This window comes from Lemur catta, chromosome 1 (assembly GCF_020740605.2).
Source record: "Lemur catta isolate mLemCat1 chromosome 1, mLemCat1.pri, whole genome shotgun sequence".
NCBI lineage: Eukaryota > Metazoa > Chordata > Mammalia > Primates > Lemuridae > Lemur > Lemur catta.
This window is the reverse complement of record NC_059128.1, coordinates 118,044,816-118,168,130: the sequence shown is the minus strand read 5'-3', so window position 1 is coordinate 118,168,130 and position 123,315 is coordinate 118,044,816. Positions and strand designations below refer to the sequence as shown.

The following is a 123,315-nucleotide window of genomic DNA, read 5'->3' as shown; positions in this document are numbered from 1 at the left end:
ACCCGGAAGACACCCCCCCACCCCGCAGCAATCCTAGTAACTTTTGTCTTAGCTACTTCATGGGTGTCTTCGTGCCAATTCTCCCAGCAACTAAGATAATGAAAGGGACTGTTTGGCTCTTGGGTACTGGCTTAGCTGGGCACTCAGCCAGACCTGGTGGTTAACTGTTGTGTGCCAGGCTAATACAGCTGCTCGTAACAGATGCCATTCGTTGAGGGTCTGGGAGGTGCCAGCTGGTTGGCATTCCGTGTCGGCAGTCTGCACAACGACCCCAAGGGGCAGACATTAGGATCCTGTCTCATGGAAGGAAAAAACAAGGTGTAGAGACATAAAATCTCTTGCCCGTGACGCTTCCCCTCTGTGGGCTTGAGTTTTCTCAGCAACATCCTGGGCTGCAGAGAGAATGAAACGCGTTTACATAGAGAGTGAGCTTTGCAAAATGCCTGCATCGTGAGACGGGCGCGAGAGATGCTGGTCCTGATTAATTAATCTTATTCCTCCTGCCAGTTTCACCCAACAAGTGGTAGGGTCAGGAATCAAACCAAGTTCAGCCTCGAATGTCAAGGTTCCAGCAAGTGTTATCGAAATCTAAGTCTCTAGACCGGGGTTTTCTGTCTTCAATACTGCAAGACATTTAAGGCCAGACCGTTCGTCCTTGCGGGGGCTGTCCTGTGCCACAGAAGGTGTTGAGCGAGCAGCAACCTTGGTCTCCCCCCAGATGCAAGTAGCACACACACCCCCCAATCACAACAGCCACAAATGTAGCCCAATATTGCCAAACTGTCCACTGGGGAGCAGAATGTCCCCCCCACCCAGAACCACTGCTCTACCGGTAGTAATAATAATGTTACAACTTTTTTTTTTTTAGACAGTCTCTCTCTGTTGTCCGGAGTAGAGTGCAGTGGTGTCATCATAGCTCACTGCAACCTCAGAGTCCTGGGCTCAAGCGATCCTCCTACCTCAGCCTCCTGAGTAGCTGGGACTACAAGTGCGTGCCACCCTGCCTGGCTAATTTTTTCTAATTTTAGTAAGACACTGTGTCTCGCTCTTGCTCAGGCTGGTCTCAAACTCCTGACCTCAAGTGATCCTCCTGTCTTGGCCTCCCAGAGTGTTAGGATTACAGTCATGAGCCACTGCACCTGGCCAATGTTACAATATTTTGAGGGATATAAGTTTCAGGTGGTAATATACGTAGTGTCTCAATTCTCCCAGCAACTTGGGGACTTTAATTTGTCACTTTGGTTTATCAGTGATGAAAGTAAGCGTCAAGCTGGGTGTGGTGGTGCATGCCTGTAGTCCCAGCTACTCAGGAGGCTGAGGCAGGAGGATCTCTTGAGCCCAGGAGGTGGAGGCTGCAGTGAGCTATGATGATGCCACTGCATTCCAGTTTGGACTACAGATGGACACCTTGTCTCTTAAAAAAAAGAAAAGGAAAAAGAAAGAAAATAAGTGTCACAAACAATTTGCCAAAGGGCTGTCAGCAGGGAAGTGAGCTGAGAGTCAAACCCAAATACGATTCTAAAACCCAACAGTCATTGGCTAAACAGGAATCTGTGGATAGTAAAAAAATCTTGGCAATTTTTTTGAAGTGTGACAATGGTATTGTGGTTAGGTTTTTTTTTTTTAAGAGAGTATCTTTTAGAGACACATAATAAAATATTTATGGAATGATAAATTAATTGGTATTTGCTTCAAAATAATACTAGATGGGGAGGTGTGTGGGGTGGGGATGGGGGTTGGGGGAGGGGGTAATGGTGGCAGGGGCTGGGCCTGCCGGGGACTCATGACACCATTCTGCCTACTTTCCTGAGTGTTTGAAATTCTCCATAGGAAAAGTGTAAAATAGTCTTCAGCTTGTACTCTTAGAAAATAATCACCATTTTATCGTCACACGTTGAGGAGGCTCTGAGGCCCAGGCCAGAAGATTCTAGACTTTCTTTGCCGTCTTGCATGGCTAACATGATCACTCCCGCTTTGTGGAAGAATCCAGGCTGAGCAATGTTAAGAAACCAAATTAATTAACTCTGAGCCAGGAAGCGCCTGGATTCGGCGTGAGTGGGGAAGCGGCGCCCCCTGGAGGCCATCCTGTGAATGGGCAGAAGGAGCTTGAACCCAGGGCAGAGGGAGAGGTAGTGGAGGTGCTGGCCAGGGAGCACTACTTGGGGAGGGAGGGCAAAAACAAACAAACAAAATAACAGCAACCAAAAAAACAGCAATCGAGAAAATTAATATTTTGTTCAATTTTTTTATTATGTCTGAATATTAAATAATATTTTAATGCAACATTTAAAAAGATCAAAATTAGGCCAAGCACGGTGGCTTATGCCTGTAAGCTGTGATGCTGCCCATCTGCAACAAGGGCAGCCGAGAACCAGGCCCGCGGGGACCCCTGCGTGGCATCGGCCCCAGAGGGTCCTCTCCCATCAGCCCTAACTGTAGACGCCTCAGCCCGCGTCTCCTGTCCGGGCTCAGAGACACTGTGTGCCACATCCTCGCATGGCGTTGGGAATGTGCTGCAGGAAAAAAAGGCTCGGGAGAGGTGTCTCTTCCCAATATCTTCTAATCCTCCCTGTATATTTCAAGGCCCCACACAAGTCTCTCTCCTCCAGGAAGCCCTCCTGGATCTTCTATAACGCTTCTCTGGGTCCCCATGGCACTTCCTTCCCTTTAGAGCAAGGAATGGACCTTTGCATCTCCGTGCCCCTAGGGCAAACACAGGCACAGACACGCTAAGCTTCAGCCAGTGTTTGTTGAATGAATTAATGTCCACCCTGATGTGACAGGCTGAATTTTTGCATCACCCCCAGAAATTGATGTGTTGAAATCCTAACCCCCAGTATGATGGCATTTGGAGACGGGGCCTTTGGGAGGTCATTAGAGTTAGGTGAGGTGACAGGGTGGGATGTTCATGATGAGATTGGTGCTCTGATAAGAAGCACACATTGAGAAAAGGCCATGCAAGGACACATGGAGAAGGTGGCCAGGACGGGGCCCTCACCAGACACTGATTCTGCCAGCACCTTGATCTTGGCCTTCCCAGCCTCCAGAACTGTGACACGTAAATCTCTGTTGTTTAAGGCACCCAGTCTGTGGCATGTTACAATAGCAGCTTGAGCTGACTAAGACACCAAACTTGCTGCAAACGAAGTCACATCATGGTGCAGCTGGGATAGAGCTTGGCATGTTGGATTCCTAGGGCTGTCATCACAAAGGCTAATTTTTCAGGCCGGGCGCGGTGGCTCACACCTGTAATCCTAGCACTCTGGGAGGCCGAGGCGGGTGGATCGCTCGAGGTCAGGAGTTCGAAACCAGCCTGAGCAAGAGCGAGACCCCCGTCTCTACTAAAAATAGAAAGAAATTATCTGGCCAACTAAAAATATATATAGAAAAAATTAGCCGGGCATGGTGGCGCATGCCTGTAGTCCCAGCTACTTGGGCTCCTGTTTGAGCCCAGGAGTCTGAGGTTGCTGTGAGCTAGGCTGATGCCACGGCACTCACTCTAGCCCTGGCAATAAAGCAAGACTCTGTCTCAAAAAAAAAAAAAAAAACAAAGGCTAATTTTTCTATTTTTTGTACAGGCAGGGTCTCGCTCTTGCTCAGACTGGTCTTGAACTTCTGGGCTCAAGCGATCCTCCTGCCTCAGCTTCCCAAAGTGCTGGGATTACAGATGTGAGCCACTGTGCCTGGCCAGAAAGAATATTTCTCAAAGGATATGCAAGTAATCGGGGAGAGGGACGTCTGGGGAGGAGGAGGAGTCCACACATCACCCCTTGATAACTAAATCTTTTCCCGCATGCTCCTGTTATAGTGACCTCATTTTTATTTTTAGGTGCTAATTAGGAGTCCTCTATGGGAGCGCTGTCCTCCAGAACTTTCTGTGATGATGGAAGTGTTCTCTGTCCACCACACGCAGTGACTGAGTGCTTGAAATGGGGCTAGTTCCACTGAGAAAGGGAATTTTCAATTGTATGTAATTGTCATCTGTTTAAATGCAAACAGCCACAGGTGGCCGGTCACTAGTTACCAAATTGGACAGAGCTGCTGCATAGCACTGCAGAAAACATTTTAGGATGTTGGACAAAAAGAGCCAGGTTCCGAAGTCAGTGTAGAGTTTGCAGAAATTACGTTGTACATATATTAATTTACTATATCCATGTTATAAGACATAGATTAAATTAGTATATTAATTTATTATATGCTTTGTTGTGTATATGGTACATAGAAAATGAAATTGCATACAGTATATTAACTTACTATATGCTTTGTTACATGTAGTACATACAATTAGATTACATATAGTATATTAATTTACTATATGTTATGTTATAGCACATTGTTACTGAAATTGTGTATGGTATATTAATGTGCTATATACCATGTTATAAAGTTAATTAAATTATACTTAGTATATTTATTTATACTTTATCATAGTATGTAATAGTTTACATTATATCTGGCATCGTAGACATCATTTAGACGTCCTCAGTTATTCAAGCCCTCCCTGCACTTTGCCTTTGAGTTTTGTAAGTGCAGTACGGTCGCTTCCTGGACGCATGCACTTGTTCTTTGTTCAAAAGTTGGGGGTTTAATTCCCTCTCTGGCCCTCTTGGACGAGTGGTTTTCTCTCTCTGAATGTTAGTTTACTCATCTGCAAAATGGGGATGTCATCATGCCACCCAGGTGCTGATAAACAGTCTTCAAAATGTGCTTGTTCCAGGGTCATCAAGGTCAGCCCCGTGAGCGTGGTAATAGTACAAGGTCATTTGACCTTTTCCCTGGCTTGACATTTGAACTGACAGTACAAACTGCCGGCGACTTACCAGGAATCAAAGACGGTGGCACCAAACATACGGTTCATCACTGTGCACGCACCAAAAACGGGGAGAAAAGCCAGTTTCAGTTAAGGATTTTCTTAATGAAGCTTGATGAAATAGTAAAATTACTAATTTTTAAAAAATCTCAACCCTTGAATATGTCTTTTTCTCCCTTATTCATTTTGTTTTATTTCCCTGGCTTTATTATGAAAATAATAATTGTATATACAATGTGATGTTTTGATATCTGTGTCCATTGTGGAATGATTAAATCAAGCTAATTAACATATTCACCACTTCATCTACTTATCCTTTTTTGTGGTGAGAACAATTTAAGATCTACTATCTTAGTAAATTTCAAGTATACAATACTCTCACTCATTTTTGTCATATTATTTTCAAGTTTATATACAGTAACATTGATTTTTTTTGGTGTGGGGTTTTTTGTTTGTTTTGTTTTTTGGAGACAGGGTCTCACTTTGTCACTCAGGCTGAAGTACAGTGGTGTGATCGTAGCTCATGGCAGCCTCGAACTCCTGGGCTCAAGCGATCCTCCCACCTTGGCCTCCCAAGTAGCTGGGACTACAGGTGTGCCCCACCATGCCTGGCTAATTTTTATTTTTAGAGACAGGGTGTTCCTGCGCTGTCCAGGCTGGCCTCAAACTCCTCAGCTCAAGCGATCCTCCCCGCTAAGCCTCCCAAGTTGCTGGGCAGAACCGAATGGCTCTATGATCCCCCGGAAAACTCCCTCATGCTGCCCCTTTGAATTCCCACCCCCTCTGCAACCCCTGGCAACCACTGATGTGTTGTTCTCTGTCACAATAGGCTTGTGTTTTGGAGCATGTCGAATGAATGGAGTCACACGGCATGCACGTGACCTCCCGAGATGGGCTGCTTTCACTTAGTGCAATGCCTTCTGGATTAACCCATATCACATGTGCATCAAAAGCACCCTCCTTTCTTATTGCTGTCAGCATTTCATTATAGGAATGTATTATGCATCAGTCTCTCTCTTTTCATTCCCTCGTAGAAGGATATTTGGATGCTGTACTCATTTCCTGTGGTTGCCATAGCAAAATAACACTAGGTGGCTTAAAACAATAGAAATGTATTCTCTCACAGTTCTGGAGGCCAGAAGTCCAAAATTAAGGGGTCAGCAGGGTCACATTCCCTCCAAAGACCCCAGGGGAGGATCGTTCCTTGCCTCTGCCAGCTTCTAGGGGGTGACCATCAATCCTTGGCATTCCTTAGCTTGTAGACGCGTCACTCCAATCTCTGCCTCTGTCACCGCACAGTGTTCTCCTCTCTCTGTGTCCAAATTTTCCTTTTCTGAAATGGACACCAGTCATTGGATTAGGACCCGCCCTAATGAACTCATCTCAATTTGATGACATTTGTGTTATCTTCTGAATGTCTGTGTCATCCCCCCCCCAACCTGCCAAATCGCCATATTGAAACCTGATCACCATTTCAACGGTATTAGGAAGTGGCCGTTTGGGAGGTGATTAGGTCAGGAGGCTGGAGCCCTCATAAATGGAATTAGTGCTCTTATAGGTGGCCCCATAGAGCCCCCTTTTCTGCTTCTACCACGTAAGGACACAGTTAGTATGCATCATTCATAAACCAAAAAGCAGAACTTCAGCAGACAGTAAATGTGCTAACATCTTGGTCTTGGCATTTCCAGCTTCCGAATTGTGAGATGTAAATTTCTGTTGTTCCTAGTGAGACCCCATCTCTACAAAAAATAGAAAAATCAGTTGGGCGCGGTGCTATAGTCCCAGCTACTTGGGAGGCTGAGGCAGGAGGATCGCTTGAACCCAGGGGTTTAAGGTTACAGTGAGCTGTGATCACACCACACACTGCACTCCAGCCTGGGCAACACAACAAAATGCTGTCTCAAAAAATAAATAAATAGATAAATAAATTTCTGTTGTTTATAAACCACCCAGTCTATGGCAGTTTGTTACAGCAGCCTAAATAGACTTTAACAATCTGCAATGGGCGGGGCGAGATGGCTCATGCCTGTGACCCTAGCACTCTGGGTGGCTGAGGTGGGAGGACCTCTTCAAGCCAGGAGGTCAAGACCAGCCTGAGCAAGAGCAAGACACAGTCTCTACAGAAAATAGAAAAATTAGCTGGGCATGGTGGTGCACACCTGTAGTCCCAGCTACTCGGGAGGCTGAGGCAGGAGGATCACTTGAGCCCAGGAATCTGAGGTTGCTGTGAGCTGTGATGATGCCACTGTACTGTACCAGGGGCCACAGAATAAGACTGTCTCGAATTAAGAAAGAAAGAAAGAAAGGAAGGAAGGAAGGAAGGAAGGAAGGAAGGAAGGAAGGAAGGAAGGAAGGAAGGAAGGAAGGAAGAAAGAAAGAAAGAAAGAAAGAAGGAAGGAAGAAAAAAAAACCTTTGATGATCCTATATCCAAATGAAGTCACATAAGTACTGGGGCTATGGCTTCAGTATATCTTTTGGGGGGTACACAATTCACCCCACACAGGAGAATGCATATGTTTTTATTATTCTGAGTGATGAAATGGGAAGTCCACATAAAGCCCTCCTGCTAAACATCAAGTCCACGGTCATCTCTAGAAAAAGCATTTGAGCGAATGTTTGCTGTGTCGGCAGCTGAACTGGTGGCCTTTTCCAGGTGACACCATTTTTGCTGGAAGTGTCTGACAAACTATGATTCAGACTCGGTTGTTTGGCAGGCATTTTCTAAAAAATGAACAAAATGAGCCTGTCACCTCAAGGAAAACAACTGGCAGTATTTGTTGCCAAGGATAAAATTCAAGCTTTTAAGGGAAAGACAGAATTTGCAAAAACTTGTATCCACCACTGTGAGTTTGGCAGCTTCTTGACATTTAAAGATTTTTCTACACCTGAAGTACCAGCTACTTGGGAGGCTGAGGAGGGAGGATCGCTTGAGGTCAGGAGTTTGAGACCATCCTGGGCCACATAGTCAGAACCTGCCTCAAAAAAAAAAAAAAAAAAATCGTCTAGTCCAGAGGGTGGCAAACTTTGTCTGCAAATGGCCAGATAGTCAATATATTCAGCTGTGCCGGCCAGACGGTCTGTCAAAATGACTTAACCCTGCTGTTGTAGCGCAGGACGGGCTATAGATGACACGTAAACAAAGGTATGTGGCTGTGTGCCAATAAAACTTTATTTGCAAACACAGATGGGGGACCAGATTTGGCCCATGGGCCATAGTTTACCTACCCCTGACCTAGTCCAACATTTTTATTTGACCAGGAGGGGTTCACTCAAGGTCACACGGCAAATTAGTAACAAAACCAGAACTCACGCTCGGGCCTGCCAACATCTGTCGTTGTGCCCTCACTTCGACCTCTCAGCTGGCTTCTACGGACTCAATTAGGCGCTCATTTTCCCCATTAATTGAGCAGGGACTTTTTCCAGATGCTTCCAGGCAGGTGCCAGCAAGAAACCACAGTGTGAATGCAGTTATAACCACCCACATCTGCGGCAACTGCTGGATGGTGACCGGGGAACAAGTGTGGGATGGGAAGGTGGCTGAGGTCTGCTCCGTGTCAGGGATAACATTAAACGCTTCCCTAAGGAGAATCGGAGAAGTGAAGTGTACAGGGAAAAGCATAGTCTTTGGAATTAGGTGGGCCTGGACTTCAGTTCTGACCCACTGTTAGTAATATGTGACTGAGGTTAACTCACTTCACCATGGAACCTCAATTTTTTTTCCATAAAATGAGAATAACACACCACCTCACGGTTATGTAAAATACCTGCTTATGTGCTTGGCATGTTGTGCATGCTTAATAGAAACTTCTAGGCTCAGCCGTAGCCTGGATTTGCTTATAAGACGTGGTAGGCAGCTTCTGGAATGGCCTGTTTTTTTCTTTTCTTTCTTTTTTTTTTTTTTTTTTTGTTGGAGACAGAGTCTCACCCTGTTGCCCGGGCTAGAGTGCCATGACATCAGCCTAGCTCACTGCAACCTCCAACTCCTGGGCTCAAGCAACCCTACTGCCTCAGCCTCCTCAGTAGCTGGGACTACAGGCACGTGCCACCATGCCCAGCTAACTTTTTCTATATATTTTTAGCTGTCCAGCTAATTTCTTTCTATTTTTAGTAGAGACTGGGGGTGGGGAAGGGGCGCGGGGGGAGGGCTCTTGCTCAGGCCAGTCTCGAACTCCTGACCTCGAGCAATCCTCCCGCCTCAGCCTCCCTGAGTACTAGAATTACAGGCATGAGCCACAGTGCCCGGCCTAGAATGGCCTCTGTTGGTTCTCATCTCCTGGTACTCACTTCCTTGTGTAATCCCCTACCCTCGAGTGTAGGGCATTTAAGGTTTGCTTCTAATGAATATAACACATCAAAAGTGATAAGGTGCAGTTTCTTAAAAAATGAAATATTTTATTATCATGTGATCCAGTAATTCCACCTCTGGGTATTTACCCAAAAGAATTGAAAGCAAAGTCTCAAAGAGATTTTGTGCACCCATGTTGAAAGCAGCATTATTCACAGTAGCCAAAAGGCAGAATCAACCCCCCAAAAATGAATGGATAAACAAAATGTGGTATATTCACACAATGGAATATTATTCTTCAGATTTTATTTATTTGTTTCTTTTTGAGACATGGTTTTGCTCTGTTACCCAAGCTAGAGTGCAGTGGTGTGATCATAGCTCACTGCAGCCTCAAACTCCTGGGGTCAAGCAATCCTCATGCCTGAGCCTCCCAAGTAGGTGCGACTGCAGGCACATGTCTGACTGACTTTTTTTTTCCCTAGAGATGTCTGGCCAAGCCTACCTAAATGTGCTCGGAATACTTGGATTAGCCTACAGTTAGGTAAAATCATCTAACACAAAGCCTATTTTATAATAAGGTGTTGAGGCTGGGCAGGGTGGCTCAAGTCTGTAATCCCAGCTACTCGGGAGGCCGAGGTAGGAGGATCACTTGAGGTCAGGACTTTGAGGCCAGCCTGGGCAACATAGTGAGATCCTGTGTCAAAAACTAAATAAATAGGCCGAGTGTGGTGGTTCACACCTGTAATCCTAGCACTCTGGGAGGCTGAGGCAGGAGGATCGCTTGAGCCCAGGAGTTGGAGGTTGCAGTGAGCTATGACAACACCACTGCACTCTACCTGAGGTGACAGAGTGAGACTCTATCTCAGTAAATAAATAGTTAAATCTCTCATGTAATTTATTGTACTGAAATTGAAAAGCAGAATGGTTGTTTGAGCACTTAAAGTATGGTTTCTGCTGAATGTGGATCACTTTCACACCATCATAAATTGGAAAAATCGTAAGTCGGGGACCATCCACACTTACATGAGATCCCTGGAGTAGTCAAATTCACAGGGACAGAAAGCAGCATGGTGTTGCCAGGGGCTGGGGGATGGGAAATGGGGAATCCGTGTTTCATGGGGACAGAGTTTCAGTTTTGCGAGATGAAAGAGTTCTGGAGACCGATGGTGGTGACAGTTGCACAGCAATGTGAATGCAGTTAATGCCACTGAGCTGTGCACTTAAAATTGGTTAAGATGGTAACTTTTATGTTGTGCATTTCATCAGTTTTTTTTTAAGTGGCAAAAAGAACCTTTCTCCCAATCCGAGATCAAGGAAGTTACTGAGTGTGAATGCTGCAGCTAAAATTAGCCTGGAGTTGGGAGCTAGCCATCCACCTCCTGACACCTGCACAGGCACGGCAGAGGCACCCTGTCCTGCCAATCATCCCCCGGCCGGCCAGTAGGGGGCCCAGAATAGGCGAGGAGGCTATTTTGGTACAATCTGTTTTCTCAGAAAGTGAGGTCTGAGAACGTTCATGCTGGCAGGCAGGGAGCCAACTTATTGCCAACACCCACCAGGTGCTAGATAAACCCAAGCAGAGTCTATCCAGCCATTTTTACAGAGCTGGCTTTTGTCATCCGCACTCCAGACCTCATCTTGTGCAAGGGCTTTCTAGCTAACTCCTCCTCGCCATCCTAAGAGGAAACTGAGGCACAAAGAAGAGGAGTTACCTGCCCAACACCACACATCTCAGAGGTAAAAAGCCAGGATTTGAAGGAATTTGGGAAATCTCAGAGGCTGGCCTCTATTTTCTTCTCTTTCCTGTTCTTTTTAGATTAAAGTAGAGTGTAAGCATACTGCAAGTTCTGACAAACACAAACAGTTGTGTAACTACAGCCACAATCAAAATACAGAACAGGGCCAGGCGCGGTGGCTCATGCCTGTAATCCTACCACTCAGGGAGGCTGAGGTGGGAGGATCACTTGAGGTCAGGAGTTCAAGACCAGCCTGAGCAAGAGCGAGACCCCAGCTCTACCAAAAATAGAAAAAATTAGCCAGGCGTGGTGGCGCATGCCTGTAGTCCCAGCTATGCGGGAGGCTGAGGCAGGAGGATCACTTGAGCCCAGGAGTTGGAGGCTGCAGTGAGCTGTGATGATGCCACTGCACTCTACCCAGGCAACAGAGTGAGACCTTGTCTCAAGGGAAAAAAATAAGGTACACATAAGTTTGCTAGGGCTGCTGTAACAAAATACCTCCCCACCTCAGGTTAGGGGGCTTAAATAACAGAATTTTTTTTCACAGTTCTGGAAGCTGCAAGTCTGAGATCAAGGTGATTGCAGGTTTCGTTCCTTCTGAGGTCTCTACTCAGTGGCAGATGGCCTCCTTCTCCCTGTGTTGTCACATGGTCTTCCCTCCGTGCACGTCTGTACCCTCATCTCTTCTTATACGGATACTGCTGACATCCTCCTAAGTGCCCACCCTAAAGACCTCACTTTAACTTAGTTACCTCTTTAAAGACTTTATCTCCTGTCTTCATCCCTTTGTACTTCTTATAAACAACAGGAATTTATTTCTCACAGTTCTGGAGGCTGGGACGTCCAAGATCAAGGTGCTGGCACATTTAGCATCTAGTGAACACTCTGGTTCAAAGATAGCATCTTCTCGCTGTAACCTCACATGGTAGATGGAGCTGGAGCTTTCTCTGCGGCATCTTGAAAGGGCACTAAATGTATCACGGGGGTTCCACCCTCATAACCTGATCACCGCCCAAGGGTCCCGCCTCCTAATACCATCACCCTGGACAGTGGGACTTCAACATATGGATTTGAAGGAAACACAATTCAGTCCTTCACAGACACGCAGTGGCATTTTGTTGTGGTTTCAATGTGCAATTCATGTGATACTTGCCATTTCTATCTTTCCTTTGGTGAAGTGTCTGTTCAAATATTCTGCCCATTTTTGTTTTATTTGAGACAGTGTCTTGTTATGCTGCACTGCAGGCTGGACATGAACTCCTGGACTCAAGTGATCCTCCCACCTCAGCCTCCGGAGTAGCTGGGATTACAGGCGCACACCATCATACTTCGCTTCTTTTGCCCAATTTTTTATGAAGTTATTATTATTATTGAAGGTTTTCTTTTTACAGCTTCACTGAGGTATAACATACAGGCACTGAACATGTTTAAAATGTACAATTTGGTAAGTCCTGACATGTGTCTAGACCCATGAAACCAGCACCACAGTCAAACCGTCAACAGATCCGTCACCTGGTTTTCTCATACCTTCCACCTGCCCCATCCCGGCCCCCTTTCTCAAAGCACCCACTGATCAGATTTCTATTGCTACAAATTAGTTTGCCTTTTCTAGAATTTTAAATTTTTATTTTATTTTATTTTTTTAAAACAGAGTCTCACTCTGTTGCCCTGGGTGGAGTGCAGTGGTGTCATCTTAGCTCACAGCAACCTCAAACCCCTGGGCTCAAGCAATCCTCCTGCCTCAGCCTCCCGAGTAGCTGGGACTACAGGGCACAACACCTGGCTAATTTTTCTATTTTCGGTAGAGACGGGGTCTCGCTCTTGCTCAGGCTGGATTTGAACTCCTGACCTCAAGTGATCCTCCCACCTCAGCCTCCCAGAGTGCTAGGATTACAGGCATGAGCCACCGTGCCTGGCATTCTAGAATGTTATATAAATGGACTCATACAGTATATTCTCTTTTGTATGGCTTTCTTCACCCATCTTGATGCATTTGAGGCTCATTCATGTTGTTGCACGTTCACCCCTTTCTTCTGCTGAGCAATGTGCCATTGCATGGGTGGAGCACAGGTGTTCACTCACTCATCTGTTTTTTTTTTTTGGGAGCGGGGGACAGGTTCTCACTCTGTTGCCCCGGCTGGAGTGTAGTGGCATCATCCTAGCTTACTGGAACCTCAAACTCCCAGGCTCAAGCAATCCTTCTGCCTCAGCCTCCTGAGTACCTGGGACTACAGGCATGTGCCATGACGCCCAGCTAATTTTTCTATTTCTTGCAGAGACGGGGTCTTGCTTTTGCTCAGGGTGGTCTCAAACTCCTGACTTCAAGTGATCCTCCCTCTCTGGCCTCCCAAAGTGCTGAGATTACAGGTGTGGGCCACTGCTCCCAGCCTTACTATTGGGTTTTGAGAACTCTTTCAGTATTCTAGACACACCCCCTTCATCAGATGCGTGATTTGCAAAGCTTTTCTGCCAGCCTGTGGTTCGTCTTTCATTCTCTTAACACGGTCTTGCACAGGACTCTCAGTTGCAAATTCCAACCGCCCGGACTCATCCTCCCACTCGCCCTTGACGGACAGCGAGAAGCATCACCCCCCACTTTTTCCCAAGGAGCCAACAGTCTCAGATAAGGAGGAGACACTCAGCCTGTTGGTGGCAGAGCAGGGATTCGAACCCAGGTCTGCTTGACCTCAAATCCCGCAGACCTCACCCACTGCCCCCATCTCTGCCAGTGATCGGGGGCTGCCAGAACCATCATTCCTTTGTAAACCTTGAGCATCTCTGAGGACACAAACCCTGCAATGTCCGTATATCGTAAAGCCAAAAGCCTAAGAATGAGCAAGACAAGCTGTGAGGGTTCAGTCACAAGAGATTTATTGGCTGACACCTCAGGCCAAGCTTTGATGGACATGCAAGAGGATGAAATTGGGGGCCTTACCGCCTCAAGACCCACCCAACTCCCAGGCATCACTGGAACAAGGCACTTTCTCAACAGCTGGGCAACTCCTGGGACCCCAACAGCATCTGGGCCCAAACCTCACCTGAGACTGGCCATGCCCACCACATCCACCCTTCTCGGATGTCCTGGTGACCAAGGCTGAGATGAGGGTGGCCAGGAGGGACCCTTCAGCCATCATCCCCCTCACTTACCCCAAAGCAAGTTCCCGGCCTGCCCAGCAGCAGCACAAGGCTCAGCACAGAGTAGGTAGGTATCAGTATGTTTGTTGAATGACTGAGTGAGCAACAGTGGACTTCCAACCTGAGGGAGGACTGATACTTTCAGGTCCCAATGTGAGCACGTGAGGTCCCAATGTGAGCCCCTTGATGAAGCTGGATCTTGGAAACCCTGCCCAGATGGCTGCATTTCTTTGGTTTAAGGGCAGCCTGAAGGCAACGGATCAGAAGAAGCCTTACGCACACTGTGATCTCTCCAGCCTGCCCCAGATGTGTCTACCGAGGGCTTCCTTTGTGCTGGGTAACTTGAGAGGTTCTCTGATCCACAAACACAAATGATCTAATGTGCAAAGCCATGTTCGATTGTAATTTACAACTGTCCTGGCCTCCCCTCCTGACTGCATGGTGTTTATGAACTTGTAAAGCTTTTCCACATCCAGCCTCACATCAGCCCTTCTGTATGGAGCAGGGCCAAGGGTCTCTGCTATACGGATGGGGTACAGGAAGCTCAGAGCAGAGAGGTCACCTGCCCACGGATGTCCTATAGGAGTCGGAACTTTCTGGGCATGGGAGAAAGTCTAGTCACTGTGGGTAAGAAGAGACTTGAAAATCACAGCCCCAGCCTAATAGCAGGTACTTCGGAAATGGCCATCAGATGAATGAGTCTCAACGTGGCTTGAGAGTCTTTCGGAGTGAAGGTGCAATTTTTGAGAAGGAAAAATAGAACCAAGAATCTAATGGCTGGGGTTTCTGGCTGCAGCTGCTGCTGGGATTCCGTTGGCCGCCCCCACCCTCCAAAGGCTGTGACTCTATGGGGCCTGGGAGAGAGAGCAGGACCCTCCCTTAACCCCCACATCAGCCCTGGTGGGTGGGCTGAGGGCCCCAACTCACAGATGGGGACATCAAGGCCAGGAAAGGGTAGATCCGAGCCCAGGACACCTCCGAGTTCAGAGGTCCTGGGTCAGGGTCCTCTCCCCAGTGCCCCTCAGGCCAGCCCCTAATCTGCCTTCTTGGTCTTCTTCTTCCTGGAGCCCTCACTCAGCTCCTCCTTGGACTTGGCAGGCACGGCCGAATGCTGGGTGCCCAGCCCACCAACACCGTGGGAACTACCGTGGGACCCTCCGTGGTTGTCATGGTGATGGTCACCTCCCCAGGCCACCCCAAACAGCACGGGGCAGATGTAGCCCTCCAGGGCATCAAAAGGGGAGCTGTGAGAATGAGTGGCCGTCAGGAACACCTAAGGTGGGGTGACAGCAGGGGGGACAGCAAGAGAGCAGAAGGGAAACCGAGGCAGGAAGCAAAGCAGAAGGGGGAAGGGAGAGAAGAAGGAGAGAATGTCAAAGAAGTCCAGACTTCTGGTTGCATGCACCCCCAGGAGGATGACCAGCCACCCCAGGTTCCCCAGGACATGGGACTCCTGGTGTTGAAGCCCGGATAGTCTCTGGCATAGTGGGACTGTCAGACACCCATCTGCTATGAATCCCCCCAACACACCTGGGCTCAGAGAGGAGCTGTGCCAGGTGCTATGGTCTGAATGCCTGTGTCCTCCCAGAATTCACGTATTGAAACCTAACCACCCAGGCGATGGTATTAGGTGAGGCCTTTGTGGGGGTGGTTAGGTCCTGAGGGTGGAGCCCTTGTGGATGGAATTTGTGCCCTTACAAAAGGGGCCTGGGAGAGCTAGCCAGTCCCTTCCACCACATGGGGACACGGCGAGACATCAGCCATCTGCCACCAGGAAGAGGGCCCTGCCCAGCACCCTACCACCCTGGCACCCTGATTTGACTTCCCAGCCCCCAGAACCATGAGAAATAAATTTCTGTTGTTTACAAGCTGCCCAGTCTATAGTCTATAGTGTTCTGTTAGAGCAGCCTGAATAGATTCAGACACTTGGCCTGGGGTTGAACTGCAAACAGGTGGAGCAGGACCCAGCTGTCTCCTCCCCTCTTGCCTCTCCCCTAATGCTGGGGGACTCGTGATCACTGGATTTTTTTTTTTTTTTTTGAGACACAGTCTCGCTCTGTCACCCTGAGTAGGGTGCAGTGGTGTCATCCTAGCTCACAGCAACCTCAAACTCCTGGGTTCAAGCCATCCTCCTGCCTCAGCCTCCCGAGTAGCTGGGACTACAGGTGTGTACCACCATGCCCAGCTAATTTTTCTATTTTTGTAATAGTAGAGATAGTTCTCACTCTTGCTCAGGTTGGTCTTGAACTCCTGGCCCCAAGTGATCTTCCCACCTTGGCCTCCCAAATTGCTAGGAATAGAGGTGTGAGCCACTGCACCTGGCCAAGATCACTGGCTTTTAAACAGCTCTATAATCCCCACTCAGGGAAGACACAGCTCTGAGCTGGGGCCTGCATGCTGAGGGGAGCCAGCAACAGAGCTCCCCAGCTCTGCCGGAAGGAGGACAGGGTGGCCTCTAAAGACCCCTCCTGGATGGGGTGACCCCAACTCAAGGTATGACCATCAGACGAGGACCATTTCTGGTGCACTTGAGCCCCTAGCTACCTGAGAGTGCCTTCCCAGCCTCTTGTCCCTGTGGTCTCCACACTCAAGGCCCCAGGCCTGCCTCAACCTTTGCTCACACTGGGCCATTTGTGTAGAAGGCCTGGTCCCCACCTGCTGGACACTGTCTTTTAAAGACTCTCCTCCCATGGCCCTACTGGCAAGCTTCTCCTCTCTCTGGGCTATACTGTCCTGGCCACATAAGGCTAGGAATGTCCAATGTCCCCGCTCCCAGCCTGGAGGTGTGGGGTGGCACTGGTCAAGGCAGGAAGGCCACAGGCAGAGAAAGGCTTACCTTACAGGACACCATGAACATGGTGAAGATGAAGATGAGAGTGGCTTTGGACACTGGGAGCCAGCGGGTCTGCTGGAGGGTGAAGAGTATGGCTCCGTACAGGCTGGCCTTGGTGGGGCTGGAGGGAGGAGCCGCCATTACTGGGAGTCACATGCATTATTCAGGTCTTTGTACCTCTGGCCCAGACACACCCCTGCCCCAGCCCCAGTTCTCAAGTGTGAGGTACAAAAATGCACAGTTGGCATGGATGATGTGGTATCTCCTTGTGTGGTGACAGGTTAACCTGACCCCAAAAACGGTCTGGTCTTTGCCCAGCTCCTAGGATATACCCTCTAAGCACTTGGATTGTCCTGCCCGATAAGAGTGTCTTTGTTTGTCTGGGGATCTTGGGTCACACCAGATAGTAACAATGTGATTTATGGTGGGGTTCTTGGGTCATGCAGCATGAACTTGACCTCTAGCAGGGCTGGAGACTAAGGTTGGCCACATAGGTGGTCACCCGTGTCTATGCGATGGAGCCTCAATTAAAATCCCTGGACCTTGAGGCTCAGGGGAACTTCCCTGATTGGCAATACACCATGCATGTTGTCACACACTGCTGCTAGGAGAATTAAGTGCTGTCCTTGTGACTCCACTGGGAGAAGGTAATTGGAAGCTCTCACCTGGTCTCTCCTGGACCCTGCCACACACACCTTTTATTTCTGCTGAATCTGTATTCTTTTGCTATAATAAACCACAACCCTGAGTATAACGGCTTTGCTAAGTTCTGTGTGTCCTTCTAGCAAATCATGGGACCTCAAGGTGACCTTGGGAATGCCCCCTCAAACATCTCACTCCCCCAGAAAATGTGATTCCAACACGCAGAGCTTCCCTTCACTTTCATTTTTTTTTCCTTGTGGAACAGGTTTACCATTTTCACTTGTTGCAGAAGACAGACCTGTGACTTCTCTTCCTGATGCCTGTTGCTCATTGTACGTATTTGATGATGGTAATTTTACCTAATATTTCCAAAGCGCTCACTAGGGCCAGGTGTGTGATTCCCCTGAACCCTCATGCTCAGCTGATGAGGAGGAAATAGAGTCCAAGAAGGGAAGCTACTTGCCCGCTAAGTAGCCAGCAACATAAGGGCTCTGGGCTCCCATTTCCCCAACTGGTGAACTGAGCATGGGAACAGACTTCTCTCGGGGATATGATGAGATAACGCCACATTTTCCAAAGTGTGAAACGGGAGGAGATTTTCATTAGCGCACAAGTGAGTCCTTTAATTTTGTCATATTTTCATGGCCTGTAGCTTTACTTATTGTAGACTGGAGAAAAAATTTAACTAGCCCAAACTTATAAAATCTGTTAAATATGTCATAGGCCTTGATCTTGGACTTCTAAGCACAAAACCCCAAAATGTATCAGCCTAAATGCAGCTCAGGATCCTGTGCTGGGTCTTGGATGCTGTCAAGTGGCCCTGCCCACCTAGTCCCAAATACAGTCCCCATGCTCTGAACCCCTCACTCCCCACCCACACCCTGTACCCTGATCCTTTAGAACAAGCAGTTTTGCTGCTCTTTTTTTCTTTTTTAAAAAATTATTATTATTATTTTTTAGATGAGCGATCGTTACAAAATTGCTGCTATTTTCTGATCCGACAGTTGGCAGAGGTGCTGGCCTCTGTCTCAAGGTTCCTTCTTAGCCGGAAAACTGCTATTTACTCTTCAAAACCCCAATCAAGTGGTCACCTCCTCCCTGCAGCTCTGCCTTGCCCGCCCTGCCCACCCCCACCCCCAGGCTCCTACTCTGGGCTTCCCCAGCCATAGCCTCTGGAAGCTTCTGAAAGCCTCAGAATCAGGGCTGGAGGTTTCTTCAAGTTATCAGCAGTATCCAACCCAGAGTCAGGCACCTGTACATACAGGAGGGACAGAGGAGAAGGGCGGGTGGGATACTCACAAGGACATGTGCAGGAGCTCGTTGGTCTCTGGCTTCCAGACCCCTCGGAGCAGCTGCTCAAAGTTGGACATGAGGGCAACGCCAGAGCCTACAGGACAGGGTGCTTCTGAACAAGCTGCCACCCCCAGGTCCCCCACCCCAGTGGTTTTTAGCACTTGCTCGGGCCTTCATTCCCTGCCTTTGTGTTAGTCCTGGGCCCATTTCTCAATTATTAATCATTGTCTCTTTCTCCCTTAACTTCGGCTTTACGTATTTTAGTGCTATGTTTCTAGGCACATATATGTTTATAATTATTATATCTTTCTGGTGGGTTGATCCTTTTATCATTATAAAATGTCCCTCTTTATTTCTAGTAACATTTTTGTTTCATTTTGTTTTAAAGTCTACCTTGGTCTTCACATTAACATAGATGAAGGAGGGGGGGAAGGACAATTTTTGAATCAGGGATCTTAACCTGGGGTCCATGAAGCAAGATAGGAAGCAGAATTACAACTTCATTTTCACATCCCTCTCCCTGAAACCCAACCTTCCCTTCCCCCATGAAGGGAAGCAATGATCTCAGCAGGATTCTCAAGGCTGTCACTGTCACCAACAGCACCCACAGCCTTTTTTTTTTTTCCACATTCCAGTTTCTGCAGATGGTTTCAAGATACTGTTTGTGCTCAATGTCACTTCAGAAGATTGACAGTCACTAGGCACTACTGAAAGATCTGCTATTTCATACATTAAGAAAGAAGCATGAAATTACTATATTGCATTTAAAAAATATTTTGATAACTCTATTTTAAACTAATGGGCTTCCCTTTGGTATCTTCTGTATTTTTGCATCTAAAAACAAAAGGGTCCGTAGGTTTTACTAGGCTGAAAGAAGTGCCTTGTGAGTAGAGGTTAAGAACCCTTGTAGTTAGAACTCTAGAGAAGAGATGCTCACCTGGAACAATGTTGCTCTCCAGGAGGCATTTGGAAACATCTGGAGACATTTCTGGTTGTCACAGCTGGGGACAAGGGTGCTACTAGCATCAGGTGGATGGAGGCCAGGGACGCTGCTAAACACCCTACGATATACAGGACGGCCCCCACCACAGAGAATGATCCAGCCCCAAATGTCAGTAGTGCCCCAGCTGAGAACTCTAGTGACATTGGCTTTTGTTACTGTCATTCCCTGTTTACCTTTGACAGTCACATTCCCAGAAGAATCTTCCTATTTATATTAAAGTGGATTTTTTTAGTTAGTTTGTTTGTTTTGAGATAGGGTCTTGCTCTGCCACCCAGGGCTAGAGTGCAGTGGCACCACCATAGATCTATGTAGCCTCCAATTTCTGGGCTCAAGTGATCCTCCTGCCTCAGCCTCCCAAGTAGCTGGGACTACAGGCACACACCACCATGCTTGGCTAATTTTTCTATTTTTAGTAGAGATGGGGTTTGGCTATGTTGCCCAGGCTGGTCTTGAACTCCTGGACTTACACAATTCTCCTGCCTCGACCTCCCAAAGTGCTGGGATTACAGGCGTGAACCACTGCACCTGGCCTACTAAAGGTATCTTCTAATGGGGGAGGTTTGGACACCTACTCTGGTCTTCACACCCCTTAGCCTGGAGCAACGCCTGCCCCAACTTGGGTGCCCCGTAGCCCCGTAGTACCACCAGTAGAACCAAAAGTTCTCAACTGTGGTGATCTTTCATTGTCATTGTCACTGTCCTATTTACCTTTGACCCACCCTGTGGCGATCATGACGAACCACCCATGGTGGTAGTGGTGATGTGCGTGGTGGATGCCCACTGCGATCTTGCGGACTCTCACCACCTCCTTCATGGCCACGAAGATGAGTTTGACAGGCAGGAAGCAGACACACTTATAGAAGAGATCCAGGGGACAGAAGAAAATCAAGTACCTTTGGGGAGAAAATGCTCAATGTCAAGGGACAGCAGGCCGACAAGAGGTGGGGTGTGTGGTTGTATCAGACCCTCCTCCCCAGTCTCCGCTACCTCTCAATGTGCTGGGCCCAGATCAGAGCTGGGTGTGGAGGGCAGTGTGTTCAGGGCCACCACAGAGGTTGTGCTGGTGCATCCTGATCCTCCATCCTCCCACCTCCCACCTCCCACCTCCCTGGTGCCCCAGTTGTCCTTGCCCCTCTCCCTCCTCTGCTCTCCCACGCTATGCATTGCTCACCAGACCACGGAGGCCAGCAAGATGCTGGAGTTGTTGCTGAAGTAGTCGATCAGGGGCTCCCCGAGGAGTAGGTCGGCCAGAATGTAACTCCCGAAACAGTGCAGCATGGCGCACAGCCAGGACGCCATGGGGTGGCGCCGGGACAGTTCGACTGCTCCTGGGAGGTACGGGAGTGTGCCCTACTGTCACTGGCATACCAAGGGCGTGCTTCAACCCCATGCTTTCCAGTCAACCTACTCTTAATTCAGAGCATCCCCCCCAAACCGTGCAGTCTGCAAATTTCGGAGGAAGAAGCAAGGCTCAGAGAGACTATGTACATGCCTTAGGTTGCACAGAGAAAATTCAGAGCTGAGTTAGGGCTCTTTCGTCCACACCCAGAGAAGTGGCGATAATGATGACACCAGCTCACATTAAAGGGTCCTTAAATGCTCATCAATAGTGCCAGCCAAATTATGACTTTTATTATCGTAGGAGTCTTATTGCCTGGAAGGAGGCTGAAGCTTGGAAAGATAGGTCAACTTGCAGCTAGGAATACTCTGAAGCTGCTACTCCCACCCTGGCTAATACACAAGATTCCTTTCCTGCAAGCTTATGCTGGTATTTGTTGCATTGTTTTTGTTTCGTTTTGTTTTTGAGACGGAGTCCTGCTATGTATCCCAGACTGTACTTGAACTCCTGGGCTCAAGCAATCCTCCCGGATCAGCCTCCTGAGTAGCTGGGACTACAGGTGTATGCCACTGCAGCAGGCTGTCTTTTTTTTTTGAGACAGAGTCCTACTCTGTTGTCTGGGCTAGAGTGCTGTGGCGTCAGCCTAGCTCACAGCAACCTCAAACTCCTGGGCTCAAGCGATCCTCCTGCCTCAGCCTCCCGAGTAGCTAGGACTACTGGCATGCACCACCATGCCCAGCTAATTTTTTCTATATATATTTTTAGTTGGCCAGCTAATTTCTTTCTATTTTTTTAGTAGAGACGGGGTCTCACTCTTGCTCAGGATGGTTTAGAACTCCTGAGCTCAAACGATCCACCTGCCTCGGCCTTCCAGAGTGCTAGGATTACAGGCGTGAGCCACCACTGGCCACCAGGCTGTCTTTTAAAAACATTTTTTTGGGGGGATGGGCGGGACATGGGCAATATATATAACCTGAACTTTTGTACCCCCATAATAAGCTGAAATTAAAAAAAAAAAGAAAAAGCAAACAAACAAAAAACATTTTTTTAACTGTGGTAAAATACACATAAAATTTACCATGTTCACCATTTCACCAACATTCAAGCTGTTGAGCAACCATCACCAGCAGCCATCTCCGGAACGGTTTCATCTTCTCACACTGAAACTCTGTCCCTGTTAAACTAACTCCCCAGCCCCTCTCCCTCAGGACCTGCCAACCACTGCTGTACTTTCTATCCTTATGAATTCGATGATTCCTGGGACTTCATGTAAGTGGAATAATACGGTATTTGTTGTTTTGTGATTGACTTATTTCATTTAGCATTAATCTCCTCAAGGTTCATGTATTAAGATTTCATTTCATGGCCAGGCGAAGTGGCTCACGCCTATAATCCTAGCACTTTGGGAGGCTAGGAGTTCAAGACCAGCCTGAGCAAGAGCGAGACTCCCATCTCTACAAAAAATAGAAAAATTAGCCAGGCGTGGTAGCACACGCCTGTAGTCCCAGCTACTTGGGAGGCTGAGGCAGGAGGATCACTTGAGCCCAGGAGCTGGAGGCTGCAGTGAGCTATGATTGTGTCACTGCACTCCAGCCGCCTGGGGTAACAGAGTGAGACCTTATTTCTACTAACTAACTAACTAAATAAATATCAAAATAAAAAAAGAGAAAATGTAGCTTAGTTCACAGTTTCTGTAACTAAGGATACACACTAATAAATGATACTAAATTAACTCTTCTTATAAGCCCAAGGCAACACAGTACCAAAGAATGGCCTTGCTTAGTGAACAGAAATAAGGAGCTCATGTCTTAAGAAGATGGCCCAGTGCATCAGTTTCCAACTAGGCTGCTGCCTGGGGAGTTTCCAAATGCCTGACACCCGGGCCCCATAACCCAGAGCACCTTTGGTGGTCAGTCTGGGGTGTGTCTCAGCTTACAGTTTTTTAAAAATGCTCCTCTGTGATTCTTACATGCAGAACGGTTGAACACCGAACAAGGCAAGAAGAATGAGCTGGCCAATGTCCAGACATCCTGTAGCCCTGCTATCCTATGTGCAAGAACCCACTAATAGGTTTTGGAAGATTCTTCAAAGTACACGGTCAAAACAGCGTTATTCACAACCCGCAGAAGATAGAAACGACCCAAATGCCCTCGCACAGATAAGTGGATAAACAAAACGTGGTCCATCCATACAATGGGATATTATTGAGGCATGAAAAGGAACGAAGCACTGATACATGCTACTGTGTAGACGAACCTTGAAGACATGCTGAGTGAAAGACACCTGACTTAAAAGGTCACATATTAAATGATTCCAGGCAGGGCGCAGTGGCTCAGGCCTGTAATCCTAGCACTCTGAGAGGCCAAGGCGGGAGGATCACTTGAGGTCAGCAGTTCAAGACCAGCCTGAGCAAGAGCAAGAGACCCCGTCTCCACTAAAAAATAAAAAGAAATTAGCTGGACAACTAAAAATATATATAGAAAAAATTAGCCGGGCATGGTGGCATATGCCTGTAGTCCCAGCTATTCGGGAGGCTGAGGCAGGAGGATCGCTTAAGCCCAGGAGTTAGTTTGAGGTTGCTATGAGCTAGGCTGATGCCACGGCACCCTAGCCCAGGCAACAGAGTGAGACTCTGTCTCAAAAAAAAAAAATGATTCCATTTATATAAAATACTCAGAATAGGGAAATCCATAGAGATAGAAAGAAGATTAGTGGTTGCCAAGGGCTGGGGAATGAGGGGTGTGACTGCTTAATGGGTATGGGGTCACCTTTTGGGTTGATGAAAATGTTCGGAAACTTACATATTTCATATAGGTGGAATCATACAATGTGTGCCTTTTGTGCCTAGCTTCTTTTACTTAGCACAATGTTTTCAAGGGTGACATTCACTTTCACTGCTGTATAGTATCCTACCATAGGAACAGATCACAATTACACTACATATCATAATCAGGAAACATGCCTAATACAAGCTGTTTTAGAGTAAGTAACACACTCTCCCTTCTCTTTGCTATCCCAATCAGCTAACCATGTGATTTTTTTTTTGAGACAGAGTCTCACTCTGTTGTCCTGGGTAAAGTGCAGTGGTGTCATCATAGCTCACAGCAACCTCAAACTCCTGGGCTCAAGTGATTCTCCTGCCTCAGCCTCCTGAGTAGCTAGGACTACAGATGCATGCCATGACGTCCATCTAATTTTTCTATTTTTAGTAGACACGGGGTCTTGCTCTTGCTCAGGCTGGATTTGAACTCCTGACCTCAAGCGATCCTCCCACCTCAGCCTCTCAGAGTGCTGGGATTACAGACATGAGCCACCTCGCCTGGCCTAACCACGTGATCGTTAACAAACTATTTTTTCTGTGTCTTTTTCTTTTTGTCAAGTGGGAACTCTGATTCCTTCTTTGCCTAACTCCTGACAGTGTCAGAATGAAAATTTCCCTCCTCCAATATCACCCTGGGAGTTATAAGGCCAAAGTGTGTCTTCTCCCTGCCCTCGAGGTTGTCCTAAGTCTCAACATGGACCGAAGTCTTAGGGGTATGAAGTGAAATGCTCTCCTGTCTTCTCCTAGGGTCTATTTAAAACTCTATTTAACCAGCTGAGAGTTAATCCTTTGGAGCAGCTGGTGGGTCCTGCAGGGGCCAGGTCAGGTGAGACATCCATGTTTTGCAGAAATGGATACCTCTGCATCTAAAAATAACTCCCAGGGGTTGAATTCTTTCCACGGTCTTTCTTGTGCCCTCTGGGACCAACCCAAGGGACCAAGGCTAGGGTTCGTGTAATGCCGTGACAAGCAGGCTGCCCTGTTTGCAGCATGGGTGTGTCCTGATTCTGGCTCTGCCACCCACTCTGGCATGACCTTGGACAAATGACTGTCCACCCTCCAGCCTCAGTTTCCTCCACTGTCAAAAGACTAGGATGAGAGTATCCACTGTCACTGAGTTGTAATGGTGATTCAATGAAATCATGCATTTCCATCGTTATACTTTTTTTTTTTTTTTTTAGTCAAGATCTTTCTCTGTCACCCAGGCTGGAGTGCAGTGGCGTCACCATAACTCACTGCTGCCTCAAGCTCCTTGGCTCAAGTGATCTGCCTGCCCCAAGGCAGCAAGATGATGGTTGAGAAACTGTCGCCCTGGCTCTTCCCCTTGGTCAAAGGGGAAGAGCCTTGGTTTCTCTTGCTGGGTTTGGGGACACCACCAGTAAGCTGGAGAATCTGGGTTTCAAACTCAAGCTCATTGCCACGGATGCATTTCCCTCTTCCCCACCCACTGGGAGAGCTTGGGCTAGTTACTTTCCTCTCTGGGCCTCAGTTTGTTCGCATGTACACAGGGGATACTGTCTAGGACGACTAACTATCCTGCTTTGCCTGGGCCCTAGGAGTTTCCTGGGATATGAGACTTTTGGTGCTTGTCTTTGGCGAACCTGGCCAAGGTAGTCACACCAGTGCTATGTCATTTCAAAAGATGCCTGTGAGGGTGAAGAGATTGCTTAGTGCTTAGCAATTATGCGAGAGGTATTCCTGGAACTGAATGGAAATGGAAAGTGCCTGTCAGTGGAAATTTCGGTAAATGGATTTTTTTTCTGGAGACAGGGTCTTGCTCTGTCACCTGGGCTGGAGTGCAGTGGCATCATTGTAGCTCACTGCAGCCACAAACTCCTGGGCTCAAGCAATCCTCCTACCTCAGCCTCCCAAGTAGCTGGGACTACAGGTATACACCATGAGACCTGGCTAATTTTTCTATTTTTGGTAGAGATGGGGTCTTGCTATGTTGCCCAGGCTAGTCTCAAACTCCTAGGCTCAAGCGATCCTCCCACCTCGGCCTCCCAAGTAGCTGGGACTCCAGGTGTGAGCCACTTTGCCCAGCAATAGATGGATTTTTAAAAATCAGCTGTGCCTCCCTAGGGAAGCAACCTTGGGTCCCTAAGTCCTGGCCTGTGACAGACTCTGTGACTGTCCTTCTGTGGGGATCAATGTCTCATTTGGAGCTGGCAGGGCAGTGCCGGAAGGGCCCCCAGGGTACTCTAACACTGCTGCTATTGTGTGCTATTTAGTCTAAGGTGGGTGAAGTGTGGTGTATCTCAGGGACTCTAAATAAGACAAGTCTTCTTTTCCTAAGCCTTTGAGCTCAGCTTTCTGCCTCAGTTTCCTCCTCTGTAAAATGGAGATGACAGCCCCTGCCTCACAAGGTTGCAGGATGCACAGCCTCCTGCCCTCAGAAAGCTTACAGTTCAAACCAGAGATCTTAAGCCAGTTCTTAAAGTTCTAAAAGATCTTAAACCAGTTCTTATCAAAGAACTGGTTTCCTTGGCCCCCACAGCATTGGAAAAAATGTCCAAACTGCAATCAAGATGTCCTTCAGGAGGTGAATGGATAAACAAACTATGATACATCCTTACCATGGAATATTATTCAGTGAACTATCAAGATGCGAAAAGACATGGGGGATTTGAAATACATATTGCTAAGTGAAAAAAGGCAATCTCAAAAGGCTACATGCTACATGATTCCAGCTTTAGGACATTCTAGAAAAGGCAAAACTACAGAGGCAGTAAAAAAACAGTAGTTGCCAGAGGTTGGGGGGTGGGAGAGAGGGAAGCAGAGGCAGAGCTCAGGGAATTTTTAGGGCACTGCAAGTACTATTGCTTATGATATATGTTTTCAGCAACAGAAGGATTAATCTGGACATAACCTCACTGCAAGTTAAGGAGTATACTGAATGCCTATTGCTTTTGCACCATTGTAAAGTCAAAAAAGTGTAAGCTGAACCATCATGAGTTGAGCCATTATAAGTCGGGACTGTCTGTACTCTTTGTGATACTATAATAATGCAAACATGTTGTTACACACTTGTCAAAATCCATAGAATGTACAACATAAAGAAACCCTAATGTAAATGCCAGACTTTGGTTGATAATATTGTTGATAATATCTGATAATAATGGTAGTATGATAATGATGTTGATAATGTTGGTTCATTGATTGTAACAAATGTATCACTCTAGTGTGGGATGCTGATGGTAGGGTAGGCTGGGGACAAGAGGGAGGAGGTTTGAATAGCCAGTGTTTGAATAGCCAACATATAAAATATAGAAAGCTGCAAATCCACATTTCCAGATTCTCTTGAAAAATCAGCTCTGGTGGTTCCAGCCCCAAGCGGGTAGAGATGTGCCTGTCTGGTTGGTTCTCACCTGAGGACAGATGTTCCTCACTACTTGCTTCAGCGTAGTGTCATCTGCCTGGCTCTGGGAGGCACTGGAGTTTGAGCTTATGGTCTAGATCAATGGTTCTCAATAGGGAGAGACTGGTCCAGGGACACTGGCAATGTCTGGGGACAGTTTTAGTTGCCATTACTGGGGGTGGAGGCTACTGGCATCTAGCAGGTAGAGGCCAGGGATGCTGTGAAACATCCTGAAATGCACAGTACAGCCCACACTCTGTCACTGGTGCCAAGGTTGGGAAACCCTGATGCAGGGAACTGGTTCTCATCTGGGGAAATTTTAAAAACATTAATGCTCTGACACCCACAGTGATTCTGATTAAAATGACAGAGGGGTGATGCCGGGACAAAAGGATTTTGAAAACCTCCCCAGGTTAAATCTGATGTGCAGTCCAGTTTGAGAATTACTGAAAGGTTTTTTTTGGATGGGTCAGGGCTTAAGATACCCAGGATTGTCATTCATTCATTTCTTCAAGTATGCAGCCAGCCACTCACTGCTTCCTTCTCTCCTTGTGTGAAGCTTTGGAGCCCGGCGAGTGAGCCAGACTCAGACCTTCCTGCCCTTAAAGAGTTCTGGGTTTAATAAGCAGTTCCTGACTCTTTCGGTTTATAACTTTGCAAACTTCGGTGTGCTTACAAATCACCCTGAAATCTTATTCAGATACAGACTCTGATTCAGCAGGGCTGAGTGAGGCCTAAGACTCTGCATTTCTAACTGGCTCCCAGGTGGTATAGATGCTGCTCAGCTGAGAACCACACTCTGAGCTTCATCCTTGCTCAGGAGTCTGACCCAGAAAAACACCAGAACCCCAGGTAATACATTCCTCCATAGCCTTCCAAATGAACGTAACCACCACTCGCGAATGCCTTACACCCCATCACTAACAAAGTTCTCAACAGATCTTCATAATAGCCAGGAAAGGGAGTTGCAGATTATTTTCCCAATGATCCCATTTCACCGATGAACAAACTCAAGCTCATGGAGGTGAAGTAACCAGCTTGGTGTTTAGCCAGTGATAGAGGCAGAAATGACTGCCAATTCAGAAGTTTTGTTTCTTAAAGCCAGCTTGGCTGTCTTAATTAGCTAGGGCTCATAATTAGCTAGGGCTGGCTTCATGGGGCCCCAAGCTCAAAGGGTCCTGCACGTAGTTTAATGTTATGCTATCGCTACACTGAAATGCTTAGTTTAGTTTTTTGGTTTTTTTTAAGACAGGGTGTGTTGCCCAGGCTGGAGTGTTGTGTTGTGATTATAGTTCACTGTAACCTTGAAGTCCTGGGCTCAAGGGATGCTCCTACTTCAGCCTCCTGAGTAGCTAGGACTACAGGTGCTAGCCATCATGCCCAGCTAATTTTTTTTTTTTTTAATTTTTAAGACATGGGGGTCTTGCTATGTTGCCCAGGCTGGTCTGGAACTCCTGGGCTCAAGCTATCTATCCTCCTGCCTCAGCCTCCCGAGTAGCTGGGATTACAGGAGACAGCCACCACACCTGGCTGAAATTCTTAATTTCTCAACACAGAGCCCTATATTGACATTTTGTACTGGACCCTGCAAATTCTGTAGCTGGTCTAGAACATAGATTCTGAGAAGAAGCATTACAGAGGCTCAGCATACACGCTAAACTGCGAACTAACAGTTCAATCCAATTCCTTACTTTTCTAAGGCCATCAAGTACCTCAGAGCCATCGTACCGATTCTTGAAGTCAAACAGACCTGGGTTTGTGTCCTGAGGTTGCCATGGCACCGCAGGCTCATTGTGTATTTAAGATACTTTGGCCACTATTTCCTGTTATATTTCCCATTTCCCTAGTTATAAAAGGAGAAGGTTGAAGGGTAGCCTTGATCTTGACAGCAAACAGCAATTACTGGGGGAGGGAAGCTTGATAGTCTAATTCAATTGGTCTGGGGTGGAGATGGGGGGACATGTTTAAAAGCCCCCCCCCCCCCAGTGTCTCATGGTTAGCCAGGGTTAAGAGCCACCTTTGAACCTGCAGGAGTCTTCAGGCTCTGCCACACCCAGCTTGCAGAAAAACCTCAACCCTTCCTGCAGGTTCCCAGCCAGCCTGGACACCTCTTTTCCCCAGACCTTTGTGTCCTAAATCACCACAGGGCTCCTGCCCTCCTCAGTTTTAGCTTTTCCAAGGTATGTGGATTCTGCCTGGGGGACTGGCCTGAGCCACCAAGGAATTTTTCCCTGGAAAGGAAATACAACCCCATGTTCACACTAGGACAAAAGAAAAGCCTATTTTGCTTTGCAAAGTAACTGCTTTCCAGAATAGCTTTTAAGGAAATAGGCTCTGGCAATGTGGATGGGCAAAAATAGAATAAAACCGCCTGGCAAGTAGAATATGATCCTGTTTGCATAAGAATGTGCTTTTACATCTCTAACCACACAGGTATAAATAAATAGAAGAGAGATCAGGAAGGGTGGCCACCACCATGTTGACTGTAATCATCTCTTTTTTCCTTTGTGCTTGTCAGAGTTTTAAGTAAACATGAGAACCTGTTTTTATCATTTGAAGAAGAATGAAACTATTTCCAGTCTGAGATAGAGGGATAATTTACATCTAAGTGGGAGAAAGAGTCACAAAGTTTGGGGTACTCCATCTTTTTTCTAAAGTTAAATTCTACCCTCCATTAATTTTACTGGTGTGCTAGAGTCAATTAAAATACGAAGAGATGAACAAAAAACATTCGCCCATGGTGAACCTTGTATAAAAATAGAACACATTCTAAGGAGTCCATTCATCCTCCTTTAAAAAATGTTTTTTTAATAAAATAATCTAAGAAGCAAGGTCTACCCTCCTGTCACTCCCCAGGGGCGTGGGGAGCTGAGGGAGGAGGCTGACCCCAAATCACCCCACCCTGCAGCAGGTTCTGCTCGGTGGGAGGGATACGGGGCCAGGGCAGGAATAATTCCCGCCGGGCTCGAAGATCCAGCACGGCCAGGCAGGCCAGCCAGCGGAGAGAGAGGAGGAGGGAAGAGGAGGGAAACCGGTGTCACTTTCGCTGAACCTGATCGCAGCCCCCAGCAAGACGGCCCTAATATAGATACTGAGCTGCTGCTCCCACTCCGCGTGCCAAGGGCAAGGAGGGAGGTCACAGCTGCGTGCCAGATGTCCGAGCCGGCAGCGCCGACCCCCACCTGCACCCTCGCCACTACCTACGCCCCTCGCCCAAGTTCATGCAGCCTGGACGCCAAGAGGACTCCCGACCTTCTCTCTACCCACCCCTAGCACCTGTCCCTCTCCTCCCAACAAGCTCGCTCCTTTCCTTCCCTTCCCCCCGCATCTGCTTCCCCTCCCCCAGCCTCGCCGTCCTGGGGGCTTCTCCCCTCGGCACGTGCCTGCGTGGGAGAACCCCACGATCTCAGTACCTGCCTGCTCCTCCGATGCGATCCTTGAGTCTCTACCTGCCTTTCTGCACCATGCAGGGTCCCCCTCCCCGTGACTCCCGAGTTTCCCGCCCCCCGCCCTCAGCCCCACGATGCCAGCCCCCTCCAGTCCCCTCCAGCCCCGCGGCCGGGGATCACCTGGCTCATATTTGAGGTAGAGGATGGAGACGATGAAGTAGCTGAGGTCGAAGACGGGAAAGAGCGGCACCCGCGAGAAGCTGAGCGCCAGCTCGCCCAGGCTCAGAGCCGAGAGCAGGTCCATGGCGTCCGCCGGGTGCCACCCCCGACCCCCGGCCCGGTCCGTCCCGCAGCCCCGCGGCCAGGCAACTGCGCCCCCGCCGCTCGGCCCGCCCCCGCCCGCCAGGCGCCACCCCAGGCCCGGCCCCCGTGGGAGAGGAGGGGCGACGGTCCACCCCGGGACGGGTGGTGGGGCCGTCCAGTCCCAAAGCGGTGGACTGTCGCGGGTCCCATGCCCTGTCCCTCGGGCCGTCACGACCCCATTCAGCCCAGCGGGGCGGGTGCGGGGCTCCCTGGAAAGCGAGTGGGACAGGCAGGCTGTCCACTCGGGGGCCCGTCCCCCACGGAGCCTACGAAGGTGGGATGCCCGTCCCTGCCAGGCTAGACCAACCAGGGCTTTGTCACCCTTGGGGCCCTATTAGGACCCCGTCCTCTGTGGAGCCCAGTCAGGACCCCTGGTTCCTGGTGGGACCCCATCAGGCAGCACCCCCCCATCCCCCGTGGAGGTCACTCAGGACCCCATCCTCTGTGGAGCCCATGCAGGACCCCTGCTCCCTGGTAGGACCCCAACAGGCAGCACCCCCATCCTCCGTGGAGGTCACTCAGGACCCCGTCCTCTGTGGAGCCCATGGAGGACCCCTGCATCCTGGTGGGACCCCATCAGTCAGCACCCACATGCCCCGTGGAGGTCACTTAGGACTCCGTCCCCTGTGGAGCCCAGTCAGGACCCTCTTGTCCCATAGGGTCCGTTCGGTCAGGACCCCTGTCCCCTGTGGGACTACTCGGTGGGCATCCCCGACTCCCGTGGGGCCCAGGAGGACCCCCTTTTGCAGCCCAGTCAGTTGAGGCGCCCGCGTCGTGGGAGCCCACTGCGTCAGGACCCCGCCTCCCGTGCAGATCAGGGGTTAGAGGATTCCCCTTTCTCCAGAAGCCCCACGCGGGACCCCAGCGAGCGAAAAGGAATAGCGGCCCGGCTAACCCTACAGCACGCGAAACCTCACGCATGCGTGGCACGCTTCTAACGCGTGACCCAATCCCGCCCCATTGTCTGACGTCACACGCCCGCCCCGCCCCTTCCTCCCTGGCGCACCATGCCTCCCCAGCGAGGAGGGGTGCTCGCTCTCTCCTCCCGGGGCTGGGCCTGCAGAGGGCGGGACCCTCCACCCGCCTCCATGCCTCGGCCTTCGATTGGCCCAGCCGCCGAAAGTGTTGCTTCGGGATTGGTCGGCTCGTTCTCCTCTCCCCTCCCTCCCCGGGCTTCCGCTTCCGGTGTTTTACGGACGCGTCGGCCGTAACGATGATCGGAGACATCCTGTTGTTCGGGTAATTAGGGGGACTAGAGTCTGGTAAGAGAGAGGCAGACAGGGCGGGGGGCAGCCCTAGTAACCACAATTGTTCCTCTGCAGGACGCTGCTGATGAATGCCGGGGCGGTGCTCAACTTTAAGCTGTGAGTAGGCCGCGCCGGACTACGGCTCCACCCGGGGACCCGTGGCCCCGCCCTCGCGAGCGTGAGCTTGACCCCCACGTCTCGGGCCCCGCCCCTCCCACGTCCCAGCCCGTCCCCCCACGTCCCAGCCCGCCCTCTGGCCACGCCTCCAGCTCAGTTTATCTTTCTCAGACTGACTCCACTGACACCTTGGGACTTAAAATCTGGACCCTTGATTCCCCGGGGGTCCCTCTCCTCACATCCCCGGAGAGCCTCAGTCCCACCCCCCAAGAAGCAGCCCTACCCTGGACCCCCAGCTCCACACTTGGCATCCTCCGACCGACCACCCTGTAAAATGTCCGTAGCTGCAGGCCTGGCTGTGATTGGCGGGGCAGGTGGTGGCCCAGAGAGGGACGTTGGGCTGTCTGAGGTCACACAGCAAGTCAGCGGCAGGGCTAGGGCTGAACCTTAGGGTTTGTGGCCCTCTCAGCTGAGTGTCAGGGTCAGGGGACTGAGTGGTTTTTATGTCTCATTGAAAGCAGGCACTGTGTGCTCCTCTTTTTAGGAAAAAGAAGGACACGCAGGGCTTTGGAGAGGAATCGAGGGAGCCCAGCACAGGTAAGGTCTTTTTTCTGGACCCTGGAATTGCACGGCCACTTCAGAGAGGACAATTCTTTCTCACCAAGTCCTACTCTAGTTTTATTTTTACTTGAGAGAGAGAGAGAGGGAGCGCGTGTGGGGGTGGGCAGAGGGAGAGAGGTGGGCCTGAGGTGAGCTATTTCTTCTGCCCACCACTGTCACCTACTTCTTTCTCCCACCAGACCTCCCCTATAAGTCAGCACTCAGATCACTTCCTACAGTTGTAATTTTCTGTTTTGTGTGCTCTCATCTGGCTAATATCTGCCCCTCGCACTTGACTGTCAGCTCCAGAGACCGGGCCTTACTTGTTTTGGTTCTTCGGGTGTCCTTGAAGTATCAGTACTCACAATGTCTGTGGATGAATCAGTGAATGAACAATGCACAGCAAGTTAGATGCCAACATTAGATTTTGAATAAATCAGATTATATGTCTTTTTTTGAAAAATTGGAACATCCTGCAAGTTGAGATTCAGGAGAGTGCTTGGCATCTGTTGAGTGGGATTGAGAAGCAGGACCCTGTTGAGGCAGAGCCTTTAGACTCTGCCTTGTCCCAGCCCCAACCTCTTCATATTTATGTCATCTCACCTGCCCGGGTCCTGAGGGTCCCAAAATTTACACTTCCTGCTGAATTTATTCATATGACTATTTGGAGTTTAATAGGATCTGTACATAACTATGGTATCCATTTATTTGTTCATTCACGAGATGTTTATCGAGCACCTACTACATGCTGGCCACTGTGCTGGGTGCTGGGATGCAGCAGGGATAAGACAGATGTAGTGGAACTTACCATGGGGGGGGGCAGATGGTTCCTACACAAGGAACAGATGGAGAAGGAGGTGATGTCAGGTGAGGATGGCACTGATGGAGTCACAGGATGGTGATGGGGTTGCTGCTCCTGCTGGGGTGTGTGGAGGGAGGGCCCTTTGAGCAGGTGGCATCACAGTCAGGGCAGCAGGTGCCATGATGGAGCATTGCACAAGGACTGGGGGAACCCTGAGGAACAGAGGTTTTGAAGACTGTAACACAGCTCCCTTTTGTAAGGGGCTTGTCCCCAGGTGGCTGCCCTGTCAGATGCTCCCTACTAGTGTTTCATTCCACCTCCATCCCTAGGTAAAGATCACTTTCTCATCTTACAGATGAAGAAACTGAGGCTCGAGAGATGGGGCTTGACTTGCACGTGGCCACATAGCAAATCAGTGACAGAGTCAGGATCGGAACCTGGGTTTTTCTGACTCCAGAGATTGTACACTCAATCACTAGACCCTCCACCCATCCATCCATTCATACGTTCATTCTGCAGCCATGAATATTGAGCCACTACTTAAACACCACGTGGAAGGCACAATCCCAGGCCATGGGCCTGCACTGTACAGTCTGAATTGGAGCTTTGGTGGGCAGGAAGTTTTACACAAGGGCTCAGAAGTGGCAGGAGAGTCAGTGACAGGGATGGCAGGAAGAGCACCTGTGCTCTAATCAGGAGGTTCCTGCAGGCTTCTGGGTCTGCCTTTTCCCAGCATGCTTTGCTCTCCCTCAAGGCTCCTTCCAGCCAGGACTCTGCACCTGCTGCTCCCCTGTGGGGGTGCTTTTCTCCTCTATCTTCTTTGCCTGGCTGGTCTCCAGTAGCTAAGCGGCTGCATTTGTTAAGAGCTTCATGTGTGCCAGGCACTGTGTCTTCCCAGCCATCCATCACCCCCATTTCCACAGGACAAAATAGGTATAGACAGTCTGGGGACTGGCCTAGGTCACCTGTGCAGAAGGACAGAGCTAGGACTTGAGTCGCCATAAACTGCGCACATTTGAGGTTGGAGCTTGGAGCTCAGGTGCTTCCCCAGAAAGGCTTATTCTCACCCCATGCTGCACGCACATGCTACATTGGGTCCTCCCCATGTGTATCCCCAGGACACCTAACTTTCCCGCCAGAGAGTCATAATGGTGAATAATCACATGTGTGATTACTTGTTTAGTATTTGTCCTCCCCACACACTCCTTAGGTTAAGGACACCTGTCTTGTTCCTCCCTGTATCCCTCGTACGTGGCTGCTGCCTGGAATGAGTAACCTTTCATCAGCATCTGTTGGTGGCCCGTTTTCATGATCTGGGCTGGAAGAGGGGTCTTGCCGAGCAGCGCCTCTCAAACATCCTCAGGATGGACCCAGCTCTTAACATTTCTAGTCCATGCTAGACCAACACTGTGCACAGCTTGTGCTGCATGCAGCTAACCCTGTTGGTTGGACAATACTAGACTTGTCTAAATTGTGTTCAGCAAGACTTGGTGAAGTGTTTCATAAAATATTCTTTTGAATTTTTTTTCTCATTAAAAAATGTAAAAACCATTCTTAGCTCACAGGTCATAGAAAAACAGGTGGCATTACAAGCTTGGGTGGTGCAGTGATGTCAGGTTGCTGGAAGTTTGTGAACTTGGCTCTGTTTTCTGTATGTACCAAACAGCCCCAGGCTGCAGATGCTTTGAGTAGCAACCTTGTAGGTCACCTAGTCTGGACTCAATTCTTTTCACTCTGGAGGCGTAGAGAAGGAGAGTGATAAATTTGAAACCCTGGAGAAAGGTTCTGGAACCTGGGACTCTGGAGTCTTAATGTACCAAATTGGCTCCCCTTGGAGGGGTTTCTGTTCCTTGGCATCAGACGGAACCATAGTAATTCATCACCAAAGCAAACTTCTTTTACTTGCCTGAATTAGGATGCTTTTAGTTGCAAACCGAGCTTCTGGTTAAAGCAAATTAAAAGTTATAAGTGTAGAATTGGTCTTTAGGTATCCCCTGGGTTCAGGTCTCAAACCAGCCCTCCAGCACCCAACTCTCCAGCTCTCAATTATCCCTTTTTCTGTGCTGATTCCACTATCGGGCCAGCTTGTGTTGGCAAAGATGACCCTAGAGGAGGGGTGGCACATTTTCCTGTAAAGGGCCACACAGTAAATATTTGAAGCTTTATGGACCATATGCTGTATGAGTGACAGCTCAATTCTGCTGTTGTAGTACAAAAGCGGCCAGAGACGATATGTCAGTGAATGGGCATGATTATGTGCCAATAAAACTTTGTCCACAGACACTGAAATATGAATTTTATGTAATTTTAGTGTCTCATAAAATATTCTTTTGATTTTTTTTTGTCATTAAAAAATTTAAAAACCATTCTTAGCTCAGGCCATAGAAAAGAGGTGAGAGGGGCTGGATTTGGCCTGGGGGCCATAGTTTGCTGACCTCTGCCCTAGAGCCCTAAGGTTACATCTTCCCAGCCCAGCAATCCTGGCAGAGAGTGAGTGTCTCTTTCCTAGTAGTTGGGGCAAAAGTCCCAGGGCAGACTCTCATTGAGCAGACTTGGGTCATATGCCTCTCCTGGAGCCAATCAGAGGCAAAAGGGTGTGGTACTCTAGGAGGATTGGTCAGTGGTAGCCACAGCCTGAGTGCTGAGGGTAGGGGAGCTGAGGAGACCCAAGCGAAAAGTCACGCTGTCACTGAAGGTGGGAGCAGTGGGTGCAGGGCTGGCAGAAATCACAAAAGCCCACTGCAGCAGTGAGAGCAGGAAAGGAATGTTAGCTGTGCTATAAAAGTGCTTTCTGACTTTCCAGGAGACAACATCCGGGAATTCTTACTGAGCCTCAGATATTTTCGAATCTTCATCGCCCTGTGGAATGTCTTCATGATGTTCTGCATGATCGTGTAAGTCTGGCCTGCCCATCCCCTTCAGTGTCATCTCAGCATCGTTCTCCAGAATGACAAGGACCCAGCAGATGGTCACTCTCTGTCCTTTCAGTCTGCACTCTTGTATCATGCTTTCTGCTTTCAAAACAAGAGCTCTCCAAGCGAGCAGGGAGCTGGAATCCGAAGGCGTTAAACTACATTGCTGAGGTCCCCTCTGGAGCTGGCTGGAGCTTTGATTGGAACATTGTGTTCTCCAAGTCTCAGCTATGCCTGGCGCCTTTGCAAAAGATGCTTTCCCTGAGCCTGTGGCCTTGTCACCTCCTGCCAGCTCTGCTGTGCTTAGTATATATTTGGCGTCTGCTAACATGGGAAATGTGGCTTAAATGTCCAACCTTGCTGGAAGCCAGCAGAAATGTATTTAGACTTTATTTTTGTTTTTATTCCTGCTTTGATTTTCTCATTAGGCTGAGAAAACCTAAGGCAGTTGCTTTTCCATCTAGCTTTGGGGTTGTAATTTTGATACTGCTGTTAATGAATCACGAGAGTCATAGTAAATGAACTTGGAAAAATACAATGGGAGAGTCTTGTGTTCTAGGCGTCACTGGGCCTACCCCGGCATACTTCCTCCCAAAAGGAACAGGATGCAAAGTTGGCTGTCCTGAGTGTTGGCTATCCTTGTGCCAGCCCAGTGGCTGTTTGAGGAGGTGATTCCAGGACTTAGGAGATCTGGGAAGGAGGGGGTTTCACTGTGTCTCTAGAAAATGTAGAGCTCAAAATGCAGACCATGATGTATTCCCAGGGAGGCCCTTCTCGAGGTGTCCTTCCTGGCCAGAGTGGATTTGGGAGCATTGGATGAAGCCTGCCTAGGAACAAAAGGCTTAAGAGGAGGAATTTGCAGAAAAGTATAGGAAGTGTAACCAGGACTCAGAGAAAGTGGAACAGCATTGGATGGTTCCTCCAGCCTTCTGTCTCCTGAGGTTTCTGTTCATTCACAACTGTCCATCCTGGGCTGTGCTCTGCGGTTGTCATGGTCCTTGCCCTCCGCCAGTGCACGGTATAACAGGTGGGACGTAGACAGGAAAATGAGCAAGTAGGAAACAGTCAGATGTGAGGTGGCAAATTGGGAGGAGGGCTCCTAGTTTCAGAGGTGGTTGGGGAAAGGCTCTCTGAGAAACTGCCATTTAAATGAAGACCTAAAGGATGAGAAGAAGTTTGTCATTTACAGATCTGGAGAAAAGTGTGGCAGCACAGGAAGTAGCATGTGCAAAGGTCCTAGGGCAGGGAAGAAATTGGTGTGTTTTCCTTGTTCTCTTCTTTACTGTATATCTGTTTCATCATCCTCTCTTATCTGACCAACTTCCTTTGCTCCCTCATCTGTTGGCCGTGACCAGGATGGCAGCCTTGGGTTCTGTGACCTCCCAGCTCAGCTCCCCAAGACCAGCATGGTCAGTAGCCCAGGGTCCTGATTTTGTTTCCTGGGGCAGAGTCTGATTGGTCTACTGTGGTGTCACCTAGATCCAGTTGGGAGGAGGATTTTTGACTCTTCCATAACCACTTAGGTCAGAGGTCAACAAACCACAGCCTGTGGACCAGATTTACCCAAGGTCTGTTTTTATGAATGAACTTTTATTGTCATGTCTGTGGCTGCTTTTGTGCCACAGCAGTAGTGTTGTGTGATAGAGACTGCTTGGCCTGCAAAGCCTGGACTGTTTACTCTGTGGCTTCCTGCAGAGAAAATGTGCCAACCCCTGAGCTAGGCCACCTCTTTCACTGGGGAAAGATCCTCTCAACAAAAGGCTCTCTCAGGGTAGCCATGGTATTAAAAAACTGGAAATCACCTAAATGTCCAAGAACAATGAAAGGGTTAGGTAACTTGAAAGACACTTGTGTGACCAGCTGTCACGATGCCATCACTGATAATGTGCTGGAAGATTCTGTCTACTTCGAAATGTTTCGAAAGTGAAGAAGGCCAGATGACACCTGTATGCACAATCTAACTTCATCTGTGTGACTTGCATGCAGTAAGCATGGAATAAACACTGACTGAGTTCCTGAATTATGTGGGGGAAATGCTGTTCAGTGAGGAAATTGAAAGGATCCACTCCAGATGGTGTAAGGAGGTGACTGTGCTGCAGTTGCTGAGGACGTTGGTGGCGTCTAGGGCATGGTTCACTATTCCTTGCACTTACTTCTGTATAGTTAGAGCTGAGATACTTTGGAAATTTAAGAAGTCATGAAAATCTTGAAATATGGGGAGAAACATCCCTGAGTGTGTATGGATCCGTGGTACTGGTATCTGTAGCTTCCTTAGAAACATATCAAAAGTATGTTTGGTGGATAAATGGGTAGATATGTGGTAGAGTGCTAATTGCAGAATGTAGGCAGTAGGAATGTGGATGTTTACTGAACCATTCTTTTAACTCTTTTGTGTGTTGAGATTTTCATAATAGAATATTGGGAGGAAAATTTAGGGAGAAAATGAGGGTGCCAAACCATGGAGAAGGATTTACAAGTAAAAAGTGGAAGTCTGTCTTCACAATTCAGTATTTCATAGCATATTCACAGGATTGTGTAACCACCATCTCTGTCCACTTTCAGAACATTGTCATCATCCCAGAAAGAAACTCTGTCCTCATTAGCCGTCACTCCCTACCACTCCCCCAGCCCTGATAACCATAATCTGCTTCCTGTCTCTGTGAATTTGCCTGTTCTGGACATTTCACATCAGTGGAGTCCCACACTGTGTGCCCTTTTGTGTCTGGTTTCTCTCACTCAGCACCATGTTTTCAAGGTTCACCCACGTGGTAGCAGGTGTCAGAACTTCATTTTTATGGCTGAGTAATAATCCATGGCGTGGATATACCCCAGTTTGTTACCCTGTGTACGTTGATGGATAGTTGGATGTTTCCATTTTTTGATTGTTACGAATAATACTCACATGAAAATTCACATACAAGTTTTTGTTCAGACTTATGTTTTTAATTCTTTCACTTGTATACCTAGGAGTGAAATTGCTGTGTTGTGTGGTAACTCTATGTTTATCCTTTTGAGAAACACTAGACCATTTTCCAAAGCAGCTGTAGCATTTCACCTTCCCACCAGCAGCTTCTGAGGGTTACAGTTTCTCCATATCCTGGCCAACACTTGTTACTGTTAATCTTTTGATTGTAGTCATCCTAGTGTGAGGTTTTGATTTGCATTTCCCTGATGGCTAATGATGTTGAACATCTTTTCATGTACTTATTGGCCATTTGTACATTCACTTTGGGGAAACATCTGTTAAGATATTAATAATGGCTTGCCCATTTTTTAATTGGGTTATTACCAGTTTTTAAGAGTTGTTTATGTATTCTGGATACCGGTACCTTATCAGATGTATGCTTTGCAAAGCATTTTCTCCCATTCTGTGGGTTTTTTCATTTTCTTGATGGTGTCATTTAAAGCACAGATGTTTTTAATTAAATAAATAACTATATATATCTATATTAGAGGCAGGGTCTCGGTATGTTGCCTAGGCTGGTCTTGAACTCCTGGGCTCAAATGATCCTCTCATCTTGGCCTCCCAAAGTGCTGGGATTACAGGCGTGAGCCACCACACCTGGCCCAAAAGTTTTTAATTTTGATGAAGTCCAGTTTATCTATTTTTTCTTACAGTCACTTGTACTTTTGGTGCTATAGTTAGGAAATCATTGCCTAACCTAAGGTCATAAAGATTTATGCCTAAGTTTTCTTCTAAGAGTTTTATAGTTTGAATTCTGATAGTTAGATCTGTGATCCATTTTGCGTTAATTTTTGTGTATGGTGCGAGGTAGGAGTCCAAGTTCATTCTTTCACATGTGGAAATCTAGTTGTTTCTGCACCATCTGTTACTATTTTTTCAGAAAGCCTTTTTAATGAGTTTAGATTTGTGGAAATGTTGCAAAAATAATACGGAAAGTTCCTGTATAGATCTTTTTTTAAACAGCTCTATGGTTTTCCGCAATCAGGCTTTGTCATAACTTACATACCCACTCCCAAACTTGACGGATGTTTATATTGTTTCCAGGTCTGTGCTACTCCACAGTTTTTTTCAGTGAACATGGTTAACTGTAATCATTTGTTTATTCAAAGGTCTTTTTTTAATTTATGAAAGTCTCCACTGACTTGCAATAATGGGCTTAATTTATGCTACAGATTCATACGAAGTATGTATTTTCTTAGAGGAATCACTTAAGTCTGTAGTTCAGTATTAAGTATATGTACATCTTGTGCATCACAAGAGTTACTTTTAAAGTCATAAAATGATGGAAAATCATCTAAATAATAGTCACGTAAAATAATCTCTAACAGTATTTTTGGAGCAATAACTTCCCATCCTCATGGACATTTCTGCTCTCTGACTTTCCCAGGCTGTTTGGATCTTGAGCCCAGATACAGAACCAGGAACTCACCTCGCTGGATGCTGAGTCTCTGTTCCTCCATTCCTGATGACTTCAAGAATGTTTTTGACCAGAAAACCGATGACCTTCCGAGAAAACCCAAACTTGTGGTGGGTGGAAAAACGTTTGCCAAGATGTACACAGTCTCCCAGCCACATCACTATTTTCAAAGATATTTTCCCTGTGGTCTCTGAATTGGAATGCTGTCTCCACAAGGGGTTTCAGGAGGGTTTATGTCAGGGGCTATGATAAAATTGCATTCCCGCTAGATAAAAGAATGTGGCGAGATCGTTTCATCATACTGGAATCCCTCCTGTGCCAGGCTTTCACAAGAAACCTGTTTCTGGATATTTCTTGGTTTATTTTTAATAGCTACCCTTTTGGTTAGAATAATACAGATTTTAAGAAAATCATTTGTATCCAGGGATCTGAGCAAAAGGCTTGGTTTTTAAGTTTAGCACAGCCTCGTTTTTGGACAGTCTTTATAAATTACAAGGACATTCCATGTTGCTTGCTGAGTCTGACAGTATCTGGGCCCAGCCAGGGACCCAAATTGTGTCCAAATTCCTCCCCTATGCCAACAGGGTCTATTTGGCCACTCAGTGCAGCTGATGTCATCCCCAGGACTTTGAGGAACAGATCACCTGTAACAGGGACTGGCCTTCCTGTTCAGACACTAAACTGTTAGCAAGAGAGATGAGATAGTTCCAGGTGTAGTATTACTGATTTCCACAGAAGAGGAGTTCAGAACAGTGGGCAGGGTGTGCAGAGGTGGTAGGAGAAATTTTGCTTTGCCTCGAAGCCTTTTGTTAAATAAAAGTAACTCCGGAAGCCATGAATTGTATAGTCACAAGAATGAGGGTGATTTTATTATGTGGTAATATTGGGACCATGTTCTGAAAGCCTGCGTTTTGGAGTCAAGGTTGGAAATAACAGCATTTTCCCAGAAGCTTCTTTGAAAGGGAGTCCTGGTTTCATTGCCAAAGTGAAACACTGGTGGTCGGCACTGAATCCCACAGCTGTGCTATTTGTTTGTTGTGGTTTTGGAAATCCTGACTTGTAAGTAAACCTGGAGGGAGGAAAAAGTAAATACGCAGGCTTTTAGAACTAAGTAGCCTTGAAAATAAAACTCGTTTCTAAAAAAAAAAGAAAAAGATCTTTCGTTTATACATTTTTTTTAACCAAGAAGTCGTCTTCCAACTTGAGAACCTAGAATTCATTTTGGAGGCTGTCAAAAGAGTTGGTGGTAGATTTTTTCTCTTTTGGATTTTGCTCAGTGAATGATGGGCAAAAACTGGGCAAACATGACCTTGACCTGAACTGCTCCTGAAAGTATTGTGAGAATCAGTGATAATGGTGGGATTTTGCTAGACCAGGGTCAAATCCAGTTCTCCTTCATCGCTTCTGTAATTTATTTCCTTGTCAAATCTGGGTGGAGCATCACCCCGTGGTTTGTCAATAGCAGGTATTGGAGCTGCTAGATTGAGCTTCGCTGAGGCCTGTGTCCTTGTCAGAAAGAGCAGGCATGCCAAGATCCTGGCTGGGTCCCTCGCGAGCAGGATGAATGGTGTGAAGAAACCTTTCTGCCTTATTCAGACTGGCGCCGAGGTTTCAATGAGGCGAAGCATTTGTTCATTATGGGGATGAATTGTGCTCTTAAAAGAGAATGCTGTCATTGAGGTTTTGTTTCAATAGTTGTATTTTTCTCCAGAGAACCATTATCTCATTGTTAATAATAGCAGCATGGCTTTTTCAGATGCCTGTTGGAGGCTGATGTACATTTCAAAAATTGAATTTCATGGATGTGTCTCTTTAGGAAGCTTTTCAGGAATCTTCATTGGCACCAAAGGTTATCAAAGTTTGAAGTTGGGGTGTCTAGTGTTTCCCAGTGTTTAAGCATTCATTTTCTGGGTCAGTTAAGTATGGGTTCAAATCCCATGTCTGCTCCTTCCTGGTGGGCTTTGGCTAATTGCTTCTCCTCTCAAAGCCTCAGTTTTCACATCTCTGAAATGGACCTGCAGGTCACGCCTGCGTGGAGTTGTAAGGTTCAGCAAACTGAAATGCAGGCTGGGTACCTACCTAATAGCACCTATCACTGTGCCTGCCTCCCTGCGTGCGTTTTCTCTCCTCTCACCCACCTTCCTGTGTGCAGTCTGCACATTCACCGCTAAACAGTGGTCTCACCATTTTTAAACATTGGAAACAATTTCCATCGTGATGAGCCTTTTCTTGTCTTTATATTCCCATCCAGCGTTTTCCTTATTCCTGTCTGTCTGTATGTTCCAACAGTGGATAAGGCAGCGTGGGTTCTCCTGTTTCCATTGCAGCATCGTTTCCTCCGTACTTTCTGTGCCGCCAGGGAGACTTGGTGGTTCTCATTTTCAGTCGTCGTAGCAGTGTCAATAAATCTGTCCTGAACCTTGATCCTCTTGCTGGACTTGAGTTCATACTCTATCCACTGTTACAAAGGCTGCTTCTGTCACCAGCATTGCAACCTTTGTTGGCTTCTCTCGTGAAGTTATTTCCTTGGGCACATAACCCATAGTACCGTTAGGCGCCATCAGTATGGCTTTAAGTGGTTTTTGTTTGTTTTACTTTGAAAGGTGTTTGTTTTTTCTTACTACCAGTGCATGTTCATTGTAGAAAAATTATAAAACACAGATTTGCTGCAAGGAAAAGAGTTACCCATAGTCACATTTCCCCCAGGAAACATCACCCTGGGCACACATCCTTCCAGCCTTTTCTCTGTGTATAACCATTTGGGTGTGGTGGTGTATGTGTTTTCTTTCTTTCTTTTCTTTCTTTTTTTTTTTTTTTTTTTGAGACAGGGTTTTGTTCTGTTGCCCAAGCTAGACTGCAGTGGTATCATCATAGCTCACAGCATAGCTCAAACTCCTGGGCTCAAGCAATCCTCCTGCCTCAGCCTCCTGAGTAGCTGGGACCTCCATGCTTGGCTAATTTTTCTATTTTTTTAGAAACGGGGTCTCGCTCTTGCTCAGGTTGGTCTGGAACTCCTGAGCTCAAGCGATTGTCAGTCCTCGGCCTCTCAGATGCTGGGATTATAGGTGTGAGCCACCTCCCCTGGACCATGCATTTTCTTTATGCTATCTTATCTGAGTATCTTCCGGCTTGGTTTCCTTACCTGATAATATGACCGTGTTTCCATGTCAGCAAATATGTTCTTTACTGCAATATCATTTTTAAATTAATTTAATTGATTGATTAAGTCAATCAATTAATGTTTTTAGAGCTTTATGGGTTCTGTGCAGTCATTGCCAAGGTGAGAAGCTGTATGTGGTGAATGCAGAAAAGGCCAGTGTGCAGTGCTTGTCCTGGCAGTGTGCACCTTGGGGTTCATGTTGGAACTTGTTTTGCTTCCTCTGCCCATGCTGTTTCAAGAAGTAGAACATGTCTTTGCTTTGCATGGGCTTCTCCTTGCACTTAGGTTATAACTGCCTGGAGCAGGGATTAGCAAAGGAAGGCCTGAAGGCCAAGTCCAGCCCACTGCCTGTTTTTGTAAATAAAGTTTTATTGGAACCTAGCCTTTGCATATGTACTGCCTGTGGCTGCTATGGCTGCTTTCATGCTACCACTGCAGAGTTGAGTAGTTGCAATGGACCATATGGCCCACAGAACAGAAAATGTTGCCTATCTGGCCCTTACCTGAAAAATTTGCCAACCCCTGAGCTAGGGGATGATGGAGAATCTTAGCCACTCAAAGCCACTCAAGCAGAATGATCCCTACTCCTTGCGGCCTGGATTTTAACAAAGACATTTGTGAACACGTTTTTCAAATTTGCCGAAAACCTCGCTGGCCCTTTCCAAGTGATGGAGTTAATAGACCAAAACTCAATTTTTTTCTTTCGATAGTTAGGGGAAGGATCCTTGAGAGTCCCTCACTGTTGCCATGTCGCAGACGAGACTCCCTTCTGAGACCTAGAACAGCAGCAGCACGAGGTATGGTAATAAGATCCCCTCTCCTCTGAAGTGGTTGGATTTGAAAAGCCAGCGAGGCTGTCATTAGTGAGGCATTTTCTTTTCATTGCAACTGTTTCATTATCTCCTTCTTAACCAAATTTGAGTTTATGACATATTCAACAAGCCTCCTGGTGTTTTCCTGTGTTGATAAAAGATGTATGCTGTTTGGGTATAAAGCAAAAGGCATGCTATCAAAAGAGAAAAAAAGGTGTAAATTCTGCTTGGGGTTTGTTTTCACCATTCCCTTGATTTTCATTATTATGCAGAGAAAAGCACTTGATCTGCTTCAAGCCCCTCTCCTGGCACTTGAGAGTTCCTGGAAGTGAGAGTTTGGTAGAAGCAAGTATTCCTGAATGAGAAACCAGGCAAAAGGGTCTTAGCAAAGTGGAAATTCAAAGTCCATGTTTTTCAGTAAGAAAATGGCAAAAACTAACTCAGTGGATGCCTTGATAGCTTTCTTCTTGGTCAGTGGGTTGTATTGGATTACAGCAGCCCAAGTCTGGCCTACTACGTTTTTAAATGGTTACATAAAAGCAAAAGAAGAAAATTATGTGAAATTCAAAAATTTTTTATCCATAAATAAAGTTTTGTTGGAACGCTCTCCTGCCCGTTTGTTTATATATCACCTGTGGCTGCTTTCGTGCTACAAGGGCAGGATTGAGTCCCTGCAGCAGAGACCATGTGGCCTGCAAAGGTGAGCATAGGTACTCTCGGAGCCTTTATGGAAAAATTTGCCGACCTCTGGATGGGACAACTAAAAAAAAAAAAAGATATCTGACAAGTGGATCCCATTCGTTGATGTCTAGTTCCCACTCTTGCTGTCATTATTGTCATGGCACTTGGTGGTAAATGTGGGCACAGGAGGATGGTCTGTGCCAAGGGAGTTGGAGAAGTTATTTTAGGGGAAAACAGCTTTGGTGCATCTAATTAGAATTTATTGTGCACATGAGAAAAAGGTAGAAAAGGTGGTTGTAGCAGAAAGCAAGATGGAGGTGTGGCTCAGATCCAGGCTCTGTCACTTAGAGTTGGACTTGGGACAGCATCTTGGTCTCTCTGCACCTCATGTCCTCATCTGTGACTTGGGGATAGTGAGGCAGAAAAGCCTCAATATGGGCCTATAAGCTGCTTAATACAGGGCAGGCACTCAATAAGCCACCACTGTTTTTATCAGTATTGTTGCTTCTATTTAAAAGACCTCCTGGCAGGGCTTTGTGAGGCTAAAATGTGATGGTGTATTAGTCTGCTAGGGCTGCCATAACAAAATACTATAGATCGAGTGGTTTAAACAACAGAAATTTATCTTCTCACAGTTCTGGAGGCTAGAAGTCCAAGATCAAAGTGCTGGCAGGGTTGGTGCCTGGTGAGGGCTCTCTTCCTGGCTTGTAGATGGCCACCTTCTCACTGCGTCTTCATGTGGCATTTTCTCTGTGCTCATGCCTATCTGGTGTCTATTCCTGTTCTTTTTTTCTTTTTTCTTTTTTGTAGACAGGGTCTCACTCTGTTGCCCAGGTTAGAGTGCAATGCTGTCATCATAGCTCACTACAACCTTAAACTCCTGAGCTCAAGCAATCCTCCTGCCTCAGCCTCCTGAGTAGCTGGGACTATAAGTGTATGCCACCATGCCCAGCTAATTTTTCTGTTTTTTGTAGAGATAGGGGGTCTCACTATGTTGCCCAGTCTGGTCTCAAACTCCTGGCGTCAAGTGATCATCCTGCCTTTGCCTCTCAAAGTGCTAGGATTGTAGGTATGAATCACCACACACAGCTTTTCTTTCTTTTTTTATAAGGACAGGAGTTCTATCAGATTAAAGCCCCCACCCTTATGCCTCATTTAACTTTAATTACCTCCTAAAAGGCCCTTTCTCAAATACATTCACATTGGAGGTTAGGGCTTCAACATATGAATTTGGGGGCTGATACAATTAAGTTCATATCAGATGCTCAAAGGTCTGGCCTGTCATAACTATTCAACAACTGCTGTTAATTCATCTGCTTGGCTTATAGTATGCTTTGAGGCATTAAAAAAAAAACCCAAGGAACTGGTGTGGTCTAGAAAGTACCCTGAGAAGTTCCATGAAGGGATTTTGTCTCCTGATGCTCCAGAGGAGAGAGTTTGTGTATGAATGGATGCTGGCCTCCACCACGGGCTCTCAGATTTTAACATCTGCATGAATTCCCTGGAGAGTCTTGGTGAGATGTAGATTCTGCCTAACAGGTCAAGGGCATGTAGGCTGAAAGCCAGCATTTCTAAGGAGCTTCCTGGTAATGGCAATACTGCTGGTCCCTGGACCACACTTTGAGTAGCAGGGGCCTGTGCTGACCAGTCCAGTAACCACTAGCCACATGTGCCTATTTCAGTCTCTGTCTTAGTTAACTAAAGCTCAAAAATCCAACTGCTCAGTCACAGTAACTGCATTTCATTGTAGAAAGTTCTAATTAGGCAGCACTGCATCTAAAGGAGAGGGTGGTTAGCTTTTTCTTTAAAGGACCTGTAATTGTTTCTTCTCACTGCTGTAACAAATGATCACAGCCTTCATGGCTTTAAACAACACAGATTTACTCTCGCAGTTCTAGAGGTCAGAGGTCCAAAATGGGTCTCCCTGGGCTAACGTCAAGGTGTTGGCAGAGCTGGTTCCTTCTGGAGGCTCCAAGGGAGAATCTGTTTCCTTGCTTTCTGCAGCTTCTAGACACTGCCTGATCATGGGTTCACAGCATTCCTCCATCTTCCAAGCCAGCAGTGGCCTCTAGAGTCTTTCATGGTGTCCTCTCTCTAATTCTGACTCTTCTACCGCTTTCTTCCCCATTTAAGAATGCTTGTGATTACGTTAGGTCCACCAGGATAATCTGCTACCTTAAAGTCCATTGATAAGCATCTTTATTCCATCTGCAACCTGAATTCTCCCTTACCATGACATATTTACAGGTTTCGGGAATTAGGATGGAGACATCTTAGGGCAGGAGCAATTACTCTGCCCAACACAGAGGCAAATTGTAAATATTTGTGGACAAGTGAAGACTACAGACTGCCTCAGGACAAGCATTGCTACCAGTTGAGTTTTCCACAAACTTAAGAAAAAGACTTTGGAGCTCTTTGAGCTTTGTGGAGTTTGGAATTGCAGAGAAGGGGTTGTGACCATGTACGGTGAAACCCTGTGCTGTCTCTGACTGGCCAAGCAGTTTGGGGGACTTCATTCCTCCTTTTTGGACATCAGTTTCTTCCTCTGTGGCAAGGTAGCACGGGACCAGGTACAGGTTGAATCTCCCTTATCCGAAATACTCAGGACCAGTGTTTCAGATTTCAGCCTTTTTTGGATTTTGGAGTATTTACGTTATACTTAAGCAGTGAGCATCCCAAATCCTGAAACCTGGAGTGCTCCATCAGGTGTTTCCTTTGAGCATCATGTCAGCACTCAAAAAGTTTCAGATTTCGGAGCATTTCGGATTTGGGGTTTTCAGATTTGGGATGTTTAACTTGTACGGGCCGGGACTTGCCATTCCCTCCTTCCTCTGTGTAGCCTGCAGTCAGTGTGTTTGTCGGAGGAGGCACTCTGTGGCATACACCATATCATATTCCCTCTCTTGGCGTGGCCTTCTGTGTTGGGGTACAACTCCTCACCTTTGTTTCTGGGAAGTTCTGTTGGCCGGTGTGGGGTCTCCTGTTGTTGCTTCTGTGTGCTCCAACCTTCTTTACGGCCTTCCCATTGGTTTTCGACATCAGCTCCTTGGTCCTTCTCTCCTGTCTCCTTTTTGGGGAAATGGCTTGTCCCTGATTTGGTTCAAAGTCTGGGTACCCTGAGCTCTAAGCCAGACTCATCATCCTGCCGCAAATCCAGTCACATGACTTTGGCCAGGGCACTCCTCTAAGGAGCAAGGACCACATCACCTGGTTGGATGGTTAGGTGCCCCAGTGGGACAGGTGTACAAGGAAAAAACGCATTTGGGGGTAGCGAGGAAGGAGGCTGGCCAGGAACCAGGGTGGCGTGTGCATAGGGCATGTGTAGGGGGTGGGTGGGGTGTGCGTGTGTGCGCTGGACTCCTGGCACGTGACAAGGAGACCTTGCAAGGCCAAGGGTTTAGGCAAGAGGAAGTGGAAGACCACTGAGTTTTTGGAGCTGTGGAGCAAAATGATCCAAATCTCATGTCAGAAAGAGCTGTCTGGAAGTGTGGCTGCCACAGGTGGCAGGGAGGACAGTCAAAGGCAAGGTTTGGGCAGGGAACAGGTTCAGGGAAGGAGAGGAACCCACGAGACTCACAGCTGAAGGCAAACAAGAGCCAGGCATGGTGGGTCACACGTGTAGTCCCAGCCCCTTGGGAGGCCAACGCAGGAGGATCACTCGAGCCTTGGAGTTTGAGACTAGCCTGAGCAACATAGCAAGACCCCTTCTCTAAAAAAAAAAAAAATTTGTTTTTAATTAAATAAATAAAAACAGAAGCAAACACCGGCAGGAGGGGGCAGGACTTAAGTAGCGTGAAGGCAGGAGAGTACACTTTGGAATTCCAGCTGTACCATTCGGGAGCTAAGTGATCAGGGCTGAGTCTCCTGACTCTTCAACTTCAAGCCCTTTGCATGTGTCACCTGAGGATTCTAATAGTAACTGTGTCTCGGTTACCTAGGGCAGCATAACAAATTACTCCAATACCTAGTGGCTTAAAACAACTATCATGTAGTCACAGCTCTGTGGGCAGGACACGGCAGGGTTATCTCTGATCCGACAGGTCTCCACTGGGGCTGGAATCCAAGGGGGCCTCTCCACTCACATGTCTGACACTTCAGCCAGGATGGACCAGTAAACAAGTATCGGTCCTAACTGTCTCTGGGCTCCTCGCTCTCCTCCAAGGGCCTCTCCCCTCTGCCATGCAGCCCTCCAACACCACGGTCACCAGATTCTGACAAGGCAGCTCAGTGCTCCTAGGACTACAAAGGCAGAAGCTGCCAGCCAGCCTCCTCCTCCTATTTTTTTTTAATTTTATTTTAATAGGTTTATTGAGTTATAGAATTCACATATAGTTCACCTATTTAAAATGTATGATTCACTTGGTTTTGGTATATTTACAGAGTTGTGCAACCATCTCCACAATCTAATTCCAGAACATTTTTATCACCCCCAAAGGAAACCCCATCCCCCAACCCCTGGCAGCCACTAATCTGCTTTCTATCTCTGTTGATTCCCCTGTTCTGGACGTTTCATATCAGTGGAATCACACTGTGTGGCCTTTGGTGTCTGGTTTCTTGCACTCAACGTCATGTTTCCAGGGTTCATCCACGTTGTAGCAGGTGCCAGTGCTTCGTGCTTTTTACGGCTGAGTACTGTTCCATTGTGTGGATATGCCACATTTCATCCATTCGCCCACTGATGGGCATTTGGGGTGTATGCACTTTGTGGCTATGATGAGTAATGCTGCTGCGGGCATTTACATGTACAAGTCTTCGTGTGACTGCGTGTTGTCAGTTTTCTTGGGGGGATCCCTAGGAGTGGAATTGCCGGGTCGTATGGTAACTACCAGGCCTTCTTAAAGCCTTAGCCTGGACTGGGCAGAGTGTGGCTTCCACTGCATTCTTTTGGCCAAAGTGAGTTGCAGACCCAGCCCAACATCAAGGGAGGGATGACACAAGGATCTGAAACCCCATAAAGGGGGTTGATGGGGTCCTTATGTAAAGTCTTCAGCATGGGCCCTGACACTAAGTAGGTACTCAGCAAATATTACTCCCATTGTTACTCTCTTAATTGCTAAGAATAATGATACAAAACTGGGGCAGTAAGGAAAACACAAACTTTTGAGACTTAGAGCTGCATTTATTAGCCTGATAGAAAATCCATCATCAGGATTTCGGAGATTACAGCACTGGCTTTAGATTAGCCGTACCAGAGTCAGATGGTGCGAGGGAGGCTCACAGGGATCAAAACAACCCCAGCACTTGACAAGATGACTAGGAGATAATACATATTAATTCTAGGAAATGTGGAGCTATTCTAGGAAAAAGTATAAGAAAGTAAACTCCACCGATCATTCTATGCGTCAGAGATAACTACTGTAAATATTTTGGTTTCTTTCTGTTCAGCATTTTTTCTATGTATCATATGTGTAAGCATATATATTTTAATAAAACTAAAATTCAGATCATAATGTATATAGTGTATATGCTGCATTTTATCATTTATTGGGAGCATTTCTCCATTCTATTCAATACTGGTTTTTAATGGCTACCTGATGCGCGCGCGCGCGCGCACACACACACACACACATACATACATACATACATACATACATGTTTTATTTATTTACTTTTGAGGTTGCAATACAGCAGCGTACAGCTTGGTGAATTTCTGCATGTACATACATCAGTGGGACCACCACTCAGGCTGAAGTACAGAATGTTGCAAAACCCAGAAGGCTCCCTGTGACCCCTTGCAGTCCAAAACCTTCCCATTATGGGGCACTGACATATGCCTCTATTATGGGGCACTTGGGTTGCTTCCAATCTTTTGCTCTTACAAACAATGCTGCAGTGAACTTCCTCGTACATACACATTTATCCGCATCTGATTACTTCCTTTGGATGCATTTCTAGAAGTTGTGAAACACTGGGTCAGAGGGTATGAAGGTATTGAAATAGTCCCAGTTGAAGTGCAGGAGCAGGGTTTGTGCATCTTTTTGTATCCTCCTACTTGAAGACATGATAAAAATTGAGTTCTCTTGCCTTTGATTCTCTTTCTAAAAAAGCAGCTTATGTTTCAGGGCCAGTCAAAACCAATTAAAATTGGTTTCATTTACTGCAATGCTAAGCTGAACTCAGAAATCCATTTCTAGGTACTTTTGAGATTATTGATATGGTTGAATGCGTTAATATATAAGAAAGGGTTGTTTTTTTAAAAATTTCCACCAGACTCTTAAACTCAGAGCAAACATAAGGATTGAAGTGTGGTAGTTGATTCTGTCACATTTTTTTTTCTTACTAATCATTGGAGCCCCCACATCCCTTATTAGGGTAAGTTGGGTAACTTTCTCTCCTTTAAATGGCCTGTTTCCTAGGGGCTTGCTTCTGAAATAAGTCTGGTGAGCCGTTCCTGCTGTTGCTCCTTGCCACCATATGGTGTCGCTGTTGAAGACAGGTCCTGTACAGTTGTGGGAACCAGCCTGCTCACAGCTTCCTCTAAAATGCTTGCGCATATCCAGGTTCTTACTTGGGCCACAGCATTTAGTCAAGATCCCACTCCTTCACTGTCAAGCTTGGCTGAAGATGCTCTCCACATGGCCTCCCAAAACTAACTTCCCTGGCTCTTCCCATGGCAAGTGCAAGTTATGGTCTCAGAGCCCCTTCCTCTCCCTTTCTGTTGGGGAGCCCCAGGCTAAGAGTTGAGGCTGCTTTATCAAGGACATTCCAAGCAGAAAAGATCTTGTCCTCTCAGGACAGTGGGGCTGTTGCTCTCTGTACCTAATACAAGAGGATTTGCCTCACAGCCCACCTTTGCTTAACTCAACAGGAACCACTTCAAGTATCTTCTTCTCAAAGTAGAAGGTCATCTAGGTGAACTGCAGTATCTAGCCTGGACCTAAGAGAAGCTGTTAACATTTCCAGACTACTGTTTGGAGGCTGATTTGATCTTTATCCTTACAAGCTCCCTTTTATATACAGTAAATGTGGAGTAAAACTATGTATGTATCTATGTGTGTGTGTATCCTCCTGTGTGTACAGCATCTGTTACATTTTATGTTTCATTCATTCAAGAACTGTATGTTGAGGCCCACAGTATACCAGATCTGTGGAAACTTAAATGCATACGTATGTCTGGGTGTGTGTATACATCTAAAAAGTATTTGATGAAACATTCACGCACTCATTGCATAAATATTAATAAGTACTTTTCTATCTACTGTGGAAACCGAAACCAGCCAGTGCTCTTGGGGAACTCAGTCATACTAACGCTTCTTAGTTTTAAAAAAACAGGTAAGTTGAGTACTTTTCAAATTTTTCTTAAAATAACTTGATCTGTGCAAAATAAATTGCCTGTTTCTCTGTAATCCTTGATTTTAAAAAAATTGTACAGCTGAGTTAGAATTTGACAGGTAGAACCAGAATATGTCTGGGGAAGGGCTTGTTTGTTTTGCTTATCTAGAGTGAGATAAAAATTATCTCCAAATGGGCCAGTTTCCAACTTGGACCATGTACACAAAGCACCACCTTCTAGGAGAGAGTAAATTAGAAGTATTTTGCCAATGTTTATTTTCTCCTGCAAGTGTAATTAAAACTTTTCACGTGTGCAGCAGCAAACAACCACAGCCACGTGCAGAAGCAGCAGCCCGTTTCTGCAAATAAAAACACTTCCCAGAAGCACGACAAATGTTAAGACTAACAGGTGTTGCCCAGATCCAAGGCGCACATCTGGTTCTCATCATCCGTCTTCCTTCTGTTTTAAATCTAGGTCTTCCTGTAACAACAAAGAAAAAAAAGTTATTTCTCCCGAGGCCGCTGCTAATAATCCACTGAGCCTGCCTTTCCGCCCCTTCTCATAACAGCATTTCTAACAGAGCTCCCGGAGAGCAGGGAGACAGCAATTACACGGGCAGTAAGGTGGAAGGAGGAGGGCAGCCCTTCAACTTGACATCAACAGTTCTGGGTTTGACCTAGAACTTTGGGTAACCTTGGGCCTCAGTTTCCGCCTTTGTAAAAATGTTTGGTTCAGAGAATGAGGGTTTCGGTTTTACAGCATCGCCACTATGCGATGCAAGGTGGAAAGTTCTTTCAAACCAGGGGTTCTCACATGGGGCACAGTCATCCCCCAGGAGACGCCGGCAATGACTGGGAACCGGGGATGGGGGCAAGGAGAGCCCGGGGATACTGCGCGACACCGGCCCGTCCTAATCCCAGGTGCCCAGGTTGAGAAGCCGCGGCGTGGACCCCGGTTTGCAACCTCGGGCTCTCCAGCTTTCCCAGCTGGGGCGGCGGCCCCTGTTCCCGCGGCCGGGGACGCGCGTGGCTATGGAGACCCCCGCCCCGCGCCCATACCCTCCGGAGGGGCGGGGGCTGCCTCCTAAGCTCCTCCTCCGGCCCTTCCGCGCGCGAAATCACAACGTGGACGTCTGGTTTTCTCGGCTCCAGCGAAAAGCTTGGCAACTTCTCTGCCCGCGACTCCCGACCCTCCGTCACGCGCGGGGCAGCCTCCACCTCGCGAGAAGAGACTCTCCCACTCCCGCGGCCGCTGCGATCGCCCGGGTTCGAGGATTCGGCGCGCGCGTTTCGGTCGGAAGGCCCCGCCCTCGACCCGGGCGGGGGCGGGGTCTCCAGGTACCATCCGTTGCCCCGCCCAACCGCCTCCCAACGGCTCCCTAGGCCCGGCGGAGGGGGAGGACGGCGCGACGGGACGAAGGCGCCTGCGCGCGCAGGCGCAGAGGCGCGGGGCGTGTCACCCATGCAGCCCCGCCCAGGCCTGGCGTTTTCGCCCGCCCCATCTCCCAATCTCCTCAGCGTGGCGGCTACGCTGCGTGCGGCGCGGGTTACCCAGGGTGCTCCGCGCGGGGGCAGCTCACTGGAGTTTGGTTCTCGAGGTGGCGGCAGCGGTGGCTGCGGCTCCGGCGGCTCCTCCTCCTCCTCTTTTGGTGGCGGCGGCGGCCCGGGCCCGAGACCCGGCCCCGGCTCCCCTCTCCGCCACCCCGCGCGCCCCTAGTTCCCCCGGCGCCGCGGGGAACATGCGGCTCCGCTCCCGGAGGCCGGCGAGTGAGTGACCCCCGTCCCCCGCCTCAGCCCGCCCGCCCGCTGGCCCGGCCGCTCCCCCCCGCCTCGCCCAGGCAATGACAGCGGCTCCGGCGTCTCCGCAGCAGATCAGGGACCGGCTGCTGCAGGCCATCGACCCCCAGAGTAACGTAAGTACCCGCCGCGCGAGACGGGACGGAGGCCGCGTGGGCCCGGGACCCTCCCCCTCCCCCGTGCCCCTCGTCAGCAGGGCTTTGGGGCACCCTCTGGCGCCCACCTTTCCCCGAGGGCCGCTGCCATCTCTGTCTCTCGCCTCCTGGTCCCGGGCCGAGGTCAGGTCGGGCAGCCCGGCAGCGCTCGGTACGTGAGGCCGAGGCTTCCGTGCGGCCTGGGCGGAGGGAGTAGACAGGGGTTTAGGCCAGAGCCTTTCACCCCCTTCTGCTCCAGCTCTACGACCCTCGCTGCTCTGAACAGAGCTTACCTGCCTCACCGGCCCCCAGGGAACCGAGACCCCCCCGGGAAGCCCTCCCTGCGGGGGGAGGGGAGGGAGAAAGGCTGTGAAGCAACTGGTGTCCGGGGTATGACTCCGGGAACCTGTGTCTTCCGTGTGTCGGTTTTCTGGGTGATCAGGGAAGTTCTCCTTTCCTCTACTTCTGGCTGGAAGCACTTTCGTGGCTTCCGAGAGAACCCTCAGCCTGTTTTGCCCCTAGTTGCGTGTCCAAGGTGCGTGGAGAGTGCCCCTCCGTTCTGTGACTGGACATGCCTTTGCCGAATCCATCTCGGGGTTGCTGTGGACGAAGGATGATCTTGGGGAGGGTGGGAGCCTTCCTGTTGCCTTTCTGGGCCTAAGTGCCTCTGACTGAGCCAGAGCCCCATTTTTGGGGTAGCGAATTAGAGGTAATTGTTTTCTCTCTTGTTTACCCAAGAGCCCTGCTTTGGTTGTCCCATATCCTGGCTTGGGGGTCTCAGCCTGGTGGTTTGTGACCTAGGCTGTCAGGGTTAACTCCAGGGTGTTGCTTTCTCAGGTGCCCCTTTGCTGAGGCTACTGTTTGCAGAGGGATCTCCCCCTTCCCTTCCGGGTGTATATATATGTGTGTGTGTGTGTAGGGGAAGACTGATCCGTTCTCACATTTTCTCCAAGGATTTGTTGGCAACAGGGGTCAGTTTTCCCCATGGTAGGAGCAGGGCAATAGGAAGGTACAGTAGCATCCAGGTATGAAGTAAGCCCGGTATTTGTGGGGAGACCAGGAAGTGGCCATTGAGATCACTTTTAAATATGCTGTGGATGGAAGAAACAATTGTCTTGAGCTTGGCCAGGTAACTCAGGTTTCTCTCTGCTTTTCTTTAACGTGAGCTTGGCTAATTACTCTTAGTGTGCTTAACTCTGGTATTTTTGGATAATTCACATTGGTTTGTATAATGTTGGTAGAGATTGAGGGGTTGTGATCTTTTTAAGGTTCTGATTGCTTTAACATATGTAATTATCTTACTCCTGGTCTTTAGTTCCCATTAAAATTGACTTGATGGTAATTGTCTTTAACAAACATTATATACATTTTTGTTGTGATTTGGAGGGTGGAGTAGCCACAGGCTATATAAAACCTTCTAGAATGTCCTTTTTGCAGTAAGTGGTGCCACTGCAATTCTAAGACTGAAATATTAGAGGATAAAAGAAGTGACGTGAAAAAATAGTCTTGGTGACTTTTGCATCTTTTGTGGAGCCAGAGTGTAATTTCTTGAATTCCACGCATTCACTCCCCTTCAGAAGAATCTGAGAAGTTGCTGAGATATTAGCACTGATCCCTAATGCCACCTAGGAGAGCTTTAGGATCAGAAGGCACTTTGACAGGCAGTCAGGATGCTGTAGATTAGGTGGGACACTGCCTTCAGGGGGTTTAAGTTAATCTAATCTAAAGGGTTCCTTGGTGTAGAAGAGAGGAGGAGGAAACAAACCTTAGTTTCCAGTATCTTACCATGTGCAAAAATGTTACATAGGCCCATAGTTAGGTCACGTGGCCTGGAATTCACATTTCATATGGCTAATTTGGGGGGACTCCAGTGATGGGTGTGGGTAGAATCCTTCTAATGTGGTGGATGGAATTGGGAAATCATCTCTTTGAGTGATAAGGAAAATGCCTTTTTTAAATGCTGCCATTGTCAGTGACTGCCCTTGAGTATTAAGAGCCATTTGACAGGAGTATGGCTTTGGGCGAACACTGTATAGAAACTCAGAGCTTTGGTGGGCAAGGTTGCCAGCAGAGGTGGCGTGACAGCTCAGCATATCTGTGCATCTGTAGTTTCTCTTGGATCGATCTGGGCTCAGGTGAGAGCAGGATGGCTCCAGCACAGGCATTACTGGCTTACAACTCTCTCTTCTCTGTCTTGTCCAATTATGAACTCCACTACTGGATAGTTAGTTGACACATATTTAAGATGCTCATGGAAAAAAAAATGGGGACAGTGTTGAAGAGCCAACACTAAAATTAAACCTCTTCTGAGAGAAGCGACAGAGAATTGTGTCATGTAATGCTTACCTTTATGGGCATGCAATTATGGTTAACAAACTTAGCTATTGCTTGAAAAATCAGTGCCAGGCAGCTGACCTAAAATCTACAAGTATCTACAAAGTTAGGGAAGTGACAAAGTAATGTTTACTGACCATCTCCTTGACAAAGGACTTCTTAAGAGGAAAGTTGTTTCTTTGCTCTAAGTTTTAACTTCTGGAGTACCTATTTGAAGTTCTACAGCAGCTGGCTCAGAGTTAATTTCTGCCAATTCAATGATAAAGTAAATGCTCTACTCTCCTTTTCAAAAGGCAACTAACAGTTTTTCAGAACAGATGAAGCCTTGCTCTTTTCTTGGTAGCATTAGCCCAGGGTGTTGAAAATCTCTCTGAAGTGCAGTGTGTATGTGATTGTTCCAGCTTAATTTTGCTGCATTATGGGTAAAGTGAAGGACTGTGTCTTACTCGTGCACAGAAATTATAACAGGTCTCCATCAAGTGCAGTCTCCTTAGCAGGTGACTAGGTTCCCATTTGCTTTGGACACTCATTGTTTTACGAAAGTACAGGCTCTGTCTTCCCCAGCACAATGTGGATTCTTGAGGATGTTTTATTTCTTGTCTTCTCCCTTTAGAGCAGAAGCGTTAGGCACATTTTCTCTGTGCCAGTTAAACTGACTGAATCCTAGCATCCTTCTTGGACCTATGGCTGAGGAGCTACATTTGAGCCCTCTTATCAAGAAGGCTTGGTGACTGATCTATGCTCAGAATTTCAGTCATGGAATATTCTAGTGCAGAACTTTGGAGATTGAAAGAACCACAGGTGGCTTGAGATCCTACTCTGCGGAACCGTGAAGAACACGCATGTTAAATGACGGTTGACAGACTTGGCTTACTGCATCCCCATGACAAGTTAAATAGCAGTACAGGGCAGGGCTTGCCAAAGGCAGATGAGTGTCCCTGTGTTCGGAGCAGGGAGAGGCCGAGAAGGCCCTGTGGAGAAGAGGGACTTGAACTAGCCCCGGAGGTCTATGTAAATGCCTCCCAGCTGTCAGGCTCTGGAGCAGGAACCCCCTCTGGAGCTACTTTCTTCCTCACAGTTCTGCAGGCATCAGGAACCAAGGAGAGGTGACCAAGGGACTTTGCAGAGAGACACAAACTGGAAAGATAATTTTCCCACCCAGGAATTAGAAGGTTAAGACATTGCTTAGCTTCGCTGGCCTGTAGGTTCCTTGTCTGCATAATGGTATTGGAAACTGATGGGTGTGCCCCGGAAAGCTCCTTCCAGATCCAGGTTCAGAGTCTGGAAGAGACAGCAGAGGCTAACATGAATTGTTCTAGAAGATTTTTTTAAAAAACTGTTTATTTTTTAAAAATATTCTTGCAAGGGACATTGTGTGAACTTTCTCAAATGATGAAATTCTAAACAGAGATGTACGTTTAACATTAGTTTGTGTAGCACCCTCATAGAGTGTTCCGCTTTCTCCCAGCAGCCTTGTAAGGGGGCATGGGCCTAAGCCACTCTCCCTCTTTACAGGTGCAGAAGCCAACAGCATCTCGATTATAGGTGCTGTCCAACGGGTATCTCCGCCGCTAGCAGAGGACAAGATGCTTTTCCTTCTTAATGGGAGATGAAGGACCCAAAGCTAAGGACTTACCCAGTGTTATTAAGTGACAGTCTTTTCGACTCTAAACCCCACCACACTGCTCTTGAGGGATGGCCTCAAAAGAGGCACGAGTAGGCAGTGTTCTTGAGCTGGTAAGAAAAGATGTGGGGAGCCTGTTACGTCCCACACAAGTTTATATGAGATTACAGCTGGGGCTAGATTTACCTGTGATAGATCTAACAGGGTGACAATATGAGACAGCCTGTCCCATAAACATCTTAAGGTCTCTCTGTCACTGACAGAATCCTGGGCTGGACCATGGTGTGGAAACTGCCAGCTGGCACGGAACTTTTTGTGAATCTTGTGTGCTCACTTCACTTTCTGCTACAAGATTACAGTACTTTTGATATTAATTTAAAATGCTATTGGTCCTACAGACAAGAGGAATTGTAAAATTGCAAAATGGAGGACTGTGAATTCTCATCCTCTCCAATATATTAGAGGACATGAAACCCAAACATGCAGATGTTGCCTGATCCCACCAATTGCTCGAATTAGGTGACATTCCCCTTCTTGCTTTGTATACTGTGGCCAGGATGGCGAGAGGAGCAGTGTTGTGTTCTATGACTTTGTGAAACAGGTGTAAATCTTTGTTTGTTACTCTGCACCTCGGGAGAAGGTAGACTTTACAGTCGGTCCTCACTGAGGTTTCTGGGTGGTCCTCAGAGTATGTTGTCCTAGCTGAAGGTCCCAGAGGCCTGGAAGACTGTCCAAGACCAGCCTGTGGACTTTTGTCCTGGATACAGATGTAAAAAGGTGACCGTGGCCCCCTTAGCTCCTGGGCTCAAGATGCAACTGTGTGTGGTAGGACACCATCCACCCCTGCCCCACACTCCCAGGGTGCCAAGCTCAGAGTTACGTGAAGGAGGGGCAGCTGGCTCACCTTGGCTTTGATTTTGATTCTTCTCAGACCGAATTCCAGTTTAACTAGAACTGACCCGGCCTGGTCTCCAGGTGACTGCAATCTAGCGGGTAGGCCTCCTGCCCACTCCCCCACTAGAAATCTCCTTCTGGAAGCTGGGTGCTTTGTCTCTGTCAGTGAAAGTTGTGCTTTGTCTTTTTATTCCCGGTGGTGGGCTGTCCTGAGTCTCCCATGTCCCTTCAGGGCCCAGTGGCTGGTTGTCAGAATGGGTGACTGAGTTTGTGCTTCAGTGGGTGGCAGCAAAGGCAGTGCATTTTTTTTTTTTTTTTGAGACAGAGTCTCACTTTGTTGCCCAGGCTAGAGTGAGTGCCGTGGCGTCAGCCTAGCTCACAGCAACCTCACACTCCTGGGCTTAAGCGATCCTACTGCCTCAGCCTCCCGAGTAGCTGGGACTACAGGCATGTGCCACCATGCCCGGCTAATTTTTTTTGCTATATATATTTTTAGTTGGCCAGATAATTTCTTTCTATTTTTAGTAGAGACGGGGTCTCACTCAGGCTGGTCTCGAACTCCTGACCTCGAGCGATCCACCCGCCTCGGCCTCCCAGAGTGCTAGGATTACAGGCGTGAGCCACCGCACCCGGCCAAGCAGTGCATTTTTAATGTGGCCTTTCTAGCACCCTTGCTAGGGACACTTCCAAAACTGCTTCTTTTCACTCTAAGGGCATATGTCAACCTAACGTAGGGATGCTATGAACTAGGAAGCATTTCCTGAGTAAGGAATACCTACTAATAGTCTTCATGCTGTGTTTAAAAGTATTTTATAGATAAATTCCAGGTTTGGAGAGACAATGCAGCTACATCTCAGTTGCCAGCTGATACATGGCTATGTATGGAGAATCATGGTAAAACTGAGAAAGGTAGCTCAGCAGTTGAATAGACATTTCTAACAAGTGCTGTGCTGCTGGGTGCAGAGGACGCAGACCTGAAGGTGCCCAGCCCCCACCCTCAAGGAACCTGGACCGTTGTGGGAGGGCAGCTATAAAGTGTGCACATGAGCTACCTGGGTGGGGTGAGGGATGGACAGTCAGGGGAGGACTGACAGGGCTACAGCTCTCAAGTCCAAATGGAACAATTTCCCCCATGTCTTATTTGAAGACACTTCAGAATTCTTAAGAGTGTGAAATGGTTTTCTAGAGTATTCCATCATTCAGAAATTCCAAATGAAAAGTTTTGTAGTCAGGTGTAGGCAGAGAGGGCTGGAAGAAAGGATCATGGCGCAGCAGTTTGAGCAGTTTGCCCTCTCGCCACGGGACGGGATGTGCGCAGATGTCAAGCTCTGTCTGTGAGTTTAGTGAGGGTGTCTGGGCTTGAAGGGGGTTGGCATGTGTGTGGGGCTGTTCCTAGTATTTGAAGTGTTGTACCCTCTGAGTGAGGTTTGCTCTGTTATGCTGTGGGGGCACACCTAAGGCGGGGAAGGTGGCAGTTCCTAGGAGGAAAGCCCAGGCCTGCCGTTTGAGATGGGTGTGCAGACACACTTGAGCCCTCCCTAGGCCCTTGCGTTCTGTGACTGTTCAAGTTCCCAGAAGTTCTGTGATCCTGAATGGAGCCTGTTAAAGAGAAGGGCCATGTCAGGTGATGTGCCAGCTGCCCTCTGGGGACTCACATCTCAAGGACTGCCAGGCCGTTGAAGTTAAAGGCCTTTGAATGCTATTAGGACTGCAACAAAGTTTCTTGGATTCAACCATTGAAGGAAAATGAGTCTTGGAAAGCCTCAAGGGGCTCATCAGAAGGTTTCCTCTGCATTCAGAGCAGGCTTGGTCTCCTGTGTGCTAGCAGTGGTCTTCTTTGCTGGACAGCACTTACTGTGGCCCAGGTACTGTGTGGAGCACGTGGCTGGTGCTTTGAACTTTTCCTAACGCAGGTGCTCCATCTTCATTTTAGTGGCAAGGAGAGATTAAGTGATTTGTTCAGTGTCACAGATGAGGGAACCAGAAGTTCTGGGCCTGACTGCAGCACTGGGTGGCTCTTACGCTGGTGGGCTTACCAATGACAGTCTCTCCCTCCCCACATGAAGGGTGCCCATCCTGGAAGCGAACTCCATTGCATTTTCTAAAGTTTAACTGTACAAACATGAAGTGGTTTCAGGTGTTACATTTTTAATTTCCATTCTTTTCCCAGTTCCTTCAACCTTTCTCCCTTTAAATTCCTTTAACCTGTAGTGGCTCCAAATCATTTTGAGTGTGAGAATCCACTTTTATTATCAAAAACTTTCAGAAACTTCCACATAACATCAGGTATGCTTTGAGTAACTTTTCCAGAAAATTCAAGATCAGAAGCTAATCCTAATCCAGTCATGCTTTGAAATGAAGTTCTGTCTTATTATCAGAACAGTATCTACTTAACTTTGAACACAGATCTTACTTGTGTGTGTGTGGCACCTAGGATTTGACCTTTGCACTGCCTCTGGTTGGGAGCCCCTCTTGTAGTCCCTACTGCTCTCCCTTTTCTGAAACCTTGCCTGATTTAACCTAAGACAGTCTCCCCCAGGCACTGTTCATCATTTTAAACCCTGTGCTCCTGCTGATAACAGGTCTGGTTGATCTCGTTTTCCACGGGATTGTAGGCTCCTTGGTAGTGAAGCATGAGTTGCTTGCTCCCTAAGAATCTAGAACTTCCATAGCCTGTGGGTGCTTGGTGCTCTTCCTGTAAAAAGGGCCAGTCTTGGGAACTGGCTGTGAGCGCCTATGGAGCAGGTCATAGGCGCTGGCAGTTTTCAGCAGTTCCTGTGCATTCAAAACACATTGAGTCTGCATAGCGACCCTGGGAGGCAGGTGTGAGCAAGGAAACTGAGGCTCAGCAGACACACAGCTAGAAGGGATCAGAGCACAGCCACCTGCTGGCTGCCTCCCATGTCACCTGCAAGAGGGCAGTGAGTACATACATTACAGGCACTCCCCTTTCCTGCCTACGTCCAGATCTTTACACCAGATTCATGTTTGAGACATTTTTATGCCAGGCTAGGAGGAAGGTTGTACCTGAAATGCCCTGTGCTTTCTCTGGAACTGGCTGAGGAAGAGATGTGAGGTGTTTTTTGCTTTTTGTTTCTTGGCTGGCATTTTTCACCACTAACAGAGAAGACAGCGCTTGATCTTAGATCCCTGCCTGTCTGTGGTCCCTGGACAGTGTTCAAATGCCACCTCTGTGAAGCCTAGGTCTCCAGGGAACCTTTGACCTTTTTTGGTCAAGTGACAAAACATATGACATTCCTGGACACACATACCCCCAGGTTTTTCATTTGCTATGGAAAGTGGGGTGCTGCTTTTTCCTGACCACACCGCATGGTGGGTCGGCCTCATGGCTGCTTGGAGACCCTGGTCACTTGTGCACTGTGTGTGCAGCATGATTTCATAGGGGGTTGCAGTGGCTGGCCTTGACTCTGGTAGGGAGTTCCATGGTGCGGGTGTCAGCAGTCAGACTTAGGCACGCGCAACCGTGGCCCACATCAAGCCCAGTAGGCTGGCAGTGCTTCTCCAGGCCCTGGAGCAGCACACTCTTCTCCATCCTCTCCCCATGCTCCAAGTCACATTTGGCTCTCTGGGCAGTCAGGCACCTGCACGCACGGGGGACAGGGTGGTTCTTATCCCCTTGATGACTTGTTTTGCTTCCCCCTACTCCTTGTCTGTCATCAGGTACCTGTCCCAGCTTGGGTTAGGGTGTGGGGTGGTGGCCACATCCTCTTTCCCCAGGGTAATCTGGTAGTTACCATGGTAGCGAACAGCCTTCCCATTCTTAGGCCAGCCCTCCCAGAAGCCATTTACGGTAGATGCTGCCCAAAGTTGTTCACCCCCTCGGTGCATCTCATTTGGTGCCCAGGCAGACAGCCGGCAAGCTGGCTTTTCTGTGCTGTCTGTTGGGGCCCGCGGTACTGATGTGTAGGGTTATAAAATAAGAACAGCTTACCTTTTGGGGTAATTGGTTCATCTTGTTTCCTTCTGTGTGCAGTTAACTGGTTGCTGGCAGAGCACCTATCTGTACTTCCTTTACTGATCTGTGGCCCGTCTAGCCCCCCAGGGAGGTTAGCACTGTGCTGGTGGTAGGAGCTTAGACACAAGGAGCTGATTGTCACTCACGGGCTCAGAGGCAAGTCTGCTGTCAGGTGAGGACCTGGTTTTTCTCCATCCCTATCTTGTGTTGCCTTTGCATAGTCTGGCGTCTCCCTCTCCTCCTCGGCAGCTTCAGGATTTTCCCACACTGAACTGACTCTTTCCCGGCAGCCCCAGCAAACATCTTGTGCCTTCTCTGGGCTGTGATTGAATTAACAGGGTGTGTTGATTGGTTCACTTCTAATCCGAGCATGGCATTAGTTCTGCCCAAACAGGCACAGAATAGAGGGGATGTTCCCAGGAGACAGGGTTCTGTTAACGGGAGAAAGGGTGGTGGGGTCGATGTCCATGAGTGGGTGCTGATTTAATCAATGTCATGATCAAATAGTTGGGCCTAGTGCTGGGCCTAGGAGAGTTGGATCCAGAAGGCAAAATGAAAGTAACTAAAAAGGCTAGAATAAGCTATGGGGTGGTTTGGATGGCGTGAGGTCACGGCGCAGAGTTCTGAGTGTCTGTTCGTTCTGGTTGAACCGCAGAACCTGAATTTGCTTGTGGTCGCCCTTGGGTGCTGGCTGGCTGCGGCTTCAGTCTCCGTCCTGGGCTGCGGAGAGTCTTGCATGCTGCTGTTTTTTCTCCCTGTCCCAGTGGTGTCTCCTGGTGCTTCCGTAACTGCCAGGACAGGCCATGCTGGGGGTAGGTGGTATGCTCCTGGCAGCCCGCACCACCCAGGCCTCCTGTGGTCATGAGGGGGATGCACCGTGACCCAGGCAAGAGCTGCAGCTTCTCTGGACTTACGGGCCCTGAACGGGGACTAGGAGATCTGTTGAGTCTGATTGTCCTGCCCATTTCCTCTTGTCTGTCCCTCCCCCTGATTAGCCTGGGTAACCGAAAACTGGTACCTGCATTTCTAGGCCTGACTTCTTCCTCTTAGGTTCACGGAAAGGGGTAGGGGTAGGGTCAAGTGATCTTTCTTTGCAGCCTCCGTATTTGCCCTCCATGTGTTTCTGAGGGGTTCTCAGCAAGCAGCAGAAGTTGACATCTGCAATCCCTTTTGCTAGGGTGCTGGTGGCCTGGCAGCGACAGAATTGGGCCTCGTGTTAAGTTTTAGATTCATCTGTCAGGAAAAGGTTTGTGAATGGGTATTTCACTTCTATTTTAAGTGAGCCTCTCAAGCACTTAAGTTCTCACTTTGAAGGTTGGTTGACAAGCAAAGGTGCCGACTGAGTGCAGGAACCTAACTTCTCACAGAAGAGCGTAAGCATTGCCGTCCTGGGTGTTCTGTGAGCTCTTCCTGCATTTGCTTTTAATCCTTTTTCCCTCCTCTGCTCACTGAGCTTAAAAGTGCTGTTTGATATTGGGGTAGGGAGGAATGAGAGGGAAACTGTTCTGTGTCCCGTACTGGGCACTTTGTGTGTGGTTTGTGTGTGTGTGTGTGTGTGTGTGTGTGTGTGTGTGTGTGTCTGTCTCGTGTATGGACATGTTGGGAAAGGCAGCAGCTCCTGGGTTTGACCTCTGGAAAACTAAGCGATTGTAAAGAGAAGGATTTACTTTCTTGTTTCCAGTTTGGAAACTCCTGGAGAAGCACTTTCACTTGGCTTGAGGGTGGGGGGTGGCTTGTAAGAAAGTGATAGTGCCCACAGGAAGTTGGGGAGGAGTTTCCAGAAGGAGCAGGGTCTGCTGTGCAAGAGAAATAATATGTGCCCCAGGCTGCTGCAGCCCTGTGTGCTGGAAGGAAAATGGTGAGAACCCTGGACTAGGGTGGGGGACTGGGACACCTTGGTGTTCTGGTATTCTTGGCAGTGCGTATTTGCGGCAGATGGTACAGCGGAAGACACACACGTTACCTCTCTGAACACACTGTCAGCCCGATGAGGAGTTAGGGGGTGTGACTGGGCAGGCGCTGCCTTGTTGCCATGGAGATGCTGCTTTTGTGTTGAGAGCGTGGGGACGTGGTTTCCTATCTGGTCAAGTGGTGGGCTCCCCCAAATTGGGAAATAGAAGTGGCATCATCAGCTTTGTAAGATGAGCTGTCCTTGTCCATGAGTATGCTTGTTGAGTTTGTCACTCCAGGTTGTCTCCTGGGTCGCTGTGCTGTCCTCTTTGCCTGCCATGGCATCGGTGCTGAATGCACATGATGAGGCCTAAACAGCGAGGAGTGTCTGTCCCTGGCCCCCTGCACTTTGCTGTGTTGGTCTTTCTGTTCTTTCCACACCCCTTTCCACTGGTGCATGCTTCCCCCTGAGCGTTTTGGCTTGTCCAGCACTGCTTGTGGTCTTTGTGTGGTCTTTAAGACTTTCCCCAGGTGCTCTCAGAGTCACAACTTCCATGACACCTGGACACTCACTCTCCAGCGCTGACTCCTGTGCCTGGATGTCCAGGCAGCCTTCTCCAAAGCAGATGCGCCTTCCTGCTGTGTGTACCTCGCTCCTGCTGTCTGCATGCTGTGCTGTGTCCATTGATGGTGCCGCTATCCACACCACTCTGTGGGCCACCTTAGGGCCGCCCTGGGGTCTCCCTTCCTACAGGCCAGATCCCTGGGGGTGTCTAGTATAGCCGCCTCCCAGCCAGTCTCCTGTCTCCTTTGTGCCAACCTCAGTGAGTGTCTAAAAACAGATTGGGATGTTTCACTTTCTCTGGTGGGGTCAGGTCACTGACTGGATAGAGTCTGGGCTCTTTAGGTGGTATATAGTGGGGAAGACAGTCTTTCTCCTGGGTAGAAGACTTGGGTGGAACTGAGTTGAAACCTTGACTCTGCTGTTCACCTTGCAACCTTGGACAAGTTTAGGTTTGCAGCCTGTTTTCCTAGAAGGGTGTAAATACTGCTGCATAGGAAGGCTGTTGAGAATGGGACATTGCCCCATTCCTGAAGCATCCTGGGTGCTGACATGCTTGGTAGCTAATGACACACAGGCTTGGTGGTGGGCAGCCCACCAGTTCCCATTGCTTTCCTGGTTTCTGTGTCCTGGTTTTCCTGAGAGCTGCACATCTCTCCCTCCAGTGCGTGCCCATTGGATGTTTAGTGACTCAGAACTGGGCAGTTGTAGGGCTTCATCTTTCTGGGCAGTGATTGGTTCAGGGATAGACCTGTGACCCAATCAGAGCCTGTGAAAGTTTTAGCACTTTGCTGGAGTAGGTGAGGGGACTAGAAAAGGGAAAGAATATGAGTTGGTTGCTGCTGGGGTTTGCTGCCTGGAGAGAGGGCCTGTCCAGGAGTGAGGCCAGCCCAGAGGAGTGGTAGTCTGAAGTGAGCCTTGCCCTGAACGTTCAGCTAAACAAGACCATGGCTTCCTTTCTTGATTAAACCCATTTGAGCTGGCTTTTCTGTCACTTGCAACCAGGGGATTCTGCATAGAATCATTAGAACACATTGTGCCCCAGGCTTAGGCTCAGGCAGCCTCTCTTGCTCCCTGCTGCAGCTGCGCTCAGCTCTCATCAGTCAGCTCTGGACCTGCTCGTGCACCCCCACCTGATTGCCAGCCCCCTCTCCTTCCTCCCCTCCCTCCCTCCTTCCTTCAGCCAGCTTCTTTCTCCCTGCCTCTCTGGGCTCAGGATCTAGAGTGCCTTCCCCAGGAAGGCCAGTGCCAGCTGTCCCAGGGGGCCATCAGCAGCCATGTCTTCTGACTATTCCTGGCATCCTGGTCCTGTCTTCTCTGCAGCACCTCCTGTAACTGGTCTGACATGTCTATCATATCCCTCACCACTGCCACCACCCCCATTTCCCTTGAAGGCAGGGACTGGCTGGTTCTTTTCTTGCTGGTATGTAGTGAGCCCATTCATTCTATTAGAGCCGGCAACCAATTCACAAACGACAAGGTACAGATGAGCAGCACAGCAGTGCCTAGCCTGAGAAGACCAGGTTTGGGGTAAGAATTCAGGTTTAATCAGGCCTGAGCAGAGTAGCCACTCAGCTCATGAATATTGGGGTTGGGGTGGCTGGACTTTTGGCGGAAGCTCCCTGTTCCCCATGATGGCTGCTTGGCCGCCTTCAGATTTCAGCCCTTCAGGTTCCTCCTGTGGTGTGTGGGGTCTCTTGGAGCTACAGTGGCATGGTCAGCACGTGGGCACCGAGCCTGTCCTGTGTGCATTGCTCAGTTCCACCAGATCTGGGGATTCTGAGGGCTGTCGACAGGACAGTGGCATGGTGAACCCTCAAGCCCACAGGAGTATGCTCATGCCTCCTCTCTCCCTCGAGCCAGGCCTGGGCAGGTACTCCCCTTAGCAGGGGGTTCTGGACCTTAGTACAGAGGCTTTAGGGCCTTCTTAGTTGTTTCTTCCAGCGTGACCTTGGAGTGAATCTCTTAATGTCTCCGAGCCTCAGTCTCTTTATCTGTGACATGGGGGTGATGAATGGTGGTGGTATCGCCTGGTGGTATCATCCTGTGGGACATGGGGCATGGTGGATGCCTGGCATAGTACCTGGCTTCCGTTTAGTCACCTTGATTACAAGGGAGCTGGAACTGTTCCCATTATAGATGAGGAAAGGAGTTAGAGGGGTTGTCTTTGCGTGAGGTCATGCAGTTGGAAGGGACCGATGCAGGATTTAAACCCCATCAGTGGTTAATAGACCTGCAGGCTGGAGTCCAGAGGGCCTGAATCTAGTGACCAGTGCCACTTAACAAACCAAGTGCTCAACATCCTTTGGTGTGAATCTTTATAAGGGATATCTCTCTGTAGGAACTTTATCTTGAAGCGGTAACAGAAACAGTTACAAGGACAACAGCATCAACTCTTACTGTGTGCTCACTCTTTGCTGGGAATTGTCCCATTTTATAGGTAAGGAAACTGAAGCTTAGTGAGGTTAAGTCGCTGGCCACCGTGCATCTGTGAGGTGTGAGCCAGCTTCTGCCCTTTGCTTTCATTCTGTGGCAACAAGCACTGCTGCCCACTGCAGAGAGAAGAGGGGGCTGCACCTCTTGGACAGTGCCCTTTGAGGGCCTTGGGTTGCCTGTGCTTTGGGTACAGCTGGAGGCTGTGCTTTTTCCACCTGGGAACTAGGGGAGGAGGTTGTATCTGGCCTGTCAGGGCATGAAGAAGGTCCCCTGTGCCTTCCCCAGCCAGACAGTCTCTGATGTGTTCAGAGCCTCTGAGCTGTGTCAGCTTCAGTTCACCAGTCTTTTCTTATGAGAAAGGAGAGCCTTCTCCTTTCTTAAGTGTATATTGAATGGGGCTTCACAATCAACTAGAAATCCTGTGAGGCACCCCCCTCCCAATAAAGGACAATACACATAAAAGTATTTAATATGCAAGAGTTTTACAGTTAGACCTGAGTTCAAATCTCCACAGCTCTGTCTCAAGAGTTGTATGTCTCTGGACAAATCATATCAAACATTTGCTCATTGGTGCTGTGATCTATAAAGTGAGGATTGTTTCTACCCTGCTGAAGGTAAACATTGCCTGAAAGGAAATTGCTGGGTACGTAGTAGCCCCATCCCCACTTTCCAGGGCGGGGTGAGGGGGCGTTATTCCCTACATGAGTTTGTAGTTATTCACCTTTGGTTTTCATGAATGCTGTTCCTTCCCAGAGATAGCCTTTCCTTTAGTGTCCTCAATGAAGACAATGTTGCCTAATTCACACATTTCTAAAAGCTCCCTGGGGGGGGGGGTGGCGGACAGGATGAAATTGGTAGTAGAACAAAATCCCAGACTTCTGGAAGGAAAGGCATGCTTCTTTGGAAGAGGTGGTTAGGTTGAAATTTATAATCAAATTTGATACCTGCCTGTACTTTTCCAAATCCCTCTGTGCTGCAGTTGCAGATGGGGGTGATCAAAATATAAATTTGTGTGTGAAATTGCTTTTTGGAAACAATATCCTTCCTGTATAGAGAACATATTCAGAATTAGCAATCGTAAGATCTCGAAGACCTCACTGGGCAGAGAAATGTTGGTGTAATTAATACTCAGAAAATATACCTTGTACCCCAAACATGTGGAAGAATGGCATTGGCAGGTAATCAAGACCGGACATTAAGCTGGCCTGTTGCAATTTTACATCTCCCAGCCCACCCCCCTCAACCCACACCGTCCTGCTGGCAGGAGCTCAGAGCTACTGTCACCCTTTTGGAAACTATGTAGCAAGAGGCATAACATGCAAATGTCCTTTGACCTAATAATTTTACTCTTGGAAATTTATTTACAGATGCATGGTGATTTTAAATAACAATGTTATTGGATGTATTCATATAATAATCATCATTAATGTTATTAATTAAATGTCATGGGAGAAGCTTGGGGAAACAGTACATCCACAGAGTCAAATAGCATGTAGCCATGAAGAGTGATTCTGAAGGCTCTAGAAAAATGGGCAGGCCTGGCTGTGGTGGGAGAGGGAGCAGTTTTGTCAGCTGAGCACACTGAGAGGAGTCTGGACGGGCACAAAAACTAGAACTTGGAGTAAAACGGGAGGCAGTTCGTTGTATTGGCTGGGGCAGGGGGAACAGGTTGGTTTTTTTTCCCCTCTGCTCAATTGTCTTTTCATTTAAACTGTAAAAAAAAATGAAAATAAAAGTAGACTGCTTTAGCCTGAAGAGCACTTGAGAGCTATTGAGAGCAGTCATTTGTGGAGTGGATTGCAGGCCTCTACGTAGCACAACAGCGGAGAGGACTGCTTTCCCTCTTATGTGCTCCTGGAAGGTTCAGGGCGGTGGGGTGCAACGTGTTATTCCAGTCAAGGCCACCAGTTATGGCCTTCACATTCTGGGGTCTGTCCTACCAGGACTGAGAGGAATTTTCTCCACAAAGTCTTGGGGCCATACCCCATGGCTCTGGGCAGCACCTGGGAGTCATCCTGGCCTCCTGCCTTCCACCCGTCTTAGTCATCTGGTCCACCTGCAAGTCCTAGCAGCTCTGCCACCAAAATGTGCATTCTCTATCCCTCCTGTTTCTTCCATCTCAGTCCAACCCCCAGCCACCTCCCTCTTGCCCCTTCCAAACCAGATCACACCACTATGTCACTTATCATCCTTCAGTGGTTTTCCATTGCCCACGTGCCTTATTCGCACGATCTACAGGTGCTACAGGACTTGGACCCTTCTTTCCTTTATCTCTTCAGCTTGAACTCTCTCCCTCATTGTTGATTCTCTGGCCGTATCCCCAGCTCTGTGACAGTGGGACTCCTTCAGGCCTTCTCTGGCCACCCACTGTATGGGGAGCCCTGTGCCTTCCTGCTGTCACACTGCCTCCAGCCTTTCACATCATGGCATCTGCAGGTGCACTGGGTAAACTGGAGGTGGGACTTGGGGGGAAGTGTGTGTGTTGGGGTTCTTCAGTATAAATTATAAGAAAGTACAAAGTGTTAGGGAACATTAAATACTGAACTTGTGTTGAGTAATACTGATTTTTTTAACAAAAGAAAACCACTTGTGTCCATGAACATCACTTTTATATGTTAGAGTGTGGATTTTCTTTGTTTTCTTTTTGTTTCTGTTTTGCTTGACTTTGATAATCACTGTGGAGAAATTTTGTTGTGTGAGGAGGTGATAAAACTTAGAAAACTTTTTTTTGGTAAACACTCAAAACTTTATGAGTTGGCATTTCTAAAGAATCCAGATTCTTCCTTCTTTTCATTTATATATAATGTTGAAAGACAATAATGCAAATAGATTTTGGTTTCACTCAGACTCTGTTTCACACACTTCAAAATAATGAAGCCCTAATTTACATAATGCATATACTTAGGTATAGGCAGTGATGTGCTGGTAAATGTTCGACATCCAGCTCTCCAGGAAGAAAAACAGAAAAAAGTATCCATATATGTACATACATGTATATGCACATAAGTTTATACATTTTACTGACTTAAAAGATGGGTAGCATTCAATTCACAGATAATAATGAAATGTACAACACTCCTTATCGTCAATTTCACATGGCCAGTTGCTTCTCACCAACTGTTTTCATTGACTTTTGCTGTGCTTTTGTATAGTTCTGACAGGGCTATCAGTTGATACTTTTATGTTAATGAGTCAAGTGGTGTCTTTGCTGAGTAGGATAGTAGTTTTCAAATACCTGTATGGTAAAAAAAATTTCATCAGTTGTACTGTTGCCAGTGTAATAGCTTCAGGCATGACACACTTTTTAAGTTTAATGTGCATTATTAACATTTTTTTCCATCACTTTATTATGTCTAACCCCCAAGAGTTGGCGAACCTTTTCTGTAAAGAGCCAGATAGTAAATATTTTTGGCTTTGCAGGCTACATAGTCAGAGGGTCTCCGTTGCACTTCTACCTTTGTAGCACAAAAGCAGCCATGGACAATATGTGAACATGACGGTGTTGCAGTAAAACTTTGTGGTTAATATTAATGTGAATTTCACTTCAATGAACAACATATAAAATGAAGAAGAAAAAACCCACTATTTACAAAAACAGACAGTGTTATAGATATAGCCTTGGAGTTTGTAGACTCCTGGTTTACAGCCCATAAAATCAAGCCTTGATTTATAGTGTTTACCGATTTCCATGGTGTAAATACTCCCCACCATGGCTGATTGTAAGCTACTAACACGATGTCACTGAATGTGCAGTTGGGAAGAGAGCTTAGTAGCACATCATTTCCTCCCTATGGATACGATAGTCAAGAATAACCTCAAAAATTAGATAATGCTAAATGTGGTAAATTAAGTAGAAAGTCATGAGTTTTGAGTATTACATTTCCTTTGTTTTTAATAGAACTTATTGTAAGTTTATGTCATTTAGTTTTTAATAATTGTTTCAAAAATTCATTAAAGTACCACCCTGGGCTTTCAGAGGGGAGCTAGTGTGAGTGGGCTCCAGCGCCCACCTGGGTAGAGTCCCTGCCCCATAGCCAGCTTGGATGCCGAAGGGCACAGTGGCCCCAGAGGAGCAGAAGTTTTGCTGTGTGTGCAGACGGATATCTGGCCCAGGCCTGGAGCCTTGCCCACCAGGGCCGTGGTGTCCATGGGCCTGCTTGCTGGGCCACAGGCTCCTTGTGCAGGATGGCATCTGTGCCTTTGCAGCTGACTGCTGGGATAGTCCTCTTGGTTGTAGTGTCCCTTTGGCCATGTTCAGTGCCCTTCATTGGTTCCTGATGAGCCAGCTTCCTGGAGTGGGGAGGGGCCATCTCGCTGCTTGCTCTATAGATGCTTCACTGCCCCTGGTTCTCTTGGGCCTCCTGGCTGAGTTGTCCTGAGGGAAGCCTGCCTCTCACGTCACACTGTTTATTTCCTTCATGGCTTTTAGTGCAGCCCTGTGGTCTGGTTTGCTTGTCTGTTGCTTGCCTTCCCCAACATGAATGCAAGCCCCTTGAGGACAGGGCTTCCTGATTACTCCCCAGCTTCCTCCCCGGAAGGCACACAATACATTCTTCTATTCCTGGGAGATACATAGGGACCGGATGAATGCTTGTGTCTGTGCTCTCCTGGCTGCAGCAGTCCAAGCGTACAGTGTGGGTGGGTTCCCTTTCAGTGTGTGCCAGGTGCCCACCCCCTGGGAGACATGAGCAGCTCTGTGTCCCACCCGGCTGCCCTTCCCAGATGGCAGCAGTCACTGTTGCTAGCTTCAGCACCAGACCATAAAAAAGTCACTCTGGGTTTGAGCATGGCTAATGCTATGTTTGCTTCCATCTCCTACCTGCCCTCCCCACCAAAAAAAGGAAACCCTCACTCGTAGCATCTTCAGGATGCTTTTTCCCAGTGGTGCCAGCCTCATTTACAGAGCCAGATAGTCTTCTGAGAGTCAGGAGTCACCGCAGCCTTGCCCTCTCCCAGTGAGCCCAGGGTTCCAGATGATCCGCTGTGAAGGGGAGGTGGAGCTGCAGGTTGACTCTGTCCAGCTGCCTAGCATGCTAGCAGTCCAGTGCGGGAGCAAGGCAGGCCTGAGTTTTGAGTGAGGGAGGAAGGAGGAAAGCTGGCCTGTCTGGGTGACAGATTTGCCTCGCACAAATATCCGCACATGATGATGCAGAGCTTTAGCTCCTTGTCACCGGGAATTTGATAAGAAGACACAGTGAGAAAGCACTTTGTGACTGGCAGGGCTCTGGCCAGTGTCAGCTGTCCATTTCTGAGGGGCTTCTATGTACAGAGTGAGCCTCCAGCCCCATCCTCCTAGTTCCCTAGGATCTGCTCCCTGGGCCCCGCTCCGTGGACTGCTCCTTCCCCAGTGTCTTCTACCTGTGCCCCTCCTCCCCATTCCTGCATCATGCCTGCATCTCCTGCAGGCTGGTCATCTGAGCCAAGCCTCTCCTTTCCTCTAGTGGGCAATGTGGAGACTCCATTCCTGGCAGGGTACCAATGTGCCTGTCCCCTCTCCTGCTGCTCTCCTGCTGTGTATGTGTGGGGGGGGTGATGGGGGTGCATCCTGGCCCACCCTACCTGCCCCACAAAAGTTCAGGTAGGCACACCCCAGGTGCAGCAGGCTTCAGGCTGTCTTTCTGTCTGTTACATGCATCTCTCCTTTTCATGGGCTTTTCTCATTCCCTGGTCACTTGTGGCTTTTAGCCCTCATCTCAGTCTGAGTACCCCCATGGCCTCATCCGTGTCCTGCTCACACTGGTGTCTCAAGCTGCGGGCATGAAAAACCCACCCTTAGGGCCTTTCTTCTCAGCTGTCTTCCTGATTCTGCCTCCCCTCATTTAAAAGTTGCCTTTATTGAGGTCTGATTTAAATACTACAAAATGTTCCTATTTCAAGTGTACATTTTGCAGCGGAAGTCCGTCATTAAATGAATGACTGATGTCTGTCTTGTGCCTTATGATGACAAAGTGCTTTCACATTTGTCTTTTTATTGAACTCCAAGCTACATTTTGATGCATTTTGACAAATTCACACATCTGTGTAACTACCACAGTCAAGATGTAGAATATTTCCATCACTTAGAAAGCACCCCTCCCCCTGCTGAGGGGCCCTTTCCGTTCTCCAGCTCATCCCACCATCAACCACGACCACCACTGCTGGTGGGTGCCTGCCAAGTGCCACAGGTTGTTACTGGTTTTCTCACCCAGGACAGGAGGGCAGTGCTGTTACCCCATCCCCTTATAAGCAGGCAGGGCTCACAGGGGCTCTGGACAGACACATGTTCCCATGGTCCCCAGCCTGGCTGTGTGGGCTTGTGTCACCTTGGGCAGGTGTCCAGTTTTTCTGAGTCTCTTTCCACATTTGTAAGATGTCCCACACCCCACCCCTCTGCAGCTCTAGGACTCCATGGAACTGTGTCTTTACCCCTGTGGATCCCGGGGATGGAGTGGTTGGGGCACGCACAGTAGCTGTGAGTCTACTCTGACTGTACTATACATCTTATCCAGGACACTTTTAGATGAATGAAGCACTATTAAAAATTACAGTGACTAGCAGATGTCACCCAGCAAACCAGTCCTAGGGGTGCCTTGCAACTTGTTGTCTCTGACCCCATGTATGGTCCTTAGAGCCCGCTGATCCGCCCTGCATAACAGACTCCAGGTGCTGATGGTCCTTGAAGAGCCCAGGATCCAGCCTCGGCCTGCACATCCAGGTGTGGCCCTGCACACTGCACATTCCTAAGCCAAATCCTTCGCCTAAAATGTTTTCTTTCCTTTCATTCTCATTGATTTTTTGAGTACACAAGCAATAAATACGTCCTCCTTTAAAAATTAAAATGCTTGAGTTATAGCTAAGGTCCCCTTTGACCACTTCCCCTCATGCAGTTTCTTCTGTTCCTCTCAGTGGGACCTGTGTCATGAACAGAGTATGTTCTCCAGTGTGTGTGGAAGTACAGCCCAGAGCACTGGGCAATACTGTGTGTGGTTTTTAAATAAATTGTGGCACACAGAGTAGTCATTCTGCAGCTAGCTTACTTCCCTCCGTAGCATGTCCTGGCTTTCTGTGCTTCTTACATATGGATTGAACTCATTCCATAATATTCCATAATAGCTGTTTCATTATCATGAAACTGACTTCCAGAATTTTGCTGATGCAGCAATGCTTTGTAAATATTTTTGTGCATGACATCTTGTGCATCTACTCATACATAGATCTGTCAGACAGTAAAAGTGTTAGGTGATGGTTTTCACAGTGGCAAATATAAAGGGGAACTTCCGGGGGGGGGGGAGCCCTTTGGAAGCAGGGTGGGTGCCTCCACAGTTCTGCTCAGAGTTTATGTTTGCAGGATGCATACTCCAACCTCAGGGCCCTGTCAACACTGCCTGGAGCCTCACTGGGCCAGAGACCCTTCCCTGATACCCCAGCTCCCCCGGCCACCCCACCCCCCACTCCTTTACTTGGACAGCTGAGGTCAGGTGCGTGCAGGCATGTGCAGATGGAGCTGGTGTGGGCTCCAGCAGGCCTGCCCAGCTGAACCTGGGGGAGAGGCAATGTGTGTCTGTCCCCCACATACGGGGGCAGCCAATAGGGTCCTGCTGTTTGTTGATGGGAGATGGTGGCTGGGTGCCTGAGGGCCGTAGGCCTGGATCTTCCTGGAGCTCCTGTGAGATACCCTTTAGCCTTTAGAAAGACTGTTGAGGCCGGGCGCGGTGGCTCACGCCTGTAATCCTAGCACTGTGGGAGGCCGAGGCGGGTGGATCGCTCGAGGTCAGGAGTTCGAGACCAGCCTGAGCAAGAGTGAGACCCCGTCTCTACCAAAAATAGAAAGAAATGATTTGGACAGCTAAAAATCTATATAGAAAAAATTAGCCGGGCATGGTGGCACATGCCTGTAGTCCCAGCTACTCGGGAGGCTGAGGCAGTAGGATCACTTAAGCCCAGGAGTTTGAGGTTGCTGTGAGCTAGGCTGATGCCACGGCACTCACTCTAGCCTGGGCGACAAAGCGAGACTCTGTCTCAAAAAAAAAAAAAAAAAGAAAGACTGTTGAGCACTTACGAACTTGTCTGGTTTAACAGCCAGCCCTAGAGGTGATGGTTTCCAAGATTCCCATTCCACAAGTTGAGACCCCCATTTGGCTGACACCTGACTATGTCCGTTGTAAGTGCTCACACATGGCCATTTGATCCCTCCCACCATCCCACTAGGGAGCAATTTTCATGCTTATCTTAGAGATATGGAAGGTCACTGAGGGAGGTGACTTGCTCATGACTTCTCATCTCAGTGGGAGGTTCTGAGCTCCTTTGGCTGCCCTGTCCATTTGCACATGAGGGTCTTGTTAGCTGCAGCACCCTGTGCAGAAGAGGAACAGAGGGTCCAGGAGCAACTTGAAGGACACCTGAGGGGCAGTGGACCGGGCAGAAGGACCTCCTAGGAACTCAGGCACCAGGGCCTCTGCCAGGGTCCCACAAATTTTTTTTTTAATTGTGGTAAAATACACATTGCATAAAACTTACCATCTTAACCATTTTTAAGTGTACGGCTTAGTGGTCTTAAGCATTTACATTGTTGTGCAGTCACCACCGCCATCCATCTCTAGGACTCTCTTTGTCTTGCAGAACTGAACTCTGTCCCATTAAACACTAACTCCCCATTCCCCACCTCCTGCCAGCCTCTGGCACCCACCATTCTATGTTCTGTCTCTGATTTTGATTGCTCTGACTACGGCGTATGAGTGGAATCACACAGTATTTGTTGTCTTGTGACTGGCTTATTTCACTTAGCATAATGTCCTCAAAGTTCATCTGTGTGGTAGCATGTGTCAGGATTTCCTTTCTTTTTAAGGCTGAATAATGTTCCATTTTGTAGATATATTTTGCTCATCCATTCATCTGTCCGTGGACACGGGCTGCTTACACGTTTTAGCTATTGCAGACAACACTGCTGTGAACACGGCTGTGCAAGTCTCTCTCTGGGTCCCTGCTTTCAGTTCTTTGGGCTACATACCCAAAAGTGGAGTCTCCCATAGCTGCTGTTTCTGAGTTGAGTTTGGAAATGTTGCAGGGAGTGTGGCATTCAGAAGGAGGTGGGGTGGAGAAACCGTGTGTGCCAGCCATGGGTCCTGTTTGTTCACAGTTGAGAGGAGAGGACAGTTAGGGATGGCTTCAGGTTCTAGGTGGCTTGCTGAGTGTGAGGAAGACTGTCTGCCTCTGCCCATTTCTGCGGTCAGGGTCGCCGTGAGAAGGAATAAAGGGCTTGTTTCAGTCACATTTCTATATCATTGAGGACAGGCTGTGTCTCCATTGGGCACCATTTTTTTCTTCATGGTTGATAATATGGTGGTATGTGAGAATGGGTGAAATGAGGTGATCAATGGGAAGTCCGTGCCCAGTGAGAACAGGGGAACAGGGACATGTCAGTAGGACACTCATGGTGACTCCCTGGTGTCTGGCTGCAACCATTGTCCTACCCCTGCCTGGTGTCAGCAATCGCCCTGTCCAGCCTCTGCATGCATGCAGCCCTCCTCTCCCACCAGCCTATATGGTGGACTCCTGCTGCTTTGGACCCCTGAGTCCTCCTGTCTTTGTACCCCACTCCTCACACTAGTCTGTCCCCTAAGGCTGGCCAGGCCTGCAGATTTGTCCCCTGCCTCAGCTGTGAGTTCTCCACCTTGCAGCCAGAGCAGGCTGTTTAAAACTGCATCTGACCACATCACTCCCTGTACTGAGCGTAGCCCAAGATCCATTCCGTGGCTTGCCTGTGAGAGTCACCCCCTTCACCTTGTCTGCTCCCCTGCCCCAACCAGGCATGTCCTCACCTCCCTGGTTCAGCCTGAAGTTTCCTACTGGCTCTTCAGGCCTCCTCAAAGATTCCCTCTGTCCCCCTCCTGGGAGGCCCCAGGGCACCCTGAGTGTCCCATGTTCACAGCCCCGCCTGCTGTACCTTTTGAAGTGCTCTAATCTCATCTGCCTGCCCAGCCAGGCCGGAGTGCCTTTAAGGCCACAGCTGTGCTTTATCTGTGTGTTGCTATGAGAGGCAACTGAGCATGTGGGAAGGAGCTGGTGCTTGTAGCCAGGCTGCCTGGACCCCAAACACAGCTGTGTGACCTCAGGCAGATTAGGTGATCTCTCTGTGCCTTAGTAGCATGTAAAAGGAGGTGATCATTTGTAAAGCTCCATGTAAGAATTTCTTAGTAAATAAAGTGGTGCCTGGTCAGCCTCATGGAAGCTGCAAAGAACCTGGCTCTTTCCTCCTACCTAGTCCATCTTCCAGCAGTGCTCCTACAATAGCAGGGGTGCGGACTTCTCTTTGGGATAACAGGTTGGGGAGGGGGACCCCAGAGATCTCATCTCATGCTTGGGTGCCAGTGCAGCAAGAAGTCAGTCTTGGATGCCACTGGCAGGAGGCAGAGAACCTGGGGGCTGATCGAGGTTTAGAAAGTGGGGCCGAGGCTTCCTCACAGGGCCTCTGGGTTCTGGTGGTGGGGATGGAGGTGTCAAATTCTTGATCAGGCACTAGAAGGTAGGGGGCCCCCTTAGGGCTTTGCTGGCAGAGGTGTAGTTGGAAGGGCCTGGGGAGATTGCTGCATATACCTGAAGAAAGGCCAGGTTCAGGGGCAAGGGTGCCCCAGTCAGAGATCAGTGTTGGATGCAGGCATGGGAGGGAGTGGTGTCTGCTGTCTCTTCCTCAGCCTGATGGGAACCCGTGGCTTTGCCTGGGGAGGTAGAAACAGCCAGGGTAAAGGCTTGTGTGTGTCTGGAGCAGGAGGGAGCCACTGCAGGAATGTGTGACAGGAAGGACCAGGGGGATACCTGGAGAGGGTGCACCACAGCCACGGAAGGAGCTCCAGGGCTCTTGGTGGGCCCGGAACTGCGCCCATTGCTTCCTAACTGCCTCACTCAGCACTCCCCACCTGAGAGAGCCTGTCTGCCCATCTCATGGGCCAGGGCTTGGCAGGGGTCAGTTCTGTAATACGTGGGCCCCAGGGTGTGTGCTTTGCCACACAGTCTCTCTCCTGTCCTCCAAGCACCTGGGGACACTGCCAGGTATTTAGGGGAGCATGGCCCTGCTCTGCCCTCCAACTGCTGCTCTTGCTCACCTGCTCCTTACAGGTCCCCTATCATATTTACGTTTCTTTTTGTGAGAGGGGCATGAGATTTGTTTTGGATGGGCAAAGTTTCAAGCTCATCTGTGATTTGAAGGGGCTTCTGATAAATAAAGCAAAGTGTGTGGGGTAAGGAATCTATTTCCTGCCATGGAAAAGGACTCTGTGGGTTTGCAAGTGAGCATGTTGTATTTTGATAGCTATAATTTCTTTCCTTTTTTCCAAACAAAAGGTCTCACATATTTATTACTGAACCACCTTACTAGTGCAGAGCATATTAACAGTAAGAAAAACCATTTTTCTAATACAACTTGTCCAACTGTCCAGATAATAGTAACATCTCCAGCTCGATATGGTGAGATGATAGTGACCTTGATACAGCATAACTATGTATGTCATCTTGTGCAGTTCCTTGTAAACCTAGCTTGGTTCTTCTCTAGTGTCTCCTCTTGGAGTTGTACCTGATTTTATTACCAGTTTTCATCTAAATCCGTTGGGGAATAGCACAATTCTGCTTTTGTTTCTTGGCCAGGAATCACTTGATTCTGAAAGTCTTGTGAGACAACATGGCAAAGAAACAAAGTCAACTTTGCACACCACGATGGTGGAGAAAGGGAGAGAAAGCTATGAATTTATTTTAATGGGTACTAGAAAAAAATATAACCCACCAAATATCACTAAAGCCCAGATAATATTGCTCAGGACAAGAGTAAAGTGGAAACAAAATTTAAAGGACAGTCAAAAGAAAATGGTCTGTTGGCATTTGGAGCCCTGTCTGGACAGCAGTCTCTTCCAGGGTTTCCTCCTGCACCTGGCCCAGTCTCTCTCCTGTCCCTGTGGGGGCCCCTGGAGCTATCCAGGGGATGAGTGTCCCCTGTGGGGGAGGCTCAAGAAGTTTGACTGGTGAATCCAGGACTTGGTCTCAGTTGTCTTCCCAGTAAATGTACTGTGGGTTTTTTTTTTTAATTTTATTTATTGTAGCCTTATGTTTATATTCAGCAACTTTATACCAGTCTTCAACTACTGGTGAACTCATTATATTTGATTTGTCTGTCATTATGGCACATTTTCTTCCTTACAACTTGTCCTAAAACCTATTACAGACAATGGACATGGCACAGCAGGCCTGACTCCCCCATGTTGGAAGTGAGGTCTTTGTTTGCATTACACATGGCCTGGAGTCTGTGGACCCATGGGGTGGCTGAGTGGCAGGGCAGAAAGCTAGAGGGCTTTCAGAGACTGGGACTGTCAGTGCTGGCCGTGAAACTTGTGCACAGTTTTGTTGACGTGACTTTGCAATAGTACTGAATGCCATGGATTTTATCTGTCGTGTTGGGGGAGAGAACAGAGTTCCGGAGCCAGGGCGGGATGTGCCAGCAGCAAGTACTGCTGGGTTAATGAAGATGATGAGGCACATTTAGGAGTCAGCCCAGAGAGGTGGCACCATAGCGTGTCCCCAGAACCCACTTGAGACCTGAGTTAAGGGGGTAGTCCATGTTTGGACCTGCGTGGGGCTAAGTTGAGGCTGGGCTCTGGAAGCTCCAAGGAGGCAGTTTGAAAACAGCCTAAGAAAGTGACCATGTTCTGACGTGGTGGGAATGAGGGGCGGACGGCAGCTGAGAAGCACCAGGTAGCCCATAGAGCTGGGAACCAGGGCCTCAGAGGGTGAACTTCGGATGGCATTTGAGTGTGCGCCTTAAATGGTTCCCAGTGTTGATCTTTGACAACGAGCTTACCTTGATGCTCACTGAGGCATGGTTGTCTTAGTTCATTGTTTTCCATGTCTAATCTTAAAAATTATGTATTTAGGAAGGGCAGTGTGAATCAAAGGGGTAAACTGACTTCTCACCACTGAGAGGTGCTACTGAAATAGACTTAGAAAAGTGGGGACGTTGTAGAATTTGTCATACCAGGGTACGGTGTATGAGATAGCAGCAGGAGAGCCTTTAGATCTGGAGTCAGATGTGGGTTCTGACCTCAGGCAAGTCCTTCTCTGAGCTTTGGTCTCCTCACCTGTGAAATAGAGGGAATTAAACTTGCCTTGCAGGGTGTTCTGAGTTGAGACTGGGGTCTTCAGCCAGCAGTGCTGGGCACAGCAACATAGGAACAACGACCGGGGTTGTCATCTCAGGCTGTGGTATCCATACTGTACAAATGTCCTAAAAGTACCCAGAGCACCTAGAGAAAGATCTAGGCTCTGCCACCATCTTGGCAGTGTCTGGTGGACATGCTCAGGGGCTCAAGCTTGGTGTTTTCATGGGCCTGGGAGATGCTTGTTACCCTTTACCATCTGTTACCCTCTGACCATGTGGGCAAGGAAGGGCCAGCCTCCCCGGGCTCAGTGTATGGGATACAAGACCGCATGGTGGGGTGGCCAGCCCCTTGTGAGGTTTGAATCTGAACTGCCTCCTGGTGGCCCACCTCACGGCTAGTTGTTTTCAAGTTTGGGGCTGTGGCACAGTATACCATGCAAGGGCCACAGCCTAGGAAGCCAGGCAGATGGGAAGGGACAGGAGGCCAGGGCCTGACTTTGCCCCAAGACACCTGGAGACATCTCCAAAGACCCCGCCCCAGGTCCTGTGGCCCCTGTTCCTTTTGGAGGGGCAAGGGAGCAATGTGGGAGAGGGGCTAGATGTGCTCCTGCCTCTTCCACTTTCAGCCTGCTGGCCTGCCCCAAATCCCAGAACATCCCCACCATGTGCCATCAGGTCCCTGAAGGGATGTTATAGCCAGCTCCAGGTAGAGTGGCAGTGGCATTAATATGTGCCTATCTCTGACTTAGAGCCAGGTGTGCGGGTGGGCAGCCTAGTTCTCTCTGCATCTCTGTGCAAAGGAGGTGGCCCATACGTGCTCTCGGTGGCTGAGGCTACTGCGGTCAGCAGTGTGGGCAGCGTGGCTTCAGTACCAGTTCTGGGGAATAGTCTATCAATGTCTGCACTGGATCCTCTCCCTCCCCTGCTGGCCTTCACGTTTGGAGACATGCTGCCATACCTGTGCAGAGTCAAGGGATACATAACAAGGACAGGATGACAGCCCTGATGTCTCACATGGTGGCTTTACCAGATGGTAAGGCTCACCTCTCTGGGACACTTTGCAGGGTACAGCAGGTTCGACTCTGCTTTCTCCCTCCTTTTTGTAAAGGAGTCATTGCACTGTGGAAGCCATGAGTTAAAAACAGTTCAGGCAGTGCCAGTTGCTGTAAAAGTATTTGGACTTTTGGAGCAAAATTTAACCCCTGGGAATTGATTCCTAAGGAAAAAGTGAGAGAAAGAAGTATGTTTGAAGGTGTTCATTCCAATGTTGGCTGTAGTAGAACCTAGAAAGAAATGGAGCACCCGGCAATTGGAGAAGGTCAAGGGCATTATGATACGTTAATAGAACATTTAGTTGTTAGACATGATCTTGATGAAGATTATGTAGCAATAGGAAAACGTGCTAAATGAAGGGAAAAAGACACAGTATCTATGATGCAGTTACAACTATGTAATTGTTATTGGCTCTAGACTTACTCAGGAAGATGGGGCTTGCAGGGCTTGGGTTGGTTCTGCACTGTGTTCTCTGCAAAGCTTGGCCTTTGGGGTCAGAGCTGAGCACTGGCCAGACCTGGTCTCTGCTCGAGGGTCTGTCCTGAAGTCACCACAGGATGTCTTTCCTTCCTCTCCACTTGTGTGCAATGCTGATGTTCATATCACCTCCTAGGGCTGCTGGGGCTCAAGAAGGCACCGTCTGACAACAGTAGTGACTCCGTAGATGTCCTCAGAGAACAGGGAGAACAAACGGACAGGGCGAGACTCCAGGTATCCAGGGCGAGGAGCGTGGGCACCAATGAGCCACCAGGTCCCTCCTTGCTTCCGTGTGCTCAGCCAGAACAGTGTGTGGTCACACTATTTGGAAAGTCATAGAGCTGTAATATAGGCGTGCAAATGTCACAAGTTGGATTTGAGGTGGGCTAAGGTCCGCCATTTCAGGGGTTTGAAATTGGGGTCCAAAGAAGACAGGCCTGACAGAGTTGGTGAGTGGGGCTTTGTTTGGAGTCGACTCCTGGGCTTCAGGCTTGCCTGCTCCAAGGGTGCCTATTAGAGCATGAATCCTGCAGGAACAAGGTCGGGGGTGGGGGCGGGGGGGCGAGATAGTGGTCTGTAAACACTGAGCACTTTTGAGATGTGGGAGACAAGATGCCTGGGCTTGAGATGTGAATTTGGAGTTGCCTGAGAAGAGATTGTCTAGAAAGAGCCAAGAAATGCAGTGAGAGGAGGGAGGGTATAGGGTTGGGGCTTGAGAGAGGTTGAGGCTGCAGAACGGCTGCCACTGGCGGCAGAGTTCTAGAAGGAAGGAGCAGCCCTGAGTCCGAGGAGCTGCTCTGAGAGGTGAGGCTGAGACAAGGTCCCTGGCTTTGGTGACAGGTTGCCTGGGCTGAGCTGTTTTGGTACAGTGACAGGTAGGGACCAGAGCCAACTTTTTCTCCTTAATGCTGCTTTGGGTGTAGTAAAAACGTGTGTCCGTGTTTGCTCTTAGTTGCGCTGTTGCATTTTCTGCTGCTGTGGCCAGTTGTGTTTGTCACCACCTATGTGGTGAGATGAAAAGGGGAAAAGCAGACTTCAAAACACATGTTTGAAAAATAGATTTCATGTATTGAGGAAGTACTGTTAGCAGATGATCTGTAGAAGGTGGCACAGTGAAAAGCAAATCCTTTCTGTCCCCAAGTCTCCTCAGTGGTCTTTGCCTTGGACATTTGGTGACAGGGAGCACATATCTCAATACAGGGCTCCATCCTCTTTGATATTTAGCCCTGGGCACACTCCTGGCCTCTGGGGTAGGTTTTGCTGCCCCTTCACTGCCTGTGGGGATGTAGGTGGTTCAGAGCTGTGGCAGGAAGGTCTGGTGGGATCCACTCCAGCCCAGTTGGGGTGGGCTGCCCTGGGCCACTGTTGGGTAGTCAGGCTTTCCAGAGACTGGCCATCCTCCAGCAGGGAAAGGGGAGAAAGCAGTTGATTTGGGTCTTGGTAGCAAGTGGCCTTGGGAGCCATGGTGGCACTCCACTGTGCCCTCACCCTAGCCACCACATGACACAGCCTCTACCAGCAAGCTTTCACTTGCCCTGCCCTGCCATGCCAAGCAGTGCCACCACCTTGCAGATAATTCTGTCACCAAGTTACCACAGTGGATTGTGATGTTTGGTTTCCACATTGCTTTAGTGTCTGGCTTTACAAAAATCTCACATGGCTTCCCTTCTCCCTCCTTATGTAATTGTTTGGAATAGTTTCAGCGTTGCCAAGAAGGTAAATTGGAGAAAATTTTTGTGGTCATAGTAACTTCCAGGACCACTGCATTGAAAATGGGGCTTTCCCAAAACCCGTTGGGCCCTGCTGAGCAAACATGTTTGCCTGAAGGAGTAATGGAGCCTCCAGGGCACAGCCACAGGTGGCACCCTTGGCCTGGTCTTTCATGGAGGTGTGTGAGGCCCACTGAGAGTCACTCCATGTTCCCATGATCCTCCAGGGGTAGCTATTGTAGGTGACAGCTGGCAACAGGACAGATCATGTTTGCTCTCCAGGTCCCAACTTTCCACAGAGAGAGACCCCCAAATAAACATGACGCCCAGCAACCGAAGACAGTAAGAAGGATTTCGTCCATTCATCCACCCATCCAACAGCATTTATTGAGTCCCTGCTAACGCCAGGCACTGTTCTAGGCACTTGGTGGGAGGGAGGGGCAACAGTGAACAAAACTAAGGTCCCTGCAGGGTGGAGGGACTACATTGAAAATGAAGGCTTTCCCAAAACCTGTTGGACCCTGCTGAGCAAACATGTTTGCCACATGTAAGAGAGACCACAATAAGAGCTAATGTGTCATGGGCGTGGGGGCTGAGGAAAGTCCAAGCTGTGGTTTGTAAGGCAGTTGATTGGAATCAAGACAGCTGTCATCTCCCCTTAGGAAATATCCCCAGTGCTGTAACTGGTTGGTAATTGGTCCAGCCCACAGAAGCCACTTATGTCCTTGTGAGAGCTGAAGTAGAATTATCTTAGAAACACTGGCTTTGGGGTTTAGAAGAAGGGAGGTGCTTTTTTAGCCAGGCACTCTGGGAGCCGAGTGGATGAGTGTGGGGGCTGCTGCTGGGTGTGGAGCTGAGAGAGGCGATGAGGCAGCAGGTTCCATGTGCCATGCTGGGGCCAGCGGGTGAGGCCTGCTGCTCTGGGCTCCTTTGGAAGGGGCGTGTGTGGCATGATTTGCTAACTAGCAGCTCCCCAGCCTCCATTTGCCAGGTGTCATTTTCCCTGACAGTGGGCACTGCTGGTTGGTAGCAGCATGTCCCACAGCAGCCTGACCACTTCCTATCCTCTCATCCTGTAAGTGGTTTGTCTGGACCTTGTGACACCACCTCGCAGAGGGGCCTTCTCTGAGGTTGGCATGGGACAGACAGGGCTCCACAGCTGTGCCTGGTGGGCTCTGGTGCATTTTGTGCATGGGCTCTGCAGGCTCCTCCTGCAGACTGAACATGGGCACACCCCACACCCTCGGGAGGTAAGGACATCATGGGGATTGGATGAGGTCACACCAGGGCAGGGGGCGTGGGGGCTCTGGAAAGCAGGGTGCAAGTGGTGCCAGCAATGTTGCTACCAGGGAGCCTCCAAATCAGCCAGCCACAGAAGAAGGTGTCAGGGCTGCAGCCAGGCACGTGGTGCCAAGCGAAACCTGCTTCCTGGGGAACAGAGCTTCTGTCCGTCATTCATCTCTGTGTGTATGAATCTCCTTGAGGGTATGTTCGAATGCAGGTTCCTATGCAGGAGGCCTAGGATGGAGTTGAGATTGCGCGTTTCCAAGCAGCTCCCCGGTGCTACTTGCCACCACTAGTCCACACTTGGAGAAGAGCAAGGGTCTAGGTCAACTGTCTAGGGGCAAAGCCATGAAAGACTTCAGTCCCTCCAGGAGCTTATTCCCATAGGAGAAAACTGCAGAGCTAGGAGGGAAGAGAATCTTGTCAGATGACCATGGCTATTTTCATGTCAGGAGGACGGATGCAGGTTATTGCTGCATATATGCTTAGTGTTTGGGGGTAAGCAAACTGTCATTTGCCCACGACTTTCTGCATATGTTTGTGCCCGCTGGCCTTTTCTGTGAGCATGGGGAGGTGGCTGCCTCTCTGGGGTCTCCAGCTGAAGTATGATGAAACCCCACAGGCACCCTGAGGGTGCGTGTCTATAAATGCAGCCCTCCGTGGGTGGTGGGCATTTTATATTCACGACCTGTGGGACACTGTTACCGAGTCAGCTACAGCACTTCTCCTGAGGGCCAGATGCTGCTCTAAGCCAGGGATCAGCTTTTCGAAACTGCAGTTAGGATGCTCAGTCTGTCCAGTGTACAAGTGACTTGTGGGGGCACGCAGAATGTCCCAGAAAGAAAAAGCTGGTGCTTACTGATGCCCCCGGTGATCTGAGATGGGCAGTGCATTGAGCTGAACTGAACAACTTTATTGTTCTGTTCTTACAATACCCTGGGACCCTGGGCATGACAGTCATTCTCCTTTTACTGAAGAGAGGAGGAGCTTCCCCAGAGGGCTCATCCTCTACCCCAGAGAGGCCAAGCCCAGGTGGAGTGTGGTTACCTCCTCTCCAACAGAAAAGCAGTCCTGCTCTTTGCCTACCACCTTTCCTAGGACCTTGTTGCATTTGCTTACCTCTGAGGGTTTTTTTATAGCTTTATTGAGGTGTAACTGACATATAATAAACTGCCTACCTCGGAAGTATACAGTTTGATAAATTTTGATCTATAAATACACCTCACCATAATGGAGGTAGCAAAGAAAGGAAGTGTAGAAATTAAAATACGGGAGGCAGATCACATTTGAACCTCCATGTAACTGACCATACTATGAGGCCAAACATGAAAAGCCTTGTGATCATCCCACTAGATGCTGGAGAAGAAGCATTTGACACAATTGGACATCTACTCCTGATTAAAAACTCTAAAAACTCAGCAAAGTAGGAATAGAAGAGGACATTCTTTGCTATCCTCCTTCCCTGTGTAGATGTGCAGATTTGCCTCATCCTGAGACTATTTATCATTCCCTTGCCCTCCCCCAGGCCAGCTCTCCATTTCTGTCCTTGTCACCAGTGAGGCTGGAACGGCCTGTTGGATGGACACAGGGTATGTGCCAACTGCATGGGGTTAGTGGGTTAGGTTGGTGATGTACCTGTGGCCAGCTAACCTGTGCCCTTGGCTTCCTCATTGGGGAAGCAGCATAATACCTGCTTTGGGGGGGTCCGTGGTCTCGGGAGACCATGGTTTGGCAAGACACCAATGCACTGCACGGCACTGGCACACGATGTGGGTGCAATGGGTGCTGCTTGCCTGCCTGCCTCTTTCCAGTAACATCAGAGCTCTTGTCCTTCCCAGCCCCGCCCAGGCCAGGAGCATGTGGCCATGTTTCTCCATAAGTTGTGCAGTGCATATTGTTCTCTGTGCGTCTCAGGCCTGGGCTCCTGTTGAAGCTGTTGCCAGACCTTTTTCTGTGGGGTTCCTGAGAGCCTGGGTGACCCTGGGGAGCCAGAAGCAGCCTTGCCAATGCCTCCCCCTCCTCCATGACCCCAGCAGCTCTGCCATCTGTTTCTGTAGGATGGGGTGGCCTCTTAGATCCTGAAATTCACACAGTAGGTTATTTTTAACAGCCTTTTAATTAAAAAGGATAGCATACAGCCAGAAAGTGCACAAGTCATAAGTTTTATAGTTGGATGGCTGTTTACGGATTGAACACACCCGAGTAACCCCCCACCCACCCGGGTCTAGAAATAGAGCATTTCTCCCAAAATCACTCTTGCGTCTACTCTCCACCCCCCAATGCCCTGACCACTGTCACTATCCAGAAGTCTTGCCTGCTTTTGACCTTGTAATCCAGTACAAAAAAAAAGGTGTTCTTCTATGTCTGCCTTTTTCACTCCACAGTTTGGGGATTTATTTTTGATGTTGTATGTAACAGTAGTTTGTTCAGGCGACACTGAATGGACAGACCATAATTTATTCATCTGGTATACTGTTGGTGGCCATGAGTCTGTTTTCAGCTGGGGCTGTTCTGAATACGGCTGCCCTGACCACTCTCAGAACACACACTCACGTTTCTGTTGGTGCTACCTGGAGCAGAATTGCAAGGAACGTCCATCCTTGACACTGAATCTGTGGACTCACCATCCTATTCATGGATAACATTGTCCTTGGGTCTCTCCCCAGTGGCCCCTATTGTAGGAATGCCCACTGCTGTCCCTCTGGCTCCACACAGATCCCAGGAGCTATAATAGGGCACCTAAGCCCCTCTGAAGTGTAGGCATGTGATAGGCTCAGAGGACTCCATGGGGACCTTCCTTCCTGAGCACTTACCATGCACCAGAAACTGACTGACCTAGCTGTCCATGCGTGTGTCTCATTGCCCTCTCAAGAGCCCCGTAGAAAGCGTTTGTCGTCATACTCAAATAGTGGATAAGGGAACAGCTGAGGGGTGGGGGGACTCAGCCCTGCTGGCCCTTTCTGCCCTGGAGCTCTCATTAGGGAGGTCACACAGCTGGCCTCAGTGGGCTGGGGCAGCATTCTGGGTGACAGCTTTGGGTGGGAGAGGCACACCCACTGCTGAATTACCTCTCAGACCTGGGTGAGTTTCCAGAGCTCTCAGAGACTTAAGATTCCTGTCCTGTAACACAAGCACAAGAGCTCCTTGTGGCTTACCCTTACATTTGCCAAGTGACTTAACCAGAGTGAGCCCCTACTGGATTCTGGTAGTTCCTGCCCCACCCTCCCAGCTCAGAACAGACTTGGTGACCCTGTGAGGAGTGCCCAGGAAAGTGAGGGGCCACCAGACCCCAAATGTCATTTATGTATCTGTAGCACACTGACCTCTTCTGGCTTGGCAGGAGTATTCTGGGCATCATTTGTGAGTGTGGTGGCTTTTACCTATCTGTTTGTGAGGCCCTTCTGAGAGGGGCATGTCCTCATATTTGTCTTCCTGGGAATTTGGGGCTCCTCCCCAGGATTCCTGGCAGCCTAGGTGAGAGCCTCAGTGGTGCTATTTCACCTGTTGCTTCTGTTCTTTTTTTAATATTTATTTCTGGAGACAGGGTCTCTCTTTGTCACCCAGGCTGGAACACGGTGGTGTAATCATAGCTTAGTATAAACTTGTAAACTTGGGCTCAGGCAGTTCTCTTGTTTCAGACTCAATAGTAGCTGAGACTATACGTGAGCACTACCACCCTTGGCTCATTTTTCTCATTTTGTTAGAGGTAGGGTCTTGCTGTTGCCCAGGCTGGTCTTGAACTCCTGGCCTCAAGCAATCCTCCTGCCTGGGCCTCCCAAAGTGTTGGGATTATAGGCGTGATCCACCATGTGTGCTGGTGTGCACCTCTCTGTACTTGGCAGTATCTTGGAGGTTGTCCCTGTCGGTTTCTGAAAAGCTGGCTCATTCTTGTTTGGGATCTATCTTTGGCAGAACACACAGAGACTAAACACTGTGCATGTGTCCCCTCCCATGGACCTTGGGTCATTTCCAGTCTTCTGTAGCTGGCATTCTTACTGGCTGCTCCTAGCAGAGGGAGGCTGGGAGGAGAAACTCCTGGCCAGCATGTTTCACCAGGACCCTACGTGGCTTCCCAGTGCTCCAGTTGTGTCAGTGTAGCAACCAGCCAATTTACAGAAGAGGGTTGAGAGCTCTTGTGCTCTCAGAAAGGACATAGTGACAAGAAGAATGGTAAGTCTTGTGGACCTAATGCAGAGGCCAGGAGAGTTTAGGTGGGTAGTTTGATTGGAATGAGCTGCTGAGACAGAAGGTGGGAGGGACGGACAGTTTGGGGGCAGTGGCCATGGAGAGCAGCCCTGCCTGCCCTGCCTGCCCTGCCTGCCCTCTGCCCCTGTCTGTAGGCCTCTCACTGCAGAGGTTGGGCACTGCTGTCCCAAGCCCTGGGTTTCCTCTTTCCGAGCTGCAGTATATGATTACATGCTCTGCCTGAGCGGTGCAGGGGCTATGAGTGCAGGACCGTCAGGGCCACGTGGATGGTGCAAGCCATGTGGGTGGCTGGCTGCTCTGGGGGAGCAGGTGGGCCCTGCTGGTGAGGAAGTGCGTTTGCAAGTGGTGAGTTTGGTGGCTGTCGCTGGGACTGCCCCTGCGAGACTTTACCCCTGTGGGGTTTGAGGCTCTCACGGGTTCCCCTTGGAGGAAGGCACCTTCACCAAGTGGAGCCTGGTGGATCTGCACAACCCCTTGAGGCTGTGCACAGGGTGGCATCCACCCGAGGGAGGATTCCCTTGTTTCCACGCAGCTCTGCAGGTGAGGCAGAGAAGTGCCTGGGAAGGCTACATCTTCCAGAGCAAAGAGGGTAAATGGAGCATGCTTTCCTCACTCTGGGAGACAGGGGTGGGAGGTGAGCTGGGCCTTCTGGGGCATAAGGTGCCACCTCTCGTACTAACTCGCAGCAGAGGCAGTTCGGTTCACATGCCTGGGAACATGCCTGTGTGGAGTTTGTCAGAAGCAGGAAGACTTGCACTGGCTGAAAATGATGGGATACCTGGAACCAAATCACAGACACACACTTAGCTGGCAAAGCCCCGATTCATTCACGCGAGTGTCCTTAGCAGATATGACTGTGTTGGGGGTGGGGACGAGGTGCGTCAGCCGCGGATGGACGGTATTAGAATGTTTAGCACATTGAAGGCAGACTGCCTGCTTCTGGGTGCCATCTGTGGCTGTTTTGGTTTGGAAGGACAGCTTGCTTGCTGATGAACACTTCCAAAGTCTTTTGAGCTAAGTGGTTTTTATAAATTCCTATCTAAATCATTCTGCATTAAAAAAAAAATGATGATAACTTCCACATTGTTGGTTTTTAAAGTGAAGCAGTTTTTATAGGTGCTTTGTGGCTGAGGCCTCACCAGGGGCTGCTTTGAGCCTAAGGAGTGGGTTGGTGGGCTGGGCTGCCAGGACAGTGCCACCCATTTCCCAGGTGGTGAGGGGGGCCGGCCAGACAGCGAGGCAGGGAGGGTGTAGAACCGCTTCATTGGCCATGCTCGGTGTGCACTGCTCCTCCTGGGCCAGTCTGGTGGGGAGTGGGCTCCAGTGCCACCATCGTGGCCCACGGTTCAGGGTGAGCACTGGGCATGGGCCCATGCCTGGGTCTCCCTGGTCCTGGCTCTTGGGCATCCTGGGGACAAGGCAGAGACAGCACTATAGGACCATGTGGAGGTGGCCCAGTATAGCTTCAGGGGAGTCTTTGTCGGGTGCTCACATCACCGCAGCCTGGCAGCACCTGGCTCCCCTCACCCCACCTACTCCAAGCATGGGATGGGCCCTGCGTGCTGGGCAGAGCCTAGGCTGGGCTAGTGGAAGACCAGGCTCCACTTCCTTCTAGCTGCGTGGTCCACCTTGGGCCTCTGTTACCTTCCCAGACCCCAACTTTCCTTATGTGTACAGTGGGGTTGTCAGGATGAAAAGCGAGAGAACTTGGCCCTGGGGGAACCCACTAGGCAGGTCCTGTGTGAGTTAGCTGGTGTGGGGGCCTTTCAGATGTGGAGGAAAGTGGGTGGTGAGCCGAGGGGCTGCTCAGACTCCCCAGTGCAGCATCTCAGTTCCTCCTTTCAGATCAGGGCTGGAAATCCCCCCCTCCCCCGGGGCAGTGATTACTCAGGGCACAGGGAGTTCACATGTGTGCCCCTGAAACAGGGCTCAGGGGAGGCTGGCCAGTGGCGGGTCTGCTTTGTGCACTGGCCCCAGCTTTGCACTGGGATCCAGTGATCCCATTCACAGAAGGAAAACTCAGATGCGTGATGAGGTCCAATTAAATTTTGGCAATGGGGATTTGGTTTTTAACATGATTCCACACACCCCGTTGTAGGCAGGTTTTCTGAAGCCAGTCTTGTCTTCTGGATTCTGGAGAGGTCAGACTTGTGATTGGGTTGCAGAGGGGCCACCCAGGAATGGCGCTGCAGGGAGAGGCCCGGCCTCCTCACAGAGAGGGCAGGTTCTTAAGAACTGTTGAGTTAGCACGTGCCCTGGTTCGGGCTCTGTGTGGGCCCCTTTTACAGGGAGGCATTAGGCCACCTCTGAGAGTGGGACTGGGCATGGGCACCAGGAGCTCCCCTCCCCAGCCCTGGGAGTGTGTGCTATGTCTGCCTGGGGTCTCGCCACACGGAACAAGCTGTGCAGTTTGAATCAGAGGTAGGAGGCTCTGAAAGGCTCCCTGTGGAGGGAGATGGCATCCTACCCAGCCCTCAGCCCTTCCTTCCCCATTGGGGTGCCAGATGGCAGGAGCATGGGACCACCGTGAGGAGCTGGAGACAGGTACTTGCTCACTTCACCTCTAAACGGCTGCCAGTGCTAGATCCAAGGAAATCTCCCATCCAAATGTTGGGAAATAGTTATATTTTCTAACCTTTTTTATTTGTAACAAATTTCAAACATAAAAATATAGTACAGTAACCATTCTGCTCCAGCAGATGCCAGCTTACAGCCACACAGCTTCGTTTCATCTGCCCCTCCCGCCACCCACACCCAGGGGGTGATTCTGTAGCAAATTCCAGCTCGCATCTGTCTTTTCAGGAAATACTCTAGAACGTGTCATTGAAAGACGAGGATGTGTGGTATATCTTTAATGGTTCGCATAGAGTGTCATGCTGTGGAGTCGTGCACAGTTTTGCCACTTCTCCCTGTGACCCAGGGTGTGGGAGGATGGGTTGTCACCTGCACACATAGTTCCAGGCCCCTAACCCAGGCCACTTCTCAAGGGTACTATCCCCTCCCTCGGGCTCTACCTGTGTGTGTCCAGCTCTACTTCTGAGCTGAATGGCAGATGTCACTGGTGGGCTGCCTGGAGTTGTGGCTTAGCACAGGCTCAGGGTCTCTTCCACCAGGGAGGAAGGTGCCAGCCTTTCCTGCAGCCTTTCTGGGTTCTCATATGGAAAGATGACCTTGTGAACGCTGATGTCCTTGTGTTGGGTAAGGAATTGTCCCCTCCCTGCCCCGACGCTATGTCCCTGGGGCATCCCTGGAGCATGAGTGAGGGTGCACTCAGCAGCAGGCCTCTGGTGGTGGGAGCCCGTGTGTCGGGTGCACTGGTGGCTGCCGCTTCAGCCTCTGCCTGGATGCAGACTGTCCTTCCTCGGCATCGCTGGGGCCGGTGCCTGTGGCCGGTGCCTGTGGCCTGAGACCAGGCCTCCCAACGTGGTCTTTCTGTGACATTCTAGACAGGTGGGATTGATGGTTCTGTCCCTGGTGGCCCCTGTGTTCCTGACTGTGCCTCATGGCTCTGTAGGATCTGAAAGCACTCAGTGTGACAGTTAAGTCCATCATTGTTTATGTCCCAGGCTGCTAGGCTGGACTTGTGTGCACACCTACCCCCTCCAGACCCCCACTAATTTGCTGCCCTGTCTTTGGAATGGGCACCTCAGGGGACTCGCCAGCTTCCCTGAGTGCCCCCACCCACTGCTTGGCCCTGCTGTCAACTTGCCCCCACCCTCCTGACACCTTTGCTCTTCATGGGCACTTGCTGCAGCAATAAAGAGGCCAGATTGACAAAAATCAGTGGACAGGGACAGTTGCTGCTGGTAGAAATGGAGGCAACAACTGGCTCCACTGACTTCAGGAAACACACTGATCTGTGTCAGTTGAAGGGTCCCTAATGGAAAAGTGAGCCACTGCAGTCCCTGACATGATTCCCACCCCTGTTGGAAAAGCCAGTTGGCAGGTAGTTGGAGAGGGGTTTTTGGACTGGGAATGAATCCCAAGGGAGACGTCCCAAGGAAGAAGCGGCTGCAAATGTGCCACGCTAGTCCTGACAGTAAGAGGATGCAAACAGACTTTGGGCCAGCAACATGGCCCTGTGAGCCCGAAGAGCTGTCTTGGAGGGTAGCACCAGGGTAGCTTCTCAGGCAGAGCGGAAACCAACTGTGCTGTGATTAGGATCCAGTGTGTTTCCCTCCAGACAGGTGCCAGGAGTGACCTAGGTGGTCTGTGGGTATGGTGGCTCAAGTTGATAGAAGACAGGTTGTGTGGGAGCCAGCTCAGGTGCCCTGGGTCTCTTCTACCTCCAGGCCTTGCCCTTGCTCCTGTCCCCCTCACCCTACTCCAGGGCTTTGGTGTTGCCTTGCATCTCCCACCGGCACTGGGGCCTCCAGCCAGCTTCCTGCCCAGCCTTCACCATCTCTTTCTTGCTTTCCAATGTGAATATCTAGACCCCCAGCCCCTGCTGCTGTGATTGTCTAGTGTCCTCAGAAGGGCCCTCTCTAGGCCAGGCAGACACAGTTCACTTTGTCCCTTCCTTTTCTGACCACCCTGGAAGGACCCTCTTGGTGCTGCCCTCCCCCTGTGACTCACCTCCCTGCCCCAAGCCAGGGTTCACGCTGGGCTTTGCAGGCCTGGAGCCTGAGTGGGAGCCTCATCCAGCCACAGCTGAGTCCTGGCATCCCTGCTACCCATGGGGCCCCCCCAGCGAGGGTGAGAGGCCACTCCTCCTCTGTGGAGGTGGGTTGGTTGGGAAAGCAGGTTCCTGGGTCAGGAGCCAGCTCACATTTTGCTCCTAGGGGGACCCAGCCCCGATTGAGTGCTAAGTGGTCTTTGGGACAGACTGGTCATCTGTAAGGAGGTTCTGTGGAGCTGTCATGTCCACCTCAGTGTGCCCAACCTTTTGAGAGAACCCTTGCTGCATTGCTCGGGGGTCACTTCCTGGGCCTCGGGGCCTGCCTGACTGCGTCTGGAAAGCCATCACAGGGTGGGGGCAGCCTCGCCTTGCCCATTTTCCTCCCTGCTGGCATCACTGGCTACCTTCTGCTGGCTCCAGGGAGTGGCCCCTCTGGGCACTCACCCTCTCTGTGTGCCAGCCTTGCAGGTGGGCCCCAGGAGCCTGACCTCCTGCAGAGCGGGCTACTCTGCTCTGCAGGTGAGAGGCCTGCATGCTGGGGACAGAAAGGGACTGGGGAGAATGTAGCATTTCCCGTGGGGCCAAGAACCCAAGGGCCAGCTGAAAGCTTCTCTGCATGAGCCCAAGTGCAGCTCTTCAGGTGGCCCCGAGTCATGGGGCACGTAGGCAGGGCCCTCAGACCTTCACTCTGTGTCCCCAGCTCCCACACAGTTTCCGGGTGGCTCTGGCTGGCCATTGGCGCAGCAGTGATCTCTGGGGCGCCAGCTCAGTGCCAGACCCTGAGGTTGCCCAGGTGTTCTGCCTCTTCCCTCCTGTCTGGCCGCAGGACAGCGTCTGCCCAAGGACAAGGACACTCTGTGCCGCCGGGCTAGCTGGGTCTGGGCAGCGTTCTGCTCTGTGAGGACTGCTGGTTCAGGGGTATGTGGGGACCCAGGGCTCTAAATATACCAGGGTGAGGTCACTGGGGTGGAAACGAGGACATGTGGCAAGCCCAGAAACCCTGTTGGCGCTGGAATCCCAGACTGGGGAATAGTTGGCTTTGCTGTCCCCTTGGGACTGGCATCCCCACGGTGCAGTCTTCTCGTATGCCGAATCCCTGCTCCTTGTGTGTTAGGGATAAGTACAGGCTCCTGTCTCCTCTCCGATCACCACCTCCACCCCCGGCGTAGCTTGGAGCAGGTTTTTTTTAGGGCCATCTGGATGTGTTCATGGACATAGCCCCGAACAAGACCATCTCAAGGCAAGGCCATTGTTGGCAAGGAGCAAACTGGTCCATTAGCAGAGAGGTGGCTTTGTGAGAGCTGTCAGGTGGTGTGAGGACCACTGTCGTTGCTCTGTGGTCACTCTGCAACTTTATACACCCAGAAGAGACAGAGAACCCTGGGGGGAAGGGTAATGGCTGCTGGAATGGGGAAGAAGATTGGAAAAGCCAGCATAGCATGCATGTGGCCAGTGGAATAATGGCCCCCCCTTGGACGTCCGTGTCCTAGTCCCTGCAACCTGGACGTGTGGTACCTTACATGGCACATGTGATGAAGCGTACAGACTGGAGGTAGGGAGAGGACCTAGATCATCTGGGTGGGCCCTGCCTTGTCAGATGAGTCCTTAGAGGGGAGACCCTTTCCTGGCTGGGTCAGAGAGATGCAGTGTGAGGAGGACTTGGCCATAGCTGGCTCTGACGATGGAGGGAGGGGCCACGAACTGAGGGACAGCCAGCAAGGAAATAGGGCCCTCAGTCCTCTGGCCATAAAGAACTGCATGCTGCCGGCACCGGAGGGAGCAGGAAGTGGGTCCTCCCCCAGAACCTCCAGAAAGGAGTGCAGACTGCTGACACCCTCATCTTAGCCCAGGGAGGCCCAGACCAGACTTCTGGCCCCTGGAGCCTGAGATGATAACGTGTGCTGTTTAGCCCTCTGACTTATGATTGTGTGCTGCGACAGCAACAGAAAACTACCACCATGCAGTCCTGCAGGGAGGAGGACAGGATGCTTCTCTACCCTCCTCTGGCTCCTGTGGGATTGGAGTGAGAGCAGCCTCCGGGGGCTAAGCGGCCACCTTCCATGGACTTGGAGCCCACAGCTCCTCCATGGCTGTTTGTGTGTTAGCCCAGAGCTGAGTCTGGTACAGGTGTTGGTTGCAGCCTTGTTTGTAATGACGAATGGAAAATATCTGAGTGTCCCCCAGCATCAAGGCAGGGCCCTGCCTCGCTCTGGAAGGCACGGCTGAGCCATGTGAGGTGGCCTGTCTGATGCAGGACATTTCTGCTGTTAAGTGAGAAAAGGCAAGCCTTGGAACCCTGGTTGGTCTTGTCGTGTTTTGAAATGTGTGATAAGTGTATATACATATCTGTATGCATACAGAAGGGATATTTTTGGAAAAAAATACAAGGAAACGGTGGAGTGGGGGATGTGCTTTTCCTGGTGTGCCTTTTCTGCTATTCTAGTCTGTATAGTGCCTGTGGGCTACCGTGTGTGGGGCGGGGGACGGGGCGGGGGGGGAATGTAATGTGCTCACTGTGTGACTCATGGGGGGCAGAGGGGGCTTCCACAGGGGCCATGACTCCCACCCACCAGGCAGCCCAGTGGCAACCTGTAGTTGCTAGGAGTGGTTGTTGAGCTGCAGGAATTCTTGTAAGGATGAAACAAGTTAGCGATGTGTGGGAAGTGCTCAGAGCAAGGTGTGGCTCATAGCAAGATCTAAAGGGGAAGGAGCTGCTTGTTGTAGGATATGCAAAGTCAGCTGTCCCCCAAAAGTACCTGGTGTCGGCAGGTATCTTCGTGGGGCATGCAGATCATGTGGATCAGTGTGCATTTTCCTGATGACTGATAAAGCTGAGCATTAGTGCTGTTTCCAATTCTGCGCAGTGCCTGTTCTTTCTGGCCACTCTACCTGGGCTCCTTGTCACCTGTGCTGGTATGTAGACATTCTCCGTGTGTTCCAGATATGGCTCCTCGGGGCCTGGGGCCTATGTCTTCTCCTACTTTGTGACTCTTTGCTCTCTTTATGGTGTCTTCTAGTGACCTCTAAAGGCCTCGTTAAGGTAGTCAAAGCGACTGGTTCATTATGTATTACTATTTTAAGCTTTGTGCATTTTATTTGATGAGTCCTTCTGTGTCCCCTACCCCATCAGATGGCAGAGTAGAGGTCGTCTCACTTATCAGGAGCAGATCTCATTTCATAAGTGTCCTGAGTTTCAGCAGGTGGGTAGGCATGTACACGGAGGAGGGGCTTATGGCACTTCGCACACCATGCGCTAGAAGAGGTTGGCTGGGAGGGTGGGGCTATGCACTGGGTGCCTTCTTGGCCCTGGGAAACAGGTAGGAGGCTATGTGGAGTGGGGGCTTCAGTGGTGCCGCCTCTTCTTGCTCTGCTGGGGCAAGAACGGGGACCTGAGCAGGCTCAGACTGGGCTTCCCAGCCCTCCAGGGGAGAAGGGCCAGGAGCCTGATGAGTGACTCTTGTTTTGCAGATCCGGAACATGGTGGCGGTACTGGAAGTCATCTCCAGCCTGGAGAAATACCCCATTACCAAAGAGGCACTGGAGGTGAGCATCCCAGGGCCTGAGCATTTGGGAAGGCAGAACAGCGTGGGGGGAGGCAGCAACCTAGATCCTTCCCTGGCTTCTTTGAGCTTCAGCCTTTTCTCACTAGTCAGTGAGGACTTCAGAGGACTGAGAGAGGAGATGTGCCTTCATGGTACGTGCCTTGGGATCACTGTCTTCCTACAGGCACTGCAGGAATGGGTGTCATGAATCCCAGAGCTTAGACTCCTTCCTCCATACTCTGCACACCGTGTGGGCACATGGGGACACGGGAAGAGGTATGCTTAGGGAGGCTCCAGTGAGTGGTGCTGTCCCCAGCCCTCTGCTTAAGGAGCAGGTCCTCTGTGCTGTCACCTTGGCCACGGCACACTGTCACCCAGAAAGCCTCCCTGGTAGAGTGTCCTTACAGTGGCCTTGATAGTTCACAGCCCCTGGGTGCTGGCAGCCTGTGGGATGATGCATCTGAGAAAGCCGCCTAACCCTAGGACTCTAAAGTCTGAGGTCTGAGGACTGGGTTTGAGGATCTACATAGTCACAAAGGACCAGATCCCTGTAGATTTTGTGTCAGAGAAGCTGGCAGTTTAGGGGTCAGGGGGAAGGAGTCATTTCAAAGCCATGGGCATTTCCCACCATTTCTAGCTTAGCTCTCTTTTCATGGGGAAGTCCCTATCCCAAAAGTGTGTCATCATGTCTCTCTGGTTGTAGGAAACAAGACTTGGGAAGCTCATCAATGACGTCCGCAAGAAGACCAAGAACGAGGAGCTCGCCAAGCGGGCCAAGAAGCTGCTGCGGAGCTGGCAGAAGCTCATCGAGCCCGTGCACCAGAATGAGGCAGCGCTGCGGGGGCTGGCTGGGGCGGCCGGCTCGGCCAACGGGGGTGTTCACAACTGCCGGCCAGAGGCAGGAGTGGCTGGTACACCCAAGACCATCCATGACCTGAAGAACCGCAACGACATCCAGAGGCTGCCCGGGCAGCGGCTGGACAGGCTGGGCAGCCGTAAGCGCCGGGGGGATCAGCGCGACCTCGGCCACCCCGGGCCACCTCCCAAGGTCTCCAAAACTAGCCACGACCCCTTGGTCCCCAACTCATCCCCCCTCCCCACCAATGGTATTGGCGGAAGCCCAGAGAGCTTTCCTAGCCCCCTGGATGGCAGTGGACATGCCAGCCCTGAGGGCAGCCGCCTGGAGCGAGGTGAGAACGAAAGGCACAGCGGCAAGATCCCTGTCAACGCCGTGCGGCCGCACACCAGCTCCCCCAGTCTGGGCAAGCCACCTGGGCCCTGCTTGCAGGGGAAGGCTTCAGTGCTGCAGCAGCTAGACAGGGTAGATGAAACTCCGGGCCCCCCCCACCCCAAGGGGCCCCCTCGCTGCTCTTACAGTCCCCGGAACTCACGTCATGAGGGCTCCTTTGCCCGGCAGCAGAGCCCATACGCATCCAAGGGCTTTGTGCCCAGCACCTCGCCTCGGCCCCAGGCACTCGATGCTACACAGGTGCCGTCACCGCTTCTGCTGACACAGCCGTCCACACCCCCTGTGCGGCGGCTAGAGCTGCTGCCGAGCGCGGAGAGCCCAGTGCGCTGGCTGGAGCAGCCCGAGGGCCACCAGCAGCTGGCGGGGCTGGGCTGCAAGGTGGGGCTGCCCCCAACAGAGCCTCTCCTGCCCCGGGCAGGGTTCTCCCCAGACTCCTCCAAGGCGGACAGTGACGCTGCCTCCTCGGGTGGCTCGGACAGTAAAAAGAAGAAGAGGTACCGGCCTCGCGACTACACAGTTAACTTGGATGGGCAGTTGGCCGAGGCAGGTGTCAAGCCTGTCCGGTTAAAAGAGCGGAAGCTCACCTTTGACCCCATGACAAGACAGATCAAACCTCTGACCCAGAAAGAGCCAGTGCGGGCAGACAGCCCTGTGCACACAGAGCAGCTGCCCAGGACAGAGCTGGACAAGCAGGAGGCCAAGGCCAGCCTCCAGAGCCCCTTTGAACAGACGAACTGGAAGGAGCTGTCACGCAACGAGATCATCCAGTCCTACCTGAGCCGGCAGAGCAGCCTGCTCTCGTCATCGGGCGCACAGACCCCGGGAGCTCACCACTTCATGTCTGAGTACCTGAAGCAGGAAGAGAGCACCCGGCGCGGGGCCAGGAAGCTGCACGTGCTGGTGCCTCATGGCCTGCCCACGGATCTCCCAGGGGTGACCCGGGAGGTCACACAGGACGATCTCCACAGAATCCAGGCCTGTCAGTGGCCAGGGGTGAATGGGTGTCAGGACACACAGGGTAACTGGTATGACTGGACGCAGTGCATATCGCTCGACCCGCACGGCGACGACGGGCGGTTGAATATTCTGCCTTATGTCTGCTTGGACTGACCGGCTCGTTGGCCACAAAGTGCATTCCCACCTTGCAGTAGCCGGGGCAGGTGGGTGGCCAGGACCTAGCTGCCCCCCTGTAGCTGGGAACTCGGGGTGTCCGGCCCGGGCGGGAGGGAGGGGGCGGGAGTCACGTGGTCTCCATGCTCTTCCCTCAAAACTCTCCTTCTTTTGTGAAATGCTGCTACCAGTTTACTAACAAAATTGCAAAGGAAGGACCGCGCGGAAGGAAGGAAGGACGGCAAAGTGAGTTCAGAACTCTATAGCAGACCAGCTATAAAAAGCGTTAGTCCCCCACCCCGGAAGAGGTGCAGATACTTCCAGCACCTGAACGCTGGGACCTCAGTTGCAGGCAGGCACAGAAAACCTGTGGGAGAGGTTACCTTTAACATAGCAACAGAAGCACGCATCTCATCTCTTTACGTTTTCTGTTCTTTAATTTGGCCCTCAAAGTGTGGGAGACAGTGGGCTACACCATGGCCCTCTGTTCGCTCCCCACCCAGCCACTGTCAGGCCAGTGTTTTCCATCATGTGCTGGAAGCTTCTGGGCTGCGGCGAGCCACTGGCATCAGGCGGGCAGGCCCATTGGCCAGCCAGTTTGACCCACACTCCACGGGCATCCAGCCATTTGTATCTGGTTTCAGTTAAAACCCAGTTTTTAAGGAAATGCTGCAAAAATTTAAGTTTTCTCAAGTTTGTTTTTCTCCCCCTCTTCCATCTGACCACCAGCCAAAAAAACCTTTCCTTTCTTCCTCTTTTTCTCTTTTCCCTTCCTGCACACATCTAGAAAATTTCACCTTTCTAGAGTCCTCCCCCCCAGAACAATACAAAAGTTATCGCAGGTGCTACTGGTGTGTAAGCTGTACTGTTGGGTGAGAGGGAAGACCTGTCTGTACGCTGGAAACACTCATAACCATTCCTTTAGATTCGTTTGCCTTATGGTTATTTGTCATAAACGCGATTTGCAAAAACAAGGAGCCTTAGTGAATGTACAGTACCTAGACTTCTGTGTTCTCAGGACACAGAAGGGAGCAACTTTGCTATTTGGTCCAGTAAGTGGACACCTTGTGATATAAATGTGGAAATAAAAAAACCGTTTGCACAAACCAGTCTGAGAATTGTTTCTCATTTGGGTCTTCACAGCCAAATCTGCCCTTTCCTGGATTCTGGATTAGTCAGGAAATCCTGGACCCCACAGCCAGACTGCAGGGACATAGGGCGGGCAGGGCACAGCCTCGAATTGGTTGCATTTGGGGAGACCTGCACCTGCATTTGCATTTGGGGAGACCTGCACCTTTTATTCAGGGCCACCTGCTAGCTTGGAGGGACAGATTCCCAAGGACCACATCAAGCAACATTATCCTACCTTACCCAAACCTCAGCTACCCCAGAGAGAAACCCTCCGTAGCTCAGGTCTCAGTGACTTTTTGGTTTCCCCCAAAATATTTGTAGTTCTTACACAGCATGGCCAAGAGGCTCCCAGCTGTGTGTCTGACAGCCCACCCCTTGGCCCTCGCTGCCTTACAAACATACCTAGTTGGTACTGATTTTTAAAAAACTTCTCCTTGACTATAAAGTGATAAGCTTTTAGTTCCCCCTTGTCCCTGAAACCAGAAGGTAAGACTTTGATTTTCTAGTTTTTTCAGTCCAGAATAGGTCATCTTGTCCATCTGTACTTAATTTCACAAATGAGGAAACAGCTAAACCTTTAAGAGGGGCAGCCCCACAGGGAAAACTAAGGGTTCCAGGGACATTCCTTCTGGCCTGCAGGACTACAGTTCAACCCAGCACTCAGAACCAGCAGGGGTTTCTCACAAAGGCTTGGTGTGGGACATGCATCCCTCTCCATACCCCCACCCCAAGAAAAGAGCAATGGGAGGGTGAGCCCCAAGGCCTGCCATCTACCAACTGTGTGGCTCTGGGCTCATCTCACTTTTGTGCACCTGTCACCATTTGGGGTCTGAAAGTGCCTACCCCAGCGTTGTAGGAGGTAAGATAAATGATAAAAGTTAACCACAAAAGCATGTCAGTGGAAGTGTTTGACACTCAGTTGTACTATGGAGTGACTATAGCTACTTTTCTAAGTTCACTGTGCCTATGTTCTCACCTTGGCCAGGTCTGCTGACGTGGTATCCCAAGGACGTGACATCTCGGTGACAATAGGTAAAAAGGTACAGCTGGAGGATATTAGGGTAGAGAGGTTGGCGTCCTATCAACACCCCGTTTTCTCAGACCTGGGCTTGGGGACAGGTTGCTACTCCCCTTGCCCCTACCTGCAGGGACCACCACACCTGTCCTAAGTATCCAGTAAGCTCCAGGGTACACGTATTGCCCTTGAGAATACAAGGATAAGCTGATACCCCCAACATGTGGGGGCCCAAGTTGGGTTGCCATTTTCTAATTTGACAAGGATACTGTAACATGGAATTTTAACACCCCCCCCCGAAAAAGTTGGACGCACGTGATTGTTGGAACAAATTAAAGTCCTTTAATTAGTATCAGATCATACTGCAGAAAACACCGACTTGTTTTTCTCCACTAGGGCCTGGGGCTGGTCTATGCCGGCTGGTCCTTGGACATCAGCGGTCAAGGCCAGGCACCTCCTCCTCCTACAGAGCTCTGGAGCCAGGTGTCCAAGAAGGCTGCCATGGGCCACGGCCCCCAAACTGGCCGGGGTGCCTAAAACCTGTCGCTTCTCTCTGGATTTGGATCTGGCTGTGAAATGGGGATGGTAATACCTACCGCACAGCGTTCCTCGGATTCAGTAGGACGATGCCTGGGCCAAGCGGGTGAACTGAGCACGTCGCGGTGGTTTCCAGAACGCGCTCCCCGGGACCGGTACTCCGGGCGGGCTGGTTCCTCTGCTGGAGTCTGGCCATGGGCGTGTGCCCCTGGGTTACAGAGCGTATCCAAGGAGATCTTTTCGCAATCTGGTTTCTTTCCTCGAAAAGTCTTCTCTTTTAGCCTAGGTGTCCGCCGCCGCCAGACCATCAGGGATCTGGTTAGGAGGCGCCGATGTACCGCCGACAGAGGCTCATTGGTTTAGCTCGCGAGCTCGATCGCCCGCTCACAGACGCCGACGCGGCGGAGCCCTCGCGCTCTCGCCAGCCCATCCGCTCCTGCTCTGGCGCCCGGGCCCCGTGACAGCTAACGTCTCTGGTAGCACAGCAGGGATCCAGGTCCCCGTCCCCTCCTCCCGCTTCCGGCCTCGGCCCCGCCTCCGCCGGAAGCACATCCGACGGCGGGCGGGGCCTGCACGCGAAACGTGAGGTCTGGCGCGTCAGCCGGCGCGCGGGAATGACGCGCAGAGGTGGCGGCCAATAGGGAATGGCGTTATCCGGCGCGCCTGCCCCCGCCCAGCCCCGCCCCGGCCCGTCGGGCGGGAGGGAAGGGGTGGGCCGCTGGGCAGGATGGCGGTGGCGTCTTCGGCGGCGGTGGGCTTGGGCACCGGCGCGGGGCGCTCGGGCGCAGCAGGCGGCGGGGCGCGCGAGGGCGCGCGGGTGGCGGCGCTGTGCTTGCTGTGGTACGCGCTGAGCGCGGGCGGCAATGTGGTCAACAAAGTGATCCTGAGCGCCTTCCCGTTCCCCGTGACCGTGTCGCTGTGCCACATCCTGGCGCTGTGCGCGGGGCTCCCGCCGCTGCTGCGCGCCTGGCGCGTGCCCCCAGCGCCGCCCGTCTCGGGCGCGGGGCCCAGCCCGCATCAGTCGCCCGGCCCGCTGCTGCCGCCGCGCTTCTACCCGCGCTACGTGCTGCCGCTCGCCTTCGGCAAGTACTTCGCGTCCGTGTCTGCGCACGTCAGCATCTGGAAGGTGCCCGTGTCCTACGCGCACACCGGTGGGTGCGGCGCCCAGCCTGGGGGGCAGCGGCCGGGGCGTGCCACCCGGGGCTTGGGCACATGGGTAGGAGTTCGCCGGCCAGGGAGCGTCCCACCGGGCTGAGAAGTCGGCAGAGGGCCCGCCAAGGCTTTTGGTAGGGGAGGGACACGCACAAGGTTCTTAGGGAGGAAGGAGCTGAGAAGGGAGCTGGGAGCTGGGAGCTGAGCCGGGCAGACCACAGCTGTTGGGGTGGAACCCCACTGTGGAGGTGGAATAGGCTCCCTGGGTGGACCCCGGGACTCCGGCAGCCCCCTGAGTGCCCTTCCTCTCTTTGCAGTCAAGGCCACCATGCCTATCTGGGTGGTCCTCCTGTCCCGGATCATCATGAAGGAGAAGCAAAGCACCAAGGTAACCCCAGGCCGGGGTTCTGGACAGATGGGGATCGGCGGTTGCCCAACTGGTGACGTGGTACAGGGTGCTGGTCTTCAGGCTGTCAGGCTGTTTGTCAAATAAGGAAGTCAGTGTAGAGGCCTCCAAAGGCCTTCTTACTGCCAGTGCTCTAGAATCACCCTGCCGGCAGTAATATGTGGAGTATGTGTCCTTCTGTGATCTCTACTCTGTCGTCTTAAGAACACTGTTGTCCCTCAGGTTCAATTTTCCTCCCTGTTTTGATTCCCTACCCAGGGTTGCTGGTAGGTGATGGCTTGGCCACATCTTGGCAAGGCAGCCCCTGCGTGCCCCTCCAGTGGAACCAGGGATGGAACAGAAGTCTAAAACAGACAGGTTTTCACTTCTTTATAAGAGGGAGTGGTCAGGGGATTTCTGGGACCAGAAATCCATGCTGAATCAAAGTTTGATTTGGGTAAAATCCAGCGAAGTCTTAGAAATTAAAACAGCCAGGAATTGTGATTGGGAATGGAAGTGAAAGCAGCACGCACAGCCAATGGCTGCATAGGACGATGCGTTTGGCAGAGTCCAGGGTCTGTTCAGGATGCCAAGCCAGGGCATTTCCTGCCTTGGGGCAAGACAAGCCATGGCTTTAGCCAGAGGCAGCCTTGCCCCGTGTCCTTAAGTGGAAGTCGGACTCTTGTTGTCCCAGCTGGAATCCATTTCTTGCCGGACACGGCACTTGTTTTCCAAGTGGTTGGTTTCTGGCATCTTGTATTTTATATAACTCAGAGCAGCAGTGCCCTGGATCGGCTTATAGAAATTGGCCCACTTCAGGCTGATTTTATTTTTTTATTCCAGCCTATCTGTACCCCAGCAAGACCTGCCTGTGTTCTGGGGCCAGCCCCGCCAGGGTGACGTCAGGGTGTGACTTGCCTCCTGGGGGTCGGAGTTGCCTGGGAGGTGTGCAGCTGCATCGCCTGATATCACTTCGTGTTTATCAGGTTTCCCCGTTGTACAGGACATTGTACCCAGCTTGGGCAAGGAGCCGGAAACTTCACACAGTGAGAAACGACTGGGGATTGGCCCTCTGAGGCAGACAAACTAATGATAATGACGTGATAACTTCGTAGGGACCGACTCTGCCAGCCAGATAAGGCAGGTAGTCATCGTTCCTGATCTCAGGAGAAGAAACAGGACTTCAGAGGAGAGAGATGCGTGTCTGAGGGCCACTGCCAGTAGTGGGGGAGCTGGAATTCAGGTCCCCCAGGCCACAGCCCTTGTCCTGCCCTCCCGGCGGCATCACCATCGCCTCCTAAGGAAGGGTGTTCCACTTTGCCTTAAGAGTATTCTTTGTAGGACAAGGTTGATCTGGGAGTCAGAAGCACTAGACATAAAGAATGGATCCCAGTGGGTCCTGGAAGTTGGGAGCCACTTAGCTACCAGGCCCTGGCACACTGGACCTTCTGGAAGGCCTCCTGTCATTCAGCCAGCAGGTATTGAGTACCTACTATGTGCCAGGCACCCGGATAGAGCAGCAAACAAGAACCTATGCTAGAATTGTGTCCAGTCTAACAGGGACCAGATGATTGAAAGGACAGTTAGCGGGGGTGCTGAGCGCTCTGCTGGGGAAGCCCAGGCAGCAGCTGGTGGCGGGGGAACACACAGCACAGGAACCTAGAGGGTAGAGCTGGGTGGCCTGAGACCTGAGGGGAAATGTTGCCAGTGGGAGGAGGCATCCATTAGTTGTCCTTGCCAGGAGTAACCAAGCTGGAGGAGCCCGAAATAAGAGGGAACAAGGGATCCTCTCAGAGGATCAAGGTTGCAAATGCTGGTGTGTTGGTGGCAGCTGAAAAGATCCATAAGGTTAGGAGCAGCCTGGGTCTGTGCCCCTGGGCAGAGGCTCTTACTGGGGGTGATAGTTTAGGGGTAGGGCTGCCCGCAAACACACAAGCCCTGCCCCCAGGTGGTCTGATAACCATCTGCCTCCAGCCACCCACTAGAGCATCACTGGCATTCCAAAGGGGTAGGTGGTATCCCTTTGGTGAGTGAGGAGAGAGCAGGGGAGGCTTTCATCTGGGCATCTGTGGTGGGTGGCCCAGCTCCAAGCTGCCCTATCAGCCCCTCCTGCTGTCCTCCCACAGGTGTACTTGTCACTCATCCCCATCATCAGTGGTGTCCTGCTGGCCACTGTGACCGAGTTGTCTTTCGACATGTGGGGGCTTGTCAGCGCCCTCGCTGCCACACTGTGCTTCTCCCTTCAGAACATATTCTCCAAAAAGGTATTCGGGCATCATCACGGATATGCATGGTGTCTCAGGGGTGCGCGGGTGGCAGACTGGTGGCATTTGAGATGTCAGCCGAGTGGTGATTTCTTGAAGTGTGGGAACAAAAAAATCCTTACTGCCATTCTGCTGATCTTCTGTTTGCTGCTTTGCTTTTTAAATAGTTTATGTTTTTCTATTATAAAATTAACACATGCTTCATGTGAAAAAATAGAGAAAAGCCCAATAAAAAAAAACTTTTTTTTTTTTAACTTACTGAGTATCTACTATATGCCAGGCACTGTGATGGGTGCTCAAGAGGAAGAATCAAAAGAGACCTGTCCCCTGCCTAGGGATTTCCACTCTACTGAGTCAGATCATAGTGCAGTCTTCTAAAGATAGCTACTATTGATGTGACGTTTCTTCTGCATGTTTCTTAGATTTACAGTATTATAGATGCATTAGAAATTCTGCTTCCCTCATTTGCTATTTTATCATAGCATTTTCCCATATCATTAACAGTTATTGCTATTAACTGCCACAACAATCACATGGTTTTCAGGTATCACGGTTAACATTGTCAGGTTCCCTATTGGAAATACAGTTTATTTCCATCTTTTCATTGTCATGTAGAAATGATCTTTGTGCTTGATGTTTTCCCGTCTCTCGGGTTATTTTCTTATGGTAGGTTTATAGTTCTCAGGTCAGAGGGTATGAGACATTTATGGCTCTGGTTATAGTTTGCCTGGTTGTATTCTGGAAAGGCTATGCCAATTTAGACTTAAACAAGAGATTTCAGAGTGCCTGTTTCACTGCATCTTCACCAGCATTGAGTGTTACTGTTTGTTTGTTTTTTCTTTCTTTCTTTCTGTTCTTGGTCCTTTATACATGGAACATGGTGCTTGTTTTGGGCATGTGCTGTGTATCTCATCACAGATGCGCTTGCAGGCTTGGTGTTCAAGGTCAGATATAGGGGTGAATGTATAGTCACTGCGCTTGGGGCCTGAGTCGCTGGAGCCCTTCTTGCCACATATAGTTTCCATCAGCCTTTAAAGTGGCTTTCTGTTTTCAGGTGTTGAGAGATTCACGGATCCACCATCTCCGGCTGCTGAACATCTTGGGCTGCCACGCTGTCTTCTTCATGATCCCCACCTGGGTCCTGGTAGACCTCTCGGCTTTCCTGGTCAGCAGCGACTTGGTGAGTTGGCTAGTGCTGAGAACTTGCCCTTTTCCTAGACAAGTTCCAAAATAGGTGCTTTGTTGGGGAGCTACGGCTCCATGTTGACTTTGGGGTGTTTCCTGGCATCTGCCCTTTCGACACTCGGCTGTTTGTGATGACTCACGTTGCCTACAGTCGAGGAGGAAGTGGGCTTCCTTTATGTTTCTGTCTCTAGCCTGCTTGATTCCAGCTGCTGATAGCAGCTGCATTTATGCCAATAGCATCAAAGAAGAAAAAAATGCCAACATAGGTGACTCTTTCCTGTCCTGAAAGTCCAGTTCAGAGCTCACTTTGACTTTTTAAAACTGTGCACAGCTCAATTTCTTCCCAGGCCATATTTCCGTTTACTCCAAATGGAATCTTCCCACCACCTATAGGGTCAGCCTCCAGAGGATGTGTTAGAAACTAACACAGAAAGGCCAGGCAAGGTGGCTCACGACTGTAATCCTAGTGCTTCTGGAGGCTGAGGCAGGAGGATCGCTTAATCCCAGGAGTTTGAGACCAGCCTGGGCAAGAGGGAGACCCTATCTCTACAAAAAATAGAAAAATTAGCCAAGCGTGGTGGTGCATACCTATATAGTCCCAGCTACTCAGGAGGCTGAGACAGGAGGATCACTGGAGCCCAGGAGTTGGAGGCTACTGTGAGCTATGATGATTCCACTGCTCTCAAGCCTGGGCAACAGAGTAGGACCCTGTCTCAAAAAGAAAGAAAGAAACCAACAGGTAAGTATAAAGAGACCGGTGTGATTCTTCCAGACATAGTTAGAAAGGAAGAGTAAATGTTTACTGAGGATTTAATGTGGTCTAGCTGGATTGGTGACATTTCTTGTCTTTAATCCTTAGCACCACCTGTTGTAGTGGATATTGCCTCCATTTTACAGATGAGTAAACTCAGTTTTCTAACTTTGCTTCCACATTGATGAGCTGTAATTTCTCTCCTGGTCTCATCATCAACCAGGACTCGTTTGTTACCTTGAACTCCTGTATAAGAAAGGTGGTTCGGCTGGGCATGGTGGCTCACTCCTGTAATCCCAGCACTTTGGGAGGCTGAGGCAGGAGGATCACCAGAGGCCACGAGTTTGAGACCAGCCTGGGCAACATATCAAGATCCCTGTTTCTACAAAAAAATTTAAAAATTAGCCAGGCATGGTGGCGCATGCCTGTAGTCCCAGCTACTCAGGAGGCTGAGGCACGAGGATCGCTTGAGCCCAGGAGTGCAAGGATACAGTGAGCCAGTGAGCTATGATTGTGCCATTGCACTCCAGCCTGGGCAACAGAGCGAGACCCTGTCTCTGAAAAAAGAGAGAGAGAGAGAGAAAAGAGGGGGAAAAAATTAAAAGGGAGAATTTAATGCTTAACCTTCCGTTTTAATTACCAGTTTTCAGAGGAAAGTGTTAGAGCCTATTTCAAATGTTGACCAGGGAATTCAGGGTTTTTTTCCTTTTGGGGGGTGGGAGAGGGATTCTCTTATTTTTTTTCCAATATGGACTTTGTGTGTTTGTCAGTGACACGAATTATTCTTTTTCCTATTTAAATTGTCCTGTCTTAGTCAGTGGAACCCTTCCAATTGGCTCCCTGCCTTCCAGCAGCGCGGGGAGCTTTTGACTCGATGGAATGTCCTCCCCCACCTAATGTACTTCCCATCCCTGACCTGCAATCAGCCGCTGCTTGGGAACCAGGGTTGCTGTTAGTTGAGAATGATGTTTATAGGCACAATCCAGGAGCTATGTGTGCTTTTCTTTTTGCGTTTTTCATTTGTATATACGAGTGGGGGACAAGTGCAGCTTTGCTGCATCAATACGTCACATTGTGTGAAGTCAGGGCTTTCGGTGCATCCCCCCATGTGTGCTCGTTGCTGCGAGGTTATTGCTTCTAGGCCTTTGCAGTGAAAAACTAGGAATTCAGTACTTGGGGAGGTGGCAGAGAGTTCAAAGGCATTAGTTCCAATTCCAATTTAACATTCCAGGATTTTTACTGCTTTGATTTTTTTTTTTTTTCAATTTACATCTCATTTTCGGTGTGCTTGGTTCCTCTCTCACTTGCTTATTCTAGCCCAGTTACTCGTTTACATTATTCCACTGAACACTCATAAAATTGCTTCAAAGTGAGAATCCCCAGCCGCAGCCAGAGCACTGAGAGAAGCTGGAGACTTCCGTGCAGCTCCGTTTGTCCTTAGAACATGTTCCATTAAAGATGTGCAATCGGAATACTGTGTTCTGAGATCACTTGGAATGATTGTGTTCCCAGTGTGCCCGGGTCACCAACTTGTTATGCACTTGGGTTCATCTGCTTCTTTTGTTTTCAATTTTTAGCAATTGACTTTCCCCCCACACACTGAATATATAAAGCTTTTGTAGTTCCAAAGCAAAACTGTATAAGAAGGTTTTTTCAAAGAAATCTGGCCTCACTCCCTGCCTTCACTCTGTCCTCCCTTCCCCCATAGGTGACAATCTTTATGCTCCTGGTTTACTCTTTACATGTTTTTTTTGTAAATAAAGCAAATTTGCTTATATATTCATACCCTCCTTCCTTCTTACACAAAAAGCAACCTTTTTAGATAAAGAGTGCTCTGTATCGGCAGGTTCTACGTCTACGATTCAACCAACCTTGAATCAGAAATTTTCAGGGGGAAAAAAAATGTAACAATACAACAATAAAAAAAAATAAGTTGTCAAATAGCTGGGCTACAAAAAAATAATAATAAATAAAAAAGATAAGTAAAAAAAAAAGCTCAATAGAATATAACAAGCATTTACATCAGGCATTTGAGCATCGTAGATTTGGGTATCCACAGGGCGTCTTGGAACAAACCTCCCTCGGATACTAAGGGCAGCTGTACTACTGTGCACCTCGCTCTTTTCACTCAGTAGGTCCTGGAGATCTCTTCATGTCGAAGGATAAGTTCTTTCTCTTTTGTTTTGTGGACTGTGTCTTATTGCCAATGGGTTTGCTGCTGGTTCTCATCGTGTTCTGTGTTAACAACTCATTGGTGCTTATATGTGTAGCCACATAGATGTGAACATGAACATGTAGGCTTTTGCTGTGGGCCCTTGTCTTTGGTTTTTCTTGTATTTAGGACTTTTTTTTTTTTTAGTTCTAGTGATTATCTTTTTTTGCTATGCCTACAGTAACTTCTTTTTTAGTTGAGGCTACATATATTTCTTTTTGTAAATATGAGTGGGCCCTTGTATGTTTCAACAGCAGCCCTAGGAACACACAGTATTCAACGATGTTGCAGCCTCAAGGTGTGGTTCCCACGTATCTGGGCTCCTCCCCTTTGTCCAACGTCTGCCACCTAGACATACGGAGGCGGCAGGTTGGTTAGTGCTCCAGAATGGAAGAACATCAGCTGGTGTCTGGTGCTCACCACCTTACCAAGAATCGAAAGCTGGAGCAGATGATTCCCAGAGATGCCTGGCCCAGTGCAAGCCAGGCAGGGATTGCCGGATTCTGGGGTGGGCATCCAGTTTTAAAATTTGAACAGAATGCACAAAACAGCTACTTGAGAACTGAAAAGTAAACGGTAGCAGGCAGATGGAAGGGGAAGACCAGAATTCTGGATAAGTGCCTCTGAGCCAGTGGTGAGTTTGCTATTCTTCCTGTAATCTAGCCCAGGCTTGAGGCAGCCCAAAATGTGGAAGTGGGTACTGAGTGAGGACAGAGAAGCCCTCTGTGTGGAGCTTGGACCGTGGGAAAGGGGATCCCTGGGCCTCAGAGAGAGGGGGAGAAATCCCCTGCTGGGATTCCTCTGTTTTCTGTTTTTCCTTCATTCATTTTGTCCCAGGCCCCCGACAGTCCCATTGTGCCAGTGGCAACAAAGGCCCACAGGCACCTAAAACCCTGGGAGAGGGGAACCTTCCTCTGCAGGCAGAGGAAATATGGTCCTAGGAGGAAGGGATTAGCCCCATTGTCTTTTTCCCCCCTCTTTATGCTCTCACTGCTTGTCCCCCAGATGGGAGTGAAGTCACAGGAAGGACGTGGCATAGTGCAGTAGTTAAGCCCCAGCTTTCTGACTGGAGGACTGAAAAGGGGGAGCCCTAGGAAATTGGAAAGTATCAGGAGATTGTGGAGAGGGAGGAACTCGGGAAAATGACCTCATCAAGCAGTTAATGGAATCCTGGGCTCCACCCTGAGTTGTGCTACATGAGGATCAGATCCCAAATGGCAGACCAAAGACTTTGAAAACTGAGGGCAGGACAGATTACTGTCCAGGTTTGAGACTGACCATGCGGTAGAGCACTCAGGATGGAGCCAAATGCCACTCCACAGACTTTGAAAACAGAACTGACGTTGGAACCACAACCTACAGAAGGCTGGTCAGGCTTGTAGTTAGTGTCAGTTGCCTGTTAAAACAAAATAACATTCTTAATAGGATTTAAATAAGACCCAGTATCCTATAACATGCCAGATGTTCAAGATGCAATCCAAAATTAATTTGCATATGAAGAACCACGAAAATTCAAGGTTGTGTGGGCAAAGAATCAGTGGATGCCAACAGTGAGAAGAAAGATGTTAGCATTAGTAGACAAAGAATTTAAAGCAATGATTATAATCATGTTCCAAGAAGCAAGGGCAAACACTCTTGAAACAAATGGGAAGAAACAGAAGATATTAGAGCCAAATAGAAAAAAGCAATAACTTAAAGACTCATTGCATGGACTCATTAGCAGAATAGAGGTAACAGAGGAAGTAGTCAATAGAAAATAGATCAATAGAAATTACTAAGTTTGAACAACAGAGAGAAAAGGTTAAGAGATATAGAACAGATGAGACCAGCCTAGGCAACATAGCAAGACCTTGTCTCTACAAAAAAATTTTTTTTAAAGATTAGACAGGTGAGATGGCACACACCTGTAATCCCAGCTACTTGGGAGGCAGAGGTGGGAGGATCCGTTGAGCCCAGGAGTTCCAGGCTGCAGTGAGCTATGATCGCACCACTGCACTCCAGCCTGGGCCACACAGAGTGAGACTGTCTCTAAAAAAATACACAGACACATAGATTGAGTAGGTAACAGAGCCCTAGGGAGAATACCAAAATGGGCCAACATTTGTAAAATTCAAATCCCCAAAGGAGAGAAGAAAGTTTGGTACAGAAGAAACATTTATGAAAAACTAATGTCTGAAAACTTCCCAAATTTGGCAAAAGACATATAACACCTACGGATTCAAGAAGCTTAGTGAGCTCCAAACTGCTAAAAACTAAAAACAAAAATTCCTGAAAGCAGCCAGAGAAAAATGATGCATTACTTAAAGTGCTAAAACTGAAGAATTGTCAACCCATAATTACTAGATCCAGTATATATAGAATCTCTGTGGTCAGCAGAACTATAGAAAGTCAGCAGGGATAAACAGGGCTGAACACCACCATCAACCAACTGGATGTCTTGCTGACATTTATAGAGCACTAAACAATAGCAGGACAGACATTCTTTTCAAGTACACATGGAACATTAGCTAAGATAGACTATATTCTGTGTCATAAAACAAACCTTAGCAAATTGAAAAGGCTTGAAATTATGTAACATATATTCTCTGACCATAATGGAATTGGAAGTCACTAACAGGTAACAGGAAAATCTCCGAACATTTGGACATTAAACAGCACATTTCTAAATAATCCATGGGCCAGAGAGGAAAACAGGAGAAAAATCTTCATGACTTGGTGGTATTTGTTCTTAGACATTACACCAAAAGCAAAGTCCATAAAAAAAAAATGTATAGATGGGCCTTCATCCAAATTAAAAACTTACTCTGTGAAGACACTTAAGTGTTTGAAAAGACAAGCTATAGACTGGGAGAAAATATTCGCAAATGACATGTCCACCCAGAGGACTTGTGTTAAACATACATAAAGGACTCTCAAAACTCCATAATAATAACCCAATTAAAAAACTAAAGGCCGGGCATGGTGGCTCACACCTACAATCCTAGCACTCTAGGAGGCCGAAGCAGGAGGTTTGCTTGAGCTCAGGAGTTTGAGACCAGCCTGAGCAAGAGCAAGACCCATCTCTACTAAAAATAGAAAAATTAGCCAGATGTGATGGTGCTCACCTATAGTCTCAAGCTACTCGGGAGGCTGAGGCAAGAGGATTGCTTGAGCCCAGGAGTTTGAGGTTGCTCTGAGCTACAATGATGCCATTGCACTCTAGCCCGGGGGACAGAGCAAGACTCTGTCTCAAAATAAAAAATAGGAAGTCTGTCTCAGAAGGTCTCATGCCATGCTATTCCACTTATGGACAATCTCCAAAGACAGACTTACTGTGACGGAGAACATAAACAGTTATCACCTTTAGGGGGAGGGGTTAGTACAAAGGAGAAGCCCAGGGGAGTGTTTTGTCATCGTGGGTCCCTGTTGCGGTGGTGGTCACATGAGTCAACACATGTTAAAATGCTGCTTGAAGCTGGGCACTTTGAGGAAGAAACAGTCAATTTTATTGTGTGTCTGTTTTTTTTTTTTTTTTTTTAATTTAAAGCCAGATTGGCTGGATTCCTTTCCCAGAAGACAGATGTCTGTGCAAGCTGAAAGAAAACAGCTTGGAAGTCGCTATCAGTCACCCCAGGGAGGGAGTCCTGGGCAAGCAGCCCGGCTGGCCCCAAAAGCATCCTAGTGGGCTCCAGTGCCTTACAGGGGCTGTTTGACTCCAGTGAGGTATCTAGCACAGGCGAATGGACTTGGATTTGGGGGTTTAGATCTTGATTTGGTTGACTTTGAGAAAGTCACCTAAGTGTGTCTTCTCACCTTTGAGAGGACTATGTGATCTTTCCATCTCAGGGGTTGTGGACATGGAATCAGGCGGCCATCCTATGGCAACTCCCATCCTGGCAGGGCCATTAGTCACCATCATCCTCAGGGGAGCCAGCTGTGGCCTGGGAATTGGCCACAGAGAGCAGGAGCCACTGAGATGCTGGGACTTTGCTTGCTGGACCCGGCCACTCTGGGTTCTGCCCTGGAACCACAGGGACGTCCCAGGACTCCTGCCTGGGTCACAGACACTGGGGAGACTGGCAGCCCTGCCTGTGGCAGCCTCTTGGTTTTCCGACGGGGTGAGATTGAGCAGGGGGCATGGAGGCCTGTGAGCCAGACCATGTGCCTCCCATTGCTCAGCCCTGAATAGATGCCCATCAGTACTCAACAGCTGGACTGATTCAGGGCGGCACCTACCTGGTTCCCATCTGTCTGCCTGTCCTAGGACCAGCCCAGGCTCTTTGGGGGGGGTCCTGTGGTTAATCAGAGGAGCCTCATGTTACTGGAGTCTTCATACCCTTAGGGGCCACTTTCCTGGGACCTCCCATCCTCAGGAATGCACGTGTCCGGCAGGCAGACCCTTGCTCTGCCAACCCCAGAGCTCTTGGCTGCTCACTGTCCAGGCGCGAGGGACGGCTTTGGCTCACGCCTTGCTCTGTGCCCTGTGGGCACCTGGCTTCACCTCTCTGAGCCTCCACTTCTTCGGCAGGAGATGGTGGGTGATTATTGTGCTGTGCGATGTCATGAGGGTCAGAAGTCATACACACGACAATACCCTGGGCTTGCTGCCTGCTGACTGTGGGGCCCCAGTGAGCCCCTGCATCCCCTCCCTGACTCCTGCCAGGTGGAGAGAGGGAGGGGACCTCCTCTTGCCGTCCACTGAGGTGCTATCCTTGCTTCCCGGTGTCTGCAGACCTACATCTCCCAGTGGCCCTGGACACTCCTACTCCTGGCTGTCAGCGGCTTCTGTAACTTTGCCCAGAATGTCATCGCCTTCAGCATCCTCAACCTCATCAGCCCCCTCAGCTACTCGGTCGCCAATGCCACCAAGAGAATCATGGTCATCACAGTGTCCCTGATCATGCTGCGCAACCCAGTCACCAGCACCAACGTCCTGGGCATGATGACGGCCATCCTGGGGGTCTTCCTGTACAACAAGGTGAGCCTGGGGTGGGGGGCGGTGGGGGTGTCCCTTCAGTACCTGGGGAGTTGGGAAAGGAAGGGGCCCCCTGGGAGCTAGAGGGGGTGCTCTAGTTCCCAGCTTTGCCACTGACTAGTTAGGCATGGCTCACGTTGCCCTGGCCGTCTTTTCCTGTGTGGACAGCCTTGCATCACTCCAGCTGTGCCCTTGGGCCTGCCGAGGCTCTGCTGCGATTTCTCTCCCTCCTCGAGAAGGGTCTGTGTGGTCTAGTGTTAAGTATGTGGGATCCGACAGGGAGGACATGCCTTCCACATCCACCCATACCGCGTGGTCTGGTCCATTAACACCTGCCCGTGCTGCCTGAGCCCTGTCACTTGTGTTGGCCTCGGAGCCTATTTGGCTTTGAATCGTGACCTCCCCCTTGTCCTCCGGGTGTGTCTAGGCAAATGAGCCCGACTGTTTCGTTGCTCTCTTTCCTGTACAGACCAAGTACGATGCAAACCAGCAAGCCAGGAAGCACCTCCTCCCAGTCACGGCGGCAGACCTGAGCAGCAAGGAGCGTCACCGGAGCCCCCTGGAGAAGCCCCACAATGGCCTCCTCTTCCCTCAGCACGGCCACAGCAACACCTCAACAGATCACTTCCAGTACAGCCGGCAGAGCTACCCAAACTCCCACAGTTTGAACCGTTATGATGTGTAGAGCCCAGAGGACAGGATGAGGATGTTCTGCCCTGCGACTCCTTCCCCCACCCCCAGCAGCATCAGGAACTTCTGACAACAAGTGAATGTACAACCTAGCGGAGGGCATGGTGTGGAACTTCCTAGCATCAGAAGACCCTGGGCTTCCCTGCCCACTGGGAGCAGCAGGAAGTCATGCCTCCAGTGGGGACAGCCGCAGGCTCTGGGCAGAGGCAAATCTAAACGGAGACCGGCATTTTATGCTCTTTCTTCCTGGAGTCTGTCACCTGAGGGCTGTGTCCCTGCAGAGATCTTGGCCAAGTTGTACATTTCAGTGTGGAATTACTCCCCAAGCAGCGTATTTCGGAGCTCTTGTTCTGCCGTACAGATGACATTTCGGGCCCTGCTGGGAAAGGTGGGATCGCTGTGGAAGTGACCATGGAGCTGGCAAGAGGTGGTTTCTGGGGGTGGGGAGCGGGGTCCTTTAACTCCACGACTCAGATGCACGTGACACAGGTGTTGAGTGGACAAGGAGCCTATTCATTCGAAACATCTGTAGCATCAGAGACTGACCGGCTTCCGAGTCATCCCCATGGCCGTTTGCAATTCCTGGCAGACGTTCCAAAGTGCAAAAGCTGTTGCAATTAGCATCCAATTTCCTAGAGCTGATTCTTTAACCTGCAAGTGAGAGCTGGCGTCCACCCAGACCCAGAGGGAAGGGAAACTGCTCCCTCTCCTCTGCCCTTTTCCTCCCTTGCCAGAGCAGAGCACTTCTAGGGTAGGAAGAAGAATCGATCTTTAAGAAATCATGTTCAATATTTCAAGCTCTACTTATGTAGCACTTGTTTTTGCAGATAAGTCTTCACTGATTCTCGATGACTGGGTAGGATGTTTGATAGGGAGATCTTGATTTTATGATGATGATGCATTTTTCTAAGAAATATTTTGTAGTTGTGTGTTTGCATTTATGTCTTGATCCCCATGAGGGAATGACATGTTAGGACTGGCTTATGGGTCAAAAGCAGTTTTGTTTCTAAATGTTTAAAAACATGAAAGGTTCCTACTCATGATGCCTGTCTGACAAATTTTGGTATTTAGTAGGAAGCAATGAAGTGGGGTTTTTTTGTTTTGTTTTGTGTTTTAGAGGTAGGGTCTTGCTATGTTGCCCAGGCTGGAGTGCAGTAGCACCATCATAGCTAACTGCAGCCTCAAACTCCTGTGCACTGTGTTGCCCACGCTGGTCTCAAACTCCTGGCCTCAAGCAGTCCTCCCACGTCAGCCTCCCACAGTGCTGGGATTACAGGTGTGAGCCACTGCACCTGGCCACAATGAAGTGTTTTGAACTCCTCTCTCAGTGACACAATTGCTGAAAATGGAATGAATCAAGAATATTAAGAATATTATCTTTTTTTTCCCCAAGAGACAAGGTCTCATTCTGCCATCCAGGCAGATCATAACCCACTCCTGGATGCTCAAGAGATCCTCATGCTCCAGCCTCCCTAGTAGCTAGAACTACAGGTGTGCACTACCACACCTTGCTAATTTAAACAATTTTTTGGTAAAGATGGGGTCTTGCTATGTTGCCCAGGCTGGTCTCAAACTCCTGGGCTCTAGCGATCCTCCACTATGGCCTCCCAAAGTGCTGGCATTATAGGCGTGGCCCAATTTTTTTTTTTTTTTTAATCAACAGAAGTGCTAGCCACTTACCTAAATATTTTGCAAGACAAGACCACAGTGTTTGGATTCCTTGACCTGTTTTTGTGTTTGTTAGGGTCTAACTCATGTCCTGGTTAAAAGGAGAAGGGGTGAGCACCAAGCTAGGATTTGGTTTGCCAAATCAGATTCTTTGATCAGAATAAGTTGGGGTTTTGGCAGAATCATATCAGGAAAATTATAGGACCCCAGTAGGTAACTGTGCGCCAAGGTCCAGGTTGTGGTCTCAGTATTTTCTGGCTTCATGAAAGGACTGTGCCTCACAGAGGGGACTGCTGTCTTGACTTATGGGGTCTTTGGGGATGGCTGCCTTCTTTCTAATGCACTGTGCTGGTCTCTCGCCAGTACTTGGGGAGAGTGAGCAGGAGATGGGACAGCGATTCGCCCTTTATCTCCTAGAAGGTGTTTTCCTGTTCAGAGAGGAAGTGAAGCAGCTCATGTTCGACTCCTTTTTCTTCTTCTTCTTCTTCTTCTTCTTTTTTTTTTTTTGCTTTTGATTGGACTTTTGTATTTAAGATGTTAAGTTTTGTCGGCTTATGAATGGGCTACTCCCGGAGAGGTCACTGGTTCCCTTACTTGCCTGTGAGTTTATGAACCACCAGCCTCAGGAGGGTCCTTGCTTGTTCGTCTGTTATGTGCTTGCTTTATAAATACCTTGGTCCCAAGTTTTGAGATCATTGCAGTGTAAAGTGGGAAGAGGCGATCCTGGCAGGTGTTATTCGTGAAAAGAACTTGCTGTGCACCTTCACCAGAAGCAGTAAGGTCTGCGGTTGAAACTTTCTCAATGAATGGGGATAATTTTGCACTGTGAAGATATTATAGTAGTTGTCTATATGATTATAGTACCTGATTCCTTGGACATACAGTTGAACTCCAAAATGAATTATGCCTCTATCCAGGTTTAATGACATTTCTGATGTTGCTGTAATTTGTAAATGAGTTTGTTTTCCTTTTCCAATGAAAGATCTGCTGGAGAGGGGAAATGACTGGTTTTATTATGGTTTATAAATTAATAAACGGGATGTTTAATTCTGTACATACACTGGAATGAATGAGACAATCATATTAGACCAAATCATGAGATCAGAAGACAAAGGTGTATTTTTGAGACTCGAGGGTTCAGAGTTGACAGCCTCTCAAAGGCTGGTTTTCCCAGCCCCTCGGTGCCCTGGCCCCGGGCCCCACTCCTGCGTTGCTGGCATTTGCAGCTATGTTCTTGCCTTCCTCACTGCTGGGGTTTGTGGTAGAGAATTTAGTTGACCCACCCATGGTGTGGTCTGGCCTGCAACACCAACTCTAACCCAACTCCTTCATTTTGCAGAAGGAGACATTGCGACTCAGAAGGCATTAAGTAGCATTTGTTCACTATTATGAGACTCGGTGTGGAATTTTTAAGCACTTTATTTTAAGTCATTCATTATAGAGAAAATGCAAACCCTATTACAAAGGAGACAAGCCAGATCTGTTCAAATGAAGATGCACTTGGGAGTTGGTGAATTTTGCTGTGTTTGGCCTACATCACACAATAGCAGGCCATCTATTACTGCCGGCACAGCCACACCTGAATACCTTAAGGTCTCACAGCCTGAAGGATGCAGAACATTAAATTATTAAAAGACCAGAATATTGTTAGACTTTTTTTTTTTCAATTATCACCTGTTTTCAAGACTTAAATGCTACAGACTGTTCTGTGGGAATGACACTGTGTATAGTCATTGATGGCATTTGCCAAAAATAAATAACAGTCTCCAGGGATTCAAGATGAGTCCCAATTGCCTAGTGAGGGACTCGTTTTGAGTCACCCTGTCTTCAATGTGCCCAGCAACAAAACGTAGAAGAGGCTTGGGAAGAACAAAGCAACTTGGCTGTCATGTGCGGGTGTACTGCAACCTTTTTTTATTCTTCTGAGCCAAAAGTTAGGACATGCGATTTAGTTTATGAAATAGAATAAAAACGGAATCAGAGTTAAACAGTTAATGACATGCCATTATTTAACAGAATAACAGGAAATCCAGGAATGCCGTGGCAGCTGTGCTCATGAAACTATTGTTGAGTAATAATAGCTAAGATTTGAGTACCCGCTACGTGCCCGATGCAGTGGTGAGCTTTTCACGCACAAGCCTTACAATACCTTTGCATGAGGCTTATTAGCCTTGTTTTACAGGTGGAATACAAGGCCCAAGGGCCAAGTGACTTGTCTGGGATCACACAGCCGCTTAAATCTGACTCCAAAGCCCATTTTCCCCCGTATTACTCAAACCATTCCCAGCAAAATTTCTTTCAAACACCGTTGGTGAAGGGTTTTTGCTAAAACAGTTGCCTGTGTCCTTTTAATTCATAATCCTTTTGGTTCAGCAGTTTACTAAGCACTTACTTTGTGCCAGGGGACAGGAAACAGGTATGTAAGCCTCCTACCTAGTTTAATTTATAGATGTGTGACTAAGTAGCACAGGCTGCCATGGTGGAGGTCTGTGAACAATGCTAAGGAAGCACAGAGCCGTGATTTGAGGGGCACGTGGGAATGTTTTATTTGACTCGCATTTGCAATTCCAGGGTGTCAGAACCCAAGAGGTGTGCAGAGTGGGCAATGGAAGCAGAGAAAGTTAAGCTTGGCCCATGCAACAGGCCTGGAACCCAGAAGTGTCTGTCTCTAAGCCCAGGGCCTTTCGCCCTGCATAGCAGCCATGACAGAGTCAGCTGAGTTTTCTTCCTCACCTTTGTCATGTACTCCTGAGAGTGAGTGTGACCAAAGGTGCAGCCTCTCACTGCAGGTCAGACCCTAAAGCCCTTACGTCTGGACTTAATGTGGCTTTGCAATCTGCAGTCTGTTTCTGCGATTACAACAGGGCCTCAAGGCTCTACCCTGGGATGGGGTCACCACTGTTTAGCAAGCTGTCAGTCAGGTCCTGTTCTGCTTAGAAATGGCCCTGTTGACACCCTAGCCAGACGCCAGAGTCCTGATTCCCCCTTAGGTAATGTCCTCTCCCAGAGACTGGAATACTGTTTGCCTTCCCTAGGCACCTCTTTGTGGCCCCAAGTTTGCTGGTGACATGTGGACAATCAGGCCCAAGGAGTGCTCCTTGCTCCAGGACAGAGGCCCTCTCCAATGTCCCCCAGACTCAGCCTCTCTCCCCAGGGCAGGACAGGACCATCTCTGTTCCCAAACCCTTCCTCCCATTGTGGCTTCAGCTAGCTTAGCACATGGGGATCAATAACTGCAAGGGGACACTTTGATTTTACTGAAGCTATCAGTCTGGCCTGTATTTCTTTAGTCACCCAGTACATTTTAAATAACTTATTGCCAATGTATTTTTTTAAGTATGAAACAGTTATTTTTTAAAAATTACCTATACTGTGCACGTCAAGACTGAGGTAGAGGCCTACACAAAGGGAACAACTTCCAAAATGTTGAGTGAGATACATAAACATGCTTGTGAATACATAGCTTATATCTGGAAAAACAGACAAGGAATTACACAACAGCATTTACGTCTGGAGAGGATACATGTTGTTTTCTCAAAATGGCATATTATTTTGTAACCAGCTCTTTGGGGGAAAAAAAAAGCTAATATGCCAAAAACATTTCCCCATATTATTAAATATTCTCCCTTGATTTTGTGTTTGTGTACATGGTACCCTAGTATTCTGTTAAGAGGGATGTACTATAATTAACTAATCCCCACTACTGGACGTTTAAGTAATTTGCCACTTTGCGTCTGCAGTGTGGAATCCAGCACACACTTCTGATTTAGGGTAAGCTCTTCAAAGCATGTATGCATGTGGCTTTACACTTCTTCCCACTTTCTTTCTTAGGTGGGTCCCTTCAGCAGGTTCATCTCACTCGGAGAGTGCACATTTTACTTGTTTTACTTAAAAGTCTTATAATTTCCAGGTTCTTGGAGAACATCTCTGCAGCGGCCTCTATGTCCACCAGCTCTTTCTACTGCTTTCTTTTCACCAGTGGATTTTGATTTGGCTCCTTGAAATGAGTTTGGGAGAGGCCCCTGTGAGGCTTGTAGTTTCAGTCTCAGATAAATGGCATTTTCAACAATCTGAAATGAATGTCTGAAAATAGTCATGGGTGTACTATCTTTCTGGAGAGTAATCGAGCAATTACCAGCATTGAATGTGCACACCCCTTGAGTCAACACAAGAGTTATATACACTAAGACACTCTAACATAGTGGCCTAAAAATGGAACCAACCCAAGAGATTAGAGTCCCACTTCCAATAAATTGTGGTAAATCCCACCTTCAGAGTCCCATGCAGGCTTCAAAATGACAGTACAGATTCCTTAGCCTGTTTTGGTGAGAAGATCCTATTAAGAATCTGATAGATGCTGTGTATC

At 49.3% G+C, this 123,315-nt stretch overlaps 4 protein-coding genes and 1 pseudogene across 5 annotated transcripts; 3 read left to right on the top strand and 2 right to left on the bottom strand.

Annotated features, from left to right (window-relative positions):
- Positions 1 to 13,696: 13,696 nt before the first annotated feature.
- Positions 13,697 to 31,024, bottom strand: TMEM38A (transmembrane protein 38A). The gene is made up of 6 exons (XM_045551892.1): positions 30,826 to 31,024; positions 20,910 to 21,066; positions 20,447 to 20,631; positions 18,742 to 18,829; positions 16,804 to 16,921; positions 13,697 to 15,240 (listed from the first exon to the last, which is right to left on the bottom strand). The coding sequence occupies exons 1-6, from the start codon at positions 30,947 to 30,949 to the stop codon at positions 15,001 to 15,003; spliced, it is 912 nt and encodes a 303-aa protein (XP_045407848.1). The 5' UTR covers positions 30,950 to 31,024; the 3' UTR covers positions 13,697 to 15,000.
- A 1,122-nt stretch (positions 31,025 to 32,146) lies between these two features.
- Positions 32,147 to 42,234, top strand: SMIM7 (small integral membrane protein 7). Of its 2 annotated transcripts, XM_045552022.1 has the most exons (5): positions 32,150 to 32,247; positions 32,331 to 32,372; positions 32,917 to 32,969; positions 36,578 to 36,668; positions 41,039 to 42,233. In XM_045552022.1, the coding sequence occupies exons 1-5, from the start codon at positions 32,222 to 32,224 to the stop codon at positions 41,052 to 41,054; spliced, it is 228 nt and encodes a 75-aa protein (XP_045407978.1). In that variant the 5' UTR covers positions 32,150 to 32,221; the 3' UTR covers positions 41,055 to 42,233. The 2 variants fall into 2 exon arrangements, with proteins under 2 accessions (XP_045407970.1, XP_045407978.1); XM_045552014.1 differs by lacking the exon at positions 36,578 to 36,668 and having other exon boundaries at positions 32,147 to 32,247; positions 41,039 to 42,234.
- Positions 42,235 to 54,571: 12,337 nt separating this feature from the next.
- Positions 54,572 to 102,232, top strand: MED26 (mediator complex subunit 26). Its single transcript, XM_045551703.1, has 3 exons — positions 54,572 to 54,906; positions 98,573 to 98,647; positions 99,350 to 102,232. Exons 1-3 carry the CDS (start codon positions 54,835 to 54,837, stop codon positions 101,003 to 101,005), a joined length of 1,803 nt encoding a protein of 600 aa, XP_045407659.1. The 5' UTR covers positions 54,572 to 54,834; the 3' UTR covers positions 101,006 to 102,232.
- Positions 79,135 to 80,292, bottom strand: LOC123643092 (annotated as a pseudogene).
- A 2,255-nt stretch (positions 102,233 to 104,487) lies between the features above and the next one.
- Positions 104,488 to 118,440, top strand: SLC35E1 (solute carrier family 35 member E1). Its single transcript, XM_045551953.1, is given in 7 exon segments — positions 104,488 to 104,839; positions 105,158 to 105,228; positions 107,352 to 107,489; positions 108,544 to 108,669; positions 116,349 to 116,594; positions 117,061 to 117,190; positions 117,193 to 118,440. Coding segments are annotated over 6 exon segments (777 nt in total). The 5' UTR covers positions 104,488 to 104,839; positions 105,158 to 105,168; the 3' UTR covers positions 117,270 to 118,440.
- Positions 118,441 to 123,315: the final 4,875 nt, after the last annotated feature.

What these genes read in the sequence shown, in the direction of transcription:
- TMEM38A (XM_045551892.1), bottom strand. Translation starts at nt 30,949, where the DNA reads ATGGACCTGCTCTCGGCTCTGAGCCTGGGCGAGCTGGCGCTCAGCTTC. An exon ending in CGCCACAGGGTGGGTCAAAG is followed by an intron (nt 18,830 to 20,446) that starts GTAAATAGGACA and finishes CCTGTCCTGTAG; the next exon opens with GCTCTGGCGTTGCCCTCATG. An exon ending in TGTTCATGGTGTCCTGTAAG is followed by an intron (nt 15,241 to 16,803) that starts GTAAGCCTTTCT and finishes ACCCCACCTTAG; the next exon opens with GTGTTCCTGACGGCCACTCA.
- MED26 (XM_045551703.1), top strand. Translation starts at nt 54,835, where the DNA reads ATGACAGCGGCTCCGGCGTCTCCGCAGCAGATCAGGGACCGGCTGCTG. An exon ending in CCATCGACCCCCAGAGTAAC is followed by an intron (nt 54,907 to 98,572) that starts GTAAGTACCCGC and finishes CTTGTTTTGCAG; the next exon opens with ATCCGGAACATGGTGGCGGT. An exon ending in TTACCAAAGAGGCACTGGAG is followed by an intron (nt 98,648 to 99,349) that starts GTGAGCATCCCA and finishes CTCTGGTTGTAG; the next exon opens with GAAACAAGACTTGGGAAGCT.
- SMIM7 (XM_045552014.1), top strand. Translation starts at nt 32,222, where the DNA reads ATGATCGGAGACATCCTGTTGTTCGG. An exon ending in GCGGTGCTCAACTTTAAGCT is followed by an intron (nt 32,373 to 32,916) that starts GTGAGTAGGCCG and finishes TCCTCTTTTTAG; the next exon opens with GAAAAAGAAGGACACGCAGG. An exon ending in ATCGAGGGAGCCCAGCACAG is followed by an intron (nt 32,970 to 41,038) that starts GTAAGGTCTTTT and finishes TGACTTTCCCAG; the next exon opens with GCTGTTTGGATCTTGAGCCC.